This window comes from Carettochelys insculpta, chromosome 28 (genome assembly GCF_033958435.1).
Source record: "Carettochelys insculpta isolate YL-2023 chromosome 28, ASM3395843v1, whole genome shotgun sequence".
Taxonomy (NCBI): domain Eukaryota; kingdom Metazoa; phylum Chordata; order Testudines; family Carettochelyidae; genus Carettochelys; species Carettochelys insculpta.
In genome coordinates, this window is record NC_134164.1 from 6,969,310 (window position 1) to 7,113,098 (window position 143,789).

The window sequence follows — 143,789 nt, forward strand, 5'->3', positions numbered from 1 at the left end:
GTAGGACGTTCCTCTTTGTCAGGGATGGCACAGGAGGTCACAAGTGGACCAGCATTGCACAGGAGCAGGTCACTAGTGTACAAGGATCACACGGGAGCAGTTACTAGTGTACAGGCATTGCACAGGAGCAGGCTGCTAGTGTACAGGTATTACATGGGAGCAGGTCACTAGTGTACAGGCATTGCACGGGAGGAGGTCTCCAGTGCATAGGTATTGCACGGGAGGAGCTCGCTAGTGTGCAGGGATTACAAGGAAGCAGGTCGCTGATGTACAGGCATTGCACAGGAGGAGGTTGCTAGTGTACAAGGATTGCATGGGAGTAGGTCACTAGTTTACAGACAATGCATGTGAGGAGGTTGCTAGTGTACAAGGTTTGCTCAGGTGCAAGCTCTCCAGTGTACAGTCATTGCATGGGAGCAGGTTACTAGTGTACAGACATTGCAAGGGGGGGGAGGTTGCTAGTATACAAGGATTGCACGGGTGCAGCTCTCTAGTGTACAGACATTGCACGGGAGCAGGTCACTAGTGTACAGGCATTGCACAGGAGCAGGTCACTAGTGTGCAGGGATTGCACGGGAGCAGGTTGCTAGTGTACAGGGTGCCAGTCAGTGACGGCCCCTTGGCTGACACTGAACACGCACATCCTCCATCTGGCTGAATCCGTCACTACAAAGCTGCAGGCGGATGCCAGCGAGCCCAGCAGCGCCCCTTTGGAAGAAGCTGGCAAGCTGAATGAAGAAGCACCAGCCAAAGATATAGACCAATTTATTGAGTACAGTATTTTTTACACTCATAAATAACAAAAAGAAGCGACGCCCGTGGGACCGTGCCCCCCCCCCGCTCACCTTCAACTGTGGGGCAACGGGGAACGCTTTTGCCACAGGAGGCGTGAGCAGGGTGAGGGCTGCAGGCTGCATGGGGAGGGGGCGTGGGGCCCAGAGAGGTCTCACAAGGCTGCAGAGGAGCAGGCTGAGTGCTTTGTCAATGGAATGTCCCCATCCTGCAGGGGGGCCAGGGAGAGCCCCCCCCCCCCCCGCAGGCATTGCACGGGGGGCGGGGGGAAGGGGCGCAGAAGCGCGGGTCCCTGCCAGCTGCACAGCAAAGAAACTCCCAGGAAATCACCCTCTTAAGCAGTAGAAGGACACCCCCGCCCCTCCCCAAACTGCTGCAGGAGGCTGAGCCAGCACCCTTCTGCCCACAGCAGTCTGAGTGGCAGCCAGCGGAACAGCCAGGCACACAGACAGCAGAGCTCTGCTACACAGACCCTGCTGCTCAGGCCTTCCTGCTGTGGGTCTGTCTGGGCTGGGGACGGAGCACGGTGTTGACCTGCCCCATCAGGCCCATGGCAGAGGTGGCAATGGGAGCTCTGAGCAGCTTTCAAACACCAACAGTGCAGCTTCGCCACTCTGGGGTGGGTTGCAAATGCTGCAGGCTGAACAGCGCTATGGGCTGACTGCCTTAGGCCCTGCCCCCTCCACCCTGGCCCCGCCTCTTCCACCTATGGCCCCACCCCTTCTGGGAGTGCAAAGCCAGGCTCCCCTCCCACCTTGCGCCAGGGCCTGCAGTGGCTGGCAGCCCCACTGCATGCAGTGAGGAGGCTAAGAAAGCATTTCCTAACCTCTCATCATGCAGCCCAGGCTGCATTGGCCAATAGGGACCCCCCCCCCGCCCCAACCTGTCAGCTTCTCAAGAACGTCTCCCATGCTCCAGCACGTGCTCATCTGGAACAAGGTGTACGGCTGTTTTGCCAACCAGATGCCTCACACCCAGTGGTGGAGCTTAGTTTCTAACCTCCAGTTTGCCCCCACCGGCCCTGGTAGGGCTGAACTGACTGGCACTAACGGGGGGGCTTTCCAAATTGCCGAGGATGCTCTCGCTGGAAGCTCTTTAGTTTTGAAGCACTTGACTGGCGTTGGTAACCCCGCCCGGTCAGGAGAACCCACAGCCCAGCCGTGGGCTTGAGCATGGGAATGTGCATCCCTTTACTTGCACCCCCGCCCCGCCATGGTCCCTCGTCATCTGCAGGGTTCCTCTGCCTCAGAGCCACATGCCAGCTCAGGGGCTCTGTGGCTCACCCGTAGTGGTATTGCCTGTCACGCAGACCAGCCCCATGCCAGCGTTGGCTGGTAGCAGCCGCTCCCCTTTCTTGCACTGCCAGGATAACAAGCTTTAAACCCATACCAGCCCAGAGCGGAAGCCCCCTGAGCAAGGAGGCACTGAGGCTGGAGCAGATGCGGCTGGCAGGGTTCCCGCTAACCTTCTCCATCCATGTGTGGAATAAATTTTGTTGGGTGCACCACACACACCAAATTCCCACCACGCAGTTTGCAAGGAAGGAGCTGAACTGAAACCTTCAGCTCCGCGGTGCCCTTATGGGCCTGTTCCCAGCATGTAGGAAGTACTGTGGATAGCATCTGGGGGGGGCCACTTTGTAGGTGTGACCATCTAGGGAAGCGAGGGAATTAATAGCAGTTTCACAGAACCATCAAATCAGAGGACAAAGCCAAGAGGGTCCCGTTTCTTCCCTAGGCCCACTGTGGGGGAGGGCAAAGGGGGCAGTTGCACAGGGGCCTGGAGTTTCAAAAGGGCCTGGCCCTCCGGCGGCTGCCACGGCTGCTTCTTTGCCAGCAGCCAGAGCTCCAGGCCCCTTTGTAACACTGCAGTAAGGCTGCTCTGCCACTCTGTGCGGCTTTGCTGGAGGGGAGGGGCCCAGTACCATGGCCTGAGGGGTGCTAAGGGCTAGGCCCAATCCCCAGCCCTGCCCTTTCTACCCTTGGCCCTCGCCACTTCTGGAGTATGGAGCAGAGCCCCCCCCCGACCTTGCCCCATAGCTCACAGTCAGTGTTGGCTCCAATAGTCTCCTCTCGGCAGGAGGGCAAGGCTATGAACAGCATCAGTCACACACTTTGCTGAGTGGAGGCGACACAGGCTCTGCATGCGGCTGTTCTGCTCCCGCTGCATTGAGATATTACTGTCCTGGTGCAAACACCCCGTCCCATTGCACCCAGTCCAGGACCACATCCTGGGTGAAGGAAGTGCAGTCAGTATCCATCAGAGCTGCAGCTGCTGGCTAGCTGTCCCAGGACGGGCTTGAATCACCCCAGCCTGTTTCAAAGGCAGCTATTCCAAGTGCCCGGCCACACCCAAGCCAGCCTAGGAAAGCTCCTATGCAAATCGATTACTAATAAATGTCTCCATGGATACAAACACGACAGCTGCACGGTGGGCGCCTGGCAGAATTAGTAGGGGTAGCCCTTGCTGTAGGGCTGAGAAGGGAGGTTCCCAAGGTCCTGGATGTAAGCCGTGCTCTCGTCGAGGTGCGAGAGAGGGACGGTGTCCTCCTCGCTGATCTGCCGCTCAAACTCTGCTTTCAGGGTGGGCCGCTGATTGTCAGGGAAGGCCAGGGAGAAGAGGGCTTCAGGCTCACACACAAATTTGTACACGTAGCGCTCTCCAGCGACCTGCCAGGAGAAAAGGCAAAGGGCTACACGTCTGTCCCACCCACCTGGCCTTCAATCAACAGCCCCCCAGCAAATGGCAGCAGCCATGGGCATGTGAGTTGTTCAGTGGCGGAGGAGTGGGAGGCCACAGACCCTCGCACTGCTAGACTGCCCCTGTGTCCCAATAGGACTTTCACTACTACCTCCAGTGTCTTTTCTTGGTGCTGCTCTAATCCCACCTGGAATAGCTGCAGGGAGGGGGACACCACAGCCCAGTGGGCAAGCTGGGCACATTGCAAGGTGGAACTTCTCTTCTGGGGTCTGGGAATGGGGTGGGCCAGGAAGAGACATTTACTGGTAGGGATGGACAACTATGAGACAGGAAGCAGGATTAGTCAGGGATCATCTTCAATTGCTGGATTTACTGCTGCATCAATAAGTTACGTCAAGGATGCCCAGGGCACACATGCAGTGACCCCATTAGCCTTTTTATAACTCTAACAAGCACCAATAATAACAAGCCAGTCTCACACCAGGCACTCTTACTGTTGCTATTTCTGGGTGCACCTGTGATGGGGCAGGCGATTCCCGATGGTCAGGAAGGAACAGTCCCAGGCCTGGGGGTGCGGGGGGGGGGGGGGGTCACATGCTAGAGCTGTTGCCTTTTACCAAACTTTTTATTTGGTGTCTTTCAGAGAATAGTTCCCTGATCTTACCCCCACAAAGGATCTCTCCTTGTTCCCCAGTGCAGGCATATATGGAGCAAACACAACCCCGTCCCTTGGTCGGCACCCCTAGGATGCCTGGATTCAGGTCCTTCATCCTGTCTTAGTGGCAGTGTTCCCTCTAACTTTTTTCCATTCGTGTGCAGAATAAATTTTGTTATGTGCACTTAGCCATGTGCAGCACCAGTAGAAACACACACTGCCAGCAATGGGCACTCCACAATTCAATTGGGTGGCACCTGAATCTCTTCTGGGCGGCCTCCCAAGCACTCAGCTTACAGGAAACACTGGTCAGCAGGTTTCTTTGCTTCCTGTGCTGCGAATGGCAGGCTAAGGAAAGAGCTGCAGGGAAGGAAGGAGGGAACCTCGGGACATTGGGGTGGGGGGGCAGGGTTCAGAACATGTCATGAACCAGCCAAGCCTCCAGTCACAAACAAACCACGCATCAGGGCAGACATAGACCTTGCATCCCATCACAAACTTACCTTCTGCATGATGCCTTTCTCATAGTAGTAGCGAAGGGACCGGCTCAGCTTGTCGTAGTTCATGGCTGGCCGGTTCTTTTGGATACCCCACAGCCTGGCCACCTGCAGGACAAAACACCCGCGTGAGCGCTGAGGAAAGGAGAGCATGACAAATGTGCGCGTGCATTTCTTCGGGGGGGGATGTTCTGTGTGCTTCATTTGGAATAGAACAGTGCGGCTCAAAAGGCAATATAAATAAGAATGGAATACAAATAATACATACAGCGCCGCTCACCCGTCCCTGCAGCGTGCAAGGAGGGCGAGGCTGATAAATAAAAGGTCCCTTTCATCACTGAGGCCAGGTCTATACTAGGCCTTAAAGTTGATTGCAGCGATGCAATTCCAGCTGTAGCAGTTGCACAGCTGGAATCGACTTATCTGCAGTTGACTTACCTGTCTGTCCTCCTTGAGGGAGGTCGACGGGAGAAACTCTCTCATTGACCTCCCTTACGCCTCGCGAGATTGAGGCGTATGGGGGGTCTGACTGCTGACGCCAGATAGCTCGATTTCACGCATCCCAACTAGGCATCAAACCCCCAAAGACATACCCTGAGACTGTCTGCATGCCAATTTCCCTTTAGCAATTGTACTGATGGACAAACCCGCCAGTAGGCAAACATCATCACTGGCCAATGAACTGCCTTCCCTGATCCCCCAGCACGTGAAGAAGAAGCAAGGGGTTTGAGGAGACCAGGGCTATGTCTACACGAGGCAAAATAAGTCGAGCGCAGTTACGCAGTTCTAGCTACAGCCATTACATAGGTAAAATGGACCTATCTGTGCTCGGCTTCCCTGGCTGGCCCTACTGAAGAAAGTCGACGAGAGAGTTTCTCCCATCGACCTCCCTTACGCCTCGCGTCTTGCAAGGAATACAGGGGTCAACTGCAACCCCTGAGAGGTCGATTTCACATGTCCCTACCAAATGTGCAAAATCAAATCCCCGAAGATCGACCCTGAGCAGGTCGATCTTCCGGGCTAGCGTAGACATAGCCTAGGTAATCCTGAGTAGTTGATTAAAAGGTCACATTTTGCTACTATTGATGTACAAAATGCTTGGCATTTTTTTATCTGATGCCTACAGATTCGTGGGATAAGCCCCCAGCCAGGTGAGTGCTGGGAAAGGGCCTCTTCACCTGAAACCACCTTCAGTCTTGAATAACCAGCAGTAAGCCACTATACAAAAACAATGCTGAGGAAACCCTTGTAAAGAAAAGTTAATAGTGAAGTGACCCAGCAAAGTGACTCAGCCCAGCTGCACTGCATATGTTCGGAAGAGGCTGAGGATTAGCTGGAGCAGCTGCTAAATGCTGCCGTAAATCAGACCCTGACATTAATGGATGTTCCAGACACATTTCTCAGCTATTATCAGAGTTTATTGCTCTGTTTGGAACATGGTGGCTCCAGAAGCGAGATCTCTGTTTACTGCTGTTTGAGTCCGTCCATCCCTGGATGAGGACACAGTTTCGCTCAGCTTTTTATTTAAAATGCTGTGATCAACGAGGTGTGGCCCCGCCCCAGATCTCAGAGACAGTGAGGCAGGTGGCACAGGACCAAAGTGGCAACCCAAGAGCAAAACCCCCTGGAAGAAGGAGATCAGCTGAGCAACCCACCAACAGCAGTTCCCGTTAGCAACTCTGAGCCTCTAATGAGGGAGCTGTTGAAGGGGGAGCTGCCATCTCCTGTATCTGGGCCCCACTGACCCCAACTGGCCACCTGCTCGAGCTCAGGGAGCAGCCAACCTAAGAGAGGGATTTTTGGGCACTCAGCTGCCATGGCCTCCTTCTACCCATCCTGCTTATTAGCCATGGATGGATCCGTCCTCCATGAATTTATCTAGTTCTTTTTTTGCACCCTGTTAAAATCAGGGCCTTCACAACATCCTCTCTCAAAGAGTTCCACAGGTTGCCTGTGCCTTGTGTGAAAAAATGCTTCCTTTTGTTTGTTTTAAATCTGCTACCTATCAGAGCGGTAGCTGTGTTAGTCTGCATCTGCAATAATGAGAAGTCCTGTGGCACCTTATAGACCAACAGATTTTTGGGAGCCTCAGCTTTCATGGGCAAAGACCTGCTTCGTCAGAGGCATGTGTGCACCCCACAAAAGCTTCTGCTCCAAAAAACCTGTTAGTCTGTAGGGTGACACAAGACTTCTCATTGTTACCTATTAATTTCATTTGGTGACCCCGAGTTCTTGTGTGATGAGAACTAGTAAATAACCTCAGTGGTGGCTCAAGTGGTGGGAGGAGTCATTACAAACGTGTGGCAAAGGCCCTTGCCCCTAGCAAGCTGCAGAATCAGTCGTTCAGCCCCTGCACCCTTCTTGCTTCTAGAAGCTGAAGCGTTTTTCACCTCCTCGGGCTCAATGAGTTTGAACTCCATCCCTCTGCCGGTCCAGGCGATGAAGTGGGAGTTGGTAGGGTCATCCAACAAAGCCACCAGGAACTGCCAGAGCTGAAGAGAACCTCTGCGCTGGTAGGGGGGCCCTTCCCGGTATCCACCCACTTCTTGCTTGATGTCTCCTACTGGGCAGAAGAAACACAAAGGCTTTTGCTATGTCTCTCCCCTTGCCTGCTACCTGGTCTGTTTCTTAGGGCAGGAACCACGTGGGCTTCTTGGTGGATAGCCACAAAAGACACAGCAAGCTCCAGGCTGGCCACAGAGGGAACTGTTGAGATGCAGGTAACCCTCACCTCTTCTCAGGTACTGGATATGCAAGAAGAGCGTTGGGCTGGAAAGCCAGAGCCCAGGGGTGGCAGGAATCACATGCCAAGCCAGCTGCTGGTTTTTTTAATTGAAAGGCACTATGGGGAGTTTTAAAATTGTTCAGGGATCACTCCGCAGTGTAACTGCAACAAGACCCCAGTGCACTGGGAACTGGCACCTGCTTCCCGGGGAGCCCTGTCCCCCCCAGAGATGGGTGCTAAAGAGCAGCTGCCCCCTTTCTGAGAGAACTCTGCTGAGCTCAAGCTTTCAACCAAGCATGCCTCTCACCCCAGCTGCGCTGCCTCTTTCTGAGACTGGCACCCTCCTACATAACATAAAAACATATGAACGGCCATACTGGGTCAGATCAAAAGTCCATTTAGCCCAGTATCCTGTCTTCCAACAGTGGCCAATATCATGCATCCCAGAGGAATGACCAGAACAGGGAGTCATCAAGAGTCATGAATAAGGTAAGCAGAGCTGGCAGAATGACCATGCCGGCTCACATGGCTGCATAGGACCTGGGGAGACCTCATTCTACCCCATGATTTGGAAGACACACAAGTTTCTCTCTGACCTTCAAACTTCTCCGGGACGACACAGACATCATCTGCAAACGGCCGCATCTGCTTGCTGTAGCTATAGCCTGGAAGAGACAGCCACAGATGCAATCAGAGAACTGTAATCTGGAGGCAGGGCCATTGCTGGAGCAGTTGAAGAGATAGAGGCATGGCAGTTTCTTACCTAATGTCCCTTCTGTATTTGAGTGGCTCGGGTACCCCTCAGCGTTCATGTATGTGGAAGGGCAGCCAGGAACATCTGCAGAATGATCAATACATACATTTCACTGCCAAGCACAAAGCATCAGGGTGTATGGGATTTATGGCCTCAGGGCCCAAAGTAGCCAGGCTAGCCATGAGCCTTGAAACCTTCTAAGACAAAAACTCAGAGACAAAATCAGTGGTAGGCATCCTGTGGCTCGTGGGTCATAGGTAGCCCACTGGGGCTTCACCTGTAGCATGTGGACCCCTGGCTGCCTCATCCTGGCATGCCTCTTGCACACTGGGCCACCAGAGCCCCACACTTCCCCCTCCCTCCCAGCACCTTTGGTGTGCGCAAATCACCTGATGTGCGCACCAGCCCAGCTTCTCCCACCCTCCTTCCCAGAGCCAGAGAGGCATGAATCAGCTGTTCTCTGTGTTCCATTTCTGGGAGGGAGGAGGAAGAGTGGGGACAGAGTGCAAAGCCAGGGAAATGCGTGCTCCGAAAGTGCAGGGTGAAGGTGGGTTGGAAGGAAGTGCAGAGCGGTACGCGAAGCGTGCAGGAGGAAGGAGCCACAGATCACACGCGGCGCCCCAGTAGGCTATGGGCTCCTGCACCCCGATAAGGCGAAGGAGGGCTGCACATGTGGCTCACCCACTATTGATGGTTTTTCACCGCCGGTCTAGATTCCACCTTTGCTCCAGCTCAGACTGGTTCTAGGGCTTGTCCCCTCACCCCCTTTCCAGCAGCCAAGGATGAAATTAATCACAGAATCACAGGGCTGGAAGGGACCTCAGGAGGTCATCTAGTCCAGCCCCTGCTTCAAGCAGGATCAACCCCCACTAAGTCATCCCAGCCAGGACCTTGTCCAGCTGGGACTTAAAAACCTCAAGGGATGGAGAAGCCACCACGTCTCTAGGCAACACATTCCAATGCTTCACCACCCACCTGGTGAAGAAGTTTTTCCTAATATCTGACCTACACCTCTCCCTCTTCAGCTTCTGCCCATTACTCCTTGTTCTGCCATCTGACACCACTGAGAACAGTTTCTCACCCTCCTTTTTAGAGCTCCCCTTCAGGAAGTTGAAGGCTGCTATTAAATCACCTCTAAGTCTTCTCTTCTGTAAACTAAACAAGCCCAAATCCCTCAGCCTGTCCTCATAGGTCTTGTGCTCCAGCCCCTTAATCATTTTTGTTGCCCTTCAGTGAACCTGCTCTAGCAAATCCACATCCTTTTTATACTGGGGGGCCCCAAAACTGGACACAATATTCCAGATGTGGCCTCACCAGTGCCGAATAAAGAGGAATAACTACTTCCCTAGATCTGCTCGAAATGCTTCTCCTAATGCACCCTAATATGCCGTTAGCCTCCTTGGCTACAAGGACACACTGTTTACTCATATCCAGCCTTTCATCCACCATAACCCCTAGGCCCCTTTCCATGACACTGCTGCTGAGCCAGTCGGTCCCCAGCCTGTAACAATGTTTGGGATTCTTCCGCCTCAGGTGCAGGACTCTACACTTCTCCTTATTGAACCGCATCAGATTTCTGCAATCCCCTGTTGCAACACCACACAAAGCACAGTCTTCCTCCACCATTGCAGACGGAGCACCGCAATATTAACCTGGGTGGCAGTTGTTTGATATTTCTCCTTCATTTAAGGCCAAGGGTGATGTGACGCTGGCCTGCACGGTGACAGTTACAGATGAAGACAGGGTTACGTTGCTACAATGCAGCTGTAGAGTGCAGGGTGCCTGGGGCACATTGGTACAATGGGTCATGTGTTTCAGGTACATGTGGAACCTCTCTAGTCTGGCACCCTAGGTACCTGACTGGTGCCAGATGAATTTGCCAGACCACGGGAGGTGAATATTGTCTAGTGGCTTTACCAACACATCCACTTCTTAGCAGACATTTAGGGGTAAATTACAGGGAAAGAACAGCACAGGACACTGACAGCCAGGACTGGGGGCTGGAAACAAACTTTAAGAGACCACAGGAAGCTTGGCCACACCCATGATGAGTGGTTGTCTGGCTAACTAAAATCATGCCAGATTATGGATGTTGCCAGATGAGAAAATACTGTATTTGAGAGGTTCAGTCAGTTGCTGGCACTTGGGGAGTTAATCAGAGACTGTTGCATGCAAAGACGGGCAGCTCTGATGAGCATTAGAGAAAGCAGGACAGTAAAAACGAAGTGGATGTACAGGAATGCAGCACTTTTTAAAGGCTCCGTTTGGCACCCACAGTACAATGGATTCCTGTTGCTTATACACTCATTTCCCAGCCCCAGCTGGAATATAGGCAGTGACCAGCAGCTTTGGAAGGCTTTTCCCTTGTTATTCACATCCTCTTGGATAAGGCAGCGGTTATCAGTGCTGTTTTGCTGACGCTAAGGGCAGGGGAACCCTGAGCTGGCTGCAGTCTGCACTGAACGTTGTGACAGGCATAAACTGGTCTCATGAAAGTCCTTCGTCTGGGAGCCGGCACCTTGCTACCCACAGCTGAGTGGAGGCACTCAGTGAGGTGTTGTGTCTCCATGGCCAGCTCAGAGATCCATTCAGAATCCCAGGGGTAGATGTGCTTGAATGTACTCTTTGCTCAGGAAAACCAGACCAAAGTGGCTATGAAAATGCCAGGACAGCGGGAGCAATCTTCTCTCTGCATGGGGTAGTCTAGGGCAGCAGTTCCCAACCTTTTCAGTAGTGTGGACCCCCAAGTTCCCCACCATATGTGGACCTCCCATTGCCCCTCAAACCATTCACGGACCCCTCCATCACTCCTGCCCAAAGTATTCATGGACCTGCAATTATGCCCTCAACCTCAACCTGTTTGCAGACCCCCCACATGCCCCCAACTGTTTGCAGACCCCCCAATCACTCTCCCCAAACTGTTCACAGACCCCCACCCAATTTTAGCCACTCTGTTAAATGAACAAGGAACACAAGATGGATGTTCAGACACCAACTAATAACGTTATTGGAAGGTATTTAATTAAAAAATAATTGATTGTAACTTTGCAATTTATTTCAAACTTACTTGCTATGATCATTTTTATTTGTCTTTTATTTTTTATGGACCCCCTGCAATACCCTCATCCGCAGACCCCCATTGGGAACCATTGGGTTAGTGTAAGTCATGCCAACACATGCACAGGCTCTAGGCAAGAGTCTGATGGAAGTATCAGAAGGGAAGCCGTGTTAGTTGGTATCCGCAAAAACAACGCAAAGATTTATTGGAGCATGAACTTTTGTGGGCAAAGACCCACTTCGTTCCCTGACTGGGTAGGTCCCCAGACAGGGCCTGTTGGGGATTATGAATGAACAGACCCCTAGTGCTACAATCAGCTGTGACATCCTCTGCGACACCAGGTCTTTTCCCCTAACTCCCCCCAGGACAGTGGGGATGATGGAGCCAGTGACTGCAGCTGATTGGGAAGTGCTGCCCAGCTCCAGAGCCATAGGCACAGCTGTGCTGGGTGTGGCTCCCAGGCTCCAGTGTGGGGCTAGAGGCACAGCTCTGAAAGGAAAAGCTTTGCTTCTCAGAACAAAGCTGGTTTATCTTGAGCTTTAACCTCCAAACTGAGGAGTCCTGGCTCATTGTCCCTGGCTCGCTCCAGGCAGCAGTCAGACAGCCACACACCAGCTCATGTTACCAGCCCTCGGCTGATGTCAGCACCCTATGAAAAGCAAAGCTGGGGTGAAAGTGGACACCACCGCCCGCCCAGTTGAGAGCTCAGCTGGCTCCTGCCCAGGCCCTCCATTTTGTGAATGGAATTCCTCTGACTCCATTCAGAGGGAGTGGAGGAATGAGTGCCAAGCCAGTTCAAGGTTATGTAATGCAATCCCTGGCCTGGGGGGAGGAGTGCTCCCCTGGCATTTGAAGGTCACTGGCGCTGCAGAGACCGCAGTGCATTCTCTGTGCGACTTCCAAGCCGTAGGACGCCCTTCTGCTGCTGTTGACAAAGGGATTTCTGTACAAGTCTGCAGGGCTGAGCCTTGTGGAACATGGCAGAGCCCACCGAGAGCTCAAGAGTGTGCAGGGGGCTTGCATCCTGGGCGCTGAAACTAGGGGTGCTGCCACACCCCTGGTTTGAAATGGTTTCCATCATGCACAGGGCTAAGTGTTCGGTTCCGTGGGTCTCAGCACCCTCCCTCTACAAACTGTTCCAGCGCTGAGGTGCATGGGAGCCCTGCGTTCAAAACCGCTGTCTGCAGCGCCCACGTGCTATTCTGTCTGGGGAACAGCTGCTGCCTTCTAGGTGGCCAAAGCTCTTCCTAGTGGATTTAAACCCCACCGCTACCACCAGACGTCACGGAGTGTGGGAGTCCCCAGGCCCTGCCCAGCACCCGTAGGCAGCTGTGACTCTCATTCAGCAGGAGAAGAGAAGGTTTATCAGGAGATAGGGACACAGCGTAGAACAGACTTGTCAGCACAGAAACAAGAAGCCATCACTATGGTTCACCTTGGGGAGAAGGGCCCAGAGGGGGTTCCCAAGCCAGGCCCTGGCCCCCTCTTCCTCCCTCTCCAGCCGGACGAGACTTTCCAACTCCTCAGCCCAGTTCCAATTGAAACCAGCCAGGCCCCTCCTCCCTCCTTTGTCCTGTTTCCCAGGAGAGAAAGTGTCACCTGGTCACCTAGGTTACAAAGAGCCTGGAGGGCCATTGCCTGTGTGTGAGAAGTCATCCCACCGAAACGCCCCTCCCCGCTCTGCACTGATGCTGTGCCTGGAGAAACTGAGGCACTCACCTCAGGTTATTACAGGACAGTAGGAGACACAAGCAACCTAACCAGGGGAATAAAATCCTCACCCCCAGCTCCACTTCATCACATCAATGCATTTCCTCCCTTTGGGATGGGGAACACGTCACCTGGCTATCAGTGCCAGCTGCATAGAGCTTTCCAACCCTATGTTGGGATGAACGACAGCCTCCCATCCATGCGGTATCTAAGCACCTGCCAGACAAAACCAAGAGCCACACGGACAAAGGCGACTGGTGCGGGGATTCGGGGGGGGGGCCCCCCTCTGGCCACATGCCACACCCCTCCCCTGCCCATGTCCTTCTCCTCTCACCCCTGCTCTGCCCATACCCCACCCCTTCTCCACCCATGCCCCTCCTGACTGGCTCTGCCCCATCCATGCCCCGCCCTCGTTCCGCCCCCTCACTCCTGCTCTGTCCCTGCACACTGCTTCTGCTGCATGCGGAGCAGTCTCCTCCCGGCTCCCCCGAGAGCGGTATGGCTCTCAGGCTGCACCACTCCAGGGGAGAACCCCCTACTCATTGGAAGCAGCACAGCATTGACAGTGAATGTGGGGGGGCGAGGAAGACAGGGAGCTAGAGGGGTGCGTGTGACCCCTGTGTGCAACCTCATGCATCACCTATGCCCATTGATGTCCCTAGTGCCTTCACTACGAAATCTCGTGACATCAAGAACACTTGGAGTAATCTTTGCTAGACCGGGGGAAGGGCTCTGTCCAGTTCAAAAGCTTGCCTCAGTCCCCAGCAGCAGCTGGTCTAATAAAAGATCTCACACCTCCTGCTTATCACAGGAACAAGGGGACAAATGAAGCTGTTAAGGTGCCATCCTTCTGGAGCGTTCTTTAACCCAATGCAGCCTTAGTCTATGGAACACAGCGCACACAATCTTTTGAGGCCAAGAGCTGAGCCGGGTTCGGTATTTATGTGAATCATGAGATGATCCAGAGTTGCATTAAAATATAGAGTTACAGGGATGTGGAACACTTCTGTTTCAGGGCATGAGCCAACTTTTAAGTGCCTGTCCATTATAAGGTATCTTACATTGCCTGCAAAAGCATCTGGCACTGGGGACTGCTGAAGACAGCAATCCACCTAGAGCAGGGCTCAGAAACCTTTCCCAGGTGGAGTGCCGAAATTTGACCTTTTGACCTCTCTGTACAGTTCGAGGGCCGGTGGTACTTTTTAAAGTCACTAATAGTCCAACTTACAACCTCTTCATTCATAAATAAATTACAAGGCAGAGCTTTACTGCGTCGGTGGTGGTTGGCAGCATGAGCTGGTCTTTTGTTAATCCACAGGCAGCCTGGCTTTGAGCCAGCTGCTGGTGACATGAGGGAGGAGGCGCGGGGTTGAGCACGAGCCTCGTGTGCCAACGAAAATCAGCTCATGTGTTCCCTCTGTATTGTCACTTATTCATTCACATGGAGGACAAGGGTTCCCTGTAAGCTGAACACTTGGGTGACTCCCCCGCCCCAGAGCAATTCAGGTGCCGACCAGCTGATTAGCAGAGCACCCACCACCACCGGCAGTGGGCAGCATGTGTTTCTATTGATGGAGCATGTCTCCACTTGCCTTGGTGCACATAACAAAATGTATTCTGCCCATGGATGACAAAAATAGAGGGAACCCTCCTGGGGACGCTGGATTAGTGATTTCACATTGCTGGTGGAGGAGACAGAAAACCATAAAGCGGCTCCAGGACTCCTCAGGGAAGCAGAGAAACAAGGTGGGACCTACAGCACCTCTGGACAGGTCTGGATGCAGAGGAATGGGCTCCTTCCTTCACGGACTCACAGTTGGAATCCAACCAGAACAGGACTCAGCATGCACCAGAAAGCGAGAGCCCTGCCCATTGTTCCCAGATCCAGTGGGCGGAAAGGGGAATTGCAGCCTGGCCAGCTGCCAAAGCATTTCTGCAGATTGCAAAAGTCACAGCCCTACCAGGAAACATTCTCTGACAAGACAAACATTTATTTATCGTTGCTGTTAGCAGGCAGATGGTAGGGCATGGCTCAAAGACTGCCTATGGGATTTGAGTCTTTTTCTGGGGGTCTTTGGTACCACACTCAGAGTGCAAGGCACTTCCACAACTCCTTGCACACCGAGCTCACCAGGGACCTGATCCTGCACTGTGGACAGAGTTTTGCCATTGATTGCAGTGGTGCAGGGCCATCCTGGCCTTAGAACCACAGAATCCTAGAACTGGAAGGGTCCTTCAGAGGTCACCAAGTCCGGTCCCCTGCCCTCACAGGAGGACCAAACATCATCTAGACCCCCCTCGATGGATGTCTATCTATCCAAACTCCTCTTAAGTATCTCCAGTGATGGCAATTCCACAACCTCTCTAGGCAATTTGTTCCCGTGTTTAACCGCCCTGGCAGTTAGGAAGTTTTTCCTAATGTCCAACCTAAACCTCTCACACTGAAGTTTAAGCCCATTGCTTCTTGTCCTATCATCACTGGTTAAGGAGAACAACTTTTCTCCCTCCTCCTTGTAACACCCTTTTAGATACTTGAAAACCATTGTCATGCCCCTGCTCAGTCTTCTCTTTTCTAATCTAAACTAAATCGGCACTGGGGTAGCCCTTTGCAGGGGGATGGAGAGGCCAGAATCTGCTGGGATGCTGAGCAGGCAGGACAGGGCAGCAGTCCGTTTATAAACAATTAAAACTCATTGCCATCATCTCCAAAGCAGCTAGTTTGCAAAGATCTTCCACTTTATCTTTCAAGGAGAAAGGGATTTACTCCAGAGAGCCCATGGAAAGTCCTCGGTAACAGACCGACTAAGGCCAAGCAGAGGTTCCACTTTCTTGGCCTCCATCTCTGGCCCTCCACCACTTAAAACTGTCAATAACAGTCTAGTAAAGCACATGCATTACTGTGCATTAGGCTTCATTAATTCCCAGCTCTGAGGGCCATGAGGACTTCTGGCAGGGCAGCCTTGCTGAGATTAGGTTCCAGGCAGGGGAGGAGGGAGGAACAACTTCTCAAGATGAAAAAAGCAAAAGACAGAGAGAGACCTAGGGAGCAGCCCAGTGACCTGTAATAGAGCCCAAGAACCCCTATGCCGGGGTGGCCAACCAGTTAGGGAGTAAGAGCCATGGGGAGAGTGCAAAGGGCCACGTATTGTATATTTATTTTGATTCAATGATCGATAGATAGATAGTGTGTGGCTTAATGCCTGCCCCGTTCCCCTCCCCCAGAGCCAGGCACCCTCAGCCCCTCTCTCTAACCCAATCCCCATCCTTCCCCCAGAGGCAGGCACCCCCAGTCTCCCTGCTCTAACCCAATCCCCATCCCTCCCCCAGAGGCAGGCACCCCCAAGCCCCTCTCTCTAACCCAATCCCCATCCCTCCCCCAGAGCCAGGCACCCCCAAGCCCCTCTCTCTAACCCAATCCCCATCCCTTCCCCAGAGGCAGGCACCCCCAAGCCCCTCTCTCTAACCCAATCCCCATCCCTTCCCCCAGGGCCAGGCACCCCCAAGCTCCTCTCTCTAACCCAATCCCCATCCCTCCCTCGGAGCCAGGCACCCTCAGCCCCTCTCTCTAACCCAATCCCCATCCTTCCCCCAGAGGCAGGCACCCCCAGTCCCCCTGCTCTAACCCAATCCCCATCCCTCCCCCAGAGCCAGGCACCCCCAGTCCCCCTGCTCTAACCCAATCCCCATCCCTCCCCCAGAGCCAGGCACCCCCAGTCCCCCTGCTCTAACCTAGTCCCCATCCCTTCCCTCAGGGCCAGGCACCCCCCAGTTCCCCTGCTCTAACCCAATCCCCCTCCTTCCCCCGGAGCCAGGCATCCCCCAGTTCCCCTCCTCCCCCGGCTCCAACTTGATGCCAGTGACTCACCGGAGCCACCGTCCCCATCACGTGCTTCTCCCGCCAAGCGCTGGGGCACATGCACCCAGCACTCCTGGCGCACAGCTCCGAGGAGGAGCCGCCTTTAGTGGCTCAAAGAGCCGCGTGCAGCTGGTGAGCCGTGGGTTGGCCACCCTTGCCCCAGGCAGTATGCAGATTGAAATAATACACTAATCACATCCATTCCTGCTGGGCCACTGCAGCTGGGGAGATTCCCCTTCTGCAGCTTGGACAGTCCGATTCACCGCCTCCCAGAGGTCAAGGCCCAAATGCATCGTCTGGGCATCTAACCCTACCTCCTGCCTGGCACAGGTCCTCACCCAGTAATTTCTGCATCTGCCCAGTACATGCTGGGTGGGCGGGAGCAGGCCCACCCATGGCGCTGGGGGAAAGGAGGTAACTGTGCCTGAGCTGGTTTGGCAGAGGCGGTGGCTGGAGCTCCGGGGCCCTCTGAAGTGCCAAGGCAGTGCTGCTCCACGTGGCTGTGGGGGAGCATCACAGCCCAGGCAACTGTTAGGGCCCCACCCCTTCTGCTCCTGGCCATGGAGCCGGGCCCCCTTCCCGCCTCGCCTCAGGGCCTGCGGTGGCTGCCAGCCCCGCTGGGTGGGAGCCTGTCTTTTAGAAAGAGCAACGAAGGGTCCTGTGGCACCTTATAGACTAACAGAAAAGTTTAGAGCATGAGCTTTCGTGAGTTAACTCACTTCTTCAGATGCTGGTCCTGATTTCCTGATTTCCAGGACCAGCATCTGAAGAAGTGAGTTAACTCACGAAAGCTCATGCTCTAAACTTTTCTGTTAGTCTATAAGGTGCCACAGGACCCTTCGTTGCTCTACAGATCCAGACTAACACGGCTACCCCTCTGATACTTGTCTTTTAGAAAGAGACCCAGGCTCAAATCAAAGCCATGAGAAGACGGAGAATCCACAGGGCCCTTGGGTAACCAGTTCAGTGGCTAATCACCCACCCTCATAAAACTGTGGGCCTGTTTCCCAGTGGGCATTGGTCTAGCTTCGTCCTGCCATCAGTGCTGCCTTTTCTGTCAGCGCCGTCATTCCTGGGCAGGGTCATGGCCGGGGATCAAGCTGCTTCTGCACCATCTCTTGGACGAGCTAAAGCAAATGAGCTTCCAAAGCCCCTTCCTCTAAGGTGCACTGTGCAGAGCTCTTTCCCTGCTGCTCCCAGGACCATGGCACTGGAGCAAGTTTTAGGCTGGCAGAGCTGAGCTGCACCCCCCCATCGCATCTGTTCACACCCCCCCAGCACCCCAGGCTGGGGTCACCCCTAGGGTTGCCAACTCTCCCGCACGGGATGTCAATGCTGCAAATGGTGTCAGATACATCCGGTCTGGGAGAGGTGGGAACCTAGCCACAGCTGGAGGCGACAGTGGAGCAGAGCTCTGTGCCGGTGATGGGACCCAGAGTAGAAGCTGCTGCCCCATAGCATGGCAATGAAAAGCCTGAACAAACATGCCCCTTCAGAACCACCGAGAAGGTGCCCTGGGAACCCGGGCACCCAGCAGCATCTGTCCCACATGTGTTGCTTGAGTCAGGATAATCCCCCCGCCCTACCTGAATCATAGGCATAGTCCATCTGCTCCTGCTTGATCATCACTCCCGCTGGGTACCGGTGGCCGCTGCTGCCGTCCGGCTGGCTTGCCTGCTCGTACATGGGGTCATGGTACTCCTGCTTAAAGCCCTGCTGATGGTACTGCAGACAAGGCTCGGACATTTGGCGCTGGTAGGCCACCGGAGCTTCTTGGCCCATGGCCTGAGAGGAGGGGAAGGAACGGCACATCTCCGTAGCTGGCTGGTAGACAGAGCTATAGTGGGGGAAATAGCCAATGGGGTGACTCCCTGTTCGGGACCCACGTGCAGCGGTGGGCAGACTAAGCTCTTAGGGGGTTGTACCTTGACACAGGCACAGTGCTGTAGCAAGGAAAGGGCACCATACAGGCGATTCCCATACGCCAGACACTATCTACAGCAAGCAGGCCCACCAACAGGGCAGTTGCCTCAGGGACCGGTGTTTCAAAGGACCCTGGACCTCCAGCCACAGCAGCTCTGAAGCAGCTCCTGACTGCCCTTGGCCCCGCCCCTTCTGCCCTTGGCCCAGCCCCTTCTGCCCTTGGCCCTTCCAGAGCTTCCTTTCCCACCTTGTCCTGCGCCCACGATGGCCCTGCAGACAGCAAAGGAGCTGAATGGGCTTCAGCCAACTGTCTTCCCCAGCTTGGCCGCCAGCCAGCAGCTTTGGCCCCAGGCTGGGAAGAAGAGGGCTGGCATATGGTTGCTGGCTTTGGGGGGGTGGTCAATGGAGTGTTGGGGAGGGAAGCCCCTTTTGTCAGAGGCTGTCTACCACCTCGTCACGGCTGTGCTCACTCACCTGTGTTCCATGAGATAGCCACGGCTGGAGGTGGGCTGGGAGGGCCCCCGGGGGCTCAGGAAGCTCCTATCCGGGCGAGGGAAATGTTGAGGTGGTGACTGTATCGGGGTTCCTGGATTTGGGGACTTGAGTCCAACGTGTCCGGTTTGGTCATAGGCACTGGGACAGTCAAACAGATGTTGGAATGTTATGATCTCTGGACTGTGACCCATCCCAGTCACCTGGCAAGAGTGCACCACAGGGACCCAGCAGTGCAGCTGTCCGAGGGAACCTCCCTCCTTATTACCACTCCCCCTCCTCACAGTCAGGGCACTTTGCAGAGGGGGTTCCCTGTAAGCTGAGCGCTTGGGCAGCCGACCAGGAGAAATTCAGATGCTGCCCAGCTGAGCAGCAGAGCGCTCACCGTGTCCACAGCCAGTAGAATGTGTTTCCATTGGTGGTGGCCATCCGCTCATGCCTCAGTGCACATAACAAAATTTATTCCACTCATGAATGGGAAAAATTAGAGGGAACCTGGGTTGGGAGGGCCACGCATGGGTGATGAAGGGCCGACAGGGCAAATACAAAGATGTAGAGGAACGGTGGAGAGGTCAGCACAAGGAAAGGAAGGGAGGGATGAGGGTGGATTAGAAAGATATCTGGCCAGCAAGAAGAGGGGAACTCTTCTAAGCATCCTGGGGCAGAGCAGATCCTAACGAGGAGATGCAGGTGTTTTGCAGGGATGGAGGACAGGGCTACGGCAAAGCAGTACCAAGGAGGGAAGGGATAGCTCAGTGGCTTGTGCATGGGCCTGCTAAACACACGGTGGTGAGCTCAACCCTTGAGGGGCACGTTTAGGGACCTGGGTCAAAATCCATTTTTTAAAAAAAAGGATGGTGCTTGGTCCTGCCAAGAGGGCAGGCAACTGGACTCAGTGACTCCTGTGGTCCCTTCCAGCTCTACGAGATGTATAGGGGGAAGGTTTTATTTGACCAAATAAATTTGCCGGCACTGGTTGTCAAGGCCAGGGGTGGCCAACCAGTTAGAGATTAAGAGCCAAAATAGCTGTGGCCAGAGTACAGACAGTACTCTGTTATACACATTATATATTAATTTTTATACGCCTATCTATATAAAAATAAATACAGATAGACGTAGATATATAAAAATAAATATACAATACGTGGCTCAATGCCCTCCCCCTCCCCCAGAACCAGGCACCCCCTGCCCACCACTCTAACCCAGTCCCCCTCTCTTGCCCTCCCCCGAGCCAGGCACCCTCCAACCCCCTGCCTCCTTACTCTAACTCAGGGCCTGGGACACACCAGAGCTGCTTGCCTCCATGTGCTGGGGATCATGCACAGAGCAGCCGTGAGCAGTCCCAGTGCGGCTCTGAGCAGGAGCCTTATTTCATTGCTCAAAGAGCCGCACGTGGCTTGAGGGTGGCAGATTGGCCATGCCTGGTCTAGGGAGTGAACCCTCCTGCAGAATATTTGAGGGTACCACCAGACTGCCAGGCATGCAGCATTGAATGGGAAGTAACCCATCCACCCGTTCACACTCGTGTATCAGCAGAGACCCAGCAATCTCGCAGGACAAAACTCAGTCACACTTACTGAGTTACCCTCCCCTCCCCTCTGCAAGCCAGAGGCATTACCTGGCATAAAGGCATTGCTCCCCATTGCGGTACCGGAATGGCTGCTTCTGGCTGCAGGACAGTGCTGGGTCCGAACAGGGACTGTGTGGCTCCTTCTTAACTTTTGCCGGCGGGCTGTGAAAAGCTACTGAGAGAGAGAAACAAACTGTCAAGTCACAACTCCTCCTGAGCTTGGACAGACACTAGGCAGAGAAACTAACGCACCTGAGAGGCACCTGCGCACGGCCTGACCACCTCACCTGGCTCGAGGCGCTGCAGAGTAACAAGACGTGCAACTTTTCTTTAGAATGTCCCAAATTTTGTCCCAAATGCCCCTCCCTACTCCTTTGTTTGCACAAGCTGCTGTCTGATATTGAATTAGGTTCATAGTGCACCCTGACCCTTAAAGACGCAAATCTGGGGAAGGGATTATCTACGCTTTTAAGGTGTTTCTACACATCAAAGTTATTTCAGACTAATGGTCACTGTTTTGAAATAACTTTGTGAGCGTCTATGCAGCAAAACCACTGTTTTGAAATAATTTCAAAAGAGCAGATGGCTTATTTCGAGTTCTATAAACCTCATTCTATGAGGAATAGTGCATATTCTGGAATAGCTATTTCGGAATGGGGCTATGCTGACAGGCAATGGTGCTATTTCAAAATAAGATAGTCTAGAAGAGGTTATGCTGAAATAAAGCTGCTGTGTAGACACAGTATTTTGGATTAAAGCACTGCTTCCTGGGTCTCTAATTCAAAATAGGCTCCCATGTGTGTGGACACACTATTTCAGAATAAGTTTTGCTTATTTTTGGACTTCAGTGTGGTGTGGACACATTATTCTTGAATAGCTTCTTTTGGAATAACAACTCTGGAATAAGCTAATCGGAATAATTCTGTAGTGTAGACATGCCCTGAAAGTCCAGGGCATGCTGTGAAGAGGGAGGGTAGGTATATAACAAAGCAGTTCAATACTTGGTGGGGACAGTCAACCCAGTGTGTGGGAGTCTATTTTGTGTCGTAACCCTAATGGTAACACTCATATTCTGCTTTGCAACACCTAAACCCTAAGATCTGGCTTTGCCTCCTGCCAACCACCCTCTCAAGTTCACTTGGGTGCTCACAGCATTTTAGGAATAACACCACCCTATTGTTAAAACAAAAAAGCAGTCAAGTAGCACTTTAAAGACTAACCAAATAATTTATTAGGTGAGCTTTTGTGGGACAGACCCACTTCTTCAGACCATAGTTATTCAGGTTATTCACAGAATTATGGGCATATTCTCATGTTCCTCTACTAACATGATATATGCCATCATGTGCCAACAATGCCCAGATCCTTTGTGTATTGGACAGACTTCAAACTCTCTCAGACAAAGAGTTAATGGGCACAAAACAGACATGAAAACATTCCTGATCCACAAACCAGTTAGTCTACATTTTAATGGAGTGGGCCATTCTGTTAATGACTTAAGAGTTTGCATCTTAAAGAATTCTCAGTCTGCTTTAGAAAGAGAAGCTGCTGAACTCTCTTTCATATTCAAATTCGACACATTAACACATGGTTTGAATCAGGATGGGAATTTTCTGGGGCATAAAAGGGGCTCTTTGGCATACTTGGCTTAATCTAATTCTTGACTTCCCCTCCCCCCCCACCCCTCTGCTCTCTGATTTGCTCACCTTGATAATTATTTTTCTGATTTGTCAACTTTGATTATTGTTTTGGGTTCTCTATGCCTTAAATATTGAGTCTGTTCTGGTCTGGCTGTGGTCTGAAGAAGTGGGTCTGTCCCACGAAAGCTCACCTAATAAACTATTTTATTAGTCTTTAAAGTGCTATTTGACTGCTTTTTTGTTTCGATAGTATAGAGACTAGCACGGCTCCCTCTCTGTTACCACTCTATTGTTAGTGTACCACACTGTACTGGCACCGTCTCGTGATGTAAACTTCATGATAAGCTAGTTTGTCCTGTAGGACAAACAATTTAAGACGGTTACCATAGAAACAGCAACACCGGCTGCTGAAGGATGTCCACGGGGAAATATTATTACTCTTACTGAGCCATCTTCACTGCTTAGCGCTACAGTGATGCAAAGGAAAAAAAGACTAATATTTGCAAGAGCTTCTTAGTGTCTTAGGAGGCTAAATGCCATGTCCAAGTGACTTAGAGCAGACCAGCGTTTTGCAACCTTTTTTAATAAAGTACCACTTTTTAAAAAAAATTATAAAGTACCCCAGACTTCTCTTGCTTACCTCTAAGGGTACATGTACCATCCATTGAGAAATATGCTCCTGAGGTAATCTGAGGTCTTGAAACAAGTGCCATTCAACCTTTCCAGATTACCATATCCTTTGCAGGAGTCAGATTTGTTTTGCATCCCACCAAGTTGCACCTGACTTAAAAACAACTTGCAAAAACCTGCAAAAATATCCCACAAGACCACGACTGACAATTTGCTGACTTTCTATTATCTTATTACCAAACAAATGAATAGGAATAGAAATATGTACTGACATTGCAGCGTAAGGCATAGGAAGAAGGAGAAACAAGTCGTTGTCTGAATGAACTTTTAGATTGCACTCACGTGACTAGTGTTTTTTTTTTTTTAATGTAGACTGTTGTAAAACTAGGCAAATATCGAGCACCCCCTGGAGGACCTCGGTGTATCCCCAAGGGTACACCTACCCCTGGCTGAGGACAGTGAAGCATCTAAATACCACTCACTTGCAATGTGAGTTCAGCTTCTAAGGCACTTAGGGGCTCTTGAAAATTTTATCCAAGGCCTCTGGCCAAAGGTTGGTACGGGCAGCATTACACAGGACCCTGGGACTCAGAGGTCAAAGCTTCCCATGCAAAAGTGTTTCCATTTTTAATTTGGAGGGTCAAAGCCCCTTCCCAAGAAGCAGTATCAGCAAGATGCCCCTTTGTCACACTGACAATTTCAGGCTGTCCTCCGAGAGCCACCTAAGTGTAACCACACCATTCCCCCCCACAGCATCAGGGGACAGCCTGTGTGACGTTTCAGAGTGTGGGGTGACAGGACATGCGATGCTTAGGGGTGTTCATGAGCAGCCACTGAACTAGGGCACTGGAGGAGTTCAGAGGAGGAACCTTTGGCTGCGAAGAAGGAGGTAACCCCCCAGCTTCCCCAGCCCCCTTATTTTTCATTGTCTACTTAAAACAAAGCACTGTGCCAGACTGCAGCTATCTAGAGAAAGGCCCAACAGAATCATGTACATAGCAACTATAAGAGAGGTAGCCATGTTAGTCTGTATCGTCGAGAACAACAAGAAGTCCTGTGGCACCTTGTAGACTAACAGATCATCTGATGAGGCGGGTCTTTGCCCACAAAAGCTTATGCTCCAAAATATCTGTTAGTCTCTAAGGTGCCACAGGACTTCTTGTTGTTCATGTAAACAGCAGGGGCAACCATCACTCTAGGACAAAGTGGGAGGGGTCCGGCCTCACACCCCCAGAAGGAGGCGGAGACAAGGGTGGATGGGTGGGGCCTAGGACAACAAGTCCTTAAGGCAGCCTGGACTGTGGGCTGGACAGCCCCCAGCCCTAACAGCCACACATAGCAGCACTACTGAAGCACTTCAAAGAGTCTGCAGCACCGGCTGCAGTTTGCCTAGGAAGTGACAGCTCAGTAAAGCGCTGGGTGCTTTGAAGCCACGCAGTCAGTCCCTGTGCATTACACTTTTGGCAGATCTTTAGGAAATGGTCTTCATTCCGAATCCCTGCAGCGAGGGTGCAAAAATCCAGTACAAACCCACAGCCCCACACTGACAATCGCAGCAAGGAAAGCTACGACAGAGCCGGTCAACCACTGCAAGCCAGAATGTTCCCTCGTAACACGCCCTCTCGCTGTTAACCACACACAGCTGGTTTATCCTCTCCCCTCCGTTTTCAGCCCTTGGCTCACGTTAGACCTTTCACCTGCTGGACTGACGAGCCCATTAACAAATCTTTGCTTACCGCAGAATCACAGAACTGGAAGGGACCTTGAGATGTCATCAGATCCAGCGCCCTGCTCTTAAGGCAGCACCAGGCACCATCTAGATCATCCCCGAGAAGTGTTTATCTAACCTGCTCTTAAATATCTCCAATGATGGCAATTCCACCACATCCCCAGGCAATTTATTCCAGTGTTTAACCACACTGACAGTTAGGAGGCGTTTCCTAATGTCCAACCCAAACCTCCCTTGCTGCAGTTTAAGCCCATTGCTCCTTCTCCTGTCCTCAGAGGCCGATGACAACAATTTTTCTCCTTCCTCCTTTTAACACCCTTTTAGGTACTTGAGAACCGCTGTCATGTCCCCACCAGCCTTCTCTTTTCCAAACGACACAAACCCAATTCTTCCAGTCTTCCTAGCTCGTCAGCTAGAATCAAGTCACCCCCTTCACAGTCTCTTTGTTAAACTACAACAAGAAGTCCTGGGGCACCTTATAGACTAACAGATATTGTGGAGCATAAGCTTTCGTGGGCAAAGACCCGCTTCATCAGATGCACAGCAGGGCTGGAATGGCCAGGACTCAGCAGACAGCCAGACGCCTGGGGGAGCTCGCAGGCAGGAGGCTTCAGTGAGGAGCATGAAACAGAGACGAAGCATCTGATGAAGGGCGTCTTTGCCCACGAAAGCTTATGCTCCAAAATACCCGTTAACCTGCCTCTTCAGAAACAACAAGCCCTGTGGCACCTTATAGACTAACTTGGCAACCTCTCCGATACTTGTTAAACTAAGCTCCTTTGTGTCTATCACTGCAAGACAGGTTTCATGTGCTAATTAGGGCTGGAGAGGCTCAGCCGCGTCACGCATAGTCCACCCCTTGGGGACCCGTGTTCCATCCGGTCTAATTTTCAGTGTGCCATCATGTTACCCATCAGTCTCTCTGTGGCTGCGCGCACACGTTGCTGCACCTCCCAACTGCTCAAGAACCTGCCACTCCTGGTTCTGCCAGCACCAACGTGCTAGGTACCCAGTGGGCCGCAGCAGCCTGTGGCTCACTGGGGTTCCACATGTGGCGCACAGAACCCCCGTCTGCCCCGTCCCCTATGACCTCTCCCGCTCTGGGGCACAGGAAATCCACGTTTCCTACTCCTGCCCCTCCCTCCCCGAGCTGGAACAGCCACAAACAGCTGATTTGCAGCATTCCAGCTTCATAAAGACCGTGACCCATCCCCTTTACTTTCAGTACAGCGTGCACTCTGGTCCCTAACGATAACACATTACACGGCCAGCCCTCCTAACCCTGATCCTTTGCATGCTAACTTAAAACACAGAGGCTACGTCTACACGTGAAGCCTACATCGAAGTAGCCTATTTCGATGTGGCGACATCGAAATAGGCTATTTCGATGAATAACGTCTACACGTCCTCCAGGGCCGGCAACGTCGATGTTCAACATCGACGTTGCGCAGCACCACATCGAAATAGGCGCTGCGAGGGAACGTCTACACGCCACAGTAGCACACATCGAAATAAGGGTGCCAGGCACAGCTGCAGACAAGGTCACAGGGCGGACTCAACAGCCAGCTGCTCCCTTAAAGGGCCCCTCCCAGACACACTTGCACTAAACACCACAAGATCCACAGAGCCGACAACGCGTTGCAGACCCTGTGCATGCAGCATAGATCCCCAGCTGCCGCAGCAGCAGCCAGAAGCCCTGGGCTAAGGGCTGCTGCACACGGTGACCATAGAGCCCCGCACGGGCTGGAGAGACAGCGTCTCTCAACCCCCCAGCTGATGGCTGCCATGGAGGACCCCACAATTTCGACGTTGCGGGACGCGGATCGTCTACACAGTCCCTACTTCGACGTTGAACGTCGAAGTAGGGCGCTATTCCGATCCCCTCATGAGGTTAGCGACTTCGACGTCTCGCCGCCTAACGTCGAAGTTAACTTCGAAATAGCGCCCGACGCGTGTAGCCACGACGGGCGCTATTTCGAAGTTAGTGCCGCTACTTCGAAGTAGCATGCACGTGTAGACACAGCTAGAGTGGACTATGCTTAGAAGCGGTTTCAGATCTAGAGGGGCATTTACCCCTGTCAGGGCCACTGACGGGGCAGGCGAAAGGGAGCAGAGCCCATCCTTTCAAGAGGGCCTGGAGCTGGAGCTACCACCACTACTTCGGCAGCAGAGGTTTCTGGAGCTCTTTGAAGCGGCAGAAGAGGTTGGTGACGCTGCCCCACACTGCTCCTGTTTTCAGCCAAATGAGAGCTGCAAGGGCAGCGCCCATGGGCATGGGAAGGGAATTAGGGGTGCAGAGGCTTTGCTGCTGGCCCAATTTGTTGGGTGCTCTCCTGTTGGCCCTGTATGCCTAGGGCTTTGCTCCTGGCCACATGGAGAAGTACTGTGGGTAAGGGGGCTGGATCAGAGCCCCACCCCCTGCTGGCCCCTTTCATACCAGCGCACTGCACTTTCAACTTTCTCCTGCCTGCTAGCAGCTTTGCCCTCTAGCTGTGGACCAGCACAGCCAGCGGCTCTGGCAGGGAGCTCCCCTTTGCTTCCACAGGCTACAGCAGCCAGATCAATAAAGAGCCTGAAGCGGAAAGAGCCCACGAGACCCCAGCAACCACCCAGCAAAGAAGCCAACAATTCTGTCCCATCTCCATCGCGACAGCCCAGTGTTTTGGCCTGACGCGGGTGGGAAGAAGCCCTTCGGAGCTGGCTAGAGTGTAATGAATAACAAACGTGGGCTGCAGTTTACAGGGTCAGGAAGTGGGCTGCGGGTATTGTTACTTCTTATGCATAATTCAATCCAGCAGGGAGCAAAACCTCCTCGCAGGCTCTTTGGCGAAGCATGTCCCAGGTGGAGGGCCACAGGAAGCTGTCTGGACAAGGTAAGAGACTCCTGACTTTGCCTTGAAGTCATCGCTGGACGCAGGACAGAAAGGGCTGCATGGGATAAGCCCCATTTTGGGCATCAAGTGAGAAGGGGGGAAGAAACAGAAGAAGAAGCACAAGGAGCGGAGAGGTTCGCGCGGAGAGATGTGTCCTCTTGTCCCTGCCTTCTGTTCATTCAGTTCACTCCGAGTTAAAAATTCCAGCCACTCCAGCAGCTACCACTTCTCTTCCCAGAGGTTCAGGTGTTTAAAGATCACCCTATTATAATCCCAGGCAAGATTAAGTACTGATCAGTGAAGGCTTTGCTCAGTTTACTTCAGCCCCACCTAACCTTAGGGCTATGGCTATCCTAGAGGGTTTTGTCAACAAAACTTGCAGAGTGTCTACACACAAAATGGGTTTTGTCAATAGTCTGTCGACAAATCTCGACGCTTCCACCAACAGCGTTCTGCCGCTCTGCGATGAGGAGTAGCACCGTGTAGATGCTCCAGGGGATCCTCTGTCAATAGCCAGGGCTTCCAGTTCACCAGCCAGCCCTGTTTGCTGAGCTTCCGGTTGGCTGTTTTGTTGAGAAAGTGGCCAGGCAGTGCAGCCGCTCTCCGTCGACAGAGCGGATCACCCTTTCGAGCCCCTTTTTAGCGTGGACGTGATCTGTCGACAGAAGATATCTTCCGACAGTAACTTCTGTCGACAGATCACTGTCATGTAGACGTAGCCTAACTGGCCACTCAGCTTCATGCCAGGCCCTTTGCCAATAGCACCCAGCTCTCCCTGAGACGATCCACCCCGAGCTCTGCCCAGGGGGATTATTCTGTGCCCTCGGCCCTCCTGCAGCAGCTGGTGAAGGGTGATGTTCTCGCCCTCCACCAAGAAGAAGTCAGAGTTAAATCTGAAATTCCTAAGTGCCCTGAGGTAGGAGAACAATCCCCCAAGACCTGCCGCCCAGGAAGAACAGAAGCGATGCCCCAAGCCCGTCAGGTGAGGTTTACTGCCGACTGTAGTACATCTCTTTAATTTCTGTCGTAGCCAGCAGGACTTCTCTTACCCAGCCACCGTGGCTTTTCCGTGGCACAAGGAGGCAGCTTGGAGCACTCCTAGTGCCTTACTGAGCACCTAGTAGCATTTAAAGGACTAATACCTCCATTTTCATGAGCGGTTGTTGCTGGAAACAATGGCTTGGAAGCATCTCAGCTGTTGATCTCAGCAGCCTACGTCTGGAGCAACGCCATGGTGTTAGTCTGGGGTTGTGCTGTTGTAGCTGAAAGCCGAGTAGGCCCTCGGTATTTCTCTCCTGCTCCGTGAGATGCTGCAGATGTGCTGATCTTCCCATGAATGACCAACTTGGAGGAGAAGTGGGTGGGTGGCCGTACTTGGGTGGGTCTCCCACTTATGGGCTGATTGGCAGAGTGCCCACAGCCACAGAAGAGAGCAGGGCAACTGCTTATAACGAGCAGGAGACGACACTCCTGAGGAAGGGAAGTGCAGGAAGAGGGCAGGCAGGGAGGTTGTGAAAGATCCTCTGAGCAAGGAAGTGCAGGATTCTGCTAGTTTGGGACTGGAAGCCGGAGAGCTGAGAGGGGCTGAGCTCGTAGCAGCCAAAGCCTCAGAGACTTTGCCCTGGGGCCTAGTTCTGGAAAAAGGGCTGGGATTGCCGTGTAAGGACTCAGTACAGGTACCACCACAGGGCCAAGGGCCACGGTAGGTTCTGGGGCAAGCTGGGAGGGGAGATGGAGCTGTGCCCTGGGAGGGGCGGGGCCAAGGATGGAAGGGGCGGGGCCTAGGGCATTCAGCCTTTACCTCTGCCCCAGACCACGGCACTGGCCCCTGAGCTGTGCTGCCACAGCACTTCAAAAGGGCCTGGGTCCTGGAACACCTGCCCCCTTCACTCCCACCGCCTCCATTGGCAGGCCTGATTACCCGTAGCTTGTAAGCTAGTCAGTGTCCCCACTGACGGCAGAAGTCAGGAGCAGGGCACAGCAGAGAGCACTTTCCCTGCAAGAAGGGAGGCCGTGGCTAGTTGCCTTGCCATGGCCTAGTGGAAAACATTGCCTAGATGCTAGAAGTCCCGAGTTTAAATCTTCAGTGTGTGTGGCCCCTGGATGGTAAATAAGAAGATGCCCAAGTTTGGGCCTGGAGGAGGGGATGACTTATCACTCCAGGGTGGTCCAGGCCACACCTGGGCACTACCCCAAACAGCCCATTTGGCAAGAGATGAGCACTGATAGCTAAGCTAGGATGTTCCCCTGCTTCTCCGGGGTTGGCTGTCAGCCCAGAGGAGAGGAGCCTGTGTGCTTTTCCTCACTGCAGACCCCCAGGGAGTCAAATGGTTGGGTAGAAATCAGCACAAACTGCACCCACCCCAGCAGGACAGCTCCCTTTCCTTGGGCTGAGGACATGATCCGACAGCCAAACCCCTGTCCAGCAGCACACCCGTGCACAAACACCTCCTGGCACCGTCCAGTCCCCCTCCTCCCAGGGCCTGCCCCACATCTGGAGCCATTCAGCGCTGGAAGCATGAGATCTGTGCACACAATTCCCTGCCCAGGACGTGCTCTCTCTCTCTATCTCGGGTGCTCCTTCCCCTTCTATGGCCATACCACCCTGAACACCCCGAGCTTGTCTGATCACAGAAGCTAAGCAGGGGTGGGCTTGGATAGCACTTGGATAGGAGGCCGCCTGGGAATACTGGGTGTTGTCACAGCTCAATTTGCTTTACAGTGGCAACAGAAACAGCAGCAGCCGTTGCAAAAATGCTGCTGCCTAGGGAGAGAAACCACCCCCCCGCCCCAGCACACTGAACTCCATTCAAGCCCCACAAAGCAAAGTGCGCTAGGAGCGGTCGACCCTTTCCGGCCCCCGAGAGCTGGAAGCGGCTCTCGCATTACAACTGGCTCATTCATTCGGGAGGAAACATGGGACCAGCCCTCGCCTCGGCTCCGGGTCAGCAGGAGGAAGAAAGAAGTCAGATGACTTAGTGCACACACTGGGCCCGTTCTGCAAAGCCAACTCCCAGCCAGGGTGAGAGGGGACCCACCAGAGAAAATGCTTCAGCCTTTTCTCCAGGAGCAGGCCCAGAAAAGGGGAGGGGAACCCAGGCTCTGGAGCTGATGAGCAGGGTCCTGCCATAGCAGAGACGGGGCCTTAAGCAACCCATCTCCCCCCAGCCCCATTCTCTCTTGTTCTGCCTCACCCTTTCCCCCTCCCCAACAACAGGGCCAGGAGATTACCTGGGACAGGGGGTTGCATGCAGCGGCTGCAGCAACCCCAGTGAGTCATCTCCCGCACCCCACTCAGATCTCCGGAGAGTTTGGTTTCCTTATTGTAGCCAGGCGCTAGCCTGATCCTTGCGTTCATGAAAAGGTCAAAGAACCAGTCGCCAGCATATGTTTGCCCAGGTGTGTGGGAACGTTCCTATCAGCCTCCCTCATTCCAACACAGCGCTACCGTTCGCGACGGAGGGGCTGATACAGTGCAGCTAGTGCATCTCCAGGGAAGCTGGCCGTGTGTAGAGCCCTGGTGCTCACTCCATCCTGGCAGAGCGCTTCCATCCTCCATGCTCTCGGCAGGCCCTGCAAAACAGCCCTGGGAAGGACGACTACTTGCTAGTTGGGGACCAGTGTTCCCTGTAAGCTGGGCACTTGGGTGGCCGCCCAGGAGAGATTCAGGTGCCGCCCAGGGGATTAGCAGAGCGCCCGCAGCCAGAAGCTTGTGTTATACCTGTCTCATAAAACTGGAAGGGACCCTCAGAGTCCAGTCCCCTGCCCTCACAGCAGGACCTTGCACCATCACTGACCGATTTCCTTTAATCTATTTGCCCCACATCCCTAAATGGCCCCTCACCGATTGAGCTCACAGCCCTGGGTTCAGCAGGCCAATACTCAAACCCTATTGGTGGTGCACATCTGCACATGCCTCAGTGCACGCAACAAAATGTATTCCAATCCCAAATGGAAAAAATTAGAGGGAACATTACTGAGGACCCAGACACAAGGTCACACACGTGTCACTGGCAGAGCTGGGAAAAGAACCCAGGGGTTTCTGGCTCTCCTTTCATGCCCTGTCCCTTTCTCTACTCCAGGAGGCCCCAGTGCCGACCCCAGCCTGTGTATGTGGCACAGGGGGATATTTTCAGGGCCTAAATGGATTCTCATCTGAATTAATCTTGCAACAGGGAACAACAGTCAGGCTGGTTGCTCATACTCATACTTCCAGGGGCCTGCAGCAGCTGTCAACCCCACCGTAGGTCCCTTGGCAAACTGAGTGTTGCCCGATGCGACACATGCCCAAGGATGGCCCAGTCTGTAGCGGTAAGATCAGCTGTTATGCAGTGTCTCCCAAGGGTTTGTCTGGGCAGCACCAAGAAGCCTAAACCAGCGCCGGTTATCAAAGTGCTGCAGACGTAGTCACTAGAAGGTTTCCAGCTCCTCAAGGGCTCTCTTACCACACTTCGGCTACGTCTACACGTGAAACCTACATTGAAGTAGGTTATTTCGATGTGGCGACATCGAAATAGACTATTTCGATGAATAACGTCTACACGTCCTCCAGGGCTGGCAACGTCGATGTTCAACATCGACGTTGTGCAGCACCACATCGAAATAGGCGCTGCAAGGGAACATCTACATGCCAAAGTAGCACACATCGAAATAAGGGTGCCAGGCACAGCTGCAGACAGGGTCACAGGGCGGACTCAACAGCAAGTCGCTCCCTTAAAGGGCCCCTCCCAGACACAGTTGCACTAAACACCACAAGATCTACAGAGCCGACAACTGGTTGCAGACCCTGTGCATGCAGCATGGATCCCCAGCTGCAGCAGCAGCAGCCAGAAGCCCTGGGCTAAGGGCTGCTGCACACGGTGACCATAGAGCCCCGCAGGGGCTGGAGAGAGAGCGTCTCTCAACCCCTCAGTTGATGGCCGCCATGGTGGACCCCGCTATTTCGATGTTGCGGGACGCGCAACGACTACACGGTCCCTACTTCGATGTTCAACTTCGAAGTAGGGCACTATTCCCATCCCCTCATGGGGTTAGCGGCTTCGACGTCTCGCCGCCTAACGTCGATGTTAACATCGAAATAGCGCCCGCCACATGTAGCCATGACGGGCGCTATTTCGAAGTTAGTGCCGCTACTTCAAAGTAACGTGCACGTGTAGACACGGCTTTCTAGTGGTAGCCAAAGGCAGGTATGCGCCCACCTCTGGAGAGTCAAAGGAGCAGATGACAGGTGTAACGCAGACCCCAGTTTTGCTCCTGTTCAGATCCTACTTTCGCTTTGGCAATAAGAACCCAACAGAAAATAACTGACTAATGACTCAAGAGGGATTTCTCCCCCCATTTCTTATCTCCCCTGTTCTCCCCTTCCTGCAGGGAGAATATCTCCATCCATGCCCCATGCCTTCTGCTTGGTGGCAGTAGGTGAAGGTTCTGTCTTTGCAGCTCATCTAATGATGCTCCTTCGCTGGCCAGAATCACCTAATTCACCACCACCTGCATCTGCCACCTTTGTGTTAGGGGAATGTACCAAATGCCTGTGACTGGGCTTGGGTAAGGGTATTTTTGTCTTGGGCACAAGGGGCTAGGTGGTCCCTATCCCTCTGCATTGGGTGGTGCAGGCAGGAGCTAATGCCTTTGCTTTGACACCCCATTTGGCACAGTGATCTCATCACAGACACATTGGGTTGGTTTAAACATAGAATCATAGACTATTAGAACTGGAAGGGACCTCAAGAGGTCATCAAGTCCAGTCTCCTGCTCTCATGGCAGGACCAAGCACCATCTATATCAGCCCTGTTAGATATTTATCTAACCTGCTCTTAAATATCCCCAATGATGGAGATTCTGTAACCACCCTATGCAATTTATTCCAGTGTTTAACCACCCTGACAGCTGGGAAATGTTTCCTAATGTCCAACCTAAACCTCACTTGCTGCAGTTTAAGCCCATTACTCCTTGGCCTATCCTCAGAGGCCAATGAGAATAATTTCTCTCCCTCCCTTCTCTAACACACTTTTAGTTACTTGAAAGCTACTATCATGTTCCCCCTCAGTCTTCTGTTTTCCAAGCTAAACAAACCCAACTCTTTTAATCTTCTCTCACCGGTCCCATTTTCTAGACCTTAAATCATTTTTGTTGCTCTTCTCTGGACCTCCTCCAATTTCTGCGCATCTTTCCTAAAATGTGGGGCCCAGAACTGAACCCAGTACTCCATTTGAGGCCTAATCAGTGCACAATACTTCTTGTGTCTTGCTTATGACACCCCCTATTAATACAACCCAGAAGGATGTTTGCTTTTATTGCAACCGTGTTACACTGTTGACTCATACTCAGCTTGTGGTCCACTACCACACCTAGATCCCTTCCTGCAGGACTCCTTCCTTGGGAGTCCGTTCCCATTTTGTATGTAAAACTGATTGTTCCTGCCTAAGTGCAGTACTTTGAATATCCTGACCTTTCCCAATACACATATTCCCATGGTACTTACAGTTTTCTGAATGAAAGTCAGGCACAAACTGCTCATCGCTGTCTGGAACCTGAGCTGCAGAAGGGGAAAAAGAGAGAGATGGTGAGAATTAGATTTGGTACTTGCTAAGGTGTAATAAACAGGCAGGTAGAAGTGAGTCTATCGGTGCCAGAGCAGAGCTTTTGTCTGGGACCCAGGGCTGGTTTCTCTTAGGGATTACAAGCATTTTGATGCAATTCTTCTCCCTGCAGAGTCACCACTGCCAGGGCAGCTCTACACTGCACAGTTAGGTTGACTCAAACTAAACAGACGTACAGCTGCCACAGTCATTAAGTCGGTTGGGTGTGTCCACACCAGGCTCATTTTGTCCATGCACCGCATCCTCGTGAGCAGTGCTTGCACGGAGCAGTGCATCATGGTAGCTAGTCCATAATGCAACTAGCCTCAGTGGCTTTTGGGAAGAGCTTGCAATGCCTCGTGGGTAGGGCTCTACCACATTTACCATCCATGTTGGTCAGTTTCACAATCATAGGATTTTAAAAATGGTAAATTTCATCATTTCAGATATGTAAAGCTGACAGGTCACTGCGTTGTAATGGTAGGGTTCTGACCCAAAAAGGAGTTGCGTGGGGGGCGTTTGCAGGACGGCTGTCCTTACCTCTGCACTGCTGTTGGTAGTGGTGCTGCCTTCTGAGCTGGGCAGCTGGAGAGCAGCCGCTGCTGGCCAGGAATCCAGCTCTGAAGGCAGAGCTAGTGCCAGCAGCAGCACAGGACAGATGATGTGGGATGCTGTTGCCACTCTTATTTCTGCACTGCTGCCTGCAGAGCTGGGCCATTAGTCAGGACCTGCCACTCTCTGGAAGCCCAGCTCTGAAAACAGCAGTACAGAAGTAAGTGTAACCCACACACCTAGGTGTGCTTCTCTGTCCCATGGGGTGGTACCTAGACCATTTACCTAGAGAAAGAATGAGTCTCCTCTACAGCCTGAGCTGGGATCCATCTGGCTTTTAGCTCAAACTGTAGAGCAGGGGTCAGCAACCTCTGGCACAAATAAGAAGAGTGACACGTGAGCCAATTTTCATTGGCACATGAGGCAGGCGCTCAGCCCTGGCCTGCCTCCCACCATGCAGTCGGGAGCTTGATGAAAGCCTGTGGATTAGCCACAGATGAGCTAATGCTACCAACCACCACCACCACCTACGTGGGAAAGCTCCACCTCTTAATTTATTTATTAATGAAGCTGTTGTAAGTCGGACTATCGGTGACTTTAAAAAGGATCACCAGCAGAGGTCACAAGGCCACATTTCAGCCCTCCACTTCGGAAAGGTTGCTCACCCCTGCTCTAGAGGCTCCTGCATTAAGATCCAGAGGTCCCACATTCAAGTCTGCCTGTGGATGGTTACATAAGGACACTGCTACTGGTCAGCATCAAGGAGGAGTTCAATACCAGGCTGAGCAAGTGCAGCATGGGGGTGGAATGTGCCTTTGGGTCACTGGAGCAGTTTGCTTCCTAGGTTAGACATCACTGGAAGCAGCATCTCCACAGTTATCACAGCCTGCTGGGAGCTCCATAATATTGGTGAGCCAAGGGAGAAACATTCTGCAGGGGTGGCTGCATGGTTGGCAGCCAGCCACAGGGCCAATGAGATGAGTTGAGCAGGGAGCTCTGCATCTCCAGGAGGCTTTGGAAGCCCAGGTTAGTAATGAGAACGGCTTATTTTCATTGTGCTTTTCCATACCGTCCCCTCCATTGCACCTGCTTCCCTGCACCTCCCCTCCCTGCCCTCAGAGCCTCCTGCTTGGAATAAAGAAAGAATATTGCATGCTCAACACACTGATTTTTACCGCACAAACATAAAGCAACTGAAAACCCAAGGAAATAATATAACTGGGAGCAAACGGTGGGATACAAGTGGGGCGGCTGTTCATTCCTTCTCGTTTTATCCATCCATGGGTGGAATAAATTTTGCTACGTGCCCCAAGGCATGTGTGGATGTGCACCACCAGAAGAAACACAGGCTGCCAGCTCCAGGCACTCTGCTAATCATCTGGGTGGCACCCGAATCTCTCCTGGGCGGCTGCCCAAGAGCTCAGCTTACAACGAACCCTGGTGTTGAGTGGAAGGGACACTGTAACCCCCACAGGGGCCCTTTTGGGAAAGGGATGGGGACAGGGCAGTGCTCATGAGCTGTTCTGCAAAGGCTGCAGAGGGAGTCTAGCTTCCAACTCTTTTTCTTGGAGCCCACCTAGACACCTCAACACTGTGGGAGCTGAGAGATTGCCGGACCCCTGGGCAATGTGTGTGTGTGGGGGGGGGTGGCTCTGCAGTCCTGGAATGGGAGGGGCCTCAGACAGAAGGGGAGGGGCTGGAGCAGCCAGTCCGCAGCACCACCCAGGGCACACTGTGTCCTCTTACCCTCCCAGCCCAGCTGTGCACCACGCCAGCAGCAATTTAAAGGATCTGGGGGTCCGGCCACCCACCGCTCCTGCATTAGTTTGGTGGCAGCTGGGAGGAGCCCTGGGACCTTTTGAATCATCAGAGCCAGGGGCGACTGCCCCCTTTGCTGTTCAGTCCTCCCCCCTGCCGGCAGGCCCGCCTCAACATGCCTGACTGGTTCCTCCTAATCCACAGCACTCCATCTCATGGGACCTGCTCCTGCTCCTGGGCTGCTCTTCAAGCCCATGTCCAGTTTTTCAGACAACAAACCCCTCCAGGCTCTGTGGCCCCGGAGGTGTTCATTATCTCGCTGCACGCGTCATCACATGCTCTCTTTTTCCATGTTCTCATCTGCCAATGCCTCTCTCCCAGGGGGGAGGCCACACTGAAGGCCTGGCCGCTGAAAGGCCTGCAGAGCCCCAGGTGACCACTGGCAGGGCCTCCCCTGCGTCGGGCACAAGAGGGCTCTTTAAAAATCCTGCTCCTTAATACACTCAGGTGCGAGCCAGAGCATAACTAGGATGCTCAGGTAGTCGAAGAATCTATTTGCTATGCAGACTAGATAGGTTGGGGGGCTCACAGGGGGTCGCGCACCCCTACCGTTGTCCCCACCCCCACACTCACCATCACTACTGTACTGCTCCCCAGGAAGAGGTGGGAAGGATGGAGCAGGGCGAGGATGGGGCTGACAAGGGCGGGGCATGAGTCTTCTCCACTGCTATGGTGAGCACAGCCAGCGCTATGAGTGACGGGCCTTATGCTACAGTGTGGGAAACCTGTGTTGAGAGCAACATGGATGATGCTTTGAGACCAGGGACCAGGAATCAGCCTCCCAAAGGGGGTCTTTGTCTGAGGCCATTCTGGAGGGTGTGAAAGAGGAATGCTGCCTTGAGAGAACACCTTCCCTTCCCTCAAAGCTGCAGGTAGCGGTGGCTCTAGACGAGGGGTCGGCCACCATCCCAAGGTTGACCAAAACGTGACCTTCTGGCCACAATGTGCAGTTCGAGTGCCAGTGATACTTTTTAAAGTCACGAATAGTCCTACTTACAACAGCTTCATTCAGAGATAAACGAAGAGGCTGAGCTTTATCACATAGGTGGTGGTGGTTGGTAGCATTAGCTGGTCTTTTGTTAGTCCACAGGCTTTGAGCAAGCTCCCAGCTGCATGGGAGAGGAGGGGTTGGGCTGAGCTCCGGCCTCACGTGCCTAAGAAAATTGGCTCGCGTGCCACCCGTGCTGGGTTTTGTTGGCACCCGTGCCGGGTTTTGTTGGCACCCGTGCCGGGTTTTGTTGGCCCCTGGTCTAGACTAACAGATTCTGAGTTCCCTTCCCCAAAACCACTGGCATGTCAGGGAAATCACCGTCAAAGTACCTGGAAACCACCCTGGGTTACACATGCTCAGATGTTTGTGGTTCAAGTGCTTGTACTGAAAACTTTCCCCTCATCTCCCTGAGGTGACCCTATGTGACATATGTCTCCTAAGGGTGACAGCAGCAGCAAGGGAGCAGCTGCTGCTGTGTCTGGGTACAGACCTGTTCTTAGGCTGCATACCACAGTGATGCCAGCAGAGTTAATACTGGAGAGACATGGGAAAGTGCCCTCCTGCAGTGGAAGAAACAAGACAACCCTCCTTGGAAACCTTCTGCAAGAGACTGCAGAGGACCTCCATGGAAGTGTCCTGAAGGTCTCCAAGGAGGGTTCCCAGACTATCCCTGTGCACACACACAGGCTTTTCTGAGGGCCACCTTCTGCCTAGCTTGAGTGGCCACCATGAAGCAGATAAGCACCTCAATTTTTCTTCATATGTAAAAAATAGGAAGAAAGCATGTAACCCCTAACGTGGAATTGGAACTGCACACTCATGAGAGGTGCCTTCCCCAGCCACCATGCTGTCCTGTGACTGGCTGGGCTCTGGGATTAAAATAGCTCCTGGGTCTCAGGGAGAATGGCTCCCCTGCTTGCCTGGCCCAGGCCTCAGCCTTCTGGCAGGGGTCCCTGCTGTGTTTGGGGGTGGTGGTGGAGTCGCTGCTGCGAATGGCAGGCAGCTCATTGTAGAAGCAGCACATCAGTGGGGCAGAACCAGGAGGGTGGTTCGCCTCCCTTATTTTCTAGTACGTCCTTGTTCTTGGATTATCACACATGGAACTGTAGCAAGTCCCGGCTGGAGCTCTTCTCCCCCAAGCCTCGCATAATCTTTTCCTAGGTGTCTACGTTCTTGTGGCTGGACAGGAGCTGTGCCTGCACACACTTTTCTCTCCACTGACCAAGGAGAGCACGTGCCTCCTGTGAAATCCAGGCTGGAGCACATTTGGGTCACTGAGTTGCTGTGGTCAGCTGGGCTGGCGAGCTCGCCATGCTGATCAAACAGGAAATGAGAATTCAAAAGTTCCCAGGGAATGGGTTCTTCCCTTTGTATGGGGCTGCTGTGCAGACAGGCTGAAATGCTCTCCACAGCGGTCACAGCAGAGCATTGTGGGATAGCTTCTGGAGGTCATTTCAGTCGACTTACATAATGCTTGCATCTACACTGCCTCTCTGGGTATGTCTGCATGTTATGGGAAGATCAACCCACTGGTGGTTATCTGCTGGGATTCAATTTAGCATGCCTAGCGGGGATGTGCTAAATTGAACAGTCATGCCACCGTTGACCCCAGTAGACCTGGCAGTCACAAGGAGTAAGGGAAATCAACAGGAGAGGTTCTCCCATCGATCTCCTGGCAGTCAAGAGGAGTAAAGGACGGTGGCAAAAATCAATTTTAGATACGTCGACTCCAGCTACGCAATTCTCATAGCTAGATTTGCATATGTAAAATCAATTTTACTTCTTAATGTAGACATGGCCTCTGTAGACTTATCAACATTGAAGTAACTGCTACATCTCCCATGGAGGTGAAGCAATTAAGTTGACATTACAGGTGAGTGAGGTCAGTAGAAGTGGACTGGTAGTGCAGGCACACACATTATTAGGTGTACATAAGGTGGGTTCCATTGTCCTAAGTTTGCCATGCTGGCCAGGCCTCCGTTACTTTTCCTTTTTTCATGGAAGTCAAGAGGATTACTTAAGTGCGTTTGCTCAATTTAACTTGAGCTCATTTTTCCTCACAAACACAATACTCATGCAAGTAGCTGCTGACTGATACACTCAGGCTGGGAAAGATATGCCAAAGTCCCAGAAGCTAGAAACATCTATGTCTACACATAAGAACATAACACTGGCCACCTAGGTTTAGACCAAAGGTTCACCTAGCCCAGTGTTTCTCAGCCAGGGGTACGTGTACCCTTGAGGGTACACCAAGGTCTTTCAGGAGGTACATCAACTCATCTAGCTAATTGCCTCCATAAAAAAACACTAGTAAAGTCAATACAGTATAAAAGTTCATTCAGGCAATGAGCTATTTCTACTGCTTTGTGCGCCTTATGAGGAAAAGTGAATACAATATTTCTATTCCAATTCAATGATTTGGTAATAAGATGGGAGAAAGTCGCAAGTTCTCAGTAGTCACCTGCTGTGATATTTTTGCACATTTCTGTAACTAAGTAGGTTTTAGGTGAGGCATACCTTGGTGGGGTGCAAAACAAATCTGACTCCTGCAAAGGGTACAGTAGCCTGGAAGGGTTGAATGGCACTTGTTTCAAGACCTCAGATTACCTTAGGACCATGTTTCTCCATCATTAGGGCAACACGAGAGAAGTCTGGGGGTAGTTTTACATGTTTTTAAAAGGGGAACTTTATAAAAAAAAGTTGAGAAACACTGATCTAGCTCAGTATCCTGTCTTCCAGCAGTGCCCAATGCCCAGAAGAACGAACAGAACAGGTAATCATCAGATGACCCATCTCCCGTTGCCCATTCGTAGCTTCTGACAAACAGAGGCTAGGGACACTATTCCTGTCCAATCTGGCTAATAGCCATTAATGGACCTGGCTTCCATGAACTTATCTAACTTTTCTGATACATCCTTTGCAAGCAATAGTTCCAGAAGAAGCACACAGGTTGGCACTGGTGGGGAAGGCTGCAGTTTGTAAGTCAAACTTACAAAGTTTGAGAAATTTAGGAGAAAATTCTAGCATATTGGCAGCTTGTCTGCCCTGCCCAAAACCTGACCTCTGGCTTCACAGAGACAACAGTTAACAGCTCACTGCACAGGAGGACTGCACTTCCTGCTGAAGATACTGGAAACAGCACTCTGAGCCTCATCGTAATGACAGCAGCAAGTGTCTCAGTGGTTTCTGAATAATCCAGAGACTGTTGGAATAGCTACAGTCTCTTTCCCCACGGACCATCCCATCTCCTTGGAGCAGGATGAGCAATTAAATGTTTAACACCATTGGCAACTCAATAGTTATAACAAGGCTTTAGGAATGAAGACCTCATCAAACCACCTTGCTTGTCTGCAGGGATGGAAAGAAAACAGGCAGGCAGTTTACACTCTGATTTCTCTCCACAGCCCAGAGGCCTAGATTTATTATTTTTAAATGAAAGCTTAGACTTTGGAGAAAGCTACAGAACCTCAGATTCCCAAAGCTTCCACTCCACAGCCAATAGAACAAGTGCAGTATCTCTCCAGGGAGGACTCTTTGCCTCCTTCTGCTAAGACCTCTATGAGCCCCTTTAGAGTGTAGGCTTGTAAGCCTTCATGAGCGGAGGCACCAGAAGATGAGGAGATGGGAATTCATGTATGCCCTCTCCACACTGCAGTGCCTCACTGTGATTCTGTGCCTGGGGAGATGTGTAGGTACCAAAGCAGGTTGCAAGTATCATAGAATCCTAGGGTTGGAAGAGACGTCAGGAGGTCGTCAAGTCCAATGCCCTGCTCAAAGCAGGACCAACCCCAACTAAACCATCCCATCCAGGGGCTTAAAGACCTCTAGGGATGGAGATTCCACCACCTCTCTAGGTAACACATTCCAGTCCTTCACCAGCCTCCTAGTGAAATAGTTTTTCCTAATATCCAACCTCGACCTCTTCCACTGCAACTTGAGACCACTACTTCTTGTTCTGCCATGTGTCACCACTGAAAACAGTCTCTCTCCATCCTCTCTAGAACCCCCTTTCAGGTAGTTGAAGGCTGCTATCAAACCCCTGTGTAATCAGATTTTGCACACAGCAAAACTTCTGCATCATGAGCATATGTAGCAGTGCATGCTGGGAGAATCTGAGCTTGGTAGGGAATAGAGTGCCCAGAGGACATAGAGAACAATGCAGTGGGGGGAAACCTACTACAGAGGCAAGCGAGCAGGCAGTCCAGCCAAACAGGTTACCTAGACAGGTCACCAAAAACCCTAAGATCCTCGAGGAGCTAACACAGTGATTGGTTAATAATTTGTTCCAATATCTTTTCCGATATTGAAGTTAGGCTGGCTCAGCGTGGGTCTCAAATAATGTGTCTTCTACTTAGGATGAAAAGGTTTTTTTGATGTTCTTCTCTCTTCATCTTTTCTCTATAAATTGGGACACCAAATATATACAACAACTAAAGTTACTAACCCAGCCCTGTCTTCAAAAACAACATCTAGCTGTATTTATTCTAGAACACCTTTAACTTTTGGATGAGAAGCCAGAATCCAAGGTTCAGCACAGCATGTGCTGCTCAGAAAGCGGCCCATGTACAATGAACTCTTTTGCAGCCAGTCAGAGCATACTAAGCAATTATCTGTAGAGTTGCAGGGCCCACACTCAACCAATTTGCTCAGAGTTACTGCACATTTGCATTCAGGTCTGGGCAAACTCCCATCCCCATAAGTTCACCTCCCCACTCAGAAGAATACATCCCCAAGTCTCATGAGAAGAGCCTGCGAAGGGATTGCATCTCCCCTAAAGCAGGAAGATCTATTTATCCTTCCCGCACCTGCATTTTCTCGTCTGCTTTCCCCGTTTGGCTGAACAAATCTGGACACCCTGGCCTCTCATCTGTATTAGCCTTTCCCACTGGGATTGTCCCCTGTTGACCTATATCATGCTGGTCCAACACACAAAATGTTAAAGGCTACATCTACATTATGATATAAATTTGATTTTATTAAATTCAGTTTTATAACTCTGGGTTTTATAAATTTGATTTTGAATACCTCAACTTCTCCACAAAGTTGAGTTAATGCAGCCTCACGGAATCGCCAAACCTCAGCCGTTTCAGCGGTGCATTGTGGGAACCTATCCTACAGTTCCCTCCACCTATAGCATTCAGGGTTCTTTCCCTGGTGCAGCATGGGAAAAAAATGCCCCGCACGTGGTTGGGGTTATGTGATGTCATCTTCCCACATTGCATTTCCCTCATTCCCCTCCCGTGGAAAGCAAATGGCCATTTTTTCAGATGGTGAGAAGAATTAGGGAATCCCAGGTGAAAAAGAACCAAGTAGGCTGCCTTCAGAAGGTGACTGAACCCCGTAAACTGGTTGCTCAGCTGTAGAAAGAACACCTTTAGGTACGACTTTTGCCTGATCAGCCAACTAGCGCAGCTGGCAGGGGACTGTCATACCCATATACCAAAATGACTCTGTGCCTGAGAATCACCCAGGTGATTGTGCCATCTCAACTGGCCCCCCCAGTCACTGTGCCCCTTCCTTGGAACTACCCCAATCATCCAGAATGGTATGACTTTTACGTTATCAGCCAAGTAGCCTCTCATACAAGCATGACCCCCACAGCTGAGCCACCTTGTGGGGCAGTGGGTCAGAGGCTGGCACCAACACAGAAAAAAATCTCAGGCTCTCCTGTTATATCCTGTGCAGGGAAGAAGCTACTACCCTGAGTTGGAGCTGTTTTTTCATGGGTAGATGAGATGACTGTGCTGATAATAAAGAAATTAATTCAAAATGGACCCAAGTGCCTATTTCAATTTCCTGGTTTCCTGGTGCCGAATTCAAATTTGCGGGCTTCCTGTTACCTACTTCCTGTGCACCTGGAGAGCAGCGAAGGTGGAAGCGGCCAGAGCGGACAACTGTGGGGCATTGTGGAATACATATGGGTCATCTCTGGAGGCCAGTAAAATCAACGTAAATAATTGCTATTTCCACACTAGCATTAATCCAACCTTTTCAATTCGAACTTGGCACTCCACCAACTTGCTTTGTGGGCATAATAATATCGACCTTCGTGCTCCCTAAAATTGACCTAATGGCGGTCACAGTGAAGACAGCAACACTGCAAAAATCAAGCTAACTGCCTTAAAATCGACTTTATGATATAGTGTAGACATAGCCAAAAAAAAAGCAAGCCAGTAAGGAGGAGGGCAGTCAACAAGTTACACACCCATCACAAGTCCACAAAAAGGTGCTCCCTGTTAGCCAGTGCTGCATTGGTCCCATTCTGGAGCTCTACTGAGACATGCATGATCACAGCTCTAGCAAGCCATGCATCCCTCTGTTTCAAGGACCCACGGGGTTAAAGCTCAGATACATTGTGAGGCCCTGTCCTGGGCAGGTGCTTGGGTTGCACACACCTCTGACTGGGAAAAAAAAAAACAAACCCAAGCTGTTCTGTAGCACCTTAAAGACTAACACTTTCATATATTAGGTAATGAGCTTTCATGGGTAAGATCCATCTGATGAAGTGGGTCTTATCCACAAAAGCTCATTGCCCCATATATAAAATTGTTAGTCTTTAAGATGCTACAGGAGTGCTTGTTTTTTTCAGTCAGAGGTGTGGGCAGCCCATGTCCCAGCCAGGGAATAACTGCTCTTTTCTGCTGCTGCTGAAGGAGGAAGAAAAACCTCACTTGGTTCCTTATGGGACAAGAAGAGGGCAGCCTCTCTAGTCCGGCACTCTCTGATCTGGCAACATCCATGGTCCGGCATGATTTTAGTTCGCTGGCTGTCTCCTTATCATGGCTTTCCTGCTGTCCCATAAAGTTTGTTTACAGCCGCCAGCCCTGGCTCTCAGTGGTCTGGGCTGTTCTTTAGCTGTAATTTGCCCCTAAATGTCTTCTAAGAGCCCAGAAAGCAGCAAAAGTGGTGATCTCCCATGGTTGGGCAAATTCTCTGGCTCAGCACCAGACAGGTCCCAAGGGTGCCAGACTAGAGAGGTTTAACCTGTAATGTTCTCGCCTTAGCTAGATTACAGGTGAAAAGAGAAGTTTATGATCTGGAGGGAGTTCTAATTTTTAGGCAAATGTTTCAAGCCTAAACCACCAGCTACCAGATCACTTGCATATTAGCAGACCGAAGAGAGATCATCATGTTCCCATCACCTCTACTCTTGTCAGAAACTAACAGTGCCTTTTTTTGTAAAATAAATAAATAAAGAGGTGTGGGTACTCAGCCAGCTCCCTGTCCCCAACCCCATCTCATGGCTGGGGCTGCAGAGGTGCCATTACTCAGTACCAGCAAATACCTGCACAAAAAAAGCACCACCAATTAATGGGGGCAGGGGAAAATTGACACCAAAGGAGACAACAGCCCTAATTTTTGCCCAGCTGGGCTGGAGCAACCCTGCTTACTCAGGGGCCAAAAGCATTCCATTTGCAAAGTTTTTCATCTGTATTGCCAAGAAGCTGGGGCTTAGAGACATCAGATCCTGCAGGCTGAGGAACAGTAAGATTCAGCACTGTGTGTGGCTCCGGAGGTCTATTCTCAGGAGAGATCAATGGTCTGCATTTAAATCTAGGTCTGACATTTGCAACTGATACTTTTTGGGTGAGTTAATTTGTTTTTTTTTTTTTTTGCCCAGTTCACTCTGCAATCCCCAATGCAAGGCTGCGGAAAATCATGCAGGGGAGTGACACCATACAAGCATTTCCCTACTATCACAGATAAGTGGGGTAGACAGTACGGGGAGCTGGCGGGGCAGAGCTGAGCAAGAGCTGCAGCTCCCAGTGTCCAATCTGACTGCTGCTAAACAGAGAGCTACACCCAGTGCTCTCTGGCCGTGTCTACACGTGCACGCTACTTCGAAGTAGTGGCGCCAACTTCGAAATAGCGCCCGTCACGGCTACATATGTTGGGCGCTATTTTGAAGTTGAAATCGACGTTAGGTGGCGAGATGTCAAAGTCGCTAACCCCATGAGGGGATGGGAATAGCGCCCTACTTCGAAGTTGAACGTCAAAGTAGGGCACGTGTAGCCAATCCGCGTCCCGCACCATCGAAATAGCGGGGTCCTCCATGGCGGCCATCAGCTGAGGGGTTGAGAGACACTCTCTCTCCAGCCCCTGCGGGGCTCTATGGTCACCGTGTGCAGCAGCCCTTAGCCCAGGGCTTCTGGCTGCCGCTGCGGCAGCTGGGGATCCATGCTGCATGCACAGGGTCTGCAACCAGTTGTCGGCTCTGTGGATCTTGTGTTGTTTAGTGCAACTGTGTCTGGGAGGGGCCCTTTAAGGGAGCGGCTTGCTGTTGAGTCTGCCCTGTCACCCTGTCTGCAGCTGTGCCTGGCACCCTTATTTCGATGTGTGCTACTTTGGCGTGTAGACGTTCCCTCGCAGCGCCTATTTCAATGTGGTGCTGCCCAACGTCAAAGTTGAATGTCGACGTTGCCAGCCCTGGAGGACGTGTAGACGTTATTCATTGAAATAGACTATTTCGATGTAGCGTGCACATGTAGACGTAGCCCCTGTAAGCTGAGCAGCTGTCCAGGAGAGAGTCAAGTGCTGCCCAGCTGATTAGCAGAGTGCTCACAGCTAGTGGCAAGTGTGGGAGGTGCACATCCATAATGCCTTGGTACACATCACAAACTTTATTCTGCTCACACATGAATAAAGTAGAAAAAACATTGACTCCACCCTAGGGGTACGACTGCCAGCCCCACCACTCACCAGCCCCAGAAACAAACTGGGCAGGACAGTCAAAACCAAAGTAGATTGTGAAGAACTTCAAAAATATCTCAGCAAACTGAGTGATTGGGCAGCAAAATGGCAAGTGAAATTTAACGTGGGTAAGTGTAAGGTAATGCACATTGGGAAAAATAACCCCAATTATTGTCCACAATGTGATGGGGGCAAATTTAGCTACAACAGATCAGGAAAGGGATCTTGGAATGATAGTGGATAGTTCTCGGAAAACATCCACGCAGTGTGCGGTGGCAGTCAGTAAAGCAAATTGGATGTTGGGAATTATTAAAAAAGGGATAGAGAATAAGACGAAGAATATCATGCTTCCCCTATATAAAACTATGGTACGCCCACATCTTGAGTACTGCGTGCAGATGTGGTCTCCTCACCTCAAAAAAGATATACTGGCATAGAAAAGGTTCAGAAAAGGGCAACTAAAATGATTAAGGGTTTGGAAAGGGTCCCCTATGAGGAGAGGCTAGAGAGACTGGGACTTTTCAGTCTAGAAAAGAGGTGATTGAGGGGCGATATGATAGAGGTATATAAAATCATGAATGGTGTGGAGAAAGTGAATATTGAAAAGTTATTTACTTGTCCCCATAATATAAGAACTAGAGGACACCAAATGAAATTAATGGGTAGTAGGTTCAAAACTAATAAAAGAAAGTTTTTCTTCACACAGCGCACAATCACCCTGTGGAACTCCTTGCCGGAGGAGGCTGTGAAGGCCAGAACTCTAACAGAGTTTAAAAAAGAGCTTGATAAATTTTTGGAGGTTAGGTCCATAAATGGCTATTAGCCAAGGGTAAAGTATGGTGCCCCTAGCCTTTAGTCAAAGGCTGGAGACAGATGGCAGGAGACAAATCGCTTGATCATTGTCTTCGGTTCACCTCCTCTGGGGCACCTGGCACTGGCCACTGTCGGCAGACAGGATGCTGGGCTGGATGGACCTTTGGTCTGACCCAGTATGGCCGTTCTTATGTTATGTTCTTAGTTTTGTCCCTTTTGGAGAGGGGAGTGGAAGTCCCACCAAAAGCTGGAAGTGACTTACAGGAATGAACAGTTCCAGCTGTAGCGTGAGCATGCTGAGCAAAACCCAAAGTTAAAAACTAGGCAGGAAACCAGGCAGAGAGAATTCCAGCCTGCTGGAAGGGAGTTGGTCCCACCTGCTCCCCCACCATTAGGGCTCACAGTGACAAACTCAGAGGAAGTGGGTCTTACCCATGGAAACTCATCACCTAATAAATTGGCTAGTCCTTAAGGTGCTACAGGACTGCTTGTTATTTGTGAAGCTACCGACTAACACAGCTTCCCCCCTCAGTGACTAACACATATCACTGAGCAGAGATAATCCTGGGGGAAACTCTGCAATTATTGCATTTGGAGCCACAATAAAATAGCACAGTTTTCCCAGGACTAGTAACAGAGAGGTAGCTGCGTTAGTCTGTATTCTAATGAAACAAAACAGCAGCCATGTAGCACTTTAAAGACTAACAAAATGATTTATCAGGTGATGAGCTTTCGTGAGACAGACCCACTTCTTCGACCTCCATAATTTCCAGTCCAGACCCAGATATATAGCACAGAGGTCCAAAAAACTGCAATAAAACTGACAGATCAAATACATGAACTGAAGGAGGGGGTGAGGGGTGGGAGATGAACTCAGAGGAGCTGGCGAGGTCCCCTGGGACAGGCACAGGGACCCCTTACTTTGAGCAGCCTGAGTTACCACTGGAGGTCACTCTTGTTTCACAGAGTTGCTGTAATTCTTGAATATTGACATAAAAAGGTGGGTCAGTACAATGTTTCTCAACCTTTTTTTAAAATAAAGTACCCCTTTGAAAAAAACATAACTACCCCCAGATTTCTCTCGCATACCCCTATGCGTACATGTACCACCAGTTGAAAAAAAATGGCCCTAAGGCAATCTGAGGTCTTGAAACAGGAGCCAGTCAACCCTTCCAGGTTACTGTACTCTTTTTATGCCATCAGATTACACCTCACTTAAAAACAATTTACTTACAAGAACATCACAGCAGAGGACTACTGAAAACTTGCTGACTTTCTACTGTCTTATTATCGCGTCAATGAATTGGAATAGAAATAGCGTACTGGTATTTCAGTGTGAGGCAGAGGAAACAGTAGAAACGAGTCATTGTCTGAATGAACTTTGAAATTCTACTAACTTTACTAGTAAAACAAAAAGCAGTCAAGTAGCACTTTAAAGACTAGCAAAATAGTTTATTAGGTGAGCTTTCGTGGGACAGACCCACTTCTTCAGACCATAGCCAGACCAGAACAGACTCAATGTTCCTGGTTCTCTGTGTCTTAAACAGTAAGCAAGGAGGACAAATCAGAAAAAGATAATCAAGCTCACCTTGATTATCTTCTTCTGATTTGTCCTCCTTGCTTACTGTTTCTGGTTCTCTGTGTCTTAAATATTGAGTCTGTTCTGGTCTGGCTATGGTCTGAAGAAGTGGGTCTGTCCCACGAAAGCTCACCTAATCAACTATTTTGCTAGTCTTTAAAGTGCTACTTGACTGCTTTTTGTTTTGATAGTGTATAGACTAGCATGACTTACTCTCTGTGACTTTACTAGTGTTTTTAATGGAGCCTGTTGTAAAACTAGGCAAATAGCTGGATGAGTTGAGGACCTCGGTATATCCCCAAGGATACTGTACTCCTGGTTGAGAAACACTGGTCCTATGTCTACACTTGCCCTGTACTTCGAAGGGGGCATGGTAATCAGACTGATGGGAGATTACTGATGAAGTGCTGCACTGAATACGCAGGGAAGGTATTTCTGAATCACACTAATTCTCCCCCACGGCAACTTCCAAGTGCTGAACTTCAAAGTGCTGGCGTGCTGTGTAGCTGCGGGCACTTGAAGGGTCCGTGCCACTTCAAAGTGCCCTTAGTCCTTCAACATTCTGGGGAGTAAAGGCCCTTGGAAGGAGCACAGGCACTTTGACATTTGACATTTCAAAGTTGCCGCGGGGGAGAATTAGCCTAATGAAGTGCTGCATATTCAGCGCAGCAAATCATAGAATCATAGAACACGAGGACTGGAAGGGACCTCGAGAGGCCATTGAGTCCAGCCCTCTGCCCCAATGGCAGGACCAAGTACTGTCTAAACCATCCCTGACAGGCATCTATCTAACCTGTTCTTAAATATCTCCAGTGATGGAGATTCCACAACCTCCCTTGGCAATTTATTCCACTGCTTGACCACCCTGACAGTTAGGAACTTTTTCCTAATGTCCAGCCTAAACCTCCCTTGCTGCAGTTTAAGTCCATTGCCTCTTGTTCTATCCTCAGAGGACAAAAAGAACAAGTTTTCTCCCTCCTCCTTATGACACCCTGGCCGTGTCTACACGTGCCCCAAACTTCGAAAAGGCCATGCAAATGGCCATTTCGAAGTTTACTAATGAAGCGCTGAAATGCATATTCAGCGCTTCATTAGCATGCGGGCGGGAGCGGCGCTTCGAAATTGACGCGCCTTGCCGCCGCGCAGCGCGTCCAGATGGGGCTCCTTTTCGAAAGGGCCCCGCCTACTTCGAAGTCCCATGGGACTCATGGGAATAAGGGGACGTCGAAGTAGGCGGGGCCCTTTCGAAAAGGAGCCCCGTCTGGACGCGCCGCGCGGCGGCAAGGCGCGTCAATTTCGAAGCGCCGCTGCCGCCCGCATGCTAACAAAGCGCTGAATATGCATTTCAGCGCTTCATTAGTAAACTTCGAAATGGCCATTTGCATGGCCATTTCGAAATTTGGGGCACGTATAGATGTAGCCCCTTTTAGATACCTGAAAACCGCTATCATGTTGCCCCTCAATCTTCTCTTTTCCAAACTAAACAAGCCCAATTCTTTCAGCCTTTCTTCATAGGTCACGTTCTCTGGACCTTTAATCATTGTTGTTGCTCTTTTTGGACCCTCTCTAATTTCTCCACATCTTTCTTGAACTGCGGTGCCCAGAACTGCGCACAATACTCCAGCTGAGGCCTAACCAGCGCAGAGTAGAGCGGAAGAATGACTTCTCGTGTCTTGTTCACAGCACACCTGTTAATGCATCCCAGAATCATGTTTGCTTTTTTTGCAACAGCATCACACCATTGACTCACTGCATTAGTAATCTCCCATCACTCTGATTACCATGCCCCCTTCAAAGTATGGGGCAAGTGTAGCCACAGCCTGGGTTAGTGTAATTTAGAAATACCTTTCTACTGTCCCCATGATGAACAGGTGGGGGAACTTATTGTGTCTCCAGCAGGAACAGTATTGGGGTGGGGGGCAGAAACAGGCACAGCAAATGCACAAGCGGCTCCCAGACTGACACGCTTTTCATAACCTGTTTTCAACATTCCCAGAACGTGTGACTATTTCATTTGCTCCAGCCCCCGGGAACTCAGAAGTGCAGCACCCGCCTCAAGCAGATTCATAAAAAACAATGAGGAGAGATAAATGCGCACTGCTTGGCCAAAGAGCCAAATTCTTGTTACCCACACAAATTTCTTTATCCCTTCTACCCTTGAGGGACACACCTTTACCCAATCCCTAGGGATCAAGACATGAGCCTGTTAATTTAAACTCCCACCCTTACCCAATTCCTGGGGCTCACAGTGTAAATCCCTGTGGGTATGCAGGATCTGTGCCACTTAAAGAAAAAAGCTTACCCAGTAATATCCTTATTTTCTATTTACAATTACCGAGAAAGCAGAATACATGCTAAACACTAGGGCTGTGTCTACACTACAGCAGTCTTTCTAAAGAAGATTTTCCGGAAGATCTCTTCTGAAAGAGCGTGTCCACACACAAAAAAGCAGATTGAAAAAACGATCTGCTCTTTCGACAGAGAGCATCCACACAGCCCCCACTCTTTCAAAAGAACGGACCAGGGATTGAAAAATTGGGTGCCATAAGGACTGCTCTTCTGAAAAAAGGGCCCCCAGAGCGTCTACTTACACTCTCTTTTGAAAGAAGCTGTAGAAAGGAGGCGCTTTTCCTGACCCGAGAGTGGAAGAAGGCTTCTGGAAGAAGAGCGCTGCGTTCTTTCGATTTTGGATCGAGAGAGCACATTTTGGGTGTGGACGCTCTGCAGGGTCTTTTGGAAAAGGGCCAGATTTTCCAAAAAAACTTGATAGTGTAGACGCGGTCAAGCAGAATACAGCCTTTTAACTGTTACACTACTATTTCAAGAATGAGGATTCCACATCGCACATGGCGTCATGCTCAAACCATCTAGAGATCAAACGAAAAAGCAGTCCAGTAGCACTTTAAAGACTAACAAAATAATTTATTAGGTGATGAGCTTTCATGGGACAGAGGCATTTCTTCAGACCATAGCCATACCAGAACAGACTCAATATTTAAGGCATAGAGAACCAAAAACAGCAATCAAGGTTGACAAATCAGAAAAAAAATGATCAAGGTGAGCAAATCAGAGAGCAGAGGGGTGGGGGGGAGTCAAGAATTAGATTAAGCCAAGTTTGCACAATGCCCCTATAGCGTCCCAGAAAATTTGCATGCTGGTTTAAACCACGTTAATATGTCGAATTTGAATATGAAAGAGAATTCAGCAGCCTCTCTTTCTGAAGCAGTGTGAAAATTCTTCTTCAATAAGACACAAACTCTTAAGTCATTAACAGAATGGCCCACTCCATTGAAATGTAGACTAACTGGTTTGTGGATCAGGAGTATTTTGATGTCTGTTTTCTGCCCATTACCTCTTTGTCTAAGAGTCTGAAGTCTGTCCAATATACAAAGCATCTGGGCATTGTTGGCACGATGACATATATGATGTTAGTCAAGGAACATGAGAATGTGCCCATGGTTAGGTCCAGTAATGGTATCTCCAGAATAGATATGTGGACAAAGCTGGCACCAGGCTTTCTTGCAAGGAAAAGTCCCAGGACTGGTGTTCCTGCGGTACAGACTGTGGCTCTTGGTGAGAATTCTCATAAGGTTGGGATCAAATGGTTTTACAAGCATATGCAGTAACCAGCCTAAGGATTTGTGTCTATCCAGTGGTACCTATGGGAATCTAGCTAACAAAAAAATTGATTATGTATTCCACTGATCATCATTCCTGGGGAGATAAAGAAAACCAACAATGGAAAACCATTGATGTGTTTCAGTGTGTGGCCCATGAATGTTTGGGATGAGTGTGTGAGGCTCAAAGTGAGGACTGTTTCTGCCATTACTCCAAAGGGACCAGACCCCTAAAGCTGCAGAACAGACAGGGCTGCAGCTGCTCCTGTGTTCCTACAGCCCTGCTCAAAGCAGGAATACAGGACCATGGTGGTTAAAATGCTAGGCAGCATCAAAGCCTTTCTCCATGCATTGCTACCCCCAGTGGGTGTGAAATAGTGGGAAATTTTAGCTGATGTAGATGGGGATAGGAGGGAACGAAAAACAGCTACAAGTCTCTGAAGGGCACAGGATGGGAGATAGGGAGGGATCCTGAAGGAGATGGAACTGAAACCAACCAGTTAACATGACTTGTCAGGGGAAGTTGTAGGCTGATTAGCAGGAAACATTTCAGTCAGAGCCTCTGATGGATGGGAAGGCTACAATCCTTTTCTAGACACCCCAGCCATTTGGTTAACTAAATGACTTGTAAAGGGTTAAACCCAGGGACAGTGGGCCCCTGAAAATCTCCAGGAATTGTTGGCAGGGAGCCAGGTGAACCAATGGGAAGAGAGTGCAAGATTTGAATTGAAGCAGTGGTGTGCTGCCACAGTCTTTCGTGTGAGCTAAGGTGAGCGGGGAGAGGTGGAGTAAGCCAGGACCCAGGTAGGGAATCTCTCAGTAATATTCAGCCCTCGAGAGGAATGCTATGTGAGCAGAAAGGGGATGTTTCGTTAGACACGATCAGGTTTTTTTTTTTTTTTTTTTTAATTCCAGCTTTGGTTTATCATTTGTGGGATTTCTCAGGCTGATTTACGTACCCCTCCCCCATGCACTGTAACTTTTAAACTGAATCCCAGGGAAGCAATTCTCTGTGCTTTAACCTACCATTTTTCAGTCTCTCTGTAGCACCGAGCAATCAGGTCCACACTCCAAGTAGGTCCTCTTTATTTGGCTAATAAAAATCACCATTTTAAGATGAGGATCTGATTCCCGTGTCGGAGAAGGCAGGACGTTGTGTGTGCACGAATGGGCCTGTGACTGAGAGGTCAGCTCTTAAGAAATTGCAAAACAAAAAAAGCAGTCCAGTAGCACTTTAAAGACTAACCAAATAATTTATCAGGTGATGAGCTTTCGTGGGACATGACCTCATCACCTAATAAATTATTTGGTTAGTCTTTAAAGTGCTACTGGACTGCTTTTTTGTTTTGATAGTATAGAGACTAGCACGGCTTCCTCTCTGTTACTAAGGAATTGTGGTTTCTTTTCAAGCTCGCTCTGGAGGAAGGGGTGGAGTTTGGGGTTACCCCACGGGGGGCGTGTCAAGTGAACCTTCCTGGTTTGTCAAAAGGGGATTTTGCACTTGGGTGGTGGCAGCGTTTCTCCCAGGGTCAGGGAACCTCAGATGTTGGGGATGATTTTATTAAGCAGCAGCTCTCAGTGGCACAGTACTTGAAAGTCCTTGCAGGCCCTTCCTGCCACCCAGCGCTTCTGCACGTGAAGTGCCAGAGCGGGGCTCAGCCTGGACATAGCCCGAAACAGCCTCCCAAGGACAGAGCTCAAATCAGGCAGGCAATCCATGACTGTGTGCATGCCGCTCACCCTGCTCATTCCGCTTTGCTGAGTGCCAGCTCTGCTCTATAGGGAAAGAGCCCGACTCTCACTCAGATAGACCTGCCATCACACACAGCCAGGTCCTGAGTGCAATGCAAAGATTGCAAAGGGCACAGCCATAAGATTCCTGCCAAAGGATCAAGCACCTCCAATCGCCAGAAACAAGATGGTCTTTGAGCAAATACAGACAGGACAGCAGAGACCTGGCTAGTGTTTTGTTATTCTTTCTTATGAGCATTTCCTGAGTTTTTGTAAGCAGGAAAACAAGTCCTGACTGTGAATGCTTGTTCCCCAAACCTTCTGTCAAATTGCTGCTGAAAACACTTCGGCTGCTACAGTGCTGAATGGGCAAAACCCTTTTCAGCTGCATTGCAGAAAGGGTCACAGAGACCGTATGACTCTATTGGTTTTAAAGGAGCGAGGTAAGGCAGGACTAGCAGCTGGCTGAAGGCTAGGAGAGTAGGGCTGGCAGACAACTACATCCAGCTACCTTAGTCACTTAAAACTAGACTGGAGAAGCCACTCCTGAAATATACTGTGGGTCGGGGGTGTGCAAAGTGGGGAGCAGCCCCCCGGGGGGCCATGAAATTTCCTAAGGGGGGGGCACAGCACGATTGGCTGTTGCATTTCAGGCTCATCCATCTCCTTAAAAATGTTGAAATCTGCGACGGTTTTTATGGCGGTGTATTCACATCTCTAGACCGATTCATAAAGTTTTTGCATTCTACAGACTTATTTTCTTACACGTGCTGAAAGGGTTCCCCCCTCCCCCATAGGAACACAACTGAAATTGCTGTCAGTTTGGACGGCATTCGACAGTTTGGGGGCAGGAGGGGGTTGCTAATGGCAGGGCTGAAAAGTGAGGCCTGACATAAAAAGTTTGCTCACCCCTGCTGTAGGGACCAAATAACCCTGCAAAAAGCCCTTGAGAAATCGGTCATCACACATGACTGACGAAGGGACCATTGGACAATAGCTGCAGGTTAAAGTTCAGCCTCAGCTGCCGAGGAGCTGGGTTGAGGGGGGGTCTCAGCCTGTTGCCCAAAGAGCCTCTGTCTATTCTATTATTTTTAATAGAGCTCATTAGCCAGCTGCCTGTCCTGAACTGCCAACAGTTTAGCTCAGGGCACCACAGAACAAAGGACAACATATCTCAGCCCCACAGAGGCGGAGAGGTGGCAGGACCAAACAGAAGGGGCAGGACTGGAATGCAACTGTCAAGCGGAGATTCTCAGCCAGGGCCACACGTACCTATGTGCGTAAGCACAATTCTTCCACAGGTACAGACACCACATCTAGATATTTGCTTTGTTTTACTACAGGCTGCATACGCACCACTAGCAAAGTCGGTACACGCTCACATCTTATACAGACACCGGTGTGCATATACTGCTGTATATAGTATAATCAATAGATCTTAACCCACGGCTCACGTGAGGCCCAGTTAGTTCACATCTGGGCTACAGCTGTCAGGCTGTGGGTTTCAGGCTTCTGGGGTAACCCTGCAGTTGGCCCCACAAGCTCCAGAGCTGCTGCCTGGCCCTGCAGAGCAGAGGGTCACCTGGCTCCACAGAGTCGGAGGGGTGGCCGGCCAGCCCTGCATGGCCCTCAGGGCAGCAGGGAAGCCATGGGGCTGAGTCCAGGGCTACCACCCAGCCCTGGACGGTAGGGGTTTGGGGCTGCTATCTGGCCCTGCAAAGCGGAGGCCCGTGACAGTTGTGGGTCTGGGGCTCGGGTGAGGGTCCAGGATTGAGGTCTGGGCAGCTGCTGCCCCGCCACCCAGTCCCTGTGGCCCAGGTTACACATAGTGGGCTGCATAAGAGGCCATCCATGATAAATATGTTGCGAACCATTGTTATGCCCTGACAGGTACGTACTTTTATAATTACAGGGCAAAACCAAGAAGGTCAGCAACTGTGCAGTAACAGTGTGGCTGGGACACTTGTATTCTGAGGTCTGATTTTGTAAGCAAGTTGGTTTTAAAGGAGGAGACGCTGCGGGGCACACCAGAGAGATCAGGCTCCTGAAAAGGGGACAGGGTTCTGGAATGACCGAGAGCCGCTGCTCTGTAGGGCTGTGGGGAGAAAGAACACTCATGCCATCACGGTCAGGCCCTGTGCCCTGAATCAGAGCTGTCAATCAGTTTCGCTCATGAGACCCACAAATCTCTAAACTTGTTGTCCTTCTCACGTAACTTGCAACATAGGCCAAGAAATCAACTTCCATCCTCTCTGCCCCTAAACCACTAGATGCCCTTCCACAACTCTCCTGGCTTGTTTTAGTCACTTAAACTGCACCCATCAACACATGACCCATCTTATCCTGTAGCACTTACAGGCTCCCAGCAGTTACCCCCGCCTTTCAGACCAGAGACATACAGAAGAATATTCCCCTGCTGCCCATTCCCCAGTGGTGCTAAAAACAGAAAAGGCGTCAGCACGGACAGCTAAGGAAAACACAAGACCTTTTCTCCAGGGAAAAGTGAATCCTGAGTCATGTTTATGAAAACATTGGCTCACAACTAGTTCCACCGTTGCCTACTGCTAGAGTCACAACTTCAGCGTTACCGTGATAATACCAAAGATTCTAAAGTCTGCTACAAAAAGACTGACCTATGGGCCAAGATTGGTGTTTCGTACCAGTGCAATGTGGAAATTGGGTCCCATTTGCTCCTATAAAACCCCCCTGAATTAAACTAATTGTAGAACAAAGTTAAGTCAAATACTGTTTTTTTTTTTATTGTATGTGTCACTGCAGATTTGGAACAAACTAATGCCTGATTTTATGTTTACAAAATTGTTTCCTTCCTGTGGTTTTATTAACTGCAGGAGCCTTTAACAAAAAAGCCGTATTTCTCAGCTGCACAAGGTGGAGGCAGAAAACATAAAAGAACATAAGAATGGCTATACAGAGTCCACCTAGCCCTGTGTCCTGCCTTCCAAAGGGAATGAACAGAACAGGGAATCATCAAGTGAACCCTCTCCTGTCATCCTTTTCCATCCTCTGACAGACAGAGGCGAGGGACACCATTCCCTCCCATCCTAACTAGTAAGTCTTAATGGACCTGACCTCCATGGATTTATCTAGCTCTTGTTTGAACGCTGAAAAACTCCTGACAATTGCAACATCCGTTGACAAGGAGCTCCACAGGTTTATTGTTTGCGGTGTGAAGAAAATTTCCTTTTGTTTGCTTTAAACCTGCTACCCATTAATTTCATTTGGTGATCCCCTAGTTCTTACGTTATGGGGAAAATAAGTACCTTTTACTGATTCACTTTGTCCACACCTCTTATGATTTTTGGATCTCTGTCATAACCCCCCTTAGTCTCCTCTTTTCTAAGATGAAAAGCCCCAAATCTTTCTACTCTCTCTTCATAGGGCACCTGTTCCAAACCCCTAGTTTCACTCCTTTTACATTATTCCTATCTCTGAAATGGTTCATTTTTCCTTTGCATTATCCAAAAGTGTGTCTGTATGCTTTGAATGGCCTAATCTGATACAAAAATGCTATCAGATAGCTTCACCTACACAGAGAGGAGATAACAACTGATTATCCAACAAGACCATTGAGTACTGAGAGGAAATAAGACCCTGACTGAGAGGGAAGTGCTACTCCAGAAGACTGGGACTTAAATCCTCATGTTATCTGTTTCATTCACAAATATGCAGCACCTCAGATTAGCTGAAGAGCCAGTTCCCCCAGACACTTACAGTTTAATACAGTGTTTCTTAACAAGGGGTACCCTTGGGGGTACACTGAGCTCTTCCAGGGGTACATCAACTCGTCTAGCTGTTTGCCTACTTTTACAACAAGCTCCATAAAAAAGCACTAAAAGTCAAGTCAGAACAATCTAAATGTTCATTCAGACAATGACTTGTTTCTACCGCTTCATATGCTTTATGCTGAAATGTAAACATAGTATTTCTATTCCAAATCATTTATTTGATAATAAGATGGTAGAAAGTCAGCAAGTTTTCAGTAGGCAGCTTCTGGGATATTTTTGCAGGTTTTTGTAAGAAAGTAGTTTTTAAGTGAGGTGTAACTTGGTGGGATGCAAAACAAATCTGACTCCTGCAAAGGGGACAGTCATCTGGAAAGGTTTACTGGCACTTGTTTCAAGACCTCAGATTACCTTAAGACCACATTTCTCAACCAGTGGCATGCATACCTGTACGGGTACATGAGAGAAGTCTGGGGCTACTTTTTTTTTTTTTTTTTTTTTAAATCTCTCTTTATAAAAGAAAGATTGAGAAACACTGGTCTAAGGAGAAGGTTAGACTCCAGCTGGTCTCTGACTAGACTCAGTGTGTTTGATTTAAAATCCTAGCACTTCTGCACAATTTCCGGGAGAACAGTGTCGGCAGAAACAGCATCTTGCTTTTTTTAAAGCAAATAAATACAGTGATTTTTGTTATCGTGGGTCACTTCTTGAAGAGCAGCTGGTCTGTAAATACCAGGGAAGCTCAGGCTCTCTCTTCAGTTTTGCAAAGACAAAGTCCGTAGAGCTTGGTACAATGCAATTAGCTTCGTAGAATTCTGCCAGTAACCCAGCTTTGACCATGTAAGGCCTCAGAATCACTCTCCTGGATGGTCTTTTCTATCATCCTCCACGAGGGAGAGTGTGGTCTTACAATTACACCTTTCCACCAAGTATCAGGAGACCTGGCGGGATCACTTGATGATGACCTGTTCCTCACTGTGCAACCTGGAGTAAGTCACAGAGATACTCCACACCTCAGTAGGAGGACCGCAAAGAGGTTCAGTCACCACTGCTTTGGGAGCCTGGGATGGCAGGTTACTATAGAAGTGCAAAGGATCCACAGAACTCCTGGCCAGAGGATATTGCGAAGACCAGGACTTTAACAGGGTTCAGAAAAGAACTAGATAAATGCATGGTGGTTCGGTCCATCAATGGCTATTAACCAGGATGGGTAGGAATAGTGTCCCTCACCTCTATTTGCCAGAAGCTGGAAATGGATGACAGGAGAGGGAATCACTTTTATGATTCCCTGTTCTGTTCACCCCCTCTGAGGCACCTGGCATTGGCCTCTATTGGCTGACAGGATACTGGGCTAGATGGACCTTTGGTTTGATCCAGTCTGGGTGTTCTTATGATTCAGATGTATTAATGAATTTGCAAGTGGGGGAGTTGGTTGGAGCCTGTGCATTGGCTTGTCACACAGAAAGACAGTGACAAAAGCTGAGAAACAAAATCCAGAAATTCTTTCTTCCACACCAGCACACTAACCATTAAGCAGCTCTCCACAGTTTTCACCCTACATATGCCCAGGCAGAGAACCAGAATTCCTCCACTATATGTTTTGTCTGTGGTTTGCGTTACTGTTTAATGCTATTTTACCTCTGAGATCTTGAGGTGGCCTCCTCCTTTCCCTCTAGTAATTCCACAAATTACTAACTGCAAGACATGCTGTTAGGAGAATGCTGCACAAGAGATTCCATGAAAGATCTTCAGACTTGACTGATGTTCACATTTAAAAACTATCATCACAAAGCAGAAGGTCCAGAACAGAAACTCCTTTTCCTAATGCGGCCACAGTTTTTGAGAATTAAAAGAACCTCTTTTGTAATCTGAGTGTGTGACAGGTATTTATATACATGGATTTCTATCAAATCCTCCTCCTTTTCCCTTGTAGCACGAATGGGATGGGTATTCTAATCCTGGACCGCCCTCCAAACGACGGTTTGTGTCCATGCAGCCTATATTCCTAAATGCTGCCGGACCAAACCAATTTCTTGCTTTGGTTGTAACAGAATAGAAAATACTTTTTAAATAAAAGCCATGTCTATATTCTATTGACAAATTTTTGTTTAAAAAATCCTGCTTTTGCATGAGTATATTTAGCCAGCTCTGATCACCATATGTATTGGAGGATATTATTATTAAATATTTGTTTAGCACCAACACCACTCTAGGTGCTTTCTGAGCCACAAAACTACTTCTGCTAATAAGGAAATTAAGCAAACACATTAACTCTTTCAGAGGAAGGGCCGCTGCAGTTAAAGCAAGCTGCAATTTAAATTAATTGGGCTCAGAGGGATTTGATCATTTCCCTTCCAAGCTGAAGTCAAAAGGCCAAAGAGTTTAGTCCTTAAAAATGGAATACGCAGTTCAGAGACACGAAGACGTTCTGAGACAACCCCCTCAGCGCGCTGGCTCCTTGGGCATTGGCAGGAGAGCACCCTATTCCCCAAACCCAAGGCAACCTCCCCTCATTTATTTAAGAAACCCACCGTGTTCTGGCAACGCAGAGAGAGAAGTGACACATGCCCACAAAATCCCAGCCACTGCCAGCCGCCGCTGCAGATGGGCCAAGGGCCAAGTTCCATTCATAAGCAAATACCCGGCACAAAAGTGTGATTCATAAGCCCGGACTTGCACAAGAGCCGAGGTTGGCCAAGCTGAAAAAACAGGGCTTGGAAGCAAGCAAAGGGAGAAACACCAAAGGAGGGGAGGGGGATTCCTACCTTCTGTCAGCCACGTCTCCTGAAACTGGCTCAGATCCTGGAAGAGGTCTGCAAGAGAAGCCAAAGGAGCCCTTACCCGAGGACGCTCCAGACAAAGTCACACACCCTGCAGCGCAGTGGGGGAGTGAAGCCGAGGGAGGGGAAGGTCTGGTCCCTACCCACCAGCCCTCCCAGCTCCCCCCCGGCAGCCCGGCCCCTCCCTCCAGCCCGCGGGGGGCTGCTGCTGTCTTTACCTTCCGCGTCCGGAGGGGGTGCTGCGCCTGGGTCCATGGGGCGCCGGGAGCCCATCAGAGCTCGGCCGCGGAGGGTCCCATTTCCGGGCGGTTTCTGAAGAGAAGGACAAATCAGCTTGGGAAAGTCCAGCCGGGCTCGGGCCCCCTCTCCCCGCGGCCCCAGCGCTACTCACGTGCGGCAGAGTGTAAGGCACTTGCTGGTCCAAGTAGCCGTTCATCCTCCCGGCCACGCGTGGATCCTCGTGGGCATGGGGCGGCCGGCTCGGCTGGGCTCGGCGCAGCGCCCTGCGGAGAGACGGAGCCTGCTGCAGCGGGGGGGAGGAGGGCGGGGAACTGGCAGAGGCGGCTCGCACCTGCGTTAGCCACCACCGTCCCCTGCCGGGCCTCGTGGCTCCCGCCCCGCGGGCTCGCGGGGCTCGTCCTAGCAGCAGGAGCGGGGCTCGAACCCTCCGCCCCTTCCGCGGGCGCCCCTGGGGGGCAGGTGACCGACAGCGGCCCCACGCCGCTCCCCGGCAGCTGAGCGGATCTGGGACTCAGCCGGGCGTCTGACCTTCGCGCTGCATCTGGCCAAACTCGTGCGAAGGGGCGGGGTGATACCTCGCCACCCCCCTTCTCCCCTGGCGCCCCTGCCCTGTTCCCCCGGGCTCTCACCTGCGCCCGGGCTAGCAGAGCGGCTCAGCCCCTAGGGCTGTGCATGTGGAGCTTCTCCCGGGGACAGGGCTCGCTTTCCAGGCGGTTCAGACAGTTGTGAGCCCGGGGGGAGTCTCCCATTGGTGCATTTCCTCCTTCCCAGGCTCAGCTTTCTCGCTTCTTTGTTTCATTGACTTTGTGAATGAAGCCCCGGGCTGGGACACGCCCACCAATCACAGCTCGTCTTGGCCCTCACCCAGAGCCGAAGGAGGAGGGGCTACGGCTCCCAGGGCCAATCAAATCGCGTCACTCTTGGATTCATTCAAGACTGGGGCTTCCATTCACAAAAAACTGCTAAAGTTCATTCATAAAGGTCTGTAAGGGACGGGGAGCCGGAGCTGTGCTGATCTAAGTGTGTGTGGCTCGGCGTGCGTAGGGCTTACACCAGGAGTCTCCCCTAGGACTGGCACACGCCCAGGCCTGCCAACTCTCACTCGCGCGGGAGTCATTTTAAAGCGGCCTATGAAGAATCTTCACGTCTGTTTAGAAGGATTTTTTTTAGTGTCGGTAGCCTTGGAAAATCTCACTCACAGTTAGACTCTCCTTTTGTCCCTTTGTATCCGTCAGACGAAACGCGTTGTCAACACCAATTTCCGTGGTATAAATATCTGGAGCCGAACATCAAATAAAATAAAATAAAATAATTCTAGTCTCTGAGATAAGCACCAGCATGTACAGCCATGTGTGTGCAAATCAAGTGTTCCCCACCTGTATACAAACAGAGAATTTTTTCACCTGTGTAGACACAAGTTTTAAATTTCTCCTTGAGCCTTCCATGGGGCCAAAGAGATGCAGAGTAAACAAGATAATGTTGTGAGAAAGCAAACAAGCGTTGAGTCTTGTAAGTATGAAACCAGGTCATAGCAACATATTCTGCATAAAGTAAACTAGATATGTTTCTCTCTCTGGTATGTGAGTGTCTCAGCTTGTTATTTAACAAAACAGCCAGTTAAGAATTTTTGAACTCTTCAGCCAAATCAGGGTGCAATGCCAACCTTTTCAGGGCTGTAGCATAGCTGAATCTGATAGCATAGCTGAATCACACTGTCTGCACAGACAAGACTGAACAATATTTTAACCCTATCAGGCAACTAATATCTTTCAGCATAGTGCCTTTCCTCTTCCCCCTAACCCTGGCAGTTGTTAAGTTTAGTTGGGACTTTAGACTTTACATTAACTCAGTCTTCAGTGGGGGAGATTACCTTGTGGAGATTGCAGGTCAGGTGAATTACCTGGATATTTTTACAAATAACAAGCAGCTCTGTGGCATCTTAGTAACTAACACATTTATTAGCTCCTGAGCAATACCCACTTCCTCTCATGGGAAAAAATAGTTTCAGCTAATTTGTAAAAACAACCATGACTCCTGTGGCACCTGAAAGCCCAACAGATTTATTGAGGCAAAAGCTTTCATGGGCAAAACTCCCCTCCATCAGATGCATGAGCTGATAGCTAGTTTTTTGAACTGCATAGCAACAAACAGGTGATATATCTTAATATGTGTTTAATAGTCAGGATGAGACTGAAGGAGAACTCTCCCCACTTACGTTACTCTGAGTCTATTTGCTCCACGTGTGTTTAAAATAATTAATTAGCAGCAGATACCAATGGTATTCAGTCTCACTTGCACAGACTGCACTAAAACAACAACTTGCCTTTTATTGGTGGCACATTTCCTGGGTGAGAGATAATGGAGCCTTTGTTATTTCAGCACTGGTTTCAACATATGGTTAAATTCTGAACTCTAAACCGGATGGGATTTTCTGCTGCAATATTTATTTACTTTACAATGTTTTAATTTCCCACCCAGCTGGCAGTAGCAGAATTGCAGGAAGAAGGGAAGGCCTCAGTAAACGCCTACCTCTGAAAAATGCAAACAGCCCTTCTAGCAAGCTCTCTGTGCTACACACTCTCTTGCTCACACACGCACAAATGTGTTAACACCCAGAGACTCTGTCAGAGACTAATAGTGACACACTGAACAACTGCAGCCTCTAAAATTCATCTACCCCATTTCATACTGTTCTCCTCACACCTGAAAGGATTATTTCCCCCCATTGCAACAGAGAGATCATTCAAAAGAAAAAATTCACAGACTCCATTCAAAGCTACTTCTATTCACCCAGCTGCAAAATAGGTACCTGCTCCATCTGTTAGGGCAGTCAAAGTTGCTTGGAGGTGATGCTGGCCATATCACTTCACTGTGTACACAGGGACATCCTAGCCGTGTCTACACGTGCACGCTACTTCGAAGTAGTGGCACTAACTTCGAAATAGCTCCCGTCATGGCTACACGTGTTGGGCTCTATTTTGATGTTAACATTGACGTTAGGCAGCGAGACGTCGAAGCCTGAGGGGATGGGAATAGCGCCCTACTTCGAAGTTGAACGTCGAAGTAGGGACCGTGTAGTCATTGCGCGTCCCGCAACATCGAAATTGCGGGGTCCGCCATGGCGGCCATCAGCTGAGGGGTTGAGAGACGGTCTCTCTCCAGCCCCTGCGGGGCTCTATGGTCACCGTGTGCAGCAGCCCTTAGCCCAGGGCTTCTGGCTGCTGCTGCTGCAGGTGGGGATCCATGCTGCATGCACAGGGTCTGCAACCAGTTGTCGGCTCTGTGGATCTTGTGTTGTTTAGTGCAACTTTGTCTGGGAGGGGCCCTTTAAGGGAGCGGCTTGCTGTTGAGTCCGCCGTGTGACCCTGTCTGCAGCTGTGCCTGGCACCCTTATTTCGATGTGTGCTACTGTGGCATGTAGACGTTCCCTCGCTGCGCCTATTTCGATGTGGTGCTGCACAACGTCGATGTTGAACATCGATGTTGCCAGCCCTGGAGGACATGTAGACGTTATTCATCGAAATAGCCTATTTCGATGTCACCACATTGAAATAGGCTACTTCGATGTAGGCTTCACGTGTAGACGTAGCCCCTGAGGTGGGGCAAGGCCTGGGGCAACCCCCCACCTCCAGTGTCCCAGGAGCATGGTCCAAGGCAACCTCCTCAGTGCTGCAGGCCTTGTTCTGCCACTGGCCTGCCCCCTTATCCCCTACCTCCCATACAATGAGGTCTGGGGATTACTTGGGGCTGAGGACTAGGCATGGCAGAGGCTGCAAGGATCACCTTCCACCTGACACCTACTCCATCCTACTGGGCTGTGCCACCCTCCTGGCACACCATGCCTTGCCGCTCCACAGGGAGGGGGTGTGCCACTTCTTGCCACTGAGGAGAAGGGAGGTAAAGAGGGCTCGGAGGGCAGTGTGGCACAGCCCAGCTGGGCAGAGCAGGCTGCTGCTCCTGCTGCCCAGGTAACCCCCATCCCTCCTGGCCATAGGAAGGTTGGGGCGGCTGCTGCAGGGCCCTCCAAAATACAGGATCTAGGGAAGTCAGCCCCATTTGTCTTATGGACGGGACAGCACTGGGTGCACCAGTGCCTGTGAAACTAATTGGCCTTAATCATAGCAGCCCAATGACCCATTGGCTCAGGAGAACTATCGACAGGAGCACAGGAGACAAGGGCTTTTCCCTGCGGTCCATCAGACGCGTTAGTTGTGAGCTGGTTGGGGCAGGAAGCAGGGACCATCAGTTAACATGTTGTGCAGCACCGAGCACAATGGCTCTGGACATGGCTGAGTGGCTGGGCATGACTGCAATAGAAATGACAGCTAGAAATACATATGATGCAAGGATGGGCATGGCCATGACACACCTCTGCTGCCACCATGCAGCTGCCCGTGGGCAGGGTACTGGGAAGCAGAAGCTGCACAGAAGCTTTCGGATTGGAAATTACATCCATTCAGGTCCAGGACGTGGACCCTTCATTTGAGTCATTGCAGCATTTTGATGAAAGAGAAGCATGTCGACCCTTCCCAGGGTAACCACGCCCTGGTCCTGGTGGCATGATTTTGCATAAAGCTTTCTCCAGCCTAAAGATTAGGAGCAGCAGCCAGGAGGTGAACATCAGCTCCCAGCAGCCCAAGCCCCTGAATGAAAAGTAACCATCAAAGTTTGTGACCCCAAGCTGCTGTACAGATCATCTAGAAAGCGAGGACTTTGCAAAGACCAGCTTTTTGGCCTTGTCTACATGGGAACATTTTACTAGTTATGCCACTATAGTTCATTTCCACTCTTTCCACCAGGGGACCACTCTTATTCCAAGATAAAAGTGGCTTTTTTCTGTTAAGTTTCACCTCTTCCCAAGCAGCAGAAGCTAAGCTAAAAATAGTCACACCAATATAAAAGTGTCCACACAGGGACTTAAACCAGTATAACTAGAGCAGCTTAACTTCACAACTTAGCTTACACCAGTTTGGCTTTCCTGGGCAGTATTGTATCTAAGAACTGATCACACTCGAAAACAATCATATCAGCCACCTCGTTACAACACATTTTGCTCAAGCACTTCAGATGGAACCTAACCTTCAGTGTTGATACTGTGATGCAGCGTTATTGTCTTTTATGGAAATATGTTTTGAATATAAATATGCATAACTTGAATGTACTTTATGCAAAACTCAACACTGTGAATGGCTTTGTTTTTCCTGTAAGCTCAGACTGTGGTTGGTCCTAGAAAGATATATGACCGTGTGACCTGGTGCTAGAATCTATTTTGAATCTGATATTTTTCCAGGGAGTTAGGGAGGGTTAAACAAAGGGTTCCCGCTCTGGGAAAATTCTATTTAAGGAATAGGAAGCAATCAACATCCCCTTCAACTAGCTTTAGAAAATGCTTGGCCCACCCTACGAGGATATTCATAAAAAAGCCCCTGAAAACAAAAAACTCTAAGGACTTAAGAAGCTGTTAGACCCATGCCGCAATAAACAATCAACTCTGGCTTGTGAAGAAGTGTATCTGAAATAAGAACTAGCTTGAGGAACATGTTTTGTAACAACTTCTCTTAGGGCTTGTTTACACTAGCTCCCTGCTGTGAAGGGAGCATGGTAAGTAGGGTGTCAGGAGATTATTAATGAAATAATGCACTGTATATGCAGCACTTCATTAAGCAAATTCCCACCCTCCGCGCCCCCCCGTGGCTTTGACACTGACAATGCAGGTGACCACTTGCGTTCCCTCCCTCTCACCTTCTTTCTCTCTTGCTTCCTCTCTCCCTCCCTCTCTCTCACACACACACTTCGGCACCTCTTAGACTCTGCTGTCTGTCTGGTCTAAAGCCAGGCCAGGCCAGATAAGAGGAACAGGAAAAGCGACCTCTGCTACCTGCCAGAACCTCTCCGCTCAGTCCTCAGAAATCCACTTCTCGAAAAGAACATCACTTTGAAGGATTAACTAAACTGATTAGGGAGGTAGAGACTGCTCCGTCCTCTGCTCCGGGCCCTATCTAGGCCAGCTCAGAGAGGTCTGAGTCAGAAAAATGATCCAAGGCTTTAATTAGCAAGGCTGTTCTGTTTTGCTGGTGCACACGTTTTCCTTACCTCCAAGGTGCAATTTTCCTTTATCAGTGCAAGCACTGTGGTCCATGCTATGGCTGTGGTTGTGGATGGCTTTGAGATGCAAAGACAGACCTCCTCTACTTTCTTTTAAGCCACACAAGCTGCGAGGCTGATCATGTGCAGTGTTGTCACTAATTTGTTTGTCACCCATGGGCGGAATAAATTTTGTTACGTGCACCAAGGCGTGCGCAGATGGGCGCTACCAGTAGAAACACACACTGCCAGCGGTGGGTACTCTGCTGTTAAGAACATAAGAACAGCCATACCAGGTCAGACCATAGTCCCATCAAGCCCAGTATCCTGTCTTCTGACAGTGGACAATGCCAGCTGCCCCAGAAGGAATGAACAGAAGAGGTAATCATCAAGTGATCAATCTGTTACCCAATTCCAGCCTCTTGGAAACAGATGCTAGGGACACCATCCATGCCCATCCAGGCTGACAGCCATTGATGGACCTATCCCCCATGAATTTATCTAGTTCTTTTTTAAACTCTGAGGATAGAACAAGAGACAACAGGCTTAAACTGCAGCAAGGGAGGTTTAGGCTGGACATTAGGAAAAAGTTCCCAACTGTCAGAGTGGTCAAAGAGTGGAATAAATTGCCAAGAGAGGTTGTGGAATCTCCATGGCTGGAGATATTTAAGAACAGGTTAGATAGATGTCTATCAGGGATGGTTTAGATAGTACTTGGTCCTGCCATTGGGGCAGGGGGCTGGACTCGATGGCCTCTCGAGGTCCCTTCCAGTCCTAGTGTTCTAGGATTCTATGATTCTACTATAGTCTTGGCCTTCACAACATTCTCCGGCAAGGAGTTCCCCAGGTTAACTGTGCGTTGTGTGAAAAAATATTTCCTATTGTTTGTTTTAAACCTGCTGCCTATTCATTTCATTTGGTGACCCCTAGTTCTGGTGTTGTGAGAAGAAGTAAACAACAATTCCTTATCTGTTTTCTTCACACCAGTCATGATTTTATAGACCTCTACCATATCCCTCCTTAACTGTCTTTTTTCCAAACTCAGAAGTCCCAGTCTTATTAATCTCTCCTCATATGGCAGATGCTGGGTGGAGCCTGAATCTCTCCAGCACTCAGCTTACAGGCAGCACAGCTCACGAGGCTGTGTCTTGGCTGACACACCTGGCATCTCCAGAGCAGAAAGCATGAGGCTCTGTACTTGAGCTAAAGAGCCAGGCTCTATGGGGGCGCAATGTGAGAGACAAGGCTTTTGGGAGCTGCTGTTGTTTGAACCAGTGGTCCCTTAACTCTGCTCAGAGCCAGTTCATCATACTGTGATATAATGACAGCAACTGTGCTAGAACTGCCATGAAGTGTTTAATAAAATTCAGACAAAGATTATGTCAGCCTGGTCCCGTTGTCTGTTATATGCAGTCGTCTCAAGCCATCTAGCTGGTAGCATCAAATATATGAATAGTTATCCTATTCCACATTTGCTTCATTGCTAAGGTTTCAGATCTGAGGGCTTCAGTTCCATTTGTCTTCAAAGTTCATCACAACTTTGTTATTAAGGGAGCAGACAGGGCTTGCTGGACCAGACAGGCTTTTAGTGTTAAAAGCAACCTCAATACAGGCTTGACTCACAGTGCATGAGTAGGAAGCAGTGTTCTTTGTAAGCTGAGTGCTTGAGCGACCACCCAGGAGAAATTCAGGTGCTGCCCAGCTGATTAGCAGAGCTCCCACAGCCGGCAGCCTGTGCTTCCATGGTGGTGCACATCCATGCATGCCTTGGTGCACAAAACAAAATTTATTCTGCGCATGCATGGGAAAAAATAGACAGAATGCTAGTGGGAAGATTAATTTTTACTGCCTGAGACTTGAGAGCCTGGTTTCTAGTTAATTTGGATCTAGAATGGGTGACTGTGACAGCTAGTTAACAAAAAGGAGAGACCTGCTGGGATATTAAAGAATGAATGTAACTGAGTAAATACAACGTAGTCACCTATCAGTTAGGGAGATGATGTTACCTATCTACAGTTACGTGCAGAGCATAACAGGCCAGGAGGGGAAGAAATGGGTTAGGGCATAGCTAATTTTCATGGTGTTGTAATAAAACAAGAATATGTATTAGACAAAGGCAAACTCTAAACACGTAGGCTGTGTCTACACTACAGCGATCTCTCGACAAAAGTTCTTCTGGAAGATCTCTTCTGAAAAAACTTCTTTCAAAAGAGCGCGTCCACACACGAAAAAGCGGGTCAGAAGATCGAGCCGCTCTTCGATAGAGTGGCCACGAAACCCGCACGCTTTTTAAAGAAAATATGGAGCTATACCTATCTCACAGAACTGGAAGGGATCTTGAGAGGTCATCAAGTCCAGCCTCCTGCACTCACAGCAGAACCTATCGCAATCCCCAACAGATTTTTTTTTAACCTCTTTACCCCAGATCCCTAAATGGTCTCATCTGCATGGAGTTGGTGGGAGGGTGGGCCTGGCGGTGGATCTGGTGAATCACCATTTACAGTACAGTATAACACTGTACTGTACTCTACTTTCTTTGGAGGGGCGGGGGAAGCTAGTGGATATCTGTTATTACCGATGCCTGGTAAAACGGGGTCACTATATCGAGGGTTTATCATGCTAGGCTCTACTCTGATGTGGGGAGAGGGAAGTCAGGACAGGCACATCCGTATGAGTGGGTGGGGGTTTAACCAATTTTGATTCCAGGCGTGCTGCCAGAGGGAGAACTAGGATAAGTACCCACAGCCACAGAGCCTGCACGTGACAGGGCTCTCCATGAGCAAGCCTCAAGGGGCCACTTTGCTGTGCCCAGGCTTAAGAAGCGTGTTTGGCCTCACACAGACGCTGAAAGCATTTGGGCATCTAAGGCCTGTGCTTTCTGTTCTAGCCAGAGTCCTGCCACCTAGCGGATGCTGCTGGGATAACAGGCCTGGAACACGATGGAATATGATGTGCAAAGAGCTAGCCCAGGATGTGAGACCCTTCGCTCTCTGGACACAGGCCCTGTGCGGAGCGGTGACCATCACCGGACACCAGCCCTGTGCACAACAGTGATCACCACTGGTTAGCGGTCTTGTGCACAACAGTGATGGTCACCAGACACCAACCTTGTGCACACCAGTGACCGCCATGGAACACCAGTTCTGTGCACAACAGTGACTATTACTAGATACCAGCCCTGTATAAAACAGCAACCATTGTCAGACTCCAGCCCTGTGCACAACAGTGATCACCACTGTCTTGTGCACAACAGTGATCACCACTGTCTTGTGCACAAGCAGTCTCGTGCACAACAGTGAGGGTCACCAGACACCAACCCGGGGCACAACAGTGACCATCACTGGATGCCAGCTTTGCGCTCAACAGTGACTGTCACTCAAACAAAGCACGTTACTCAGTTCCACGGCTGCAGTTTATCTCAGACCGGGCTGGAACAATGGCCCAGCTGTGGTTGTTGGGAGCCAGCTGACTGGGGCACGGGCTCTCACCCACGATTATAACCACCTTGTGAGACAGGGCCAAAGAGCTTTGAAGACTTGCAGACTTTGGATCAGATTCTTCTTCTTCTGAATCCACGGCACCATTCCTGAGCACATCAGGCAGATGCCAAACAGGTCGGCAAGTGACTCAGTCAACGCTCCCTTCATCCCCCAACTCCCTTGGTGGAAAGCCTGGCAAAGCTCCTTCAGGCCTCAGTGTGGGTCAGTGGCTTCTCACAGAAGCTTTTCCCAGGGGTCTGGGCTGTAAGCCGCCCCTTCTGCACAGCGCGTTATCCGCCTTCCTGCCACAGCTGGCTGTGGTTCTGTTACATGCCGGTAGTGCAAGCTGTAAAGCCCTTTTGGATGAGAGGGGCTGTGACCGGCATTCCCTCTGATTTTTTCCATTCATGTGTGGAATACATTTTGTTTCATGCACCAAGGCATGGGTGGATGTGCACCACCAATAGAGACACGGGGGTGGCTGCAGGCGCTCTGCAAATCAGCTGGGCAGCACCTGACGCTCTCCTGGGCAGCTGCCCAAGTGCTCAGCTTACAGGGAACTCTGGCTATGATGTAAAGAAGTATCATGTCCCAAAATAATTGTCTGCCTGCTGGGTATGGCCTGACAATCCCCCAGCACAGCCCTCTTCGGGATCAGCCTTGGCAGTAATGCTTTGAGAGGCTGCCATCTTGTGGCATATTAAAGAGCGGATGCTCCTGGCAGCTTTCAGGGAATGGAAGAGTCCTGCTGCTGCTTAACCCAGTGTGTGGAGAGGGGGAAAGGTGGACTATTCCCAAGTGCCACTCTGGGACCAGCTGGCACCATCAGATCCTGGCACAGGGTTCTGAGACCCTGGGCTGGGCTGCCTCAGCTGCACCGAATGGAAAGCCTAAAACAAAGCCAGCCCCATTTCAGGCTGCTGTAGACGCGCACACCATCTGCTCCAAAGCTACGTCTGCCCTTTCCACGCGAGTGAATCAGAGCCTGTGTGAGCAAATATGGGAGCGTGTCATTGAGCGTGAGACATGGCCGACACGTTACAGTTTTCACACGCTGGATGGTGATACCATTTTTCACAATGACTTGTTAAAATGGGTTGCAAGGCTGCCATTCATTATTATTACTACTTCTCATTGGCTTGTATTACAGTAGCGCTCAGAGGAGCCAGTCTGGATTAGGCCCCTGTTACAGCTGGCCGAGACGTGCTTGTGCATAGCTCTGTATGTGTGTTTGTGCATGAGTACATGATATGAGATTTACATATACAATCTCATATAGGATTATACAGAGCCTCAGACAGGCAGCTGTGTTAGTCTATAGCTTCACAAAATAAAGCAAGCAGTCCAGTAATGCCTTAAAGACTAACAGTTTATTTATTTATTTACCTTACAAAGAAATTGTTAGTCTTTAAGATGCTTCTGGACTGCTTGCTAGGGTTACATACATAATCTCATGTAGGATTATATATATGCAATCACATGGATTATATATATAAAATCATGTGGGATTACATAAATATAATCTAACATAGGGTTATATATCATCTCATATAGGATTAAATATATCATCTCATACAGTCATCACCGGGATCTTCCAATTTACTCTGCTGGGGACAGTTTCTTAGAAAAAAGACCCCTCTTCCTGCAGACCCTGTGTGTTCCTGCTAGGTGAAATTCCCTCCTGTGCTGTTGGCTAGGAGAAGACCACATGGTCTCTGGCTTCCATCTAGTGCCCTCTGCCCAGAGCAGAACTTTACTCTCTGGGCTCCTCTTTCCCTTTAAAGCATCATCTCAGCTTCCCGCCTTGTAATAGAACAGCATAAAATCAAAGGAAAATCAACGGGACAATAGTGCTGATGGCTCTCAAGATTTTATTGTCAATCTAGAGATAGTTGTTTTTCCTCCTAAACTCCAGCTCCTGGCTTGTCTGTAGGAGAGAAAACCTGGAAAACATAACTCATCAAGGCTCATAAGCTAGAAAGCCAGAAACAGGTGGTCACATTTTTTGTTAAATTTTTTTTTGATTTTCAAGCCAATCTCATGGGTTTTGGGGGGCCAGATTTATGTGTGAGATTTGCAATAGGGGGCACAGACTGGCTGTGGCACTTCCCTGGTCTCTAGAGAATACCCAGTCTCTGCTGAGCAGGGCTCACCAGGCTGCTTCTGAGGCTGATACTTCTCTCCAGGCTGTCATTAGCAAAGAAGGGAACAAAAGCATAAAAATGACTAAAACTAAAAAGATGTCTTTCCCCCTTTGATCTGGGCAATTTAGCCCAATTATTTGAGATGTTCTACTCCTATTATGAGCTCCTAGTCTGGAAATAAAAAGCAGGTAGCACATGGCCATAAGAGCAAAGAAACCCATTAGGCTACAATACACAAAATGCAGTAAAAGAATGAAGCAGTAATTATCATAGGCCGGCTGACCTCACTGGTGAGTTAAGTGTCTCAGTGTGAAACAGAGGCTGCTGATAACTTCCAAGGTCAAGTCTCTGATTTATCCTGCTGCAATAACAATAGCTTTGGGGCAGACTTCTGCCCCAAAGCAAGCCAGTGACTGAATCAGTGCTTCAACTCTCCTACAGATGACATAGAAACAAAATAGACCTGCATCTGGTGAAGCAGGTCTTTGCCTACGAAAGCTTATGCTCCAAAATATCTGTTAGTCTATCAGGTGCCACAAGACTTCTTGTTATTCTCGAAATAGACATTAACATTCTTATTGCAGGATTCTGCTTCATTCAGAAGTGGGTTAAAAACTGAGCTTGTGTCATTTGGGTAAAAGGAGCTGACGCCAGGGTAGGAAAATTCAGGCAAAGGAATCATCGAGTCATACAAGTTATAGATAGAAGAGACCTATTAGATCATCCAGTTCATCCTCCTGTCACACACAGACTGGTCCCAATTGTGTTTGTTCTTGTGTTATCAAAGTTCCAAGCAACCAGCCCAGAAATTAACACTGCTCAGAATGATTAATTAGCCAACGCAGCAGTCCAGAGGGAGCAAGCATGCAGCCAAAGGTTAACAACACAGCAGGGAGCAGAACAGACATCCGGTCACCACACCAGGAACGGCGTCTCACAACAGCCTCCATCACTTTTTCCTACAGTCAAGACCCCTCCTGCCATCTCCAGGGCAGTGGGATTCTGCCCAGGTACAGAATGAAATATAAAACGGAAGCCAGCTGGCTCTTGCTAGCCATGGATTTGCCCCCCAAACAATCTGTCCAGTGTACCTGAGTCTGCTATTTCCTTCACAGCTTAGTGGCTTGTTTCTTTTTAGGTAGTTCTGGGCTGAACTCCCCTGCCCCACAAACCTGTTGCTCTGAGAAAAGCCAGTTCTGGTTTTCAGCTCCTCACCTTGTAAATTGCACCATTCCTGGTTAGTACAGAGCAGATTTCTCAGTCATGGATCCTGACACCAAAAGGAACAAATGGCAAATGTCTTAAAAATGTGGCCAACTGAATTTTGAAAAAAAGCCCTGGTCTGCCGGCGGGAGGCAGGAACAGACCTTTGGCTTTACAAAAATAATAACGCACAGCTGGATGAGAGCTCAGGTTTCCTAACATCTGGAGTGAAACCAGCCCGGCCACATTTCAATGCCCTGTTGTTCCCCGGACAGGAATATCCTGAATAAGTCTCCTCATGGCCCATTTCTGCTGTTAGCCATTGTTGTCTAGCAAGGTGCAGAAAGCTGAGAAAACACAGAAGTCCAAACTCCAGAAACAAATTCCCAGTGCCTGCGTGCAGCGTTGGATGGAGCTGCCTACACGACAGCCTTCAGGGTCAGTGTGTCTTCTCTAACCCTTTTCCAGCCTAGGCTGCCTCCATCTCTCACTCTGCAGAAAGAGGTGAGTGACCGGAGACATCAGGTTGGTTTCTGACATGGGAAGGAACTTCAGGATTGTCCTAAAATCCCTGGTTATCATTTTCATCAGGGGCTCATATTCCTGTACCTCTACTAATGTTATATATGCCATCATGTGCCAGCCATGCCCCTCTGCTATGTCTATTGGACAGCCTGAACAATCACTTTGCCAAAGCATGAATGGACACAAATCTGAATTAGGAATCTGAATACACCTAAACCCGACACGTATCAGAGAGGTTGCCGAGTTAGTCTGTATCTTCAAAAACAACAAGAAGCCCCGTGACACCTTATAGACTAACCGAAAATTTGCAACATAAGACCTGCTTTGTGGGCAAAGACCCACATCTTCAGGTGCATGAGTTGGGGGTGGGGTTCAGAGGAGGGTATAAAGAGAGAGTCTCAATCAAGGAGAGGGCCAGAGCTGAAACCCAATAGTGAGCATTTCACTGGAGCAGGCCATAGCATTAAAGACCTGAAAATCTGCATCCTAAAACAATGCGACTTTAACACCAGATTACAAAGGGAGATGCCTGAACTAGACTTTATTCTCAACTTCAGCATGTTGCGCCAAGGTGTCAACAGATATAGCAATTACCCTACACATTAGAAGGACAGTTTCCCCATCTTTGATATTCTCAGTGATGTTAGGCAAGTCACTTATCTGATAGACACTTAGAGTAAGTCATTTTCTTCCCCCTACTCCCTCCCACTTTCTGTCTTATGAAGCTGATTTATCAGTTTTCATTTCTTTTTCCACCCTATCTTTCTGTTAAATTCTCCTTTGCCAGTTTATTTTCATCAGAATTTCCAGAGCTGAAGAAGTGGGTCTGTCCTATGAAAGCTCATCACCTAACAAATTATTTTATTAGTCTTCAAAGCACAACGGGACTTTTGTGAAGATACAGACTAACACGACCACCTCTCTGTGACTATTTTCATGGATGTTCACGTAACATACTGACAAAGAATGCCCTCGAACCCCTCCTGCCTCAAAGATAGCCCCCTATTACTGCTACCAGCTCACTTGGTTACTCCTTTAGTGCCGTTGATGGTGTTTTGTGTCGGGGTGCGAAAGAGCTGAGGTGCAAACGGCAACACCTGGGCTGTTTGCCCTTTGGGCAGGTGGATGTCTTCCCTGCAGCCTGGTATGCTGTGACTTTGACAGGAACCCAGCTGAGCATGCCCCAACCTCCTCTAGGATGAGAGGGGCAGCAGAGTGTTGCATTCTCCTAACCGCTGTGCGGAACAGCAGGAGAAACAATAAAGTGTATGCGTTCATATTCCATCAGTTAGCCTCTGGCAAAAGACCTCCCGGACGCCCCCAGTTGTGCTACAAAGATGTCTGCAAGAGAGACCTCAGAGAGGTAGGCATCGAGCTGGACAACTGGGAAGAACTAGCAGATGACCGCAGCAGATGGAGGCAGGGGTTACACAAGGGCCTTCAGAAGGACGAGATGAAGATCAGACAGCTAGCAGAGGAGAAGCGAGCGCACAGAAAGCACAATAAGGACTTGCCAGACACCCGCTACATCTGCAAGAGATGCAGCAAGGACTGTCACTCTCGTGTGGGTCTTCATAGTCACAATAGACGCTGTCAATGAAGTCCTCGATTGAAACTTTAAAGGGTGTGATCCATAGTCTATGCAGACTGAAGGATGCCTACGACAATGAGTCTTATACAGAGCCCTCTGCCCGAGCTAGTGAATTTCGGCTGCCCTCCTCCCTTGAGTACTGGGAGCTAGTGTTGTGTTGTCTTGTTAATCTCATTCAGCAATAGAAATAATGCCCTGTCTAGTCTGTGCTGGTTTTGGCACAGCACAGATGAAACATCCAGACAGTATCATTGAGGGCTAGAGAGCAAATATTTCATAGACTTATCCACTGCCCTGTATTTTATTGTGACAGACCACAGCCTACAGGCTGGAAAGACCTGGTCTACTTGGTAACCAGGGAGTGGGCGGACTGCGCCTGCCCACAACTAAAAGGCACCTCTCAAAATGAGGGGGAACCCATTAAAACACCATGGCCCCAAGAAGACTCGGGGGAAAACTAAGGAGAAAAACAGGGACGGGAGCGGAGGTCAAAGGTTTAAAACAAGGGAACCAGCGGGGGGCACTGAGCAGAGAGCCCCAGACAGCGCCCACTGCTCTTCAAAGGCATCAAGAGAGCCAGTGGACGCCGCCCAAAGGAACTCAGCCCGCATTCAATACTGGAGGGCGGAGCGGAAATAGGCCCCACAGTCGCAGGCCTCCCCTCCCGGCCAGCCTCCTCTCCTGGGTGTTATAAATGGCCACCCTGACCATAGCCAGGAGGAGGCTGAAGAGGAGGTCCCACGACTTAGTGGGGCTGCGGATGGGGTGTGCCAGGATGTGGAGGTGTGGGGAGAAGTGCAGCCAGAACCTCAACAGGAGGTTCTGGAAGAGCCGGAAGAGGGGCTGCAACCTGGTGCACTCGACGTAGATGTGCGCCTGGGTCTCCCTCATGCCGCAGAAGGGGCAAGTGTCTGGGAGGGGGGTGAACCACGCCAGGTACACGCCCGTGCTCACTGCCCCATGGAGGATCCTCCAGCCAATGTCCCCGCGTGCTGCGGGACCAAGGTGGAATAAAGGCTGGCCCACCAGGGCTCCCCACCCTCCGTTGGCAGTAGGAGGTCCCGCCACTTTTGATCGGGGCGGGACACGAGGGTGGGGAAATGGAGCATGTGAAGCACGAGCATGTACAGATGACGTCTGGACGCGGTTTGGAAGGTGACCGGCTGCAAGGCGTGCAGCCGGCTGGGATGGTGAGGGGGAGGGGGGCGGGTGGGTTCACAAAGCCAGGGGCCCACGGAGAGATCCAGAGGGCCAGGAGTGAGAGGGGTGCAAAGACCTGATAGAAGGCAGGTATATTGGGAGGTGAACTGATGCTTTCCTGTTCCCTAATTAAGCCCCATTAGGGCAGGCAGCTGTGGCCTCATTAGGAGTCAGCCTGCAACAGGGGTTAATCAACCACCTGTGGCCAGCCAAGACCTCTGCACCTCCTATAAAGGGCTTCCCTCCAGGCAGCAGGGTGAAGGAGTTGAGAGCAGAGCGGCACGGCACGGCACGGCACGGCACGGCACGGCACGGCACGGCACGGCACGGAACGGAAGTGGTGAGAGAAGTGGCCCAGGGTGAGGGTGCTATGTGGGGGCAGGGGCAAGAGCCCCACTAGCTGTCTCTCTCTTAGGGACCCTGGACTGGAGTCCAGGGCAGTGGGTAGGTCTGGACTCCCCCCTGCCCTTCCCCTGGAGGGTCATCTTGATGCAGCAGCTTGACACCTGTAAAAGGGGGTCTGTTCTACCCCGACTCAGCCCTTGCCTGTTATGAGAATGGCTTATTAAACAGAGACCCTTGCCTCTGGGAAGATCTGGGCAACCAAGTGGCTGCTATGAATCTCTTGAGGCACACATGGAAACTGCCAGGAACTGAAGGAACCTTTACGGGCCTGCCTGGAAAATTGTCACAATAGCAATATTAGAAATCCTCTTGCAGGCCTCATGCAGAAAAAACCTCTGACTGGGACTGGCCAATTCTTTGTCAGGATCTTTTGCTTGACTTCTTCCATCATGATCTGGGTGATGGCGGATTGCACCCTCAACAAGTTTGCAGGTGACCCTAAACTGTGGGGAGAGGTGGATACACTGGAGGGTAGAGAAAGGGTCCAGAGTGATGAGACAAACTGGAGAAATGGGCCAAAAGAAATCTTATGGGGTTCAACAAGGACAAGTGCAGAATTCTGCTCATGGGAATAAGGGGACTTCGAAGTAGGCGGGCTCCTTTAGAAAAGGAGCCCCGTCTGGACGAGACGCGCGGTGGCAAGCCGCGTCAATTTCGAAGTGCCGCTTCCGCCCGCATGCTAATGAAGCGCTGAATATGCATTTCAGCGCTTCATTAGTAAACTTCGAAATGGCCATTTGTGTGGCCATTTCGAAGTTTGGGGCTCGTGTAGACACGGCCTATTTGGCACTGCTGAAGCCCCATCTATAGTATTGTGTCTAGTGTTTGGGCCCCCATTACAGAAAGGAGGTGGACAAATTGGAGAGAGCCCAGTGGAGAGCAATGACAGTTATTAGAGAACTGGGGCACATGATTTATGAAGAGACCCTGAGGGAACTGGGTTTATTTAGTCTGCAGGAGAGAAAATGAGGAGGGGATTTGATAGTAGCCTTCAACTATCTGAAGGGAGATGCCAAAGAGGATGGAGAGAGGCTGTTCTCCATGGTGGTGGATGACAGAACCATAAGCAATGGTCTCGAGTTGCAGTGGGAGGGGGGAGATTTCGGTTGGATATTAGGAAAACTATTTCACTAGGAGGGTTGTGAAGCACTGAAATGGGTTATCTTTGGAGGTGGTGGGATATCCATCCCTCGAGGCTTTTAAGATGAGGCTTGACAAAGGCCTGGCTGGGAGGATTTAGTTAGCATATGTCCTGCTTTAGGTAGGGGATTGGACTTGATGACCTCCTGAGGGCTCTTCCAGCCCTCATCTTCTAGGAATCCTTGATCAGCAAGATGCAGGTCTAAAAAGGAGATCCCAGTTGATGATGTTTCCAGATTTTTTTTTTAAGTGAAACCCCTAAATTAGAAAAAAAATCCATGCTTCTGCCTCGTGCATTCCCAGCTGCCTGGCAATGCTACAGAAAGAAGGATTACAATTATAATCACAAAAAAACAGAACAAAACTTTTATTTTCTGCAGAGCCTTTCATTCTGCAGGACCCCAAAGCACTTACTAACTCAAACTGCACACAGACACAACTAGCCAACGTGGAAAATCTGCAGTGTAACTTAGCCTTTGGTTGGCTGCAAGCAGGAACACAATTCACAGAAAAAGAGAACAGTCCTGTACCCAAATGAAACCGCGGTGTAGGGTTTAATTTGCTAGAAGTGTAAATTGATCAGGGTGGTGGCATTCACGTGGCCTGGTCTCCCTTAAACCTGGAGGTTGATCCTAGATATGGAGTTCCAGCTATGACAGTTGTGTAGCTGGAATTGAAATATCTACAGTCGACTTATCTGGCCTTCCTTACAGAAGGAGGTTGACAGGAGAAACTCTCATATTGGCTTTCCTCATGGGAGAAACTCTCCTATTGGCCTCCCTTACTCATCATGATAGTGAGGAGCACAGGGGTCGACTGTCGAGCCCTGATCGTTTGATTTTGTGCATCCCCACAATGTGTGCAAAATCAAGTCCTGGAAGGTCGATCCTGGTAAGTATGGACATACCCCGACTCTTACACACAGTGTCCTGGAACCACACAGAATCAGAACTATGGTTTTACATGGCAGCCAACACACTGTCTATAGCTGGTATTCCTGTCCCAGCATAGGAGGTGGAACTAGTGGTACAGGGGGAGGGAGGTTGCTGTAGCATCCCCTAGCTTGAAGTGGTTTCCATTCTACACAGGGTTTATGGTTTGATTCAATGGCTCTCAGCATCACCACTGTAAAAATTGTGCCAGCCCCCTTATGTGCTTTTCCCCACCTGGCTCAGGTACTAGCTCAAAGGAGACAGTGATGGCAACACCACTTGGAGACCTCCCATTCCAGTCCCTACCTACCATAATCCAGCTGACATTCAGAGAAGTGGGAAGGCAAAAAGACATTGGCCATTGAAGGTAAAAAAAGTACCCAAAACGTTACTTGGATAAAAGCACAGTTTCTGGGGGGAGGGAAACACTTAAGCACAAGTCACTGGTGTTCCTCTGGAAAACTACTTAAGTCAAAGTACACACATGTGTCACATGCAGATTGTACTCAAGTACCCAGAAGTGAAAGCAGCCACACTTTTACTCAAGTAACTTTTTGAGTACTTTCCCCACCTCTTCCATGTAACTCAACTGCCTCTTTCCATCTCGTATGTTGTTTCTCTTATCAATGTAATCAGATTATTAGCTTCACAAAACACAAGGGCCATTTTTACACATGCCACTTTCTTCCAAAGAAATATGCTAATGAGGCAAAGATGCAAATTCCCCAAGCCTCATTAGCATAAGGTCACGTGATTTGGAGTCCGGAAGACGTTCTTCCAGACTCCAAAATGCCATTTAGAAGCGTGGCCCCCCCGGGGGGGTCTTCTGGAAGGAAGTCCTTCTTCCAGAGGCCCCTTCTTCCCAAAAATTTTCGGGAAGAAGGGGCCTCCAGAAGAAGGACTTCCTTCCGGAACCCCCTCCCCCGGGGGCCGCACTTCCAAACAGCATTTTGGAGTCCGGAAGAACAGTCTTCCAGACTCCAAATCATGTGACCGTATGCTGATGAGGTGCAGGGAATTTGCATCCATGCCTCATTAGCATATTTCAGGCCGTATTAGCATGTCACTTTCTTTGTAAGTGGCATGTGTAGAAACGGTCAAGCAGACTAACACATTTATTGATTAGGCAATGAGCTTTCATGGGTAAGACCCACTTTGTCATATTGGAGCAAATAATAAGAATCCAGGGTTTATACAGTAGGGAGATGGGGAAGGAGGAAGGAGGAGATGAAAGAAGGGGGTTACCTAAAAACTAACAAAGCTATTTATTAAAGTGCTACAGGACAGCTTGGTTTTTGTGAAGCTCCCAACTAACACGGCTCCCCCTCTTGGATTATTAGCTGTCGAGCTATCTGCATAGATGTGCCACTGTCAGAGAGCTGACTTCAGCAGCCCCTGCCCTGTGGGCCTGTAATCCTGCGAGCTGCAGCATTCAGTCTAGCCAGAACTGTTAAGTGAAACAGTCCCAGTTCTGGAAGGCTATTTAATGGCATCTCCATTTTCTCTGCAGACATTTGGAAGCAGGAGAGGTCTGTGCTTAGGGAAAGCCAGGACCCGAGCAGGTTCCTAGAACTCCCACATTCCTAGAAATGGGGTGAATGCCATTGGCAGAGGCCTGGGGAAGTCTAAATTGCAGGCAGCAGATCATTAATCATAGCCAGGTAGTAGATTCACTTTTTCCAGCATGACTATGTAAAGTCACTTGCACTCAACATGACGGACTGATTTGCGCTAAGTGTGCAGCAGCATCCAACGTCTCATTAGTGACTTAAAGGAATTTCCTCTTTCATTTGCAGGGAGTGGCTCAGGGCACTAAGAAACTTTCCACAGACACAGGATTCTGGATGGGAGACCCAGGCTACGTCTACACAAGAGGGTTCTTCTGACAAAACTGGGCTTTTGTTGGAAAACCTGCAAAGCATTTACATGCAAACCCAAATATCTTCAGCCTTGCTCTGGCCTGCCTATTTACACCTGCCTCTGCAAATTTCCACTACCTGCATCTGACGAAGTGGGTCTTTGCCCACGAAAGCTTATGCTCATACATTTCTGTGAGTCTATAAGGTGCCACAGGACCCCCTCGTTGGTTTTGCAGATCCAGACTAACACGGCTACCCCTCCGATACTTTACACGCCAAACGTGGCTTGTCAAATCTGTCAACAAAACTTGGCACATCTGCAGGCGGCGTTACACTGTTGCGCCACATTCAGGCAGAATGCCTTTGGCAACACTTTGCTGTCAACAGAACAGCTGTGTAGATATTCCGGGGCCCTTTTGTTGACAGACAGGGCTTCCAGATCACTGGGCAGCCCTGTTTGCAGAGCTTCTGTTGAGAGAGGACTGGGCAGTCTGGCTGCTCTCTGTCATCTGAGAGGATTACTTTTTCCATCTGCTTTTATGTGTCGACACAATCTGTTGACGGAAGTTTTGCCGGGACATCCCTTCCGATGACGGATGCTTCTTGTGTAGGTGTAGCCCCAGTGTTATGGAATGGTCCTGTGGCTAGGAGACCAGGTACGATTTAAACCCTGATCACAAGGAGCAGAGGTGGGGGGTGGGGGCGACAGCCATTCTGGGCCCCAGGGCAAGATGGGAGGTGGGGGCCAGAAGGAATGGGTCCAAGGGCAGTCAGCCCTCAGCGCTGCTCGGACCGCGGCACCGGGACCCACCTCCCTCAGAGCTGCGTGGAGTATTACAGCGGTGCTGTCGCAAAACTTCAAAGTCAGCTAGACCTCCAGCCGTCACGGTTGCCAAAGTAGCTGGGGTGTAGCCGGAGCTCTGATCTCCTCTTGAAACACCAGATCCCAGGGCAACTGCCCCCTCCCGCCCCAGTCATGGGGCCTGACATGGAGACAGCAGCTGACACATGTTTTGCAACTGTGTCTCACACCCAACATGGACACTTCATGAAACTTTTTTCCAGCCAGAATGTCCCTTTTAGGTATTCAGGCCAGGTCCTTTTTATAATCTTCTGAATGGGAGAAGACAGTTCAGGCACTTTGTCTGCAGGAAGGAAGCCATTAAATTATGAGCACTTTGAGAAATTAAACCACATAACTTATGGCCGAATAAGTTTAGCAAAATGTTATAATGTAAGAAAACAATTAAAAAGAGTTATATAAGGTTGGGCGGCTTCTTTATGGCAATAGAGTGAGCAGTTAATTGATTGTCATCTTGTTATAATGCACCAGGGCAGTTGTAGCAGCACATCGAGAGGCGTCTGCTCGGGAAGCATGAAGAGAAAATGCAGAGAAAAGGAAATGGGAGCAGACGGCAGTCTGCCATCCTCCCTTCCAGCGCCTTGTACCTGCTGGGGAGAGAACAGGGCTTGTGCTCTTCCCCTCCTCTCTCTTGTCTCTTCTCCAAGTACAAGTGCTCCAGCGTTTCATTTTGTGATCTCTTCTCTGCCATGATGGGGATAGGGGAGCAGAGGAGCCACAGGAGAGGGGTCCTAACAGGGTTGAACAGTGGAGCTGTTGGCCCCGGGGCAAGGTGGAAGGGGGCCTGGTTCCATGCCCGGGATAGGCGGGGCCAAGGGTGGAAGGGGTGGGGCCAAGCGCAGTCAGCCCATAGCGCTGCTCGCGCCAAGGCACTTGCCTCCCGCCTCTCGCACAGCCACGTGAAGCTGCAGCACTTCGAAGGGAACCAGAAGTCCAGCTACGGCTGCTGGGTAGCTGGAGCTCCAGGCCACTTTGAAACACCAGGCCTGGGGTAACTGCCCTGTTTGCTCCCCTGCCTGTGGTGGCAGGCTGGGGTAGGATCAGCAAAAGAGAACATCCAACCCAAGCAGCAGAGCAGGGGTAACCCACACACCTAGGTGTGGTTAACTGTCCCAAGGATTGGCACCTAGACCACGTCACAGGGAATGAATGAGTGTCCTCTACAGCCTAAGTGCAGCACCAGCTGGGCCTTTAGCTCAACCTGCAGAGGTGCCTGTACCAAGCTCTGGAGATCCAGGCTTGAGTCTGCCTCTGGGCAGTTACACAGGCTGTGGGGTAACACCCTGTGCCTATTGGGCTCATACCAGGGCCTGTCTTCACCTCCTGGTTCTCTGGGCTAGGGCAAGCCCCATGTGAAGGGTGTGGCTCTATGCGCACAGAAGCTCTGGCTCACAGCCCAGCCCTGTGCACAGAGTTACTGGATGGGATCACAGGCGAGCAGGGTACAAATAGTGAGACTCAATTCCTGCCCCCCAAAGTGCTGGCTCTCTAGTTGGAGTGGAGGAAATTAACCTGGAAGGAACTGGGTTTGTTCAGTTTAGAGAAGAGTGAGTAGGGATGTAATAAAAGCTTTCAAGTACCTAAAACTATGTTCCAAGTGTAATGCTGCCATACCAGCATTGCCAGCACCACAGATTAAACCGGCAACCGTAGGGGCTAAAACCCTGTGCTCTACTGCATGGGCTAAAGGCTGTAGAGCAGAGTCTTCACTCACCCTAGTATGAGGGCTCAGTGCCTCTGGGTACTACACAGGGAAGAGGGAGAATAAAATTATTCTTCTCAGCCTCCAATGATAGGACAAGAAGCAATGGGCTTAAATTGCAGCAAAGGAGGGTTAGGAAGGACATTAGCAAAACATTCCTGACTGGGTGGTTAAATACTGGAATACCTTTCCTGGGGAGGCTGTGGAATCTCCATCACTAGAGGTATTTAAGAGCAGGTTAGATAGACATTGACCAGGGACCTAGACGGTGCCCGGTCCTGCTGTGAGGGCAGGAGACTAGCCTTGATGATCTCATGAGGCCCCTTCCAGTTCTAGGATTCTAAGTTGCCCTCCCTCACTATCTGTTAGTCTCCCCATCTGTCACATGTGAACAACCACAGTGGGTCAGATCATCAGGCCACTTAGTTCAGTATCCAGCCTCTGACCATTGCTGTTGCTTAATGCTTCATATAGAGTGAACAGAACAGGGTGATATCAAGAGATCCATCCTCTGTCATCCAGTCCCAGCGTCTGGCAGTGTAAGGCTAGAGAGAGCCAGCCAGCTTACAGGGTAGTGTAACCCGCACACTTAGGTGCAGTTCACTGTCCCATATAGTGGCACCTAGACCACTTCCAGAGAGAGAATGCGTCTCCTCTACAATCTTAGCTAAGCGGGAGCTGGTTCTTAGGGAAGAGACTTCTGCACTGAGGTCCCAAGTTCAAGCCCACCTGTAGATGGCTACAGTAGCACCCTGATTGCCTTGGCTATTAGCTATTAATGGACCTGTCCACTTCTCTACTTTGATTTCTTTTAATACACTTTTAGCCTTCACAACAGCCCCAGCAATGAGTTCCACAGTAGACTGTGTGTTATGTGAAGACACACCTCACACCTCCTCTTGCTTCTTTTACATTTGCTGCCAATTCATTCCATTGCATGGCCCCTGGCTTGCATGTTATAGGAAGGGGTATATAACACTTTCTTATCTACCTCCTCTAAGCCAGTCTTAATTTTATAGTCTTCTTGCAGAGGGACGACACATGGAGGTTGCACACAGTAGTCAGGTGCAGCCCCCAAAGTCCACCCTCCCCACCTCACTCACTCTCTATGCTACTTCTGGTGATGGTGGGGGCAGTTCTGCCTCTAACCTGGAGCCACCTGGTGCTTCTGGAGGAATAGGTGGGAGGAGTCAGAGCAGGGGGTAGGGACCGAGCAAAGGCTCGGCAGGGCGGGGCATGGGTGGAGCCGGGTAGGGAGAGGGCGCCACAGGGGCACATGGCTGGTGCCTCCCAGAACACCTGTCATCAGTCACTGCTCTCTTGCATATCTCTTTTCTAAGCTGAACAACCCCAGTTTTTTGAATCTTTGCTCTTATGGAAGCTGTTCCAGACCTCTAATAATTTCTCTGTATGTTTTCCTAGTTTAATATAGCTTTTATCATAGAATCGTAGAACAAAGAACTGGAAGGGACCTCAAGAGGTCATTGAGTTCAGTCCCCTGCCCTCACCGCAGAACCAACCACCATCTAGAGATCGTTTCAAGATGGGACAACCAAACTCCATGCAGTCTGCAAAGCATGGGCGGACCATGGATTTATAGAGGTATTGTGATATTTTCTGTCTTATTATCTGTCCCTTCCTAATAGTTCAGAACATTCTGTTAGCTTTTTACACCAACGCTGCACATTGAGCAGATGGTCTCAGAGACTTATCTATACTGACTCTAGATCTTGAGTGGTAACAGCTAATTTAGACCCTATCAGTTTGTACACACAACACGATTACATTTTCCAACGCACATTACTTTGCATTTGTCAGCGTTGAACTTCATCTGCCATTTGGTTGCCTGGTCACCCACTTTTGTGAGATCCCTTTGTTACGGTTCACAGTCTGCTTTGGACTTTATTACCCTGAGTAATTTGATATCATCTGCAAATTTTGCCATTGCACTATTTACCCCTGACCTGGATCATTTATATTGAACAGAAATGGTCCCAGTTGGGATCTTTGGAGAACACCACTATTTATCTCACTCCACTGTGACAGCTGACCATTTATTCCTACCCTTTGTTTCCTATTTTGTAACCAGTTGCAGATCCATGAGAAGACCTTCTCTCTTAGCTCATGATTGCTCTGGTCAGGGACCTTGTCAGACTTTCCAGGGCTACAGCTACACGACAGTTATTTCAAAATAAGATATTTCAAAATGTCTATTTTGAAATATCACAGCTATACACAAAATGCATTTTGAAATAGCATTTCCAGACACTTAGCGCTATTTCAAAATAGAGCCGTTGGGTGCCCTTCTGGCTTATTTCGAAATAGCACTATCCCATATCTTAATAGCACCCATTTAGAAATATCAATTTGGAAATAGCTGCTAGTCCTCCTGTAAGGAGGGTTACAGATTTCGAAATAACGCACCCGCTATTTCAAATTTATTTAGAAATAGCGCATGTGTCGTGTAGACACTAGCAAAGCTATCTTGAAATAACTCTGTACCATAGTCTAGACATAAAGTCTACGTACACTATATATGCAGTGGATCGCCCTTGTCCACATGTTTCTTGAGCCCCAAGATTGTGAGACACAGTCGGGCCGACAGCCACTGTGGGCCCTGGGGTAAGGTGGGAGTGAGGACCGGCTCTGCGCCCTGGAAGGGGCAGGGCCAAGGGTGGAAGGGGCGGAGCCTAGAACAGTCAGCAGGGCAGCCCTCCCACACATACTTCCTGGGGCCATACTGCTACCACTTCAAAGGGGCCTGGGGAGATTAGTGGGTGGGCCTGGTGAAGCACAATTTTTCTTCCCCAACAGATCATGTTCACTAGATAACTCAGTTTAATGTAGTTTCAACCAATTTGCCTGGTACAGGCATTAGACTTACTGTCCTGTAATTGCCAGGATCATCTCCGGAGCTTTTTACTGGGTTCCAATTAACTACCCACTGGAACAATAGCAGATTTAGTGATCTGGTACATCCCACAGTTAGCAGTTCTGCAATTTCATATCTGAGTTCCTTCAGAACTCTTGAGTGACTACCAGCTGCTCAGGGTGACTTATGACTGTTTAATTGATCAGTTATCCAGTCCAAAGCCTCCTCTGGTGACACCTCAGGCTAGAACAGTTCCTTGTAGAAGGCCACTGGAGCCAGTTGTCTGCAGGAGGAATTGAACATGCAACCCCATAGGCTAAAGCCAAATGCTTCTATGGCATAAGTGGAAAGTCAGCTGCCCTACAGCTAAGGCTGTAGAGCAGGTGTTGCTTGGGATCTCTAAATGGTCCAAGTGCCCTTGCATGTGATAGTGAATCACACCCTGTAGGTGTGTGGATTACACTCAGGTTTGCCACCTGAAAAGAAGGGCTCAGGTGTGGGAAACCTCTTTCACACCCTCTGAAGTTAAAACTGATGCAGAGAATTCATTCAGCTTCTCTGCAACAGCTTCAGCCTCCTGGTGACTCCTTTAGAAGCTTGATCACCCAAGGCTCCTACAGGCAGCCTTTCTGTTTCTAAGGTACTTTTAAAAAATGCTGCTGTTAGTTTTTGAGGTGGTTGTTAGATGCTCATTCTTATAACGCATGCCTCATTGTACTTTTACACTTGACTTGCCAGAGCTTATGTGCCTTTCTGTTTTCCTCAGAAGGACTGGATTTCAAACATTAAAACAAGTTTCTCTGTCTGTTACAGCCTCCGTTATTCTGTTGGTTAGACAGCGTGACTTTGTCGGGCCCTCTGACTGTTCTGGTTTTATAGGAACCTCTCTTGTGGTGCTTTTAAAAAGTTTCTATGCAGCTTGAAGGCATTTTGTTCTGTGACTGTTCCCTTTTCATTTTTGACTACCTGGACCTCTTCATTTTTGTGCAGTTTGTCTTTGTGAAGTGAAATTCTAATGTGGTGGGCTTTTTAATATATATTTTTCCCTTCTACCAGGTAGTTAAACTTAATTATATTATGGTCACTGTTACTGAGAGTAGGTGTACACAGCAAAGTTATTTTTGAAATAACTATCCTAGCATCTGTGCAACACAGCCACTATCACAAAATAATTGCGGTTGGCTTAGTTCAAAATTGGTAAACCTCTTTCTATGAGGACTTGTGTGTATTTTGAAATAGCTATTTCAAAATAGGTGCTGTTAAGATGGGCCGTTTCTATGCATGCCACTTTCTTCGAAAATTTTCAGGAAGAAGGGGCCTCCGGAAGAAGGACTTGCTTCTGGAAGACCCCCCGGGGCTGCACTCCTAAATGGCGTTTTGGACTCCATAAGAACATCTTCCAGACTCCAAATCATGTGACCTTATGCTAATGAGGTGTGGGGAATTTGCATGCATGCCTCATTAACATATTTTAGGCCCTTTATTAGCATGCCACTTTCAAAGAAAGTGCCATGTGTAGAAACGTCCATGGGGAATAGCGTTTATCTTGAAATAAGCCATAGTTCATCCAATGGCTATATTTCGAAATAGGCTCTATGGCCATGTCTACATATGCCCCTCCCTGCTGAAAGGGAGGGGCATGGTAATGAGGCACTCAGAACAGGTTAATGGCGCACTGACATGCATATTCAGCACCTCATTAGCATAATGGCATCCAGTCACGCTTTGAAGGTGCTGCTTTCAAAATGCAAACAGGCTGTATAGACGCGGGTGCTTTGAAATAAGTGTCCCAATTCACTTTGGAAATTAGAAAATTTCAAAGTGTGGTGCTTATTTCAAAGTGCCTGTGTCTATACAGCCAGTCTGCATTTTGAAAGCTGCCTTTTTGAAGCATGACTGGCTGCCATTCTGCTAGTGAGGCACTGAATATACATGTCAGTGCCTCATTAACATATTCTGAATCACCTCATTAACATGCCCCTTCTGAAAGGGAGGGGCATGTGTAGACACGGCCTATGTGTGTAGGTGATGTATTTCAAAATAGTTAAATGCGATTTCAAAATGCATTTTTGTGTGTAGGAGCTTTAGTTTGAAATGAGCTATTGCAGAATAGCTCATTTCAAAATAAGGCTGCTATGTAGACATACCCTGAGGCTATGGCCCCACTGTAGCTGTAACTTGAAATAACTGACACAATTTGTGCAATGCAAATTGTGTAATTTATTTTGAGCTTGGTGCCGACTATATGGCACCAAAGTTGGGAATAAGCAGCTGGTTAGAAGTTTCCGCTCCCCCTTGTACAATGAGGGGCACTGGAACTGGAATACCACACTCAAAGTAGCACTCCTATTTCAAATGTGCTATTTAGCTACGGAGTTGCTATTTGTACATTTTTATTTCGAAATAGCAACTATAGCATAGCCATAGCTTGAGAGATTTAGCTATGTGCATCTCTTGGACCAGATCCTGTGTACCACCTAAATCAAGAATTGCCTCTCCCGTTGTGGGTTCTATGCATAGGGACTCCAAGGAGCAGTCTAGAAATTTTATCTCTACAGCTCACCTTGCAGTAATATGTTCCCAGACAATCTGGGGAGAGATGAAATCCCCCACTATTACTGGATTCTCTGTTTTGTGTAGCCTAATATCTGTGAGCATTTCAGAGACCAACACCAGCCTGATCAGGTGGCCAGTAGTATATTCTTACTGCCTATACTCTTATCAGGCAGGCATGGAGTTCCTCTCCATAGAGATTCTACAGTAGTTTGATACTGTATTTGACTGTGTGATTTCTTTTACATATAGTGCCACTCCCACAAGCACAACCTAATTTGTCTTTCATTCAATATATGGAGATACACATCTCACAGAGCTGGAAGGGACCTCAGGAGGTCATCAAGTCCACTCCCCTGCCCTCTTGGCAGGACCAAGTACCATCCTTGACAGGTGGGTGGGTGGTAGATTATTTAAAAAGAAATTGCCCCACACACCCTCAAGGGCTCACCTCACAACCCTGGGTTTAGTAGGCTAATGCTCAAACCATTGGGTTATCCCTCCCCCTCACACATGTTGCACCCTGCTCTTACTAGCACAGTATCTCATTGATTATCAGTATGCCACCAAGTTTCTGGGATGCCCATAGTCTCAATATCCACCGTTATGCCAGGCCCTCAAGTATTTAAACTTCTTCGATTTGTGCACAAGCACTTATCATATGTGTCAATACAGTAAACACTCGACTGAATGAACTAATGGGGAAAGGGGTGTCCATTAATGCCAAAAGTCCATTATAGCTGAATGGCTGTGGTGTATGATGATGCACTGACCTTCCCAGTCCATCACTCACTTCTGTTCTCTGCCCCTTTCTTCCCCTCACACCTCCATCTCCCTCTCCCCATTACCAGGAGAGGAGCTGAATGCTGGCCTGGCTCCTTCTGCAGCTCTTAGCACTGCAGCTCCTCCAGCCCCCACCTCCGAGCTGCCGCATGAAGGTAGAGCATGGCCACCCTCATCCTGCCAGTGGGCAGCAGCCTCCGACACCACGGCCGCTGCTCAGCACCATTGCAGGCAGTGGCAACTGGATGCCGACATGTTCCACTCACAGGGGGCTGGGGGAAGAGAGCTCCTGCGTCCCTCCACGTGCCTCCCCCAGCTCCTTTGGCCCCAGTGGCCATAGCTACTGCAGTGGTCTGTCCAGCCCTGGTGAGTCTCCAGCATTTATTTGGGAGAGGCGGGGGCACTGGCCAGCAATGTCCGTTATTTCCTAAGTCCATTATACCAGGGCCGATTAAATCAAGGGTTTACTGTATTTAGCTGTCTGCCTTCATGTGATGCAATTGAATGGAACTAACACCTACATTTTTAGTTTTCTAGCTTCTCTTCAGTAGATAAGAAGGGTCTACCTAGCCCAGTATTCTGTCTTCTAACCATGGCCAATGCCAGGTGTCCCAGAGGAGGTTATCATCCAGTGATTTCCTTCCCCCACCCCCACCATCACCCATTCCCAGCTTGCATTGTTCCACATCTGGTTTAAAACCTGCTACCAAAGAATTTCATTTGGTGACCCCCTAGGTCTTGTGTTACGGGAAGGAGTCACTAACTCTTCTTTATTCACTTTCCAGCCGTGATTTTATAGACTTCTATCATATCCCCCTTAGTCATCTCTTTTTTTCCTAGGAGAAAAATCCTAGGATTAATCTCTCCTCTTACGGCAGCCGTTCCATACCACTCATCATTTTTGTTACCCTTTATCCTGGTTCAGAAAAGGGCAACCCCTTTAATAAATCCTCCCCTAGGGGATGTGTCCCAGCCTCAGTCCCTGTTGGCTTTTCCCCATGGCACAAACCTGACTTATGGGGAGGGGGGGGATCTACAAGGCTTCCTTAATTAGTGCTAACTAGTGCAAGGAAAGAGAGGGGCAGAAAATGAGGCCGGAGCTAGGAGTAATGTGAACTCTTTGGGGAGTAGGGGAAATCCTTCTGGTGGGATTCTGCTCCTAAATCTCCTAGCCTACATGCATCTTTCAGCTGAGATTTAAAACCTGAGGTTTTGCCTGCCTGATAGCCCTGCCCCGTCACTGTCAGGCACACATGGGGTTCTGGAAGCAGCAGGCAGAGCCAGCACATGGGTTTTCTGCTCTTCCAGCCACATGGCATGAATGTTGGTTGTGCTTTGGCGAGCTGGGGCATGAAGGGTTAAAAAGTCTGCTGTGAGTTTTTGTGGCTTCTTTCCAAAAGGTTTCAGCTAACACGAAAGGTCTCCTGGTAGCTCTCTCTCTCTTTAATAGATTTTTTCCCATTGACTTCTCACTTTATGGACTATCATTTCCTTTTCTGCAGGGGAGCTATTTTCTGGGTCACTGATCTAACCAACTTAAAAGGGATTTCATTGATTAGATTTTATTGGTGGCTACTTCGGCCAGAAGGAGAGTCGCTAGAACCTGCTAAAAAGCTTCTCAGCTCCCACCTATCAACTCCAGAGCGACCCACCCACCTTCCCTACCCATTGCGCTTGCACTGGGACACCTCTTCTTTACCTTTATTGAGGGCTGTGTAATTGTTTGCACCTTCTGCATTTCCTTAATAGCTCATCTGATTTGATTCCTCTCCCTTCAGCACAACATGTTAACTGCCCTCAGGACACAGCAGGAGCTGCTAGCAAAGTTCTTATTACACACCAGGCCAGATTCTCAGCAGGCATGAGATGCACCAGTAGCCGCTGGCTGAAGAACTAGTCTCAGTTTTACCGTGTTATCCCCGTGCAGTGGGGAAGCTGCAACAAACAAGTCACAGCTGCTAAGACAGAGCAGAGGATTTTAAATAAACATGGGCTTTCGCAAAAAGAGAGAACTGTTTTAGGAGCAGCCAAGGGGACGCTGCTGAAAGCCACTGAAGTGCACTGCAAACCCTGAATAGAAGGGAAACAGTTCAAGTCAGGAGGTTCTGCAGCTCCCTTATACCCCAATGCTCTCCTAGTTCCAGCATCTGTAGCAGGGGTGTTCAAAGTGTGAGCTGGGCCCCATTGTGGGATGTGAAGTTTTATAAGGTGGCGCAGCCTGATCGGCTGCTGGGTCTCAGGCGCACCCATTTCATTAGAAATGTTGAAATCTCTTACTGTTATATCTGTGTATTCACATTTCTAGAGCAGTTCATAAAGGTTTTACATTCTACAGACTTATTTTCTTACATGTGCCAAAAGGGTGTTTTGCTTTTGTTTTATATGAACCTAACCAAAATTCCCATCAGTTTGAATTGCATTGGACGGGTTGGGGGGCCCTGCTAATTGCAGGGGTGAAAAGTGGGGCCTGAGGTTAAAAAAAAATTGCTCACCCCTGATCTAAAGCAATGATTTCCATCTGTGTTTCACAAACCCTGACTGCGGTGCCCAGACACTGCCTAAGATTTCCAAAGGGGTCTGCATCTGCATTTGAATTTTCAGAGGCCTGCAAATAGAGGTTGCAAAAAAGTTGTTCTCGATGTTAGTTTGTTTTTTTTCTCCGCAGACCACTTGAGAATTGCTACGGATCTTAGTGGACCACTTAATGATCTTTCCAAGTGACCGTTGTACTCAAGGCTGTCCCAAGGGGCAGGGCAGGGCCTGGGACAACCTCCCCCCAGCCCCTTACGTGCTCTGCCCCCCATGGTGACTTCTGGCTCACTCTCTGGTCAGCCTGTCTAGGGATTACCTGGAGCAGGGGCGGGCAGCCGATGGCAGCAGCTGCAGGAGGTCACTTCTTCTTGCCCTGGGCCATCCTCCCCCCCCGGGCCTGCACTCAACATGTGGCACACCACTGTGTCCTACCGGCCCCCTGAGCCCCAGCCACCTGCAGAGAAGTGGGACTCAGCGGGCTGGCACGCAGCAGCAGAGTAGGGTGAATGCGGTGGGAGGAAGGGGAAAGGTCAGTGAGAGGTGACTGTTGTAGCTAACTCCAGGGGTGCTCCCTGACCCAGGTAATCCCCCTTCTTGTCCGTAGGAACGGATGGGGCAGCTGCTATGGGGCCCCCCAAAAGTGTGGGTCTTGGGGTGAGCTCCCCACTTCAGCCTGAGGACAGGGCAGCTCTGTTTGTGCCATTAGCTAACTAGTGGAAAGCGCTTTGAATAAAAGTGATATAAAAAATCCCTCATAATGTCTTTTGTTCTAGAAATGAAAACACACAACCTGTATTTTAATACCAGCAGGGGCCTCTCCCCAGCCACTGCAGCCTGGAGCTGGGCAAAGTCACCTCATCCTGTGGCCATTGCACCTCTGAACATCAAATTCCACCCTCCCCTTTGCATTGTCTTCCCTCGACCTCCTATTTCCCCCTAGGCCACCACCTCAGCTTACAGGTGAGGATCCAGACCCCTCATCAGTGGAGCCTCTCCCACAAGCCTATAATTAGGTGGGCAGCCTTTCGTTCTCTCATGTGCGAGTGTCCAAGTGCGTACTTTAGTGGGAAACATCCAGGGACCCCTTGAGTGGCGCTCACAGACCACTGCTCGTCCATGGACCCCAGTTTGAGATCCTCGGTTCTAGAACGTTGCAGCTAAATTGGGGATGCTGCAAGTTTGCCCTCTAGAAATTGAGCAAGGTGATACACAGCTCTGAGTCAGAAAGGGGCAGATTCACAAGGCGTGGGAAGAGGCAAGGAGCTTTCCAGGGAGTCACAGTAATACCCATTTTATCAGAGGAGACATTTCTAAGGCTATGTCCACGCAAGGCAAGTGAGTCGATTTCAAGTATGCAATTCTAGCAATTGCATAGCTAGAATCGGTGTAGCTGAAATCGACTCACCTCACTGAAGGAGGTTGATGGGAGCGTTTCTCCTGATGATCTCCCTTGTGATAGCCAGGAGTACCAGGGTCAACTGCTGACCCCAGGCAGATTGATTTTGGACATCTGTACCAGACATACGATGGCAGCGTCGGCTCTGCTGGCTTGGCCACATCCACAGGATGAATGATGGAAGGATTCCAAAAGACAACCTGTATGGTGAGCTAGCCTCTGGCAAAAGACCTCCCGGATGCCCCCAGCTGTGCTACAAAGATGTCTGCAAGAGAGACCTCAGAGAGGTAGACATCAAGCTGGACAACTGGGAAGAACTAGCAGACGACTGGAGCAGATGGAGGCAGGGGTTACACAAGGGCCTTCAGAAGGGCGAGATGAGGATCAGACGGCTAGCAGAGGAGAAGCGAGCGCACAGAAAGCACATTAAGGACTTGCCAGACACCCACCACATCTGCAAGAGATGCAGCAAGGACTGTCACTCTCGTGTGGGTCTTCATAGTCACAGTAGACACTGTAAATGAAGTCCTCAATTGAAACTATAAAGGGCGCGATCCATAGTCTATGCAGACCGAAGGATGCCTACTGACTACCAGACATGCAAAATCGCACTCCGGAAGATTGACCCTGCCCAGACTGATCTTCCTAGAAGTGTAGACGTAACCGTAATAGACATGAGACCCAGCCCACAGCTTTTATAAAGGGCACAGGGCATGTTAGCTGTTGGTGGGATGGTTGGGATACAGATTGGCCAGGTACTCAGCCATTTTGCTGAAGATGTGCAGAAACCAAGACCTTGTGTCACGTCTCTATTTTCCATGTGCCCTCGGTGCTCTGGTCAACTTCCTTGCTCCTAATACACAGTTTCAATTTGAGGTAGTTACTAGGTCTTGATTGCATTTATTTTTTGAGCATCCATGAAATATACACACTGCAGAGACGTACTCTGTTCAGAACTGTGACCAGGAAGGTGCGTGTTTGTCTGTTGTGTTTGTCCAGTGACTCCTCCCCTCTGAATAGTCTAGATGAGGTTGGTACCTGGACAGGACACATTTTGTAATCCTGAAAATAGTGGCCTTGTCCTCAGCTGCAGAGATGCCTCTTGTAAAGACATCTGAAAGATGTGCTGGCCAACAAAATTCAAGCCCATTCTCATGGAAAAGCTGTACAACTTTGGACATGTGTTAATCTCCAAATGTTCAAAACAAGCCTTTTTTTCATGTTTTGGAGTGAAAAATGTTATAGGACATGTAATTCAAATGGTAACTGAAATCTTTCATGTACCAAATCCTATTTTGCAGGAAGCAAAAAAATATTTTTAAAAACTCAGTAAAAATCAGAAAAGGTATTGAACTAAAAAAGGCAAATTTGTTCATTAAATTGGAGGGTTTAAAAAATAACAAAAATGTACGTAAAAACTTTGACTGCCTCCACGAAAGACAGCTTTAATCCAGCCTGATCATGTAGCAGGGAGATAGTGTGACCTACGCTTTTACTTGTACACACATTGGCAGTCATGTTTATTAATAATAATAATAGTGGTATCTTCTGCCCTGAGCAGTGATTTATTTGTATGGGAAATGCCAGGGAAAATCTTTGTGTAAAGGGAAAAGAACACTAGGAAACGCCCAGTCGGGAACAGTCATGCACTGCCTGTAGGACTGGCGGAGCTAACCATGTCTTTTCCCTTCTCTTTGTGTGTGTGTGTGGTGCCTGTGTTTGGATTGAAGTGATGGGATGCATGTGGTTTAAGTCATGACCACTAGATGGCAGCATTTGGAAGCAATATCTAGCACTCAAAGGCCCAGGGCTGATACTTCGTGTAACTTGTGTTCCCAGTAACTCTTGTGCAAGGCCGGTCACTCTTCATATTTTCACTCACCTACTCAAACTCCCATCCTTGTTCTTGGCTTCCTCTCTGTCCTGGAAACCGGGAGGCTTTTCCATGCCTTTGCCAGACTGAAGAGAGGTGGTTGAGGTCTGGAGGACTTGGGATGACAGCCGGTTTCTCTTTCCACGGCACTCTGAGGTTGGTTTCACTAGAATCCTGCCATCATTGCTCCTGTGAGCTGCTGTGGTACGGCTTTCGGCCTCACTAGGACAAGTAAAATACAGACCCTGTGATTGAAGAGGACTTGTCACTTATAGACCCATGTCACAGGGTCTTCTGGCGTGGAGGTGGGTGGAACCATGTGTCTGTTTTCAGTGCCAGACTTTTGGCTAAAGGCCATTGATGGATAGCAGACCACAAGATAAATGTGAGCCCACAGTGTGATGCTGTTACCAAAAAAAAAAAAAAAAAAAAAGCGGGGGGGGGGGGGGGGGGGCGGCCAGACATGATTCTGGGATGCATTAACAGGAGTGCTGACAGCAAGACATGGGAAGTCATTCTTCTGCTCTACTCTGAGTTGGTTAGGCCTCAGCTGGAGTATTGTGTCCAGTTCTGGGCACCACGTTTCAAGAACTAGTTGGAGAGATTGAAGGCAGTCCAAAGAGGAGCAACAAGAGTGATTAAAGGTCTAGAGAATATGAGCTTTGAAAGAAGTGGGCTTGTTTTCTTTAGAAAACAGAAGACTGAGAGGGAACATGATAGCAGTTTTCAAGTACCTAAAAGAGAGTTACAAGGAAGAGGGAGAAAACTGTTCTCCTTGGCATCTGATGATAGGACAAGGAGCAATGGGCTTAAACTACAGCAAGGGAGGTTTAGGTTGGACATTAGAAAAAACTTCCTAACTGTCAGGGTGCTTAATTAGTGGAATAAATTGCCTAGGGAGGGTACAGAATCTCCATCACTGGAGATATTCAAGAGCAGGTTAGACAGACAGCTACCAGGGATAGTCTAGACGGTGCTTGGTCCTGCCATGTGGGTGGGGGACTGAACTCAATGACCTCTCAAGGTCTCTTCCAATTATAGCATTCTATGGCTACGTCTACACGTGAAGCCTACATCGAAGTAGCCTATTTCGATGTGGCGACATCGATATAGGCTATTTCGATGAATAACGTCTACACGTCCTCCAGGGCTGGCAACGTCGATGTTCAACATCGACGTTGCGCAGCACCACATCGAAATAGGCGCAGCGAGGGAACGTCTACACGCCACAGTAGCACACATCGAAATAAGGGTGCCAGGCACAGCTGCAGACAGGGTCACACGGCGGACTCAACAGCCAGCTGCTCCCTTAAAGGGCCCCTCCCAGACACACTTGCACTAAACACCACAAGATCCACAGAGCCAACAACGAGTTGCAGACCCTGTGCTTGCAGCATGAATCCCCCGCTGCAGCAGCCAGAAGCCCTGGGCTAAGGGCTGCTGCACACGGTGACCATAGAGCCCCGCACGGGCTGGAGAGACAGCGTCTCTCAACCCCCCAGCTGATGGCTGCCATGGAGGACCCCACAATTTCGACGTTGCGGGACGCGGATCGTCTACACGTTCCCTACTTTGACGTTGAACGTCGAAGTAGGGCGCTATTCCGATCCCCTCATGAGGTTAGCGACTTTGACGTCTCGCTGCCTAACATCGAAGTTAACTTCGAAATAGCGCCCGACGCGTGTAGCCACGACGGGCGCTATTTCGAAGTTAGTGCCGCTACTTCGAAATAGACACAGCTTATGAGTCCATGAATTCATCTAATTCTTTTTCAAGCCCTGTTATAATCTTGACCTTTACAACATCCTGTGGCAAGGAGTTCCACAGGCTGACTGTGCATTCTGTGAATAAGTATTTTCTTGGTTTGTTGGAAATCTTCTACTCATGGACCCCATAAGTTTGTTTCCCTTTCTGTGCTTAGTTCCCTCCCAGACTGGATGAAGGTCAAATATTTGCTTTGCTTAAAGGACTTCCAGTTTAAATGAGGCTGGGAATGTTGATTCCCTTGAAACCTTGTGGGGACCTGACTCGTCTTAGACCTGATAAGCGACATCAGGCCCTTGATGTTCCAGTGCAGCTGAATTCTAACAGAGCCTAGCAATGGTCAAATGGTCTGAAGTGTGTATATTGCCTGCTTGATTCCCTGCACATGCTATACCCACTGTGTGTCCCAGCACATTCCTCCAGAAGCCTTCCCAGCCAGGCCCTGGCATAATCCTGGAGAGAGGGAAAGGCCATCTGTGCCAGTTGGCCTGGAGTGAATTACTCCAGGAGATGGGTTAGGTAGAATAGAGTCTGGTTGGCCAAGGCAAGTGGTGTTGTAATGTCATAATGGTGCACAACACTGTGGCCAGCTGTTTTCTGTTACTTCTGTGGCACCACAGCTGCACAGGGCATTTTACAGGGAGATTAGAAAACCGCCTCTAGGCTAAATTAGGTTTGTGACGTACACTCGGGTGATGGAAAAGCCACTACTGTCATGGAGTCTCGACCCAGCCAAAGCTTCGCCCTGCGGGCCTGGATCTGGTGAAATGTCTCATCTCCGTGAGCAGGCACACTGGGCAGGTTCCTCTCAGGGCAGGCTTACGCTAGGGGAGAAAGTTGACCAAAGATATGCAACTCCAGCTACGAGAATAGCATAGTTGATGTACCTTCCATCAAATTTCTCTCCCATCCCCACAGCAGGAGGTCGATGGGAGAAGTTCTCCTATTGACTTCCCTTAATCCTTGTGACTGAGGAGTACCGGGTTCGACTGGCTGTCGTCCGTTTTCGATTTCGTGGGTCCCTACTAAACCCACTAAATCAAACCCGAGAAGATCACTCTCCACAGTATCAGCCTAGTGCTACGTGTTAGACAAGGCTTCACTCTGGGAAGGTCATGGGTACGGTACCCCTCACAAGCAGTGTTCCCGGTAAGCCGAGTGCTTGGGCAGCCACCCAGGAGAGATTCAGGTGCTGCTCAGCTGTTTAGCAGAGCACCCAGAAGGGCAGCCTGTGTGTCTGCTGGTGGTGTACATCCACATGTCTTGGTGCACATAACAAAATTTATTCTGCCCATGGGTGGAAAAAATGAGAGGGAACCCTGCTCGCAAGTGTTGCTGCTCCACAAGATTCACCGGCCGCTGCAGGGTTCTTAGGATGTCGTAATCCTGCTCCAAGTCCTCTGGGGGGGCATGAAACTTTCGGTGGAAAGGCTCAGCCTCCTGCTTTGGCTGGCAGCTTGCTTTGACGCGAACTGTTTCACGTGTATGTCTGGTGAGAATGTGTTTTTTAACACTGGGGAATCTCTTCTAAGCCCTTTATTTGAGGAGGACGCCATTCCAGAAGCTCTCCCAAGACACTTGCATTCCTCTTTTGAAAGAGGTATGCAAATGAGGTAAAGAAAAATGCAAATGAGGCATAAATTTGCATATTTGGCACCTCATGTGCATATTCTAATTTCAAAAGAGCTTCTTTCGAAAGAAGAAAGCCAGTGTAGATGCTGCTCTTTCGAAAGTAAACCCCATCTTTGAAAGAATCCTTTTTCCCATTAAATAAAGGGAAGGATTCTTTCGAAGATGGGGTTTACTTTCAAAAGAGCAGCATCTACACTGGCTTTCTTCTTTTGAAAGAAGCTCTTTTGAAATTAGAATATGCAAACAAGGCTTTGAATATGCAAATTCACACCTCATTTGCATTTTCTATTTGCCTCATTTGCATACCTCTTTCGAAAGAGGAATGCAAGTGTAGACACGCCCTTGGAGTCTTATTAGACATCTATAGACTACCTAGGCATGGGACTGAGCTGATTTTGAGGAGGGAAAATGTGAGAGCAGAGCTGTGTATTGCTCTGGAGAAGGCCAGAGGACAAGGTAATGGAGACCTGAGCAGCTGTTGATGGCAGTATGGAAATCCCCCGAGTTCGAGAAGCCCCATTGTAGATGAGGCCCCCTCCCACCTGGGATGGGGCAGCAAATAACAGGAAGCACAGAGCCTTAGTCCTGAGAGGAACAGGCTGCCCACTGGCAGAGAGCCACTCCTGTTCTTGGTGAGGACCGAGACAGGGAAGGCAAATGTCCCAGAGACCGAAAATGGCCTCACTAATGCACAGGTGACCAATGACGTTCTTGTCCCTGCTGGGTTTCTCTGAAGAGGAGCTCGCTGGATTGCATCTTTTTGGGTCGCACAAGCTTCCCATCCCCACCTGGACTTCACAGGCTCCAATCTGGACAATGCAATGCAGGCCCTTGTGTCTAGCTCCCGGATACCCGTGAGAGGGCAAGTAAGGAAGCAGCAGGGAGAAGGCAAATCTTGACAAGAGCCTGGGGGTCCAGATGGGGCAGCACAAGGGAAGCAGCATTTTCTGTCCTGCCCAGCTTAGGAGCTGCAGGGAGTAGAGGTGTGAAGGTCGGGGCAGAGCCCTTCCCCTGGATAATCCTGTGAAGCAGGAGCAGGGAATCCATGGGCCGGATAAGGTCCGTGGCTTGCCTGGGTTTGCCTGTGAAGCTTGGGGTTCCCCTTCCTCTGCAACAGGAAAACTAGAGCCTCAGGGGTGTGTTCAAGGCAAGATGGGGCTGGAACCAGCCTGCAGGCAGTAGGGCTAACATACGTCTTGTTTTTCCCAGATATGTTCTCCTTTTTGGTCCTTAAATCTCCATCCCGCTGGGTTTTTGAAATACAAGCTAAACCTCTCTTAGCCCAGATTAGCTGATCTGGCAGGACCACAGATGTTGCTGAATCAGGGATCCCCAAGCACAGAGATTGCTAGAGGCTGGGGGCTCAGCCGGTCTGGCAGGCAGCCCAACTGGCTGGGAGCAGAACTGCCACTGGCCTTGAGTGGGAAGCCCTGGTAGCCAGAGGCACAGAGCTGCTGCCAGCTCCAGGCAGCGGGCTGAGAGCCACCACTGGCCCCGGGTGGGCAACCTCAGCAGCCAGGGACACAGAGCTACCACCATCCTGAGCAAGGAGCCCCTGGTGGCCAGGAATGAGGAGCTGCCCTGGGTGGGGAGGTGCTGGGGGGGCAGGGAGCCTCATTAGCTGGAGTAGGTGGCCCAGAAATACATTCCCTCTCTCAGGAGTGTCCTCTCTTTTGAACGTTCAAGTATGGTAACCCTGCAGGCACCACCTCCATCCTTCTCATTGGTGGGGAATCCTCGTCCAGGGGAGCAGAGCGGGGAGAGGTGACTGCCAGGAGTGCTTCCCGGCAGTGGACATAGAAATGTGAAAACACCAGTTTCCCCCGACCCCAGTGCTGCATCAGGTAGGGCCCCCTGCTTTCCCCACTCAGACCCCACCCGCACCCTCCCATGCACTGAACCCCTCATCTATAGGGATGGGCTAGATGGTGCTTGGCCCTGCCGTGAGTACAGGGACTGTACTCGATGACCCCTTGAGGTCCGTTCCTGTTCTACTGTCCTAAGATTTTTGGCCTCTCCTCAGAGCGCCGGAGGGGGACCCCACAAATCTCCTAGTCCTGGGCTCCCAGCAGAGTTAACCCAGCCCTGAGACTTGTGTCATTCCCCCTTCCCTTGGGGCTGAAGCTTGGGGGCCATGAGAGAAGTGTGTCCTTTTTCTTGCTTCTCAGTTGGGGGCCACATTGGTGAGGATTTAATTTCTCCTCTTCACTCAGGGGGCCAGGCCAGTGAGGGTTGGGTTGTTTGGCTTCCCACTGGTGTGTGGCCCCCGACTGATTCTTCTATCCGTGCCCTCCACCTAACCCTAAGAGGTTCCCCACCCTGCAGTGAAGGGAGGAGAGAGGAGGCTGAGCCCAGCAAAGTGGAATGCGGGAGGGCAGGGGGGAAGAGGTAGGAAGCTGGCTGCAGCTTGGAAAGCAAGATGGGAATTCTAAAGCCCGTTCAGGGAAGGACAGGGAGCCTCTGAGAGTGGCTGGGATGGGGTAAGGACATCGAGAATCACCTTCAGAGTCATGTCCTGCCTGGTTCTGAGATTTCCCTGGCACAGATTCATAGGGAGGTGCCAGGGACCAAGGTCAGGCTCAGACAGCGCTCAGGCTGTCCCATGGTTTGAATTTATCCCCATGGCGGAGGATCAGTGCTGATGCTCTCTGCTCCTGCCCTGTGGGTGCGGGACCGGGGCAAGGAGTCTGCTGCTCAGAAGCGGTGCTCTGGGGTCAGGGTGCGTGCTCCATGAGGTGAACAGCCCTGAAGAAGGGGGCTGGACATTTATGACCAGCCTGATTGACTCCAGAAGCCCAGTGCAGCCCAGCCACATGCTGCACTCCTGCTGCAAAGCAGAGACTGGGGACAGGCAGCTTTCTAAAGCAGGAAGTCTGGACTGCACCCCCTGAGCCTTTGCCCCAGGAGTCTCTTCTGGCCTTTTGCATCTGCCTCTTGGCTGCTCTCTTTGCAGACCCTGTTTGTAAATGTGTGTATGTTTAATGATTCCAAAGCAGCAGACAGCCTGGAACCCCCTGACCCACTGGGGCTGCAGCTGCTCACTCCTATATCATACACTCAGGCCAAACTAGACCAGTGCTCTCCAGCACCAGGGTTCCGTTATTTGGGGTTTCCCTTCCAGCGAACTCTGAGCCCTGCAGCAGCTCCCAGGCAGAGCCAACCACCCGCAGCTCCTCCTGTTTACTCCTGTGAAGACTGAAGTGATTAATGAGGCCGGAACACATCCTCCTTCCCCAGGATTCAGGGAGAGGCACAGCTGAATAAATAGCTGCCATTATTCTGTCCTGCGTGGCTGGGAGCAAAAGTACAGGTAACGTAGAGCAGTGCCAAACATATTCATCTCTGCACGCTGCAGTCGGTAACTGAATCCCCAGACAAAGGCTGGAGAGCAGGATTTATACAGATAGAGTTATGTTCCCAGGCTGGAGGTGTGAGAGCTCTGGATGGAGAGACAAGGGCTGGGGGGGCAGGAATGACCAGAGATTTCATCTGTCCTTGTTCCTCTGGGTAAAGAATATGTGAATCCCAATGTGGGCAGTCAACTGTGTTTTCCAGTTACACTGGCAATAACAATACTTTGCCACTGTACAACATCCAGTGCTTAATGGGAGCTCGCTCATTCATTCATTCATTCATTCATTCTATGCTCTCCATAGGTAACCTTGTGTGATGTTGTTCAATTCTGATGTGAACATCCCAAGCATTGTTTTAACCACTGTTCTATGTTTGCACCAAATCTCGTACAAAGCAGGCCCAGGACAGTGTCTAGCGAAAGCTGATGATTTGCTGATTTGATTGATGCAGCTAAGATGCACGTTTTGTTTTTATGTTTGAGGTTATGAGTATTGGACTCTGGACTTGTATTTCAAGTGTTTGCTTCTGCGAGATACCAGCAGGAGGCTGGGCTGAGTGATTGTGAAGGGAATAGCAGTACTTGACTGGCAATGCACCCCAAGTGAACATTTCTGTGAACGTTCAGACCAGCCTGTAAGCCATGGCCTCTGCCAGAGACCGAACCATGCATGGACAGGCGACTTGCTCATGTGACAAACTCCTTTGTGGACATCCTTTCACACAAGGAGAACAATGGGATTCCCTCCATAAGGGCCAGGGTATTAAGAAGCCCTCGGAGGTTCCTCCATCATTTTCTTCTTTCCAGCTCATCACTTCTGAAGCATCTTTGCTGTGGACGGAGCAGGCCTAGCCAAAGCCTTTACATGACCCAAGGCAACATTCTGACAGTGGAGCCCAGCCAGTGGGCTACGTCTACACGTGCAGCCAACATCGAAATAGTCTATTTCGATGAATAACGTCTACACGTCCTCCAGGGCCGGCAACGTCGATGTTCAACTTCGACGTTGCTCAGCCCAACATCGAAATAGGCGCAGCGAGGGAACGTCTACACGTCAAAGTAGCACACATCGAAATAAGGGTGCCAGGCACAGCTGCAGACAGGGTCACAGGGCGGACTCAACAGCCAGCCGCTCCCTTAAAGGACCCCTCCCAGACACAGTTGCACTAAACAACACAAGATACACAGAGCTGACAACTGGTTGCAGACCCTGTGCCTGCAGCATAGATCCCCAGCTGCCGCAGAAGCAGCCAGAAGCCCTGGGCTAAGGGCTGCTGCCCACGGTGACCATAGAGCCCCGCAGGGGCTGGAGAGAGAGCATCTCTCAACCCCCCAGCTGATGGCCGCCATGGAGGACCCAGCAATTTCGACGTTGCGGGACGCGGATCGTCTACACGGTCCCTACTTTGACGTTGAACGTCGAAGTAGGGCGCTATTCCTATCTCCTCATGAGGTTAGCGACTTCGACGTCTCGCCGCCTAACGTCGAAGTTAACTTCGAAATAGCGTCCGACGTGTGTAGACGCGACAGGCGCTATTTCGAAGTTGGTGCCGCTACTTCGAAGTAGCGTGCACGTGTAGACGCAGCTTAGGAGTGTGGACTTTGAAGGCCTGGGGCCAAGGGCAACCCCTTTGCTTGCCTCGCCCGAAAGCTGGGCCTGGAACTGAACTCAAAGGACTGATGACCCATGCTAACAGAAGATGCATTATAGAGACTTCTAAGACAGCAGATTATTTCACCTATGCTACGAGCCTGCATCAAGAACTTTGCATTGGTGTATATAATTTGATTTCTTTCAAAATTTTACTCTCAACTATAGCTTTGGTTTATTAATAAATCTCTAGATTTTAGAGGCTAACGAGTTGACACAGGATGCTCTTTTGGGAAAGATCTGAGCTACACACTGATGTGGGGAAGGGATTGGCCCTTTGGGATCAGAAGAACCTGTTTGGATTTAAATGGACTTAAATTGCAGCAAGGGAGGTTTAGATGGGACATGAGGGAAATCTTCCTAATTGTCAGGGTAGTTAAGCACTGGAATAAATTGCCGAGGGAGATTGTAGAATCTCCATCATTGGAGATATTTAAGAACAGGTTGGATAAATATCTAACACGGATGATCTAGATGGTGCTTGGTCCTGCTGGCAGGGCAGGGAACTGGACTTGACGACCTTTTGAGGTCCCTTCCAGTCCTAGTGTTCAATGATGCTCTGATTTGGTGAAATTGGTTTTTCCAGCCTCTCATCTGTTATAAGGAGGGTGTTGGTGGTGGCATAGAAGAAGCTGGAGTGTCTGCGGGGACCACTTGTGTGACTTCTTGCTGGCCAGTGTAGCAAACAGAAGTGCTCTTTGTGACTGGTTTGTGAGCCATATAGTGAAGGACCCCCCAGTCTTGGGGTGCAAGTAACCCTGTCTCTAAGCAAGTCTCCCTGATTTCACCCACTCAGCGGTGCCCCCAGAAACCTGTAATATTATACCCTGTGAAACAGGTTGAAAAGCCCTGTCTGGTATCTGGCAGATAGCAGCTTACCTCTCTCTGTAGCTAGCCAGCAGCTGAGGGATCAGTCAAGGCTGGTGGTGAGGCCCAGTCAAAAACTGACAGTCAAACATGTTCCTGGGGAGTCTGTGTTTGAGGCTGGGAAGCAAAACTTTTTATCCCTGTGAGGAGCCCCAGCTTGGAAAAGCTGGGAATCAGAATTGGGAAGGAAAGGCTCCCTCCTTCTCCTCCCGCCATCCTGTTTTTCAGTGCTGGGTAACTCATAGCCTGCAGAAAGGCAGGACTTGCCCAGGCTGGGGCAGCAAGTTACAGAGGGAATTGGAAATCATTTGCACATTTGACACATTTAACCTGGGTCTGAACTGAGATGTTAACTGGGCCTGAACTGAGATCTCTATTTTATGCATCACAAAGGCAATTTGTACGTACAAAGGTCACAGATGGCAGAACACGGAACAATGGTCTCAAGTTGCAGTTGGGAAGGTCCACGTTGAACATCAGGAAAAACGTTTTCACTAGGAGGGTGGTGAAGCATTGGAATGATCTACCCAGGGAGGTAGTGGAGTCTCCATCTTTGGAGGTGTTTAAGTCTTGGCTCAACAAAGCCCTGGCTGATCTGATCTGATGGGTTTGGTCCTGCCTAGGGCAGGGGGCTGGACTTGATGGCTTTTTTGGGTCTCTTCCAGCTCTATTGTTCTATGGTTCTAAGTTTCCAAGACTTTCATCTTGAATAGACTTCTTTACTTTTGTTCCTTCTTGCTTCACCAGTTTCCCGTTTTCACAAATTAAAGTCCACAGGTGAGAGCATAGTGTATGAATTCCCTCAGTAACATGCTGCATTGATTCACCTTTGTGAAATGACAGCTGCCTTTGCAGATTTCTAGAAATGCAGTACGCAGAAACAAGATTGCACTTGTTCCATCATTCCCTGCAGCACAAATATTTCCAGCTTTTGAAAGAGCACATGTTTCTCAAGGGTGTGCTCACGGCCGCCTTGAGCAGCATGCCAGGGTCATTCTGGCTGCAGCCCACACTCAGTGTGGTGAGATAAGCTTTGCAGGAACCTGATGTTATCAATAGGACGTGTTCCTTTCTTTCAAGAATAGATCACGTAGTTCTACAGCAGCTGCTCTTGCTACAGTAACGTCATAGAATCCTAGAGCTGGAAGGGACCTCAGGAGGTCATTGAATCCAGCCCCCTGACTAAAGCAGGATCAACCCTCACTAGATCATCCTGGCCAGGTCTTTGTCAAGCCAGGGCTTAAAAACCTCTAGGGATGGAGATTCCACCACCTCTCTAGGTAACACATTCCAGAGCGTCACTCTCCCAGTGAAACAATTTTTCTTAATAGCCAACCTAGATCTCCCCCTCTGTAACTTGAGACCATTGCTCCTTGTTTTGCCATCAATCACTACTGAGACCAGCCTCTCTCCATCCTCTTTAGAGCTCCCCTTCAGGAAGTTGAAGGCTGCTATCAATTTGCCCCTCAGTCTTCTCTTCGGCAAACTAAATAAGCCCAAATCCCTCAGCCTCTCCTCACAGGTCATGTGCTCCAGCCCCCTAATCATTTTTGTGGCTCTTCGCGGGATTGCTTACTGTGTCCTTGTAAATCAGGTCTGAATGAATTCCCAAGTAGGTGTACCCTGTATTTGCATTTTTGCTTCAAAATCTTACCCACAAAACCTCATAATCTAATAAATAAATTTTGGTAGTCTTTAAGGTGCTTCAGAACTGCTTGTTTTTCATGTAAATATAGTTTGCCCCTAAATCTGCTCACCCTTTCAGCTCGCTGCCAGGGGAATTCATTCAGACCCAAGTGAAAAAGCTTCATGGTTGCTTATTCAACTCCTGTTTTCCTTACTGTTAAAGTGACACTGCAGGAAGGAAAGGGCCCAAGAGAGGGAAGAGTGAAAGGCAGAACTAGAAAGGAGAAAAAGAGTAAAAATATTTTAAAGGAAATTAAAATGAAGTTGAATTAATTTATTTTCATGTTGTACTTAACTTCTGAAGCGTGTGAAAGGGCCTTGGGTTAGAAAAGAAAGTAACTTTTCTGTAATCTCTTTGCGTCAAGCCCGCAGAGAAAACAGCCGTTGACTTAAGAGAGCCAGCCAACGGCTTGGAGAAACCTGCTGATGGCTCCAGCTGTTTGGGGTCACAGGTCATACAGTGCAGCCAGCTGCCTTGGGACCAAGCTGGAGGTTCATGAGTGATGGAAAAAACGCTTGACGCTTTTCCTCAGCAAGCCGCACTTGCTAACACGGGCCAGCTGAGCGAAGACAAACAGAGGCGCTATAATCGGCCCCGCTCCCAGCTTCCTCTGAAACGTCCAAACCTCTTTTTTCCTGTCAGATTCCAGACAGATGAAATTTTCCTGGCTAGGGCCCATGCCTGGCAGCATCTCTCCCCTGAATCACAGTAAATCAGGGGTTGAGGATTAACCGATTGACAGCCTGGAGCGAGAGGTCCAGGAAAAGCGACCTGATCTGTTTAGTAAGGGGTGAGGAGACTATTTAGATCAGGCCCCACTTTTTGTCCCTGCAGTTAGCAGGGCTCCCCTAACCTGTCTTGTGTCATACAAACCGATGACAATTTCAGTTACATCGCTATGGGGCGGGGGAAAAAAAAACCTTTCAGCACGTGCAAGAAAATAAATCTGTAGAATGTAAAAACATTATGAATCGGTCTAGAAATGTGAATACACCGACTTAAAACAGCCCCAGCTTTGACCGTTTTTAATGAGACGGATGAGCCTGAGACCCAGCAGGCAATTGTGCTGTGCCCCTCCCCTTATGAAATCCACCCCCCACACACACTTTGCACACTCCTGCTGTAAGTTAAAGGCAGCCTCTGCTGCTTGCCTGCCCCTCTGTCTTCTCCCTTCTTGTCAGCGTTCTTTCTGGAAATCCCCCTGTGAATTTGGATCCCCAGGCTGGGGCAAATGATATCACTGATCGTATGATGGTTTCAGCAGTGAGCACATTCTTTGGATCATAAATCATCTCAGCCACCGCCCCGTTAATTCCAGTCCTTGGATTTCATTCCTCTCAATTTTTAGGCATCATAATAAATGAGGTCACTGCTTGTCAGAGGGTCTTTCAAGCTGGGAGTGGTGGGCTAGGGACCCTATGCTCAATGGACACTGCCGGGCTGGTGGGCGGCAAAGAAAGAGGAATGGTATAACCTCTCCTCTTGACTCACTGAGGAAAAGATCCTGGGACCAATGTTCCCTCTATTTTATTCCATCCAGGGTGGAATAAATTTTGTTATGTGCACCAAGGAATCAGCAGATGTGCACCTCCAATAGAAACACACACTGCTGGCTGTGGGTGCTCTGCTAATCAGCTGGGTGGCCCCTGACTCTCAGCTTACAGGGAACACTTCTTAGATGCACCCCCCCATGCGTGGTGGGGTGTGGGAGGGGAGGCGACACTGCAACACAGGGCCTAGACTTCCACGTTTTGGCACGTCCTTAGACTGTGGATATTCATTGGGTTAAACTGACTGCAGGGAAGGAGCTGGTAGGATCCTAGCGGATCTTGACTGTGTTAGAGCTGGCCCAGTTTCCCCCTTTTGCTGGCAGGCACAGCAGGGAGACCAAGGAGGGGGTGCGAAAATGAGAGAGAGAACACCCTCTCAGGTCCCATGCTAGCCCCTGCAGGACAGGGCTAGGTCACACTGTGGGGAGGGGGTGTCTGGGTTCTAGCCCTGCTCCCACCACTGAGGTTGTACTAGGGTGACTACATTGTCCTGTCGCAAATATGGGACACTGGCCTCCAGGGATGGGGGGCTGCTCAGTGATGGGGGGCAGTTGCCCCACAGTGAGGAACCAGGGATGGGGGCTCCACAACCTCCTAGCAGAGGGGTGCTAGGGAATTAAGAGGCCCTGCCAGGGCAGAGTTCACCAGAAGTGGAGGCTGCCTCTGTGGGGTGCCAGCAGAGGAGCTCTGTGGCAGGGGGTGCTGCCACCTCAAGACACTGGGTGCCAGGGAAGGGGATCCCCACAAAATGGGATAATTCACCCATTTTCTTAAAATCAGGATGCCTGTGAGGCAGCTTAAGTAGGGTACTGTCCTGGGGAAAACGGGATGGATAGTCACCCTGGGCTGCACCTCCCTGCTGTCATGCAGACCCCAAATTCTCTCTTTAAAACAAAGCACCAACTGAAGGCAGCCAGTCTGGGGCTTTAGAAGCACCGCTGAGCTGAATGTTGAACTGGTTTTTCCCTGGTGGATTACAGAATTTTTACTTTCATCTGCAAAGATTGCACAGAGCCAGTATAAACCCGTCAAGGTGGATCCCCATTCTGAGTACAGACGGTGGGGCCTGTAAGAGACATCAAAAATACTTTGCCTATATAGGCTTCTGCTTAAAGTCTCCCAAGGTCAGAGGTCCCCTGGCCACCACCCATGTGAGAGACACCTCCCACCCCCTTTAAAATCCAAGAAGACACAGGTGGGATGTCTCCCTGTGTTCTAACCTCGAGCTGTTAAACTTCCCGTAGGAGAGAGCTTGAAAAAAAGAGGAAGAAATTAAGTTGCAATCTGATAGCTGACCTTTCAGCCTTAGGCATGCACATACACAGACTCTCATCTAGGACACAGGAATCAAATCGTTGCCTTTAAGGAAAAAAGGTGATTTATTAACAAAACGGAAGCTCAAGTATACCAAGAATGTGATAAAGCATAATCAGTTGCTAGGTGTTACAGAACAACTTTAAAAAAAAAAAAAGTGAAAGCACAGAGAATTACTTCCTTGGGACTCAGTTTAAAAGTCAGCGTACAAAGCAGAATATTTCAACCAGTCTGGGAATTCCCGCACCAAACCTAAAATAAAAAATACCTTGATCGCGTCAGACTAAACATTTCCTTTCTACTCACGTATCAGCATGCCCAGGTGTTGTTGTAGCCTGAATATTTATTGGCTGTACTAACCCTGCTCAGGTTTAAACATCTTGCCCCCTGCTCAGACCAGACAAAACAAATGACCCTGTCAGCAGGTAACTGCTTCAATTCAAAGATCCCTCTCTCTTCTCATTGGCTCACTAGGCTGATTGCCAACAGAGAATCCATTCTCAATGGGCTTAACCCTTTGCAGGCATTTATTCATGATACACACACCCCCATCACAGGACAGCTGGCCCCATCAGTAAAGTAGGTCCAGCATCCCTGTGCTAGGTCAGGTATCCCCATTTGGCAGGGAAGGCTTGTGGATTCAAAGACTTGGGGGGAGCCCAGATGACTGGTTCAGGCAGAAAGAGCGAGTAAGAACTGCCAAAGACCAGGGGACTGGAGAAGTCGTAGAAGAACGCAGAACGCTTTCTACTGAAAGTGAAGACAGGAAAGTAGCCAGAAAGGTTTGCTGTTTGTACTCCTGTTGGAGAGCCAGGGCCTCAGGACTGCAGGCAGGATCATCACGAGTAGGAGAAGCCCCCTGGCTCTCAGGCAGCGAGCTGGTGCCAAGGGCTGGACAGCTGGTCCCAGAAGAACAGTGAGCATCGGGTGGGAGTGTTTGCAAGAGAGGCTGTGGGGACTCTTGCTGAGAGGAGAAGGGTTATGGTCCAGTTCAAAGGGCTGGGTCCTTTTTCTGGTACAAGGACAGGAGAGGACTGGCAGCCATGGCATGGCTGAAGGTGCCGTTGTTTTGTACCCAGGACATCGGGGAACGAGATGTCTTAAGTTCTAATATGGTATATGTTGTACATAATACATTATAATACCCCTGCCCCAAGGAGGGTTAATATTGAGACTAGAAAGACTGAAATGAAATTATTAGGTTACCCCCAGGGGGAAAGTGAGGCAGGCACTCCTCTTATGCTATGACCCAATTTAGGAAGGCTCTACGGGTGGGGCGTCCCTGGCTCATTTCTTTCCATATCAGAAAGGAGGGCAGTGACGGAGACTCAATGTCCCCTGTAACTGACAGCCCCGAGAGGAGATTCCTAAATAGTTTTCTGACAGCATCTCCTTCACCAATAAAATCTCACAGGATCCAGTGAGTTCACAGAGCAGTGAGCTACTGCTCACTGGGAATTTTGAGAATTTTGAGAATGGGAATTTTGAATCCCGGTGACCACAGGGCTTTGAATGGGAAAACCCTGATGAATCTTTTCATTGTACTTCATCATTTGCCCTGTCTGTTCTTTGATTAATAAAACATTTAAAGCTCTAGAAATTCATTACAGTTATATAATAACCCAAAGTTAATGCAAGTCAATTCCATCTTCATGAAAGGGGAGAGTTAAGCCCCTGCTCGGTGACCCCACTGAGCAGGACAAACTTTCCCAAGATTCCAGACCTATGGCTTGTTCCACAAATTGCCAAGGGTCAAGTGAAGTGAGAGGCAGAGTCAAACCTGGACCACACAGACCCTTTAAAGTAAACGGTCATTGAAGGAGTGAGGTAGCTAGTATGCCCTGGGCCTCCATGTGAGCGTGTAAAAAGGATACAAGGGTCACAGTGGACCACATGCTAAATATGAGTCAACGTTCATCTTCATCGCCATGACCCTTCATTTCACTGATAGCAAGCTTCTAGATGGTGGGAAGATTGGCTATGGAATGAAAAGGAAGCTTTTCAATCTCAGGAGACTGACGGATAAAATCAAGATCTCCATGAGCTCGATCATGGAGCTCCAATATGCGGATGACAACATGGTTGCTGCTCTTTCTCCCAGAACCCTTCAGATCATCTTAAGCACCTTCGCCAAAGAATACGAGAATCTCAGCCTTACACTGAACATCAAAAAGACCAATGTGCTCCACCCACCCTCTCCAATGGGACAATCTCATGTACCCTCTTTTGAAGGCAACAGACAACTGCTGGAAAATTGTGGAGAATTTCCCATACCTTGGAAGTCATCTGTCCGCTGAAGTCAACATTGAGGTGGCACCATCTGAGCTGTGCAAGCTCTGCTTTTGCCCGCCTTGGACAAAGGGTCTTTGAAAACAGGGACGTCTATGCCAAGACAAAATTCCTTGTATACCGTACAGTGGTTATTCCAGTGCAACTGTATGCATGTGCAGCCTGGACGATGTACAAGCGTCATTTGAAGGCACTTGAACAACATCATCAATGCTGCCTCAGGAGAACCCTAAACATCTCTTGGGAGGATAGGCGCATGAACACGAGCATCCTGAAAGAGTTGAACATGACCAGCATTGAAGCCGTTGTCATTCACCAACAACTTCGTTGGACTTGTCTTGTGGTTCAGATGTCTGATCAGCACCTCCCAAACCATATTCTGTTTTCCAAGTTGGAGGAAGGACGGAGGATCATTGGGGGCCAGAGAAAGCGATATAAGGACATGCCGAAGGCACACATGGAAAAAGTGCAGCATCGGTGTCAACACAAGGGACAGCCTTGCCCAGGGTATTCCCCAGTGGAGAGCAGTAATCCGCGAGGAGGTGGCACAGTTTGAGAGGTCCCACCACAGTGCAGACAAGGAGAGTCAGAGAGGAAGAAAAGAGTGTCAAAAACTTCCCCGCGCCCCTCCAACAGCTAGCAACACCTGCCTCTTCTGTGATAAGACCTGCGGGTCCAGAATCAGGCTGGTCCGCCATCAACAGGCTCACAAATAGGAGGGTAACATGAAGGTGTCCTACTCTTTATCGAGCAACCGCCAAGAGATGAGTCAACAGTGTGACGCTGTTGCCAAAAAAATCAAACATCATTCTGGGATGCATTAACAGCAGTGTCGTGAGCAAGACATGAGAAATAATTCTTCCACTCTACTGTGTGCTAATTAGACTTCAACTAGGTTTACTGACAGGTGTGGGAAAAGGAGGCAACTATCCCTGCACTTCGCATTTCAAAGGGGCCCAGAGCTCCAGCCACTACAACTCCTATTTCAGCAGCAGAGACCACTGGAGTGCCGGGCCCCTTTGAAATTCTGTGGAGCGCTGTGCTGCCCCTCCACATGCAGCTCTGAAGGAGTGTGGGGAGGACCCAGGACTGACTGCCCTAAGCCACACCTCTTCTGCCCTTGGCCCCACCCCTTCTCGGGGCAAGGAGCCAGGTCCTCCTCCCAGCTTGCCCCTGGGCCCACAGTTGATATCAACACCACTGGCCTCAGCAAGACTATTATGTCCAGTGCTGGGCACCACAGTTCAAGAAAGATGTGGAGAAACTGATGAAGGTCTAGAGAAGAGCAAGGAGAATGTTTAAGGAGCCAGAAAACCTGGCCCATGAGGGACGATGGAAAGAACTGGGGTTGTTTAGTTTGTTTAGAGTGAGAGGGGACATGATGGCCACTTTCAAATACCTAAAAGGGTGTTACAAGGAGGAGGGAGAAAAATTATTCTCCTTAATCTCGGAGGATAGGACAAGGAGCAACAGGCTTAAACTGCAGCAAGGGAGGTTAGGTTGGACATTAGGAAAAACTTCATAATTGTCAGGGTGGTTCAACACAGGAATCAATTGCCTGGGGAGGTTGTGGAATCTCCATCGCTGGAGATATTTAAGAGCAGGATGATCTAGCATGGTACTTGGTCCTGCCCTGACGGCTGAGGAGTGGCCTCGATGACCTCTTGAGGTCCCTTCCAGTTCTAGTGCTCTGTGGTTCTGTGACGCTGCTGCCCCTCCAGGTCAGGCACAAGCAATGCCTCCTGCTCACCGTGTCATTTACTGTGGCCTTTTTTATGCAGCTCTGCTCTACCGGGCCACAAATGACACAAAGCAGACCCTGGGAGGAGGTCACGTGGCCCCCTCACAACACTTATTCTCCTCTGGGGAATCAGAGCAGAAAATGCACTGCTTACATTTTGAATTATTTCTCATTTTTAAAAGGAGGCTGAACACAGCTAGAAAAAAATCTCTGGCCAGTCATGAAAAGATAACTGTGTTTTATGACATAATTCCTGGCCCTTGGCAGCAGGCCGCAAAGCACACCTATAGCAGCACAGAAATGGGAAACCGGCAGACAGTTTAAACACATGATTTACTCCGTCTGCAAACACTAGTTATGTGCATTAGCCTGCAATTCTACACTGGAAAAAAAAAATGAAAGCGGATGTTCAGCAAGTGTGACATAATATGTGAATGACCCCAGCTGGGTTTTGTTCAGTCTAAACAGCAGAGAGCCAGGGCTGAACAGAGAAACTTGTGTCTGCGCTTACCAGACACTTAAACTACAGACTGGATGAGCAGAGAGTGCATGAAGGTTCCTATTTTGTAGTGTTTTTGTGCTAGTGGAATCATAGAACACCAGAACTGGAAGGGACCTCGAGAGGTCATCGAGTCCGGTCCCCTGCCCTCACAGCAGGGCCAAGCACCATCTAGACTATCCCTGATAGATGCCTGTCTAACCTGCTCTTAAAAATCTCCAGTGATGGAGATTCCACAACCTCCCTAGGTAACGTATTCCAGTGTTAAACCAGCCTGACAGTTAGGAAGTTTTTCCTAATGTCTAATCTAAACCTTCCTTGTTGCAGTTTAAGCCCATTGCTCCTCGTCCTATCCTCAGAGGCCGAGAAGAACAATTTTTCTCCCTCCTCTTTGTAACCGTCTTTTAGGTTCTTGTAAACTGCTGTCATACTCCCTCTGTCTTCTCTTTTCTAAAGTAAAGAAGCCCAGTTCTTTCAGTCTTCCCTCATAGTTAATGTTCTCTAGATCTTGAATCTTTGCTGTGGCTCTTTTCTGGACCTTCTCCACATCCTTCTTGAACTGCGGTGCCCAGAACTGGACACAATACTCCAATTTAGGCCTAACCAGCACAGAGTAAAGCAGAAGAATGACTTCTTGTATCTTGCTCATCACACTCCTGTTAATACATCGCAGAATCATGTTTGCTTTTTCTGGCAACAGCATCACACTGTTGAGTCATATTGAGCTTGTGGTCTGCTACGACCACTAGATCCATTTCTGACATACTCCTTCCTTGACAGTCACTTCCCATTCTGTATGTGTGAAACTGATTGTTCCTTCCTAAGTGTTGCTTAGCCATGGGAAAGCACCCAACAGCTTTGCCCAGTGCCATAGGCTGGAGCTGCTGTGACACCATAGGATGCTGCCTGTTGATGTTGATTTAGCGAGTCTGGCCTTGGTAATAAGAGAGAAACCACTGGGTAGTTTGGGACCTATGGTGTCTGCAGAAAATATCCCTGCATTCCTTATCTGCCATTGCAGGGCAGCTTGGTGGGTCTCTCTGGCTACTGACTGCAACCCAGACCTTCTTTCAGATGAGCAAGATGCAGCTTTAGTCCTGCACCAGGCCTCTGATGACTGAATGGCCACAATTTCCACAGTATCCTGCCACCCGCTTTGCAGGTGGCCAGCTGTGGGGTGGGGAAGTGCTTAGAGGCTTGCCAGCTGCACCCCCTGCTTTCCTCACTCCATTACTGACTCTGGGTGACAACCTGGAGACATCACCTGTATCTCCTATGCCTCAGTTTGCTCATCAGTAGTATGGGACCAAGCTTTGGCATGTTACAGGTGGGCTGTGAAGCTTTGCTAAAGAATGTTTATAAACCACATTGAGAGTCCCAGATAGGAGAGCAAAAGCTTGTCAGCACTTCAAACTGTTTGACAGACTACCCTGCAGATAATGGAGAGAAGGCCAGCCGGGAGGAGGCCAGGGTAGACCCAGGCTGCCCAAAGAAAGTGGCTGGGAGCCCAATGGGAGATGTGGGCACTGCAGATACTGCACTGTCTTCACTGGGGTACATTTTATGAAAGCCCCTCAGCCAACTCTAGGGCTGTGTCTACACTAGCAAGTTCTTTCGAAAGATTTTTCTAAAGAAGGGGGCTCTTTCGAAAGAGCCCACACAGCGTCTACACACGCAAAGTGTTCTTCAGAAAGTAAATCGTAAGAGTGTGGCACTCCTTTCAAAATTGCTCATCCTTTCCCGTTTCAGGAAGAGCACCCCTTTTCGAAAGCTTCTTTCCAAAGAAAATGTGTGTAGATGTTCCGCATGGCCCTTCCTTTGAAAGAGCAGTCTTCTTTTCCCATCTCTAGTCCATTCTTTCCAAAGACCAGGGGGCTGTGTGGATGCTCTGTTTTGAAAGAGCAGATCGCTCTTTTGATCCACTTTTCCGTGTGCGGACACTCTCTTTCAAAAGAAGTTCTTTCAGAAGAGAGCTGCCAAAAAAGCTGCTTTTGAAAGATCTCTGTAGTGTAGATATAGCCTCGGTGTCTTCCAAGCTCCATAAAACCAAAAGACTCCAACCCTCCAGCCCACACTTCACCTTGACCCCTATCTTCCCCTGGGGGGCATGTCCAGGTTGCTCGTAGCTCGGCACTCCCTAGGCTTTAAGCCCAGCAGAGCGGCAGCCTGCTGCCTGGAACACCTGCCCCGTCTGTCAGGGATTTTTCATCCCTCGGGCATAATCGTCCCCGTGGGCAGGGGAAACAAGCCTTTGGCCATTAAACATCATTGCAGGGTCAGGTAGACTCTAAAGATACATAGGCGGCCATTTAGCAGCCCCCTGTAACGGTCACTCTGTGTCATTTGGTTTCCCCGGTAACCTGAATTCACAAACACCTCAGAATCATGGATTTGAAATCCAGGCTCCTCATTGGGCGCAGGTGAACAGCTTCTGGAAGCTTCCCTGGCCCGGAGGACCTGTTTGAAAACATGTGCTTAGAACCTTTGTATGGAAATTAGCTTATGAATCATGTATGAGTTTGATCTATATAAGCAGGTACCTTCAGGCATTCTGCGGCCCTGGGGGACACAGACTCGCTTCTGGTACCCTGCATAGGGAGGCGCTGGCTGCTTCTGAGCGGTGTCCGCCGAAACCTTAGGCCAGCCCTAAGGGGCATAGAGCTGAAATCACCTCAGCACTCGCCCTTGAGCGGTGCTGAACAGACCGAAATCACTGCCTGGCTAATTACACCTAGCCACCTCAGCCATCGCTGACAGGGCCCTGAGCCACCTTGCAGCCTGAAGCGGCGTCTTCGCGCCATCACGCCTCAACTCTCTCTAGCCTCAAGGAGCAACAAGCAGCCCTGAGGTGGATCGGGCGGGCGGCGACCTGGCCTCACCACTAGGGTGAGGTACTGCGTGCTCACCTGCTGAAGCCCAGGGCCTGCCATCACAGCGGCACCTTTGTTCTCACCGCCTGCCATCTTGTCAACACTTCACCACTACCGGACTGGACTCTTACTGGACTGGACCTTACCTAACCGGACTGGACACATAAAAATTACCTTAATATAGCTATATACCTATTTTACATTCACTCCCACCTGGGTAATCGGGACCCTCTACGAGGGAACGGGGGGTTGCTTCCCTGTTGTTCCTTCCTCTGACGAGTGGGTGGAAGTGCCCGGGGGCCTGACCCCCTGAGGTCGGGCCTGGACATCCCAGGCAGGGTTCACCATATTAGCCAAACTTCGGCACGTTTAATTAATAATTGATGTTCGTAGTAAGTGTAGGTTGTTATAATGTGTTGCTCTTAAGTTTTAACTAACCCTTTACCTTCTACCCTTTCTCCCTTTACCTTTACTTACCACCTTCAAATAAACTGCAGGACAAGGCATTGCCTCCCTGCCTCCCTTAGCTGTCAATCCTACCCCAGTGACCTGAGGAAGAGCATACTCCTCCCAGGTTCACTTAGTTGGGCCCACTAGAGGGTACCGGGGACCCCCACAAAATAAAGGGACAGTCCCGACTGGCCCTCAGGTACCAACCCCTTGGGTCAGGTTAGCAACCCGACCCCACACGGAAGTGGGGTTTAGCACCCCCACTCCGGCTTTGGAAGGAGACAGTGGGGATTTCTAAACTCCCAACAACCCTCATTCCTAAATCCCTCTATCCTTCCTCCCTTGCTCCAGTAACCAAAGCTTTTGCCTTGCGGAATAATAAAATCAATTTCAAGATTTAAGGAGCAAGACTCAAAATGGATACAGTGTCAAACATAAGTGTAGGTATTAATAGAGTTTAAATAAGGTTGTACTTTAAACTGTTACTTGTTGCATCCTGACCTCGTTGTGTTCCTTAATAAAGATCTTAGTTACTTGGGTTTTTTTTGTCCTTTCACCCTTGTCCTTGTCTCATTTTTCCTGCTAGCTACTCCTTTCCAGGAGGCTCAGGGCGGAGTCCAGAAACTTACCTGGGCGGGCATTATCCTGGCTGGGTTTCATAGCGGGGATTTGGTCTGGGTCCCGGCATCGAACACACAGGGAGTTTGCTCCCTTATTCAGGGACTCATTTAAATATTATTTACCTGACCATCCAGAGAGTCCCGCCACCGTCCATGGAGTGGCTGGGGATGGAAGGAGGGAGGAAGAGCTCCCTGCTGCTTTAAGCCCTGTGCTCAGATCAGCCAGCCCTTCCCAACCAGCTCTTCCCCTCGCTGCACTGCCTTGGGGTCTCGCTCTAGCCCAATCAGCCCCCAGGGCCTCTTTGGAGTGAGGTGTGTGTTGACTCCTCTGTTTATTGGGGTGGGAGTTATTTGTTGTAGCTTTTTCCCTTTCTGTCCCCTCTTCTTACCTCTCCCACAGGGCCTGACCACACACACCCACATACCCACACGCACACTGTCTTGTCCTTGTAATACACACACACGCGCACGCATGCATGCGTGCACACACACACACACACTGTCCTGTCTGTGTGGCTACGTCTACACGTGCACCCAACTTCGAAATAGCTTATTTCGATGTTGCGACATCGAAAAAGGCTATTTCGATGAATAACGTCTACACGTCCTCCAGGGCTGGCAACGTCGATGTTCAACTTCGACGTTGCTCAGCCCAACATCGAAATAGGCACAGCGAGGGAACGTCTACACTCCAAAGTAGCACACATCGAAATAAGGGAGCCAGGCACAGCTGCAGACAGGGTCACGGGGCGGACTCAACAGCAAGTCGCTCCCTTAAAGGGCCCCTCCCAGACACACTTTCATTAAACAGTGCAAGATACACAGAGCCAACAACTAGTTGCAGACCCTGTATATGCAGCACGGACCCCCAGCTGCAGCAGCAGCAGCCAGAAGCCCTGGGCTAAGGGCTGCTGCCCACGGTGACCACAGAGCCCCGCAAGGGCTGGAGAGAGAGTATCTCTCAACCCCCCAGCTGATGGCCGCCATGGAGGACCCCGCTATTTCGATGTTGCGGGACGCGGATCGTCTACACGTCCCTACTTCGATGTTGAACGTCGAAGTAGGGCGCTATTCCCATCCCCTCATGGGGTTAGCGACTTCGACGTCTCGCCGCCTAACGTCGATTTCAACTTCGAAATAGCGCCCAACACGTGTAGACGTGACGGGCGCTATTTCGAAGTTACTGCCGCTACTTCGAAGTAGCGTGCACGTGTAGACGCAGCCTGTGCGTGTCACTCTCTCAAGTAGTAACAACACACGTGTGGGGTTGTGAGCGTGACACGAATCCCCTACGGTGTCTGTGTTAATGAGTATGTGTGTGTTCATGCATATGTGAGAGTCAGAGACACACACACTCATACAAACACTGCCCTGTCGCTGTGCCACACTCACCTCCCAACACATCCTTGTGTTTTTTGTTGTTGTTAGGACTTGGTACTTTCTGCAAGGCACGCATATTCTCCTTAGCCATATGTTGGCGCAGTGTGCTCCGTTAGTGTTTTGAATGGCCTGGGCATTTCAGAACTTTTATTTCTCTTACACTTCAGTTGCATTCTTTGAGGAGTGAGTTCAAAAATGCCTCCCTTCTCCTGGCTGCAGTCATCATCAGTATGGCAGCTTTTTAAAAAATATACATTAGAACTAGGTGTTTTGTTCTCAGTGGTGGTACCAATCTGCACACACTTGGATGCACCTAACACAATAGATAGCAGACCCTCGACTTACATGGAGGTTGCGTTCTTGTGCAACCCCACGTTAGTCAAATTTTGTGTAACTCAAGGGAGCCAGGAAACTGACCAGAGCAGCAGCACTGGTCAGTTTCCTGTCTTCTGTGGGTGTCAGGAAGCCCAGAGCCTGGCTACTGTGCTGGTCAGTTTCCCTGCTCCTGTCAGGAGTGGCAGCAGCTAAGAGTCAGGCTGCCACTCCTGACAGGAGCAGGGAAACCGCTCCTGTCAGGGCAGCAGCCTGACTGTTGTCACCTCTGACAGGAGCTGAGAAACTGAGCGCTAATCTGAGCCAGGTGCCAGCTCCCTGCCACTCAGTCGTGCAACTTGAGTGTGTGTCTCTCGGGATACTACTGCATTGCTCACATGGATGAAGAAGGGAAGAGGGAACATGCCAGTGGTGCACATTCCTATCCTGTTTTGAGTCAATTTCAGTAGCCCCTACTCCCAGTCTATACAGGCCCTATTCCAAAATATCTATTTCAGAATAGCTCTATTCCTCGTAGAATGAGGTTTACCAAATTGGAAATAAGTCATCTGCTATTTAGAAATTATTTTGAAATAGCCATTGCATTGTGTAGACTGTCAGGCATACTGACTGTAGCGGGGTCATTGTTTGTTCTGCCCCGGGATCCGGAATTGCTGTGCATGGCCAGTGTCTCATTGAGCAGGGCAGTGTAGGTTTTTATTTGGAAGATCTCATACACTTAAATGCCATGAGCTCATCCTTTTTTCTTGGCATTCTCTCATTTGGGTTTTGGCACAGAAAGAGTGATATTTCGGCAGAGGGGAGATGGTAATCAAAGGGAGCTCATTTTTCTTGCTAAAATAATGCTACTCAAGTTAGCCCAAGCAGCTGCCAAGGAAAGGGGAATTTTTGCCAAGTTTCAGGTTTGAATTTATGTCCATAGTCCAAACCCAATGTTATTAACCTTACATTGTTTTCCAAATTGTGCATTATATTCTTTGCGTATGTGAAAGGGAAAGCAACTGCTCCTGGCAACATCGTATAGATAATATCCAGAAGAGCAACTTTCAGTTGGCCATACTATAATTGGCCCCATTTCTGGGGTTTCTTCCCAGGTTCTAGAAAGTCCCACGCACAAAACTTCCTCTCCAGCCACTCTTCCAATTTGTTGCTGGTGGCGTGCTTCTCACAGAATGAAAAAGACACGTCTTTCATGGGGAAGGCCACACTTTGAGCCTGATTCTGACCCCTGACTTGTATAAATGAGGAGTAACTCCCCTAAAGTCAGTGGAGTCACATCAGTGTCAGAATGGTCATGGTGTTGAGTCCTGGGGGTGGAATGCTGGAGGTCTCAATTCGCTCATCTCAGGCTGCATCTACACTGGAAAGTCTTGGCAAATCAGGCCCTCTTCTGAAAGAACAAGTGGAGAGTCCACACACAAAATACTCTCTTTCAAATTCCTTTCAAACGAACATGGCACTTCTTCTGGAGACCCTCTTCCCCTCCCAAATAAGGAAGAATGCTTTTTTCCAAAAGATTCTTTCAGAAAAAAAGGTGTATAGACACTCCAGGGGCCCTTTTTTCGAAAGAGAAGTCCTCATAGGCTGCGGTTACACTAGAAAGTTCTTTTGAAAGATTTTCCGAAAGAAGGGGGCTCTTTTGAAAGATCCAGTGGAACATCTACACACAAAAAGTGTTCTTTCAAAAGTAAATTGAAAGACCCGAGGCATCCTTTTGAAATCACTTTTCCTTTCCCGTTTCAGGAAGAGCGCCCCCTTTCAAAAGCTTCTTTAGAAAGACGATGTGTGAAGACACTCCACAGGCTCTTTTTTTTGTGAAAGAAGAGTCCTCACGGGGATTGATTTTTCGATTCCAGGTCCGTTCTTTCGAAAGAGAGGGGGCTGTGTGGACCCTCTTTCGAAAGAACAGGTCGCTTTTTTGATCCACTTTTTTGTGTGTGGAGCTGTCTTTGAAAAGAAGTTCTTTCAGAAGAGATCTTCCAAAGGGGCTTCTTTCGAATGATCTCTGCAGCATGGACGTAGCCCCTGGTGCCAGATTTTTCAGTCCCTGGCTTGTTCGTTCAAAAGAACTGGGGCTGTCTGGACGCTCTCCATCGAAAGAGCAAATGGCTTTTTTGATCGGCTTTTTTGTGTGTGGACACGCTCTTTCAAAAAACGATCTTCCAGGAGATCATCTTTTGAAATATCCCTGTAGTGAAACGTGGTGTCAGGAGCCATGTCTACATGTGCACGCTACTTCGAAGTAGCGGCACTAACTTCGAAATAGTGCCCGTCACGGCTACATGTGTTGGGCGCTATTTCAATGTTAACATCAACGTTAGGCGGCGAGACGTCGAAGCCGCTAACCCCATGAGGGGATGGGAATAGCGCCCTACTTCGAAGTTTAACATCGAAGTAGGGCACGTGTAGATGATCCGCGTCCCGCAACATCGAAATAGCGGGGTCCGCCATGGTGGCCATCAGCTGAGGGGTTGAGAGACGCTCTCTCCAGCCCCTGCGGGGCTCTATGGTCACCGTGTGCAGCAGCCCTTAGCCCAGGGCTTCTGGCTGTTGCTGCGGCAGCTGGGGATCCATGCTGCATGCACAGGGTCTGCAACCAGTTGTTGGCTCTGTGGATCTTGTGTTGTTTAGTGCAACTGTGTCTGGGAGGGGCCCTTTAAGGGAGCGGCTTGCTGTTGAGTCCACCCTGTGACCCTGTGTGCAGCTGTGCCTGGCACCCTTGTTTCGATGTGTGCTACTTTGGCGTGTAGACGTTCCCTCGCAGCGCCTATTTCGATATGGTGCTGCACAACGTCGATGTTGAACGTTGACGTTGCCAGCCCTGGAGGACGTGTAGACGTTATTCATCGAAATAGCCTATTTCAATGTCGCTACATCAAAATAAGCTACTTCGATGTAGGCTTCATGTGTAGACGTAGCTAGGGTGCGTCTACGGCCACTACTTCAAAATAACTTTCCGAGTGTCTACACAAGGCAACTGCTATTTCAAAATAACTTCTAAATAGTGGATGACTCATTTCCAACTTGGTAAATCTCATTCTACAAGGAATAGTGCCTATTCTGACATAGATATTTAGGAGTAGGGCCTGTAGAGACAGGGAATAGGCGCTATTGAAATCGACTCAAACTAGGATAGCCATTTGCAGCTCTTCTTTCAAGTTAGGGACACAGTGTAGGCATAGCCTAGCTGACAGGCATCTTCAGCTTCAGAGACCCAGTTGAAATCCTAAATGAGCCACCACACTTGTAACTGACCAATGGCAGCCTTGAACCTCTGACTTTTTGAATCCACCATTTGGATTAAAAGCCAATAGGCTCTCAGTTAAGGTTGGAGAGGAGACTCATTCTTTCTCTGAGTCAGTGGTCTTGGTACCACTACATGAGACAGTGAACAACACCTAGGTGTCTGAGTTACACAAGTAAGATTGGTATCAGGCTCTTTATATTTGTGTCTGTGATTTATTTCCCCTGTGCCCATCTCTCTGAGCCTTTCAGCTCCCCTACCATAAGATCAGGCCAGTTTTCTACAGGAAAGATATTCTTGTAGAGACACTCGAGCAGGAAGAATTTAATTCTTGCAATAGGAAGATTTTTTTTTAAATGCTTATTTATTTAAAGCTTGAATGGTTGGAAACTTCTTCCCAGTGTGTGCATTAAAGACTTCCTGCCTGGAGTGTCTGAAGGACTCTGAGAATTTGCAGGATATTAAACAGATTCGTAATGGAACCCAACAGTATAAACATGTCCTGCGTGCAGGCAGGAATGCTGCAAGCCCTTATTTGGGGTAATGTAAAACGTGCACCAGTTGTGGCTAGATTCCCTTAGACAAATAAATAACAGGGGGATGTCTCTACAATCTCTTTGAGGCCACAGTTTCCCATCTTATTCTTTATTTTCCCTTTTTACGGGTGTTTTTTAAAGATGTGCTATTTGTAGACCATCTTGGCATAACTCAATTCAGCTAACAGGAGGCTACTTGCAATAAGAAAGCGCTTGCCAATTCCAACACGCTACTAGGCCTTGTGAGTAACAAAGACTTGTATTTTCCTGATGCGCCCTCTCGGAGGGGTCAGCAACCCCCAGCACGCTTGCCAAGAGTGGCACCCGAGCCAATTTGCATCGGCACACGCCTCCTCCCCTCATGCAGCTGGGAGCTGGCTCAAAGCCAGGTACCCTGTAGATTAACAAAAGACCAGCTCATGCTCCCAACCACCACCTACATGGTAAAGCTCTGCATCTTACTTTATGTATTAATAAAACTGTTGTAAGTAGGACTATAAGGCAATGTCTACACTGCAGCCCTATTTCAAAACAGCTATTTGGAAGTATTTTGAAACAACACAGCTATACCCAAAGCGTTTTTTGAAATAGCATTTCTCGCTACATAGTGCCTATTTCAAAATAGTGCTGTGGGAGTCCATTATGGCTTATTTTGAAATAGCATTATTCTGTGTCTTAGTAGCGCTTATCTCAAAATAGGCGTTATTCCTCCTGCATTGAGGGTTACCGGTTTCGAAATGACACATCTGCTATTTTGAATTTATTTCAAAATAGTGTTTGTGTGGTGTAGGCGCTAGCAAAGTTATTTCAAAATAATTCTGAAGCGCAGATGTAATCTTGGTGGTTTAAAAAAGTATAATGAGCTTTCAGACTGCACATAGAGGTCAAAAGATCAAAGTTCAGCACTCTGCCTAGGAAAGGTTGCTGACCCCTGCCCTATGGTTTGGGCCGTTGAGCTCATGCACAAGTGTTGGTGTGTGTGTATGCTGAGACATGCTCATAAATGACAGCAAATTTAATGTAGATTTTTTTTCTCTTACCTCTAGTTGCAAACTCTTTATCATGCAATCCTAGAGGTGGTAGGGACCTCAGGAAGTCATCTAGTCCAGCTCACTGCCTAAAGCAGTATCAGCCCCAGCTAAATCATCCCAGCCAGAACTATGTCAAACTGGGACTTAAAAGCCTCTAGGGATGGCGATTCCACCACCTCTCTCGGTAATGCATTCCAGTGCTTCACCACCCTTTTGGTGAAATAGTTTTTCCTAATAGCCAAACTACACCTCTCCTTCTGTAACTTCAGACCATTGCTCCTTGTTCTGCCGTCTGTCACCACTGAGAACAGCCTCTCTCCATCCTCTTTAGAGCTCCCTTTCAGGAAGCTGAAGGCTGCTATCAAATCACCCTTCGCTGTTCTCTCCTGCAAGCTAAGTAAGTCCAAATCTCTCAGCCGCTCCTCATAGGTCATGTGCTCCAGCCCCTTAATCATTTTCATTGCCCTCTACTGGACAGTCTCCAATATGTCCACATCCTTTCTTGGACAATTAAACTTTTTTTTTCCTCTGCTGCTTGTTCCTTTTATGTCCCTGAGCCTTTTCCCAGCTGTAAATACCACCGCCTTGCTCTGCTCCCTTTCCATCAGGGCCAATGAACGGCTTCCATCAGTCTAACTATCACAACCCTCTTAGCCACCTAGCCCATGCACAGGCTGGAAAGGGGGAACTTCTCGGCTGCTGGCAGCTGGGGGGAGGTGTTTTGTTGCACCCCTCAGATGTCTGCAAGTCCTGGGTGGTTTCAGGGTGCAGAGAGGTGAGGGATCTGGAACACAACTTGGCCTGTGATGGCTCTCAGAAGAAGCAACTGAGGCAGTATGGGAGCTGCTCTCACACTGTTGTTAAGGGAACTTGAAAAAACAACAAGCAGTCCTGTGGCACATTAGGGTGCGTCCACATAGCAAAGTTAGTTTGGAACAAGGGCCACTATTCCGAAATCACTGTCAGCATCTCTACAGCAAAACTGCCATTTCAAAATAATTTTGGCTTATTTCAAGTTTGGTAAGTCTCATTCTATGAGGAATAGCACCTATTCCAAAATGGGTATCTCGGAATAGGGGCTGTATAGACAGGGAACAGGAGCTATTTTGAATTAGGAGGGGCTTCCAGCCCTACCCCAGGTGCCCTATCAGTGTGGACACTCTATTTCTAAATAGCTGCGTGCTATTTCAACGCACATTTTTGCTGTTTCTACACAGGCCACTTCCTTTGGAAGTGGCATGCTAATACACGGAGCGAAAGGTGCTAATGAGGCACAGATGCAAATTCCCCATGCCTCATTAGCATAACATCACGTGATTTGGAGTCCAGAGGACCGTTCTTCTGGACGCCAAAATGCCGTGTAGAAGCGTGGCCCCAGGGGGGCTTCTGGAAGGAAGTCCTTCTTCTGGAGGCCCCTTCTTCCTGAAAATTTTTGGGAAGAAGGGGCCTCCGGAAGGAGGACTTCCTTCCGGAAGCCCGCCCGGGGCCACACTTCTACACAGAATTTTGGAGTCAGGAAGAACGGTCTTCCAGACTCCAAATCACGTGATGTTATGCTAATGAGGCACAGGGAATTTGCATCTGCACCTCATTAGCATCTTTCACTCCGTGTATTAGCGTGCGCCTGTGTAGAAACGGCCTTTGTGTGTAGACACTCTACTCCTAAATAAGATATTCCAGGAAATCTTATTCTGAAATAACACTGCTGTGTAGACAAAGCCTAAGGCTATGTCTACACTAGGAGCATCTCTCTCCAGAAGTTACTGTCTGAAGAGATGTTCCAACAAAACTTCAGTCAACTGATTGCATCTACACGTAAAAGCAGACAGAGCCTTTGATCTGTCCTGTGGACAAAAGGGCCCCTCAAGTATCTACACAGCTTCTTTGTTAACGCCTTCTGTCGGCAAAATGCATTTTGTGTTAGACACTCTGTGAGTTTTGTCTATAAAACCCCAGTTTGTCTGCAAAACTCTCTAGTGTAGACATAGCCGTAGAGACTAAAGAATGTATTCATAGAATCATAGAATACTAGGACTGGAAGGCACCTTGAGATTCCATCGAGTCCATCCCCCTGCCCTCACGGCAGGACTATCTAGACCATCCCTGATAGACATCTATCTAACCTGTTCTTAAAATTCTCCAGCGATGGAGATTCCACAGCCTCCCTTGGCAATTTATTCCAGCGTTTGACCACCCTGACAGTTAGGAACTTTTTCCTAACATCCAACCTAAACCTCCCTTGCTGCATTTTAAGTCCATTGCTTCTTGTTCTATCCTCAGAGGCCAAGAAGAACAAGTTTTCTCCCTCCTCCTTATGACACCCTTTTAGATACTTGAAAACCGCTATCATGTCCCCCCCAGTCTTCTCTTTTCCAAACTAAGCAAGCCCAATTCTTTCAGCTTTTCTTCATAGGTCACGTTCTCTAGACTTTTAATTATTCTTGTTGCTCTTTTCTGGACCCTCTCCAATTTCTCCACATCTTTCTTGAACTGTGATGCCCAGAACTGGACACAATACTCCAGCTGAAGCCTAACCAGCGCAGAGTAGAGCGGGAGAATGACTTCTCATATCTTGTTCACAACACACCTGTTAATGCATCCCAGAATCACGTTTGCTTTTTTTGCAACAGTATCACACTGTTGACTCATATTTAACTTGTGGTCCACTATAACCCCTAGATCCCTTTCTGCTGTAGTCATTCCTAGACAGTCTCTTCCCATTCTGTATGTGTGAAACTGATTGTTCCTTCCCAAGTGGAGCACTTTGCATTTGTCTTTATTAAACTTCATCCTGTTTATCTCAGTCCATTTCTCCAATTTATCCACATCATTTTGAATTATGACCCTATCCTCCAAAGCAGTTGCAACTCCTCCCAGCTTGGTATCATCTGCAAACTTACTAAGCGTACTTTCCATGCCAATATCTAAATCATTGATGAAGCTATTGAACAGAACCGGTCCTAAAACAGACCCCTGCAGAACCCCACTTGTTATACTTTTCCAGCAGAATTGAGAACCATTAACAACTACTCTCTGAGTATGGTTATCCAGCCAGTTATGCACCCACCTTATAGTAGCCTCATCTAAGTTGTATCTGCCTAGTATTAGTATTAGTTCAGGACCTTTCAGTATGTAAAGCCCATTTCATCAGATGGGGTTGGAGTGGAAATAACAGAATAGACGTCCCAAGAAGATGGTTGCTGTGCTTTACTGAACGCATCTACAGCTATCCCTGTCTACAGCTTGTCCCACACAATGCCTGTCTGGCAACTTTAAGGTGTGCAAATATTAAGACCCAAGCTCTCTGCTGCCAAAAGAAAGGTGTTATCTTGGACCCTGATCTCCTAGGAACTTGTGGTTTGTTTTGGATCTCGGCATGCCAGATAAGGAGCAGGTCTTGATGTCAATGCATAAATATCAGAGAGGTCGCCATGTTAGTCTGTATCTTCAAAAACACAAAATCCTGGGGCACCTTATAGACTAGATATTTTGGAGCATAAGCTTTTGTGGGCAAAGACCTGCTCATGCATCTGACCAAGCGGGTGTTTGCCCATGAAAGCTCATGCTCCAAAATATCTATTAGTCTATAAGGTGCCACAGGACTTCTTAATGCAATAAATGGAATTTTGGGTCAACAGTTAGGATCTCCTTTGATTGTGAGCCTGCCCTGTGCAAACCCAGCCGCTGCAGTGGGGGGAAAAAATCAAACATTTGGTGGAAACTTTTGGGAGAAGCTCATGGGTGAAAATTGAAATCAGACCGAGAACAACCTCCGAGCAAAGTCTGTGTGAGTGGAGATTCTTGGCCCAAGAATGCAAGTGGGGTCCTGCATACTTGTGGGTTGTAGTCCCACTTAGTTGATGAAAGTAAGACTTCATTTCATTTTCTCTATAAGATTTGCTTCACTACTCTGCAATCCCCTGAACTTCTTTTGCCTTAGCACTGGAGCAGGGGTTCTGCCAGACCAGAGCAGACTAGCGCACCTGGCTCGGTGTCTCTTCTCTGAGACCGGCCAGTGCTCAAGGCTCCAGAGGACGAAGCTGCAAGGTTTCCTAACCCGGGGTGGGCAATAATATTTGGTGGGAGGGCACGCCAAGATTTTGGTAAGTGGTCAAGGGCCGCACTTTGCAATGGAAAGAGTGCATAGTGTGGGACAGAGGTTGGGTGCAGAAGGTTGCTCATGGTGGAGACTCGGGTGTAGGTGAAGGTATAAGGTCTGAGAGGGAGTTTGGGTGAAGGAGGGGATTGTGGCCTGGACAGGAGATTGGGGTGCAGGGTCAGGGAGGGGGTATGGGTGCAGGGGAGGATTCTGGCCCAGGGGAGAGGTGTAGGAAGGGAGCTGGGAGGGAGCTGTGACTTGGAGAGGGTTTGGATGGTGTCCTGAGCCAGCGAGGGAAGGAGTGGGGGACACAGGTGGCCAGGAGGCACTTACCTAGGTGGCCAGCAGCCCAGTGGGATCCCAAGGCAGGTTCTCTGCCTGTGGCAGCCTGAGGCTGCTCAAAATGACTAATGGAGCTGCGATGATTGGGGTGGGGGTGGGGGTGGGGGCAGCGTGTGACATCTCTTTCCTGCCCCCCCAAGAGGCACCCGTGCCTAGAGGGAGCCAGCAGCGGCCTGGGGCTGCTGCAGCCAGGGGGCTTGCTCTGGAGTTCCAGCAAGGCAGGCCAGGCCCTGGGCTGCATCAAAAGGCTTGGTGGGGTGGGGAGGGCGGCTCCAGCCCACATACCGTATCTTGTCCACCCCAAGCCCTGCCAGGTAGGTTGGTTTATGCCCTCAAGCAGGAAGGTTTGTATGTAATGCCGCAGACTCTTCTGCTCCTTCTGGTTCTCTTCTGATTTTTCCTCCTCTGGATTCTACTTCTCGCTCTCCAGGGCAGAAGGAACCTAGGAGAACTGAGCAGCCTGTGGCTGTTACACTGGAATCAATGCTGCCTTCTTTGTATTGCCTCACTTTCTCGGCAGTGGCTGCAGTGTCACGTTCAGCCCCTCTTTGGCAATGGAAATGCTTAGTCTCTGTAGATGACCACATCCCACCTTTGTGGACAGGTCAAGAATCAAACTGTCTTTAAAAAACTCCTTTGGGATCTGTACGATAGTCTGTCGTCAGGGAGGGCTGAAAGAGTCCCTCTATTTTTTTAACCCCCCATGGGCAGAATAAATTTTATGTGCAGCTAGGCATGTGCGGATGTGCACCACCAGCAGAAACACAAACTGTCGGCTGTGGGTGCTCTGCCAATCAGCTGGGCAATGCCTGACTCTCTCCTGAGTGGCTGGCTGTTATTTCAGTATAACTCTGCTGTGTAGCACTACTCTAAGGTGCCCCAGGACTGCTTGTTGTTTGCATGCACAATTGTATTTTTAATGCAATGGCTCTCAAGAGGAGTAAGTCTAATTCGGTCAGTCCATTCAAGACAAGGTAGGAAACTGTCCGTCTGTCAGATTGTCCTTTTCCCTTCTCTCCAGCCCCACTTGCTGGTTTGATGGATGGAATAATGACCTTAGCTCTGTTGGCTTCATTCTCTACAACCCAAGGGGGAATCTGCATTCTGAGTCTATTTGTGCTATCATTCGTTGGTCATTCTTGATGAGAGAAATATAGACCAGGGAGTCAAGGCAATGAGACCGGTGCAGTGAGTAATGAAAGGAAAAATCCTGGAGGGGAGAGACATCAGCCAACGCAACCAGCTGCCCTGGGATGTTGCTGCGTTAGCGTTTGTAACCTACACACCTATGTGTGGTTAAGTGTCCCATGTAGTGATACCTAGGCCACACCCCAGAGAAAGAATGTGTCCTCTCTAGCTTAAGTTGAGCCCCACCTGACCTTTAGCTCAAGCTATAGAAGTGCCTGCACTAGGCTCTAGTGGTCCCAGGTTCAAGCCTGTCTGTAGGCAGTTAAATGCTTGCCGCAAAGACAAGCCCCCCAGCCTGAGGAATGGCGATTGTGCATGTGAGGCTCTGAATGGCAAGCCATCACAGGCTGGGAATTTGGGGGTGCTGGAATCCATTTTGCTACATTGAAAACTAAAAGCCATTCAAAATCCAAAGCGTTCAACCCAACGTGTCTCCTGAGTCTGGTGTCGAAGCCAGGAACCTGCAGCATGAGTGAGAGGTTTTTGAAAGAAAACCAACATTTTTCCCCATCGAAGGAAAGCAAGGAGCATGACTTGTCTCCTTGGCATGAAGTCACTCTCCTCTCAGTTACTCACCTCCATTATCTCTCTTTGCAATCTGTTCCCAGAGGGTCTGCTAGACAACCAGCTGCTTACGCCTGTAAAAAAAAGGAGAGTGAAAAATGGTGATGGGGGGGGGAAAGGTCTGGCCCTGACTCAAAGTGGCTCCTTTACAGCTAAATTAAAACAACGTGGCAGTGTGTGGGACAAGGGTGGGGAGCGGAAGCCACGTGGATCAGCAGGCACCTGTCTGCACCCAGCACTGCCGTGAACACTGCTCCATCATAACTCATAAACACAGCCTGAAAGCTGATAGCCTGACACGGAGATTGGTTTACCGTCAGCACCCGGCAGGTTCAAGTCAGACAGAAGCCCTTCTGCTGCGAGCGCGGAGAGAAAATGGATTTCCTGTCTATTAGGTTAGAGGCTGTGCTGTGGCAGGGATCTCAGTGTTTACAGTCCATTCCCTAATGCAGACATATAATATTTCTTGGAGGGGCATTACCCCCTTCCCCCGGGGATGGGAATTATCCAGACTATGAGATAGTGGCTGATGAAATTTTATATGAGCATGTCCTGAGGGGGAAAGACTGTCTGTTTCATACAGTATTGATGTTAACCATAAGTTGCTAAGATAGGCCCAGCTGTGTGAATGAGAGATTTTACTGGAACCAAGGCTTTGTGTGTGCAGCGTACGACCCGCTTGATCAAATGACTGATTGCAAAGTGCTTCTTTTCATGACTTCTTTTCTCAGCCAGGCTGGGCAATCGGTGTGCTCAGCTCTCGGAGAGCGGTGCGGGTGCACAATGTATTCAGGAGGATCTTTTTCAGTGGGAAAAAGGCAATATGCCTTGTTTACTGAGAATGCAAATTAAAAAAGCATAGGTGTTCATCTGCACATGTGCAAACACACCCCAGTCCTGCCCATGTTGTTATACAGTAAACTCGTTCATCTCCGGCATTCCATCATCCGGAACTCTCCAATAACTGGCACTTTAACCATAAGTAAATATGAGTTACGTTTTCCATAAGTACAGTATATTGAAAGTAAATACAAATACATTCAGTCAACACTAGCGAATTTTGTAGACCAAACTGGAGTTTTGTAGACAAAACTCATGGAGCATCTACACACAAAATGCATTTTGTAGACAGAAAGGGGCTATATCTACACTAGCCAAAAACTTCGAAATGGCCATAAAAATGGCCATTTCGAAGTTTACTAATGAAGTGCTGAAATATGTATTACTACATATTTACAAATATTTACATATTTACAAATACATATTTACTAATGAAGTGCTGTGAAATCCACAGGCGGGTGGTGAAGCATTGGAATGCGTTGCCTAGAGAGGTGGTGGATTCTCCATCCTTTGAGGTTTTTAAGTCCTGGCTGGACAAAGTCCTGGCTGGGATGACTTAGTAGGGGTTGATCCTGCTTGAAGCAGGGGGCTGGACTAGATGACCTCCTGAGGTCCCTTCCAGCCCTATGATTCTGTGATTCTGTAACACATATTCAGTGCCTCATTAGCATGCAGACGGCCGTGACACTTCGAAATTGACATGAGGCTCATCCAGACAGGGCCCATTTTCGAAAGGACCCTGGCAACTTCAAAGTCCCCTTATTCCTATCTGCTCATAGGAATAAGGGGACTTCCAAGTAGCCAGGGTCCTTTCGAAAAGGAGCCCCATCTGGATGAGCCATGCTGCGGCGAGCCGCGTCAATTTCGAAGTGCCACAGCCACCCGCATGCTAATGAGGGGCTGAATATGTATTTCAGCGCTTCATTAGTAAACTTCGAAATGGCCATTTGCATGGCCATTTTGAAGTTTTTAGCTAGTGTAGACACGGCCAAACTGTCAACAAAAAAGCTGTGTAGATGCTCGGGGGGGGGGGGGGGGGCGGCCTTTTGTCAACAGAGCAGATCAAAAGATCTATCCACTGTTATGTATAGATGCAATCAGTCGACAGAAGTTTTGTTGAACATCTCTCCAGACAGTAACTTCTGTAGACAGATGCTTCTAGTGTAGAAGTAGCTGATGAAGTTACAGTGTACAACACTGCTTTTGTTGGTAAATAAAGTACTCTGCATACATTGCTGTTTCTTAATATCTAATCTTGTTTTTCTTCAGTGGTATGCTTTGCTAGATATACCTCTCTATTGTCCAGAATATTTGAATATCCAGCAACCTCCCAGTCCTGGGCTGCTAGGTATGATAGGCAGTTTTGGAGAAAGTGGCATGCTAATAAACAGCCTGCAATATGCTAATGAGGCACGGATGCAAATTCCCCATGCCTCATTAGCGTATTTCGGGCTCCTCCATGTTGCAAATATGCAGTGCTGCTACCTGTTGTAAATATGCAAATTCTCCTCTGAACTAATTCATCCACAACCTCCTAAACAAAGCTGCACAAAACTAGGCAGCTCTGGAACTCCTTAACAGCCATGTTCAGTGTTTGGTGCCCACAGGAAGGGGAGGTTACTGTGACAGCTCCCTGTGACTGCGAACAGTCATGGTTTCAGTATGTCTGACTTTTCTAGCCCACGTTTCAAGCCCGCTGTCTTGTGAGTAGACCAGTGCTCCAGCCTCCATAGAAATATTCAACTTGCCCATCTGTTGCGTATTAACCTTTGAACACCTTAGCCAAACATTAGGCTTTGCCAGTTATATGACACGGTGTATCCGTTGAAAAAGAATAAGAAAATTGGGAGGTTATTCTTTCAAATTACATCAGCGGCAACTTATTACAGCAGCAAAATGGAACAGCATCCCGTCTGGGACAGTGTCCCAATGCTGCTGCATTGGCCCTGGGAAGCAGTAGCTCCCTCTGCTCTTAAGCATTCACTTGTGAACACACAAATATAAAATCCCCGCCAGCCCTGAAGGACTTGTGATTCAGGAAGATGCTGCTGGTGCCGTTGTGACCGTCATTAACTAGGAAATATCTGTCCAGGAGAATGGAGGGCAGTACCTCTAGGGCTCCATATCATTAGGGCCCGATCAAATTCGTGCTCCGCTTTAGTTCATTTCAGTAAGAGGGTTTTAAAAATCATAAGGGTCATAATTTCAGATGTGTGCGTCTGAGATTTCAGGGTGTTGTAAGTGTAGGGAGCCTGACGCAAAAGAGAATTTGGCAAGGCCAGGGTTGCAAGGTTGCCCCAGGGAGGATGTGGTATTGCCACCTCTGCTCCTGGACTGCTGCCGGCTTCGGCACTGACTTCAGAGCTGGGTGGCTGGGGAGTGCTGCCTGCTGGCTGGGAGCCCTGCTGTGAAGGCAGCGCTGCCACCAGCAGCAGCTCAGAAGTAAGAATGTCACGGTATGATATTGCCATCCTTCATTCTGCGCTGCTGCTGGTGGGGCGCTGTCATCAGAGTGAGTTGGGCCCACAGCCCACCTCACCCAGTATCCTGTCTTCCAACAGCGACCATGTGAGGAGAGATTACTAAAACTGGGACTTTTCAGCTTGGAACAGAGATGACTAAAGGGGGTTTGATAAAGGTCAATACAACCATGACTGGTGTGCAAAGAATGAGTAAGAAAGTCTTATTTACTGCCTCTCATAGCACAGGAACTAGGGGGTCACCAAATAAAGGGTGTGTCTACACTTGCATTCCTCTTTCGAAAGAAGTATGCAAATTATGTAAACCGAAAAAGCAAATTAGGTATAAATTTGCATATTCAGCACCTCATTTGCATATTCTAATTTTGAAAGAGCTTCTTTCGAAAGAAGGAAGCCAGTGTAGATGCTGCTCTTTCGAAAGTAAACCCCATCTTTGAAAGAATCCTTCTTCCCTTTATTTAATGGGAAGAAGGATTATTTCAAAGATGGGGTTTACTTTCGAAAGAGCAGCGTCTACACTGGCTTTCTTCTTTCGAAAGAAGCTCTTTTGAAATTAGAATATGCAAATAAGGTGATGGACATGCAAATTTATACATCATTTGCATTTTCAATTCACCTCATTTGCATACCTCTTTTGAAAGAGGAATGCAAGTGTAGACACACCCAAAATGAACAGGCAGCAGGCTTAAAACAAACAAAAGGGAGTATTCTTCATATAACAGTCAACTTGTGGAACTCCTTGCCAGAGGATGTTGTGATGGCCAACATTATAACAGGGTTCAAAAAAGAACTAGGTAAATTTATAGGGTGCATCTACACTTGCATTCCTCTTTCAAAAGAGGTATGCAAATGAGGTAAGTAAAATGCAAATGAGGTAGAATGTGTATATTCAGCACCTCATTTGCATATTCTAATTTCGAAACCCATTAAACCCTAATCTAACCCATTAAATAAAGGGAAGACAGATTCTTTCGAAGATGGGGTTTACTTTCAAAAGAGCAGCGTCTACACTGGCTTTCTTCTTTTGAAAGAAGCTCTTTCGAAATTAGAATATGCAAATGAGGCGCTGAGTATACACATTATACCTCATTTGCATTTTTGATTTACCTCATTTGCATACCTCTTTCAAAAGAGAAATGCAAATGTAGACACACCCCAGCTGTGAAAAAAAGAATTCAGTTCCTGGGTCATATGAGCTCCAGACCTCCAGCGGAGCGTGTAGCAGACACTGCTGCCGTCCACAGTTTGTTCTTCAGGCAGAACAATGCACAGAACAAACACTACACGTGGGCAATGGCACAACAAGAAGATGATGCTTGAAGATTGCCAGACCAGCCACCCCTGGTTGTAACTAATGGCTAGCGGGAAGACCAAGTTGTGACGTGTTTGGGTAAGGTAATCAGGAAACCACTCTGCAGACTGATACTTTCTGAACTTCAAAGAGGGCGTGTTAGTATAATTTGTGAAAGATAGTAACAGAGAGTAAGCTGTGCTAGTCTATACACTATCAAAACAAAAAGCAGTCAAGTAGCACTTTCGAAAGCTCACGTAATAAACTATTTTGCTAGTCTTTAAAGTGCTACTTGACTGCTTTTTGCTGTGAAAGATAGGAAAGACGAACTTCAAGTGGGAGAGGCAATGGTTTGGTAAACTATAGTGTACTGTTCCGCCACTAGATGGCACCACGTGTAAAATATTTTGAGTTGACCATAACCATACTAGTAACAGAGAGGGAGCCGTGCTAGTCTATACACTATCAAAACAAAAAGCAGTCAAGTAGCACTTTAAAGACTAGCAAAATAGTTTATCAGGTGAGCTTTCGCGGGACAGACCCACTTCTTCAGACCAACTAGGAGGAGCATTAAAAGCTGTTATAGTGAACACATCTGATGTGTACATGACTCAAAAGGAAGTTCTGTAGCCTGTCCATATCCGCTACTGAAGCATGATGATTATCTCTTAGGAATGCAGAATTCCTGCAGGGAGTGTCTGAGTGACGTCCCAGCCACCAAGCTGTGAGTGGTTCTGCCCTTTTTCAGAGCCCATCCATTTTGGGGTGGCATACAGAAATGAGTCCCCACAGGGCTTATCAATATGTTTGTAATGTCAAATAGGAGTGACCCTTTTGAAGTTCCCATGCCTGTAGCCCAGATGTGGACACCTGGCTCAGTGCAGATGGCGGAACTTTTTCTCATTTCCTCTGCAAGATAAATTGCTTCAGGATTTGTTCGAGATTTTACAGGCTAAAAGCAAAGCACAAGGGCCCCGCTGAGACCCTGCAGGAAATGTGCCCTGAAAAACTGAGCCTGGCTGTTTATGTGGGTGCCACTTACAATTTCACTGAGCCTAATCCAGAGATCGGCGACCAAAATGGGAAGAAGAGAGATTTTTTCCAAATTCAGTAAAAAGCTCAATCATTCAAGAGCCTCACTGCAAGCGCATGTGTTAATAAATAACTTCAGCCCATACTTTTTATAACCCCTGTTTCAAGAAGAGCTCACACACCATGATTTGTAATGTGATACATGGTTACTGCAGGGTGTTCACAAACTTTTTACATCTTCTATTTCCTCACACTTTACACATGTGTGTTTGTACCACTGGTTTCCTGACTTTCACTCCTACCTACCTTAATTCTGCCAATTTTACTTCATGTTTAATTTCATTTTTCTTTCTTAAAATGCATGTTGCCCTTCACCGCCGGAATGCCACAAGCTTCCTTTTCCGTTTTAAAATCAAGATTTTATTAGCAACACGATGAAAACACAGATACAGTATCACGTCCCACACTACACTGTCCATATGAAAGGGGGAGTTAGCCAGTGCTTCGAGATGACATATCATTTGCTATTTGTTGTTGTTCATTGTTGGGGTGTATGGAGTGTCCAGGGAGGGGTAACACCTCTGGTGTGGGGACTTGTGTCTCTTCGGAGCAGTTTGTGCACCTTTGATCCCCACCTGGCACCCAGCTCTCACCTGTGGCTCCAAGAAGCTGTAGCATGCAGCGGACACACCCCGATAAAGTGCTTTGACAGATGGGCTAAACCAGGTGAGGGGAGCCGGCAGGTCTGCAACCTGCGGTGAGATAGGGAATTGCCTATCCCAGCGTGCAAAGTCAGCCCCGGCGGACTGGGCAGATGAGATCAACAGCAAGATCCAACGACCAGGAAGGCGGTTCTGCAATGCTCTGTGGAGAACGCAGGGCATGACAAGGCACCAAAGACAGCATGGCCATCCACTGCAGCCTAGGAAGTCCCAGCCATGGCGACTTTTCTTACCACTGGAACCAGGTTTCTGAGGTCGAGAGAGTGGAACTGCCCCTTTGCAATGGCTTTTCCACTTTAAACATTCTCCTGCACAGGTTCCTTGCACATTCTCATTTTATGTATATGTATATGTATATACACACACATCATCGTTGGACATGATGGACTACCTATATATGTTCATTGTTGGGCTTTTAGGCATTCATCGTTATCGAAAATAATCAAGAATTTTTCTTTTTTTTACTTTGCAATTATAGCATTGGCAGCCACAAACAAGTCCTTAAAGAGCCGCAGGTTGCAAACTCCTGGCCTAATCATTTCTTCATCAACGTAATGAACAAGGTGAAGAAAACCTGCCGCATGCTTCTAGGGACACAATTTTTATCAGACACCTCTGGGACAGGGTAGGTCTACACAGCAAAGTTATTCTGAAATAACATTGCCAGAGTCTACACAATGTGACTGCTATTTCAAAATCATTTTGAAAAGCGGCTGGCTTATTTCAAATTTGGTAAACCTCGTTCTATGAGGAACAGCGCCCGTTTGGAAACAGGAGCTGTGTAGACAGGGAATAGTGGCTGTTGCAAAATAAGCCATAGTGTGTCCAATGACTGTTTCAAAATATCGGAGGGGTATCCGTGTTAGTCTGGATCTGTAACAGCAACGAAGGGTCCTGTGGCACCTTATAGACTAACAGAAAAATTTTGAGCATGAGCTTTCGTGAACACAGACTCACTTCATCAGATGCTGGTCATGGAAATCTGCAGGGCCAGGTATAAATAAGCCAGAGCAAGGCTGGGGATAACAAGGTTAGCTCAGTCAGGAAGGGTGAGGCTTACTACCAGCAGTTGATCTGGAGGTGTAAACACCAAGGGAGGGGAAGCTGCTTTTGTATTTAGCCAGCCATTCACAGTCTTTGTTTAAGCCTGAGCTGAGGGCGTCGAATTTGCAGAAGAATTGTAGCGTAGCAATTTCTCTTTGGAGTCTGGTCCTGAAATTTTTTTGCTGTTGGATAGCTACTTTTAAGTCTGCTACTGTGTGGCCCGGGAGATTGAAGTGCTCTCCTACGGGTTTTTGTATATTGCCATTTCTGATATCTGATTTGTGTGCGTTTATTCTTCTACGTAGAGACTGTCCAGTTTGTCCAATGTATATAGCAGAGGGGCATTGCTGGCACATGATGGCATAAATTATATTGGTAGATGTGCAGCTGAATGAACCCATGATGGTGTGGCTGATCTGGTTAGGTCCTGTAATGGTGTTGCTGGTGTAGATATGTGGACAGAGCTGGCAACGAGGTTTGTTGCATGGATGGGTCCCTGAGTTAGAGTGACTGTGGTGCGGTGTACAGTTGGTGGTTAGGATTTGCTTCAGGTTGGCAGGTTGTCTGTGGGCAAGGACTGGTCTGCTTCCCTAGCCCTGTGAAAGTGTGGGATCATTCTCCAGGATGGGTTGTAAGTCCCTGATGGTACACTGTAGAGGTTTTAGCTGAGGACTGTAGGTGATGGCTAGTGGTGTTCTGTTGGTTTCTCTCTTGGGCTTGTCTTATAGTAAGAGGCTTCAAGGCACATGTCTGGCTCTGTTGATCTGTTTTTTCACTTCCTCAGGTGGGTATTGCAGCTTCAAGAATGCTTGGTAGAGATCCTGTTGGTGTTTGTCTCTGTCGGAGGGGTTGGAGCAAATGCGGTTATATCTTAGTGCTTGGCTGTAGACAATGGACCATGTGGTGTGTCTGGGATGGAAGCTGGAGGCATGAAGGTAGGTGTAGCAGTCAGTGGGTTTACAGTACAGGGTGGTATTGATGTGGCCATCGTGTATTAGCACCTTGGTGTCCAGGAAGTGGATCTCCTGTGTGGACTGTTCCAGGCTGAGGTTGATGTTGGGGTGAAAGTTGTTGAAGTCCCAGTGGAATTCCTCCGGAGTCTCCTTCCTCTGGGTCCAGATGATGAAGATGTCATCAATGTAGTGTGAGTAGAGACGGGGTGTTAGTGGATGAGAGATAAGGAAGCGCTGTTCCAGGTCAGCCATGAAAATATTGGCATATTGAGGGGCCATGTGGGTACCCATAGCTGTGCCACTGATTTGAAGGTATATATCGTCGCCAAATCTGAAATAGTTGTGTGTGAGAATAAAGTTACAGAGCTCAGCCATCAGATGTGCTGTAGCATCATCAGGGATACTGCTCTGGACAGCATTTATTCCATCTTTGTGTGGGATGTTGGTATAGAGAGCCTCTACATCCATGGTGGCTAGGATAGTGTTTTCTGGTAGGTCATCAATGTATTGCAGTTTTCTCAGGAAGTCAGTGGTGTCTCGGAGATAGCTGGGGGTGCTGGTGGCATAGGGTCTGAGGAGAGAGTCCACATAACCAGACAGTCCTTCAGTGAGAGTGCCAATGCCTGAGATGATGGGGTGTCCAGGATTTCCAGGTTTGCGGATCTTGGGTAGAAGGCAAAATAGCCCTGGACAGAGCTCTAGAGGAGTGTTGGTACAAATCTGTTCTTGTGCTTGTGTAGGGAGTGTCCTGAGCAGATGGTGTAGTTTCTTAGTGTATTCCTCTGTGAGATCTGAGGAAAGTAGCGTGTAAAATCTGGTATTGGAGAGTTGTCTGGAAGCCTCCTTCTGGTAGTCAGACCTGTTCATGATGACAGTAACTAACCTTGAGCTAACCTTGTTATCCCCAGCCTTGCTCTGGCTTATTTATACCTGGCCCTGCAGATTTCCGTGACCAGCATCTGATGAAGTCAGTCTGTGCTCATGAAAGCTCATGCTCAAAACTTTTCTGTTAGTCTATAAGGTGCCACAGGACCCTTCGTTGCTGTTTCAAAATAGGCTCTGTTGTGTGGAGATGATCTGGTGTGAAATAGCTGAGCGTTATTTTGAAATGCATTCTGTGTGTAACAGCTTTATTTTGAAATAAACTAATCCAGAAAATCTCTTCTGGAATAGCTTATTTCAAAACAATGATGCTGTGTAGGCATAGCCTAAGTCTCTGGAAGATATTGGCCAAGGTCTGTGCTGCTCAGTTTTCAATTGCCTGGTGCAAAATTGGATTTTATGGCAGAAGTATGATGACAACAGGGTGACACTTGTTCTCATCTTCCTATCAAAGGAGATACTAAAGCAGCATCACTTCTGCCCATGTCCACTGCTAGTACAGGTTGAACCTCTCTAATCCAGAACTCTCATCCATCTACATCCATAATGTGGCATGGTTTTAGTTAGCCATATGACCACTTATCTTGTGTGAAGCCAAGTTTCCCATGGTCCTATAAAGTTTGTTTACGGCCACCAGTCCTGGGTCTCAGTGTTCTGTGCTTTTATTTTGCTCTAATTTACCTCTAATTGTTTCCTAAGAGCCCAGTAAGCAGTGAAAGTGTTGGTATTGTGCTAGACGATATTGACCTCCTGTGGTCTGGCAAATTCTCTCATCTGGCACCAGTCACATCCCAAGGGTGCCAGACGAGAGAGGTTCAACCTGTACTAGCTCTGCCGTCCCGTTAGTGGTTTTTCGCACTAAGAGCTGTGCTGCTCTATCTTTCCTTATGCCCACACATATATTGTCTTTTAACAATATTTGATTCCATTTAAATCATAACAGTTAAACTGTTCTGCAACAGAAGCAAGGCTGTTTTGGTGGGCAGGACACCGATTTAATGACGGAGTAGATATATCGGCCTTCCCCTGCAACTGCCAGTTCAACTTGTCCTCCCACTACATCACTTTACAGCGGGTGAATAGTCTGTTTAGCTTTCTGTGCTCTACTCCGCAGAGGCCACCTGGAATCCAATCCTCTCAACCCCGCAAAAAGCTGCTTGCACATAACCAGGAGTCCCTACTAGAGACCCAATTTCATTGAAAGCGTGCAGAATCTAAGGCCACCCAACCACTGTGCTTCCTGTGTGCTCTCCTACCGGGGTCCAGAACTAGGCTGATGTAACCCCCAAACCTTCTGGGGGTGGGTCACTGTCCCAAGTAGTGGCACCTTGACTACTTAGAGAGAGAAACAATGAGTCTTCTCTACCGCCTTGCAAGCCAGCTGGCTTTTAGCTCAAAGCGTAGAGGCTCATTCACTAAGGTCCCAGATTTGGCTCCACCTGTTGGCGTTGCACTGACTACATCAGTTGTTTAAAGATGAGGGATTAGTGTTAGATGAGCACTCAGGGTGGCTATGTCTACATTAGCCCCCTCCCTTTTGAAAGGGGGATGCTAATGAGGCACTTTCATGAATATGCAATGCCTCATTAACATAATACCAGCCACGGCGATTCAAAAGTGCCTCTTTCAAATCACAGGCCGCCCATGTAGACAGGGGCCTCTCAAAAGGACCCCCCCCAAGTCTTTGAAAGCCCTTTATTCCTAAAACCAAATAGGAATAAGGGCTTTCGAAATCTAGGGGGTCCTTTTGAAATGCTCCCATCTACACGGGCGGCAAGCTATTCGAAAGCAGCATTTTCGAATCACTGTGGCCAGCATTATGCTAATGAGGCACTGCATATTCATGCCAGCATCTCATTAGCATCCCCCTTTCAAAGGGGGGGCTAGTGTAGACACAGCCGGTATGTCTATCCAGCAAAATTCTTTCAGAAAAACAGCCGCTATTCCGAAATAACTTGGCGAACATCTACACAACACAGCTGCTATTTTGAAATAATACACAGCTTATTTTGAATTTGGTACACCTCATTCTAAGAGGAATAGGAGTAGGGGCTGTATAGACAAGGAATAGGAGCTATTTTGATATAAGCTAGCATGCGTCCAATCAAAAATAGCCTCTAATTGTGTCTGGACGCTCTATTTCAAAATAGCTGAATGCTATTTCGATCTTCATTTCAGCTCCGTCTACACTAGAAAGTTTTGTCAATAAAAGCGGGGTTTTGTCAGCAAAACTCACAGAGCATCTGCACACAAAATGCATTTTGTCAACAGTCTGTCGACAAAACTGAGCCCTTCTGTCGACAGTGTTCCGCCTCTCCACGATGAGGCATAACATCTTTGTCAACAGTTTCTGTTGACAAAAGCTGTGCAGATGCTCCGGGGTACCCTCTGTCAACAGACATGGCTTCCAGGTCGCAGGCAGCCCTGTTTGCTGAGCTTCTGGTTGGCCGTTCTGTCAGGACAGATGCCAGGCAGTCTGGCCGCTCTCTGTCAGCAGAGTAGGTTTTCTCTTTCAAGCCACTGGTGTGATCTTCAACAGAAGTGTTGCTGGAAGATCTCTTCCGAAGGTAACTTCTGGTGACTGATAACTGTAGTGTACATGTAGCCATTGTAACAGAGAGGTAGCCGTGCTAGTCTACATACTATCAAAACAAAAAAGAAGTCAAATAACACTTTAAAGACTAACAAAATAATTTATTAGGTGAGCTTTCGTGGGACAGACCCACAACCCACAATGTAGCCATTGTGTATAGATATGTTATTTCAGAATAAGCTATGCTGGAAAAGATCTTCCAAAATAGCTTATTCCGAAATAACTTTGCCGTGTAGACACACCCTCAAAGACCATGATGCTTTTTATTTAAAGTCTGTCAATAAATTAAACGCTAGTGTCTCAGACGAAGTGTGAGCAGTGTGAAGAGACACACAACACTATCATTATAGATCCCCAAGTTGTATGAAGTGTTGAGAGATGTTTGCAGCTGTCATGAAAGTGGTAATAGAGGACGTATTCTGCACTGATTAGGGCTCAACTGGAGTACTGTGGCCAGTTCTGGGCCCCACATTTTAGGAAACATGTGGCGAAATTGGAGGGGGTCCAGAGAAAAGCAACAAAAATGATTTAAGGTCTAGAAAATGTGACCAGTGAGAGAAGATTAAAAGATTAAAAGAACTGGGTTTGTTTCGTTTGGAAAAGAGAAGATGGAGGGGACAAGATGGCAGCTTTCAAGTACCCGACAGGGTGTTAAAAGGAGAAGGGAGAAAAATGGTTCTCCTTGGCCTCTGAAAATAGGAAGAAGCAGCAATGGGCTTAAATTGCAGCAAGGAAGGTTTAGGTTGGACATCAGGAAACATCTCCTAACTTTCAGGGTGGTTAAGCACTGGAATAAATTGCTTAGGGTGGTTACAGAATCTCCATTGTTGGGAATATTTAAGAACAGGTTAGATAAATATCTAACAAGGATGATACAGATGGTGCTTGGTCCTGCCGTGAGGGCAGGAGACTGGACTTGATGACCTCTTGAGGTCCCTTCCAGTTCTATTGGTCTATGAGCTACGATTCTAATAAATTCATCTATTGGATGTGTGAAGCAGCAGCTAGAATAAGAGATGTTGGGCAATTACAGGTTGGGAAACCTGAGAAGAAGCTCAGCGCAAGGCAGAAAGC

General features: G+C 49.1%; 1 protein-coding gene across 2 annotated transcripts; it reads right to left on the reverse strand.

Moving 5' to 3' along the window:
- Positions 1-667: 667 nt before the first annotated feature.
- ETV4 (ETS variant transcription factor 4) lies at positions 668-61,494 on the reverse strand. 2 transcript variants are annotated; one of them, XM_074979196.1, is made up of 13 exons: positions 61,370-61,494; positions 60,892-61,003; positions 60,719-60,812; positions 60,486-60,533; positions 34,089-34,142; positions 20,781-20,907; positions 19,145-19,303; positions 18,334-18,584; positions 8,133-8,207; positions 7,966-8,034; positions 7,035-7,204; positions 4,651-4,752; positions 668-3,461 (listed from the first exon to the last, which is right to left on the reverse strand). In XM_074979196.1, the coding sequence occupies exons 2-13, from the start codon at positions 60,934-60,936 to the stop codon at positions 3,240-3,242; spliced, it is 1,416 nt and encodes a 471-aa protein (XP_074835297.1). In that variant the 5' UTR covers positions 60,937-61,003; positions 61,370-61,494; the 3' UTR covers positions 668-3,239. The 2 variants fall into 2 exon arrangements, with proteins under 2 accessions (XP_074835297.1, XP_074835298.1); XM_074979197.1 differs by lacking the exon at positions 61,370-61,494 and having other exon boundaries at positions 60,892-61,027.
- Between the last annotated feature and the right edge of the window lie 82,295 nt (positions 61,495-143,789).

What these genes read in the sequence shown, in the direction of transcription:
- ETV4 (XM_074979196.1), bottom strand. Translation starts at nt 60,936, where the DNA reads ATGAACGGCTACTTGGACCAGCAAGTGCCTTACACTCTGCCGCAC. An exon ending in TGACTTTCATTCAGAAAACT is followed by an intron (nt 20,908 to 34,088) that starts GTAAGTACCATG and finishes TCTCTCTCTCAG; the next exon opens with TAGCTTTTCACAGCCCGCCG. An exon ending in GGACTATGCCTATGATTCAG is followed by an intron (nt 8,208 to 18,333) that starts GTAGGGCGGGGG and finishes ATCATTCTGCAG; the next exon opens with ATGTTCCTGGCTGCCCTTCC.